This window comes from Schistocerca nitens, chromosome 6 (assembly GCF_023898315.1).
Source record: "Schistocerca nitens isolate TAMUIC-IGC-003100 chromosome 6, iqSchNite1.1, whole genome shotgun sequence".
Taxonomy (NCBI): Eukaryota; Metazoa; Arthropoda; class Insecta; order Orthoptera; family Acrididae; genus Schistocerca; species Schistocerca nitens.
In genome coordinates this window covers 571,103,656-571,247,834 of record NC_064619.1, presented here as the reverse complement: position 1 = coordinate 571,247,834, position 144,179 = coordinate 571,103,656, and the positions used below count along the sequence as shown (strand labels likewise).

The window sequence follows — 144,179 nt, the reverse complement described above, 5'->3', positions numbered from 1 at the left end:
ATTGTGGTTCGCGTCCGGTCTCTTCTGACTGAACTGGAGTCCTTCCTGTTACCATCTCTCCTTGAAGTCCATTCACATACACCTCCATGGTGTAGACCTAGGCCGCAGATTCTTCTGGACCTTTTGCATGGCCCTAAGGACTCCGTTAACCCTGTGGCTCTCCGTTATCACTTCCTCTCGATTCTCGACATGTACCAGGACCATTAAGTGGTTTACACCGATGGCTCAATGGTTGATGGTCACATAGGCTTTGTGTATGTTCATGGAGGACATATTGAACAGCACTCTTTGTCAGAAGACTGCAGTATTTTCACTGCAGAGCTGGTGGCCATATCTCATGTTCTTGAGCAGATCTGCTCATGCCCTGGAGAGTCATTTCTCCCGTGTACCGACTCCTTGATCAGCCTACAAGCTATCGACCAATGCTAGCCTCGCCATCCTCTAGGAGCGTCCATTCATGAGTCCATCTATGCTGTGAAACAGTCCCATCATTCAGTGGTGTTTGTGTGGACCCCAGGACACGTCAGAATCCCAGGCAAAGGACTTGCCGACAGGCTGGCCAAACAGGCTATGCGGAAACCGCTTCTGGAGATGGGCATCTCCGAAACTGACCTGCATTCTGTTTTACACCACAGGGTTTTTCGGCTTTGGGAGTTCGAATGACGTAACAGTATGCATAACAAACTGCGTGTCATTAAGGAGAGTATGAATGTGTGGAAGTCTTCCATGCAAACCTCTCGCAGGGACTCAGTTGTCCTCTGCCAGCCCCACATTGGCCATACGTGGTTAATGCATGGTTACCTCCTCCGTCGCGAGGACCCACCTCAGTGTTGCTGTGGCTCACAAATGACAGTTGTCCACCTCTTGCTGGACTGCCCACTTCTAGCCATTCTGTAGCAGACTTTTAACTTTCCCAGCAACCTTCCTTTGGTTTTGGACGACAATGTCTCAACAGCAGCTTTAGTTTTACGTTTTATTCATGAGGGTGGGTTTAATCATTTGAACTAAGTTTTAGCACATGTCCTTTGTGCCTCTGTGTCATCCACCTCAGTGCTTTTAGGGTGGAGGTTTTAATGTGTTGCAGAGTGGCTGGCTTCTCCTTATCATTCTCATGGTCAGCCAGTCATGGCAATCTGTTCTCTTGTTATGACCTCTTCTACATGTTTATTGCATATCTCTGTGGTTTTCTTGTCCGATTTTGTCCATTTTTGTGTTTGTTGCCTTTTTGTCATTCTTGTGGTTTTCTCCATTCTTCCAGCTGTTTTTTGTATGTCTCGATTATTTTACTCTCACCCTTGAGGAATTATTTTAATCGGAACGAGGGACCGATGACCTAGCAGTTTGGTCCCTCTACCACTCTTTTAAACCACCAACCCTAAGAAACAACGAGCCCAGCTGGAGCGAAGTGAGGGGGCAGTCATTTAACTGTAAAACATCTAGTTAGTGGATCAGGTTAATGGGTGAATAAATTTAGAGTTCCTGATTAATGTGCTCCTTCTGGTTGTCTACAGTCCTATCATAGACCAAGAGGGATGGGTCATTTGACGAAAGACTGGACGAACATAGGTACTGTGTGCTCTGACATACGTTATGTGTAATACAGAGAGCAGGTATGTTGAAGTTTATACAGATTCACATATTCTTCTTACTTAAATGCTTTATATGAGAATATTATTACATTTATCTTTAAAAGTAAGTAATTTTTGGACATGTCAAGATGAAGCTCAGATTCGTTGCAGTTTGTCTTGAAAGAATGAACCAAAGACAAGCTGTTTTAGCATGTGTGGGCAGTCCTGTAATCAACTGTGAGTAAAAGAAGGCACCGGTAGGATTGTGATAGGATGCTCCAAAATCAGTTGAAATTAAATGGTTCTTCGTGCAGAAAATGTAAAAAAACGTGTAGTCAAAGGCATTCGGTGCAACTGTTGGTTACACGATAAAGTGCGCAAATGTGTGTCTGAAATTTATAAATGACGATATTCAGTAGACATGCCTCGACTATATAAGTGACGAAAATGTGCGATTAACATCCGCACTAAGTTCTAAGGACGAATTTATTCATTTTCTTCAAAGTAACATTGATGCTCTGAAAGCAGAACTGACGTTTCTAAAGCAAGAAAATATTGCATTTAAACGTGAAAAGTGTTGTGTATGTGAAAAAAAACCGGTATTAGATGGACCTATTTCGGCAAATACGTGGAGTGATACAACTGACAAACCACGAAAAAAATTCAGCCGCCATTACGAAAGGAAAAGAAACTGAAGATACGGAAAAACCAAATAAATATAAGTGGACCAACGTAACGTACAAGAAAGACAGAAAGAAGCATTACAGTAAGACAGAAAGTGAATTCATTATTACAGGTGACTCATTGTTGTAAAACATAGTCGTTCCGAACCCCGAAATCGACGTTCGACCTAGAAACAGGATGCATCAATTTCATCCACAACTAAACAACGTCTTAAACTCAAGAGAGAACGCAGCAGATAAGCGTAGCAGAAATACACAAGGTGTTTTTATCCATATGCGAACAAATTCGCTTCGAAACAACCACGGGGAAGAAATTGTAAACCTCCCAAGGAGCGTCATCCGAACGGCCAGATAAGAAAGACTGAACCAAACACAAGCTATTTAGGCTTGTGTGGGCAGTCCTGTAATTCTGTAATTAACTTTGAGTAAAAGATAGCGCCGGTAGGATTGTGTGGTGATAGGATGCTCCAAAATCAGTTGAAATTAAATGATTCTTCGTGCAGAAAATGTAAAAAACCTGTAGTCAAAGGAATTCGGTGCTACTTTTGGTTACACAAGAAGTGCGCAAACGTGTGTCTGAAATTTATAAATGACGATATTCAGTAGAAATGTCTCGACTGTATAAGTGACGAAAATGCGCTATTAACATCCACACTCAGTTCTAAGCACGAAATTATTCGTCTTCTTCAAAGTGACCTACTCGAAATCCAGAATAATAATAAGTGGCATCGTGTACAGAAGATCAGTGGGTGACAGCTATGTGCAGAGAATGTATGGCAGTATTAAAGAACAGTGCAACAAACTAGGAGTCGTTTTCATTGGTCCCAACATATTCCTAAGTGCAAAGTGACTTGCCAAAGATGGTCTACATCTGAATAGGTTGGGCACAAAAATATTCAGTAAGAAATTCATAGATAACAGTACTTTCGCCGTGCAGTTCTAGGCACTACAGTCTGGAGCCGAGCAACTGCTACGCTCGAAGGTTCGAATCCTGCCTCGGGCATTGATGTGTGTGATGTCCTTAGGTTAGTTAGGTTTAATTAGTTCAAAGTTCTAGGCGACTGATGACCTCAGAAGTTAAGTCGCATAGTGCTCAGAGCCATTTGAACCATTTTGAACCAGTACTTTCCAGGTCATAAAAAACAAGGGAAACTGATAAGTAGTGATGGGGGTGAAAAAACTTCTGTAGCATTAAAAAAGACGAAACCAAACCTTTATCTGGTAAGAAATGTGCTAAAGCCCATACTGTCAAATGGGGTAACTTGAAACAGTGGGGTTACTTGAAATGCTTGTGTCATGCTTCTACATTGTTGGAAACACTGATCTGTAGTGTATTTCATTTGTTGTGTGTTCAGAAGTTGAAGGAAGCTTTGTATGTGATTTCTGGAAGAATTTCGTCATAAACTAATACAGTAAGTACTTTTTAAGAAATTTTAATCACAGAGACATTTCTTAACCTAAAAATAGACCTCTGTAAACTTCTGCTGTAAAACGAAATACTGAGGAGTAAGGTTATTGAAACTCTGAAGGGCCTAACTTCACTCATTGTCAAAATGACTACAGTAACAATCACTCAATAGCTCTCCATCTTTTTGATATATATTTCACTTCAAATTTTAATGACAGGAGTGGGGTACTTGAAATGGATGTTTCAAGTATCCCTATACATTTCAAGTTACCCTAAGTTGAAATGTAAATACTATTTTACCATGTAATTACATAGGTAGGTAGACAGAATATGGTTATTTTATATTTCTCTTTTGTTTTATTTTAGACAAAGATGCCAAGTGTGTATAAAACTACCCCTGGTGCTCGAAAATACAGAAATTATTCCTCCTTACAAGAGGCTTTGAAGGAAATACACAGTGGTGCTATTTCATTGAATAAGGCAGCACAGAAGTAGGGAAAATCTGCAGGAACTCTTAGCAGAAAATTACATGGAAAACATATGAAAAATGTTGGCTGACTAACAGCATTGACACCTAGGGATGAAAAATGTCTTGCAGAGGGAGTTATTCTGGCAAGTGAATGGGGGTTTCTGTTGACCCAGTTATACATTTGTCTCATCGTGAAAGGGTTTTTAGATGGAAGAGGCATTGTAGAGAATCATTTTACAAAAAATATGCCTGGCATTGATTGGGTCAGAGGGTTCCTTGATAGACATCGATTAGTTATGCCGGAGCGTTTGTGGCAAAATATAACTCGAGCAAGAACAGCTCTCACTGCAGAAATGATTGTAGAGTATTTTGAGGAACTGAGAAAATCACTGGATGGGGTGGCTCAAGGTGCAATTGTAAATTATGATGAGAGCTACATGACCACTGATGCACAAAGGGAAAAAGTTATTACTTGTAGAGGATGTAAGCATCCAGACCAAATAATTGATCACTCAGAGTTCAAAATGGTTCAAATGGCTCTGAGCACTATGGGACTTAACATCTGTGGTCATCAGTCCCCTAGAACTTAGAACTACTTAAACCTAACTAACCTAAGGACATCACACACACCCATGCCCGAGGCAGGATTCGAACCTGCGACCATAGCAGTCCCACGGTTCCGGACTGCAGCGCCAGAACCGCTAGACCACCACGGCCGGCTGATCACTCAGAGTCTAGTGTATCTGTAATGTTTAGTTGTTCAGCCTCTGGAGTTCTTCTACCAGTCTGTGTTTGTTACAACGGTGAACACATGTATGACTCACGGACTGAAGGGGGCCCTACTGGCTGTCGATACAACAGATCTAAAAATGGATGATTCAATGGGATTGATTTTGAGGACTGGTTTCGAAGTCTTGCCTTGACATACTTCAAGTAGTCTGATAAAGTGTCTCCACCGAGATTATGCCTTCAAATAAAGTAATGTTCTGAAAAACCTACCAAAAGTAAATTAAGATACTGCAGATGGGGTATCTTGGTCTGACAGCTTAAAATAGTTTTTGAATGAATTTAAGAGATCTGAAACCTCACACACCAGTGCAAAACCTTCAGTCACTCAGTGCTCCAAACCACAGTCCAGGAAGAAGAAGTGCCTTGCTATATTAACAGGATTATGTGTTTTGGTGGATGATGTTCAGGAACAACAGCACACTGAGATGAAAAATGTGCAGCCTTCTGTTTCCGGTACTGGTAAACAAAAGAAGAGGAGACTAAAGAACCCATCTGAGGAGCAACAAATGCAATCTGGACAACATCAGGTCAACAACAGTAATAAAATGAGGGAACAGAACAGAGCAAAGATGATTTGCACTGGCAGCGATGCTAGCAGTAATACTGATGATTATTTTCTACCTGACTCTAGCAGTGATCTAGACCTTGCTGGTAGTTCTCCTGAACATGAAAATGAAGAGTATTACTACCAGGAGAAGTATGAAAGTCAGTTTCATCAGCATACAACACATGCAACTGCAGGCCCTGGAAATATTAACCACAGACAGCTAAAACCAAATGATTTCATTTTGGTGTGTCTTACATACGATGAAGGAATGGAAAAACAGACTCTGAAACACTTTGTGGCTCAAATACAGAGCATTAATGGAGACAAATATGGTGTGAAATTCTTGAGAAACTCAACAAAAGCATCACACATGTATATATATATATTCCCTCAAGAAGAAGGTATAGGCTCCATTACTATAAAAAATGTTATCTGTGTTGTCATCCTTTTATTTGAAAGAAGAGGACATTACTGTTTTCCATTGGAAATATAACTTTCTACTTTAATTTGGAAGTAATTCTGTCATCATTTTGAAATTTGTACTGCATTTCACCCTCATGTATTACATCAATAAGAGAGTTTCGTTAATGTTTACACTTTGTACACAATTTTGTATTTTTGTTAGATGAAAATATATCACACATCTTCTTTTGTAATTAGTTCACTGTTGCAAGTATCCCACAGTAGTTCAAACTTGCAAAACCGCAAGTTTTCAGTATAAAAGTACAGGTGTTTCAATAACACCCTTCCGTGGGGGAATTTGAAACATCAACATTTTTGTAAAAAATCAGCATAAAGAAATTTAAGAAATAATTTTTCTTCTGCCAGCAGGATCTCCACTACAATGTGATCTGTACTTTAAAATTCATTCACTCAATATTTTTGTAAAACAGAAAAGTTAGATGCTGAGGAAATTCAAAAGTGTTTCAAGTAACCACCATTTTATGATAACTAATAGTCAAAGCAGGTATGTTGTCCACCGAAATATAAGTGGTTTAAACACTGATGCTTCAAACAATAAAAGCTCCAAAATAGATGAATTGGAAATCATTCTGTGAGAATGTGCAAATATTAGAGTTGTTTGTTTAAATGAGCACTGGTTTGTTAAGGACACAATTAAAATTCTAAACAAAATAGGGAACTTCAGATTAGCAAGTAGCTTTTGCAGAAGAAACAAGTCACATGGAGTCTCACGTATACTTCTATATAGTGATATAAATTATGAGACCAGAAACTGTTTTAATTATTTAAATAAAGAATGTATCTTTGAGAGCTGTCATGTAGAAATAGTGGGCCCACTAGCAAATGTTGTAATAATCTCAATATACAAAGTTCCAGGGATGTCAAGAACAGAACTATTCTTATCTAAACTTCAAATTATGGTAGAAGACCATTCTAGAGAAAAAAGAAAAAATGTAATAGCTGCTGATTTTAATATTGATATCACATGTGATAGAAGCTGCACTTCAACATTCACTGACTTAGTAAAGAAATATGGTTTCAAATTGAATTTCTTTGAACCTACCAGAGACAATGGGCAATCGGCAACATCTATTGACAATGTTCTAACTAATTATATACTGGTATATGAAGATGTGTATAAATTTCGTCATAAACTAATACAGTAAGTACTTTTTAAGAAATTTTAATCACAGAGACATTTCTTAACCTAAAAATAGACCTCTGTAAACTTCTGCTGTAAAACGAAATACTGAGGAGTAAGGTTATTGAAACTCTGAAGGGCCTAACTTCACTCATTGTCAAAATGACTACAGTAACAATCACTCAATAGCTCTCCATCTTTTTGATATATATTTCACTTCAAATTTTAATGACAGGAGTGGGGTACTTGAAATGGATGTTTCAAGTATCCCTATACATTTCAAGTTACCCTAAGTTGAAATGTAAATACTATTTTACCATGTAATTACATAGGTAGGTAGACAGAATATGGTTATTTTATATTTCTCTTTTGTTTTATTTTAGACAAAGATGCCAAGTGTGTATAAAACTACCCCTGGTGCTCGAAAATACAGAAATTATTCCTCCTTACAAGAGGCTTTGAAGGAAATACACAGTGGTGCTATTTCATTGAATAAGGCAGCACAGAAGTAGGGAAAATCTGCAGGAACTCTTAGCAGAAAATTACATGGAAAACATATGAAAAATGTTGGCTGACCAACAGCATTGACACCTAGGGATGAAAAATGTCTTGCAGAGGGAGTTATTCTGGCAAGTGAATGGGGCTTTCTGTTGACCCAGTTATACATTTGTCTCATCGTGAAAGGGTTTTTAGATGGAAGAGGCATTGTAGAGAATCATTTTACAAAAAATATGCCTGGCATTGATTGGGTCAGAGGGTTCCTTGATAGACATCGATTAGTTATGCCGGAGCGTTTGTGGCAAAATATAACTCGAGCAAGAACAGCTCTCACTGCAGAAATGATTGTAGAGTATTTTGAGGAACTGAGAAAATCACTGGATGGGGTGGCTCAAGGTGCAATTGTAAATTATGATGAGAGCTACATGACCACTGATGCACAAAGGGAAAAAGTTATTACTTGTAGAGGATGTAAGCATCCAGACCAAATAATTGATCACTCAGAGTTCAAAATGGTTCAAATGGCTCTGAGCACTATGGGACTTAACATCTGTGGTCATCAGTCCCCTAGAACTTAGAACTACTTAAACCTAACTAACCTAAGGACATCACACACACCCATGCCCGAGGCAGGATTCGAACCTGCGACCGTAGCAGTCCCACGGTTCCGGACTGCAGCGCCAGAACCGCTAGACCACCGCGGCCGGCTGATCACTCAGAGTCTAGTGTATCTGTAATGTTTAGTTGTTCAGCCTCTGGAGTTCTTCTACCAGTCTGTGTTTGTTACAACGGTGAACACATGTATGACTCACGGACTGAAGGGGGCCCTACTGGCTGTCGATACAACAGATCTAAAAATGGATGATTCAATGGGATTGATTTTGAGGACTGGTTTCGAAGTCTTGCCTTGACATACTTCAAGTAGTCTGATAAAGTGTCTCCACCGAGATTATGCCTTCAAATAAAGTAATGTTCTGAAAAACCTACCAAAAGTAAATTAAGATACTGCAGATGGGGTATCTTGGTCTGACAGCTTAAAATAGTTTTTGAATGAATTTAAGAGATCTGAAACCTCACACACCAGTGCAAAACCTTCAGTCACTCAGTGCTCCAAACCACAGTCCAGGAAGAAGAAGTGCCTTGCTATATTAACAGGATTATGTGTTTTGGTGGATGATGTTCAGGAACAACAGCACACTGAGATGAAAAATGTGCAGCCTTCTGTTTCCGGTACTGGTAAACAAAAGAAGAGGAGACTAAAGAACCCATCTGAGGAGCAACAAATGCAATCTGGACAACATCAGGTCAACAACAGTAATAAAATGAGGGAACAGAACAGAGCAAAGATGATTTGCACTGGCAGCGATGCTAGCAGTAATACTGATGATTATTTTCTACCTGACTCTAGCAGTGATCTAGACCTTGCTGGTAGTTCTCCTGAACATGAAAATGAAGAGTATTACTACCAGGAGAAGTATGAAAGTCAGTTTCATCAGCATACAACACATGCAACTGCAGGCCCTGGAAATATTAACCACAGACAGCTAAAACCAAATGATTTCATTTTGGTGTGTCTTACATACGATGAAGGAATGAAAAAACAGACTCTGAAACACTTTGTGGCTCAAATACAGAGCATTAATGGAGACAAATATGGTGTGAAATTCTTGAGAAACTCAACAAAAGCATCACACATGTATATATATATATTCCCTCAAGAAGAAGGTATAGGCTCCATTACTATAAAAAATGTTATCTGTGTTGTCATCCTTTTATTTGAAAGAAGAGGACATTACTGTTTTCCATTGGAAATATAACTTTCTACTTTAATTTGGAAGTAATTCTGTCATCATTTTGAAATTTGTACTGCATTTCACCCTCATGTATTACATCAATAAGAGAGTTTCGTTAATGTTTACACTTTGTACACAATTTTGTATTTTTGTTAGATGAAAATATATCACACATCTTCTTTTGTAATTAGTTCACTGTTGCAAGTATCCCACAGTAGTTCAAACTTGCAAAACCGCAAGTTTTCAGTATAAAAGTACAGGTGTTTCAATAACACCCTTCCGTGGGGGAACTTGAAACATCAACATTTTTGTAAAAAATCAGCATAAAGAAATTTAAGAAATAATTTTTCTTCTGCCAGCAGGATCTCCACTACAATGTGATCTGTACTTTAAAATTCATTCACTCAATATTTTTGTAAAACAGAAAAGTTAGATGCTGAGGAAATTCAAAAGTGTTTCAAGTAACCACCATTTTATGATAACTAATAGTCAAAGCAGGTATGTTGTCCACCGAAATATAAGTGGTTTAAACACTGATGCTTCAAACAATAAAAGCTCCAAAATAGATGAATTGGAAATCATTCTGTGAGAATGTGCAAATATTAGAGTTGTTTGTTTAAATGAGCACTGGTTTGTTAAGGACACAATTAAAATTCTAAACAAAATAGGGAACTTCAGATTAGCAAGTAGCTTTTGCAGAAGAAACAAGTCACATGGAGTCTCACGTATACTTCTATATAGTGATATAAATTATGAGACCAGAAACTGTTTTAATTATTTAAATAAAGAATGTATCTTTGAGAGCTGTCATGTAGAAATAGTGGGCCCACTAGCAAATGTTGTAATAATCTCAATATACAAAGTTCCAGGGATGTCAAGAACAGAACTATTCTTATCTAAACTTCAAATTATGGTAGAAGACCATTCTAGAGAAAAAAGAAAAAATGTAATAGCTGCTGATTTTAATATTGATATCACATGTGATAGAAGCTGCACTTCAACATTCACTGACTTAGTAAAGAAATATGGTTTCAAATTGAATTTCTTTGAACCTACCAGAGACAATGGGCAATCGGCAACATGTATTGACAATGTTCTAACTAATTATATACTGGTATATGAAGATGTGTATAAATTTTGTCTAGATCTAGGTATTTCAGATCATTGTGCATTGCTGAGTGAGCTGCCACAGACAGGAACATTTCACATATGAGAACCCAATGAACAGTAAATTTAGCAAAGAAAACTTGCTAACAGTTAGTGAGAACCTAAAAGAGAAAACATGGCCTTTTGATCATTGTAACTCAAGTGACGAAAACTTTGAGAAATTCATAAATAGTTTTCTCGGCTTCTTTAATGAAACATTTCCACCTAGACTCTTCAGCAATAAAATAACAAATAAAGTAAAGTTGATTACCCAGGGCATAAAAATTTCTGGTGTAAGGAAATGCTAACTGCACAGTGAACTAAAATATAATAAAGATAGTGATTTCATTAAATGTGTTATCCTCTATAAGACCATATTTAAAAGAGTTGTCAGGGCAGCAAAGTAACTGGTAAACAACAGGCTAATTTTAAAACATAAAAATAAGACAAAGGCTGTGTGGTCAGTCATTAAATCTGAGTTAGGTGTCAATGTGTGTAACCACAAAATTTAAAAAATTGACATTGAAGGAAATACTATTGTAAATCCAACTCAAATGCCAGAGTTCCTTAAGGACTTCTTTATAAATGTAGCAAAGTCTGATGTAGATGTAACAGATTATCACAACAAAGTAAATCCCTTTGGCCTAAGTGAAAACTCTGAAAACTTTACAAAATTCTTAAAAGTTTCTATCTAGTATGTAGAAAATGATATTCTAACATTAAGTGACAAAAAATCTGCAGGTTGAGATGGAATACCCACCAAAGTTATTAAAGTGGTACACTATAGAATTACAAACCCACTAGCTCAAATAATAAATCAATGTTTTGAAGAGGCCTGCTTCCCAGAAGTACTGAAATATGCTGAAGTCAAACCACTCTTCAAGAAGGGATCAAAAGAGATCATGGGAAATGATCATTCTATCTAGATTCTCCCAGTCCTATCTAAAATATCTGAAAAACTTGCTGTTGCACAAATCCAAAACTTCAATGCAAAATATACTGTTATTCTAAACAATCAATATGGTTTCCAGCAGGGGAAAAACGCTATAGATGCAGTAAACAGTTTCACTGAGAAAATAAGTACATCATTAGACAAGAAAAACAAGATGGCGGGAATTTTCTGCGACCTCACAAAGGTGTTTGATTCTGTAAACCATGCATTGCTTATTTACAAACTTGAAAAGTATGGCATTAGCTGCAGTGCCCTACAATGGCTTAAATCCTACTTATCCAACAAAAAGCAAAGAGTTAGCATCTCTTCAAATGGTGCATATTATTTTTCTGACTGGAAAAAAAATATCTCAGGGTGTTCCACAAGGCTCCATATTAGCCCCAGTCCTATTTCTCTTCTATGTTAATGGTTTACCATTAAATATCAGCTCCACATCAGTTTTGTTTGCAGATGATGCTTCTGTCTTAGTTTAAGATCAGGATTCAGAAAAAAATTCCGAAATCTGTGATCAGTACCCTCAGTACCTTAGAAACTTGATTGCAGCTAAATGGGTTGAATCTAAACATATATAAGACTCACATGATGCAGTTCAAAACCAAACAGTCAAAATGTGAGCAGATTAAGATTGTGCACAACAACCAAGATATTGAACAAGTTGACTCAGTCAAATTCTTAGGTTTAAATGTAAATAAAAATGTGAGCTGGCAGGCACACATTGAATACCTGGCAAACAAACTGAGCAGCTTTGCATTTGCTATGCAAATATTATCAACTGTAGCTGACATGGACATACAAAAAGTAGCGTATACAAGCTACTTGAAATCCATTATTAGGTATGGTATTGTTTTTTGGGGTAACTCAACAAACATAGTGCGGATAAAAATACAGAAAAAAATTATTTGAAATATGTGCACTGCAAACCACAAAGAACCGTGTTGACCATTATTTATAAAACTTAAAATACTGACTCTGCCATCCTTATACATGTAAGAGATTATTATATTTTTGTACACCAGACATGAATTACTTCAGGGAAACCATTTTGTCCATTCACATGATAGTAGAAACAAAGAAAATGTTATGCTCCCCACCCACAACCTCAGACTGTATGCCCAGGGACCTCAATACATGGGAAAGAAAATGTAATAAATTAAAAGGGAACAAGTTGATGCAGATGGATTTAGGTTCACTTAAAAGAAAGCTATATGAGATACTGACACTGAAGTGCTATTACTCAGTGGATGAAGTCATGCGGGACAAATTGGATATTTGAGCTGGATACTACATATTACACATTCCAAGAAATATCCATATAGTATTATTATTTATTGCACTGCTATTATTTGTTAAAGTAAAAATCATTATAACTGTATTATAAATTTTTGACATGTCTCCTGTACGCAAACCAAATGGATTGCAAATGTATGTCATGAGATGAATAAAACAAAATTCAAAATTCACTGAATAATACCAGTATATACAATGTGTTGTTAGTTTGTAAGATCACAGTAGTTGGAAACAAATTGGTATCATTTGTATAACTGAGCATCATACAACCAAGAAACAGAAAATCTTACAGTAGATGGCTAGAAATTAACCATATATTCATGTAGATCCAAAATGGGGAAAAGGAGAAGTTGTGACTATTTGGACCATTTTGTAATTCCTGGGTGACTGATCCAATGTTCTCTAAATGTTCTATTAACAAGGTCTCTTATAATCCATGCAGAATGGGCAGGACATCTTTCATGCCGTTATTGCATAGACTGCTTTATTTCCAATGGGATGTATTCCCCGAAATGCAGCAACATGTCTGCTAGGAACTGTAGATACTTATGGCTATGTAGATTCCCATCAATAAAACAAGAAACTGTGTTGCAATTTTTGAGAAACTATCACCACATGATGACACACCAAGGTGCTTAATTACACAGTTCTGTGAGCAACAGCAAATTTTCAAACGAACCATTATTATGATGAGTAATTCACTAATAGCTTGATAATGGTGCTTCATTTATAAGCAAAATCTAGCAGAGATATATCACATCACTTTGCAGTTTTTGTAGATGCCATTCATAGAACTATAACTGAGTTTCAAAGTCATTGCCTTGAAGATGTTGACGGAGTGAAATGCGCAGAGAATATGAGTTCTTAGGCTGAGTCCACACATATATCCATGTTGCCTGATAGTGACAGATGAACTGTGTGTTACCATTGCTACAATGTTAGTTGCACTTCTCTTGTGAGATGATGCTCTTTCTGTTGGCACGTATTACTCCTCACACTTCCAGTTTCTGAAAAGTATTTTTTTATGTTTAAACAGGCAGATCTTGAGGCCACTGCATGTCTTAATACCTTTTGGCAGAAAAGCTGTACTGATTCATTACTTACCAGAGAGTAAAGCAATAGTGTATAGGATAAAACTGATGTAAAATATGAGAACCATGTGTTTTGGAAAAATAGTTATGTACAACTTAAGCTTTCTACAAATCTTGTCTTTTACTCCTTGTTCACTCTCTAAAATGGACATACAAACAAAGAGATTCCATATTTAATTTTGTGACATACATAATAATTAAAAGTGCACCTTGTTTGATTCAATTTCATAATAATTATGATCCTGCCCTACTAACAGGTTCCGTAGCTACATCTGTTGAGTGTTGACTACACTTACTTACATCCACTTGAGCTTCTTCCTTCGTTGACTGAGGTAGCAAGACAAATCTGTTATTTGTGCCAATGATGAAACTGTCAAATACTACCCTCTTTCTGTGGCCCCTGTTCCTTGCTACCACTTCCCATCTGTCTTCATCGTTCTCCCCCGTTAACCTCATCAGTTCCTCCCTAGCACTATCCAGTTCAGCCTAAAGGGCTCTAATCTTCCCTTCCTGTTCAGGTATCTTTCTATCCCTTGAACATACTCTGCAATACCATGGAAGAGACCCATTTACTATCCCAATTACCATGTCACTACATTCCCCCCAATGTAAGTATCTGTCACAACAGCTGCACAGAACCCCAGAACTAACTATCCTGTGGCAGCTCAAATGCTTCTTGTTCATGGATGTTTACAATATTTTAACAAAATTTATGTAGGCAATAACAGTAATATTCTATTAACCACAGATCACAAGAGTTGCTCCAAGTTATGTGGTATGTATATTATTAACATAATAATTTAATGCACTTAAAACAACCATTAAAAACCAAAACTTGTGTTCCTGTGAAATTAGACCTAAGATGCATGTGCACAATATGTACTTATGTATCTCGTTATTCTATTATCAAGCTACACACTTTATGTTGTTGAAGTGCTCTTAGAGGCTCTGTCCTGAGCAACACAAGAATAATGTAGTCCCATTTAGGAAAAACAAAGCCAGCATCACAGTTTGGTAGCTACAGACATCGAAAGTTACTTGTGTACATCAGAAAATTTGTCACATTATCCACTATAACTTAATGAACCTTGATGTATTTACTCATGCTGGATATATTTGCTGTGGCTTTAGAAATGAATCAGCTTATTACTACTACACATTTTGTTATTTCAAGGAAATGTTCTCTGAAATATCAGCTGATTATAAAAGTAAGTAGGGTGATTACTGCTGAGTGACCACAATTTTTCCACTTCAGTAAAAATATCATCATAGGCTGCCAAAACCTAATGGTTTTATGATCTCTCAAAAAAAGTAAATAAACTTGATACTTGTTGTGTTTCCAATTTCTCCCTCCTCAGTCCCATCCCATTCGTTTTCAGCTTTTATCAGGAATAATTTATTGTTTTAGTGGCCAGTGATTTGATTTGACATGAATAAATAAAGTGTATAAAACTCTTTTAACATGGTCAGTTTGCTGCAGTTACTAAAAGGTGACTCGTTTCAACTATTTTATGCTGTCATCTTCAAGCAATACAATGGCTATAGCAGCAACTCTACAGTTATTTAATCAGACCTTAGCATACTCATTTAATTGAGATGAGATGACTATGTTGAGTTGCTGCTATAGCTATTGTATGGCCTGAAGCTGCCCACATACAGCACTTGAAACCAACTGCCTTACAATAATTTTAGCAATCCATATGTATTAAAAAGTTTTATGCCCAATAAAGAGTGTGTCAGTTTCACGTTCATAATTACGAGAGGATGGTTTGCTACACTGTAAAGATGACATGTTGAGTTGCAGACAGACACAATGAAAAGACACAATAAGTATTTGGCGAAAGCCTTCTTCAGAAAAGAAAGAAAAATGCATACACATTCACAAAGCACCCACATCTCATACACACAAGACTGCAATAGAATAAATACATTTTTCACCTCAATTGCAATGTCCTAGAAGATTATGCATAGGATGTAACTGTCTGAAAGTATGCAAAATATCCTGTTTGCAACTCAACATAGTGGGAGAGATTTTTGTGTACAAAGTAGGAAGAACTGAGTTTTTTGGTTAATGTCCCCACATGCTTGTGCCACCTGAGTTCATTATCCACCTGGATTCCCAGGAGCTTCCACATGAAGCCTCACCAACTGTGTGTCCATTAATCTCAACTCATGGTACCTCTATGTCATTATTATATAAAATAATGTAAAGGCAGTCACTCACCATTAGTGGACTTATATGTGGAGCACAGAAACATGAACAGAAAATAGTATTCATACCAGCTTTTGTGCTCTTGCACTTTTTCTAGAAGAAGTGCACTTATTCACACACACAACTATTCACCATAGCCATAGAAGTGAGATTTTAGGTGTCTGTATGATTTTGCATGTGAAAGTGTGTACTTTTACTAAAAAAAGAGCAAGAGCTCAAATGCTAGTGTGAATATTGTTTTCTCTTATGTGTTTCTATGCTCCACACATTAGTCTGCTACAGGCGATTAGTTCCTTTTCCCTTATTTTACATACTGTTTTGCCCAGGAATTTCCATTATTGTTATATTAATTCATTACTATAAGTTTGAAATTGCATACTATAAGTTTTTGTAAGCTTGTTCTGTTACCCTATTCTGTTATTCTTCTGGCTGTATCTGCTATGGGTGTATTTCAGCCCACTATTAGTATGTTTATGTCACTGGCAAACACTGCAGATTTTGAAGTGTGTCCCAACACCCTGAGTAAATCATTTATGTAGACCAAGAACAGAAACAGGGCAATGATTCCTGTCATATTACTTCCTAATGTGACCCTCTGTTTTCTATTGTTAAGACAGTTCTCTGTCTATTCAGTGGCTTGAACACCATAGCATTCCTGTTTTCCTAATAGAACTTTATGATTAGACCAGCTCCAATGGAAACATCATTTAATGGATTTTATTTGGTTTTACAGACAGTCATACATGTCATGTTAGTTGATATGAGCTTCTTTGCACTGAAATTTGTCACCACTACCACATGATTTTACATAGGTTCTGGAGAAGACAATTTTACAATTGTTGAAACCATGGTCAAGAGTTGTTAATAAACCTTTATACATGCAACTGAAAAATCTGAAAGAACAATAGCTTGAACAAGTGCAATGATCTGATCCGTTACACGTTTGTATGGGCCACACGTAATTCACCAGCATGAAATTAGGTGCAGTCACTCAGTGTTTGTTTATTGTTACTTGAAATATTCAAGGTTTAACATACAGCTGGCCCAAAGTTATGGCCCTTGGGTTCTTAACAAGACTTTTGCCTATTAAAAATGCCAAATGTGCCAAATGCAAAGTTTCACTGTGATTTGAATCTAACATTAAATATTACACATCCATGGCATCCATGTAAAGGGTGATCTGGAACAAGTGAATCAAATGGTGTGTCATATCCGACAGGACCATTGCCTGAAACAACTTCATGCAGAATCAAATTTTCAGGTAGAAAACCAGCTTTTGTTTTCTTCAGATATAGAAAATTGAAATGCCATGACAGAAAATTCAGGAGGATGGAATGGGCACCTCAATTTGCTATGTATATTGTAAGGTAAATGTTTTGGAAAGGCAGCACTGCTGAACAGCCATAGATTTAATTGCAAACATTAGTGCAGATACAAAAAAGCAGCTTGAATAACACAAAGGATATCAGTCATAGTACATTTGTACATTTTTGTCTAAACATTAGCTGCCTGTTAAACAAGTAATAAGAGCTTCTCATATCAACACAAGAGACAGAAAAACATGAAAGCATTTCCACAGATGTGTTACGCACAGAAATAAAAGGGAACCAGTTCAGTGCCACAGAAAATGAGTAGATGCTCCTAGACAGATACATGTTTCTATCAGATCATTGCATCTGATATAAGGAAAGCAGGAATGACTATGTACATGAAAAACGAAATAAAGTTCCAGACTATTGACTTAATTAGACTGAATTCAACAATTCTTTGAGTATTGTGCTTTGGTGCTTTGGTAATAGACTAATAAATGTACATCACAACGGTTCTAAGAGTGTACAAGCATTTACTTTGTATAATGTTGTAGAAATAACTGGGAACTTAATCTGAATAAAGTTTCATACCATTGACTTGATTAGGTGCATTGAAAAATTCTTTGAGTGTTGTGCTTTGGTTATAGACTATGAAGTGTACAAGCACTTACTTTGTAAGATGTAATATAAATAACTAGGAAGTTAGTCTGAATATTTCAGTATTGATTTCATCTTGTATGGAATTGATTGAGGGTACCTAGTGTTATTGATGTCCAGCTTTAGATTTTTCCCCAGGAAGAACAGGATGACATAGTGCAACAGTCCAACAGTGATTAATTTCTAAATACCACTGTCTTTCATTAAATTTGTGTAAACCCCAAAATAAATGGTTTGTCTGAGTATAAAAGTTATATGGCAGCAATAAAATATCTCCATCAGTCAGGTTTAAATAGCAATGGAAAAATACGGTTTCACAGAATCATAATTGATGACTCAGTCTATAATTTGGAGAGTTTACTGCACAGATAAAAAGACAAATTATACATATGTCATGCAGTAGGAGGAGAAGCTTACTTCTTCCCTAAAAATACTCATAGTATTGTAACAACCCAGTATTCTGCTTGCATGAGACAGGAACAATTATAAAAACAGCTAACATAAAGGAGGAGTTTAACATATGAGATCAAAGTATATGTAACTTGGAGAGACAGTTTTGTTTAATCCAAAGCAAAAGCTCTAATCAGAACTTAAAAGATGACACCAAACAGAATCGCAAAATTAGCAAAACAACATAGTGTGCACAAAAATTATAAACCCAAAGTACAACCGAAGACAATCTGGAGCATCATTAGGTATTAAATGAGTCAACTAGGTAAGGAAAATGATATTCAACTCCTATGGGGACCAATTGATGTTAAATTCAAGTAACTGGCCACTACATTTGATGAATTCTTTCTAACAGCAGCAAAAAAACATGGAGAAGTTGACTATTGAAGGCACACCCATTAGATTTACTTATAGAGCATTACATAATCCACCAGCAGACATAGGCTTTGCCAAGTTAATTGTTAAAGAGATTACAAAAAGCATTTGGTCCTCAAAAGGCAGATACCTCCTATAATACACTGAAGCACCAAGTAAATTGCTACAGGCATGTGTATTCAAATACAGAGATATGTAAACAGGCAGAATATGGTGCTGTGGTCAGTAAAGCCTATATAACACAAGTGTCTGGTACAGTTGTTAGATCGGTTACTGCTGCTACAATGTCAGGTTATCAAGATTTAAGTGAGTTGGAGCATGGTGTTATAGCAGTGGGACACAGTATCTCTGAGGTAGCAATGAAGTGGGAACTTTCCCATAAGACCATTTCATTTGTGTACGAGTCTCATTTCAAATTGTACTTAACGGATGGATGTGTCCAGGTATGGAGACAACCTGATGAATCCATGGATCCAGCATGTCAGCAAGGGACTGTTCAAGCTGGTGGAGGCTCTGTAACAGTGTGGACCATGTGCAGTTGGACTGAAATGGGCCCCCTGATATGTTTAGAAAAGCTTCCGACAGGTGACATGTACGTAAGCATCCTGTCTGATCACCTGCAAGCATTCATGACCATTGTGCATTCTAGCAGACTTGGGCAATTCCAGTAGGACAATGCAACATGCCACATTTCCAGAATTGCTACAGAGTGGCTCCAGGAATACTCTTCTGAGTTTAAACACTTCTGCTGGCCACCAAACTCCCCAAACATGAACATTACTGAGCATATCTTGGATGCCTTGCAACATGCTGTTCAGAAGACTTCTCCACCCCCTTGTACTCTTTTGGATTTATGAACAGCCATGCAGGATTCATGGTGTCAATTCCCTCCAACACCACTTTAGACATTAGTCAAGTCCATGCCACGTCACGTTGCCGTGCTTCAGTGTGGTTGCGGGGCCCTACATGATATTAGGCAGATCTGCCATCTTCTTTGGCTCTTCAGTGTAGTTAAACACACGAAACAGGCTATCTTGAATTTTTGCTGGAAAGTGTGTCAGATATATCATTAAAATTTAATTGATAAATGTAGGTTGTTTACATAGAAAGATCTGAAGATGAACTCATATAAATCTGACACTAAGGCCCATGCCCTTCAGGCTAATAAATGTTGTGTTGAACAACTTTCTCAATACTGTGCCACAATAGTTGATCAGAAAAAATGCTGACAGTTTACAGACCACAAACCGGAAGCATCTTAAGCTTCACAAAGTAGCTAGAAACTTTTTTAATAAGGTTATGTATACTTAACTGTATATTCAAAGATGATGTGACTTACCAAACGAAAGCACTGGCATGTCGATAGACACACAAACAAACACAAACATACACACAAAATTCAAGCTTTCGCAACAAACTGTTGCCTCATCAGGAAAGAGGGAAGGAGAGGGAAAGACGAAAGGATGTGGGTTTTAAGGGAGAGGGTAAGGAGTCATTCCAATCCCGGGAGCGGAAAGACTTACCTTAGGGGGAAAAAGGACGGGTATACACTCGCACACACACACACACACACACACACATATCCATCCACACATATACAGACACAAGCAGACATATTTAAAGACCTTTAAATATGTCTGCTTGTGTCTGTACATGTGTGGATGGATATGTGTGTGTGTGCGAGTGTATACCCGTCCTTTTTTCCCCCTAAGGTAAGTCTTTCCGCTCCCGGGATTGGAATGACTCCTTACCCTCTCCCTTAAAACCCACATCCTTTCGTCTTTCCCTCTCCTTCCCTCTTTCCTGATGAGGCAACAGTTTGTTGCGAAAGCTTGAATTTTGTGTGTATGTTTGTGTTTGTTTGTGTGTCTATCGACGTGCCAGCACTTTCGTCTGGTAAGTCACATCATCTTTGTTTTTAGATATATTTTTCCCACGTGGAATGTTTCCCTCTATTAACTGTATATTCAGTATTTGTGGATACTTTAATGTTGATATTCTGACAGATATTATTTATAGAGTGCAACTATAGTTGTTGACATTCAGTTTTGGATTATTTCTGACCATAAAACTCCCTTTGAGGATTGAAGGACTTACTGCAAAAGCTCAAAAGCTATTGACAGTTTGCTTTTAGATCCAACAACCTTCACTGATTTAGTTCTAAGACCAATTTTATCCTAACATGATGGCCAAATATTAACAGTAAATTTTACTGACTAGTTAGGTACAGGTTATAGAAGGAAAGTTGATTATAGAAGAAAAGTATTGTATAGTAGATTCAGAAAAAAAATCATTCAGTCACAGTATCAAGACAGAAATTATGGGAAGGACAGTGTAGTGAAATTTGTGAAGCAGACAGTGTTGATGATGTAAACTTTAAGTCTTTCTTAAACATATTCACACATAAATTTGTATCTTCTTCTCTCTAAAGCAAATAAGTCATTCATTCACTTTGTGAACTCCACCATCATTGACCACAGGAAATATCTGTTTGTTCCCTGATCTCTGTGTTACTGCCATTGTGAGGGATCATAAACTATACTGTGGAAATAAAAAATGAGCTAAGAGCCACTTTTTTTAGTTATACCTGAAAAATGAACCTAAGTGGCATTGCCAACAACCTGCAAAGTTGGCTAAGTACTACGGTCATTTCTAGTTGTGTGTATAAGGCACCTAAGATAGCATGAACGGTACGTGCTGGCCCACTGGTGAGATTAAGTGCCACAAAGCAGCTTGTGACACAGACTTTGCCCAGACTGAAAAACATAAGAGGCTGGAAGAATGTCAGAGTGTCAAGTACCTAAGGAGTTTGGAAAACAGTTGTGTGAATCTTTCTGTAGACGATAAATAAAAATATTGTTCAGATTTTCTCACTAAAATATTTTTGTCAAAAAAATAAGTAAATTAATTAATTAATTAAGTAAATTAAAATAAATAAAACTGAATAACACAGAATCAGTCTTTTGGCACTTAGAACTTAGACCATTAGTGATTTACACTTAACAACTGTATTTTATCTATGCAGAGTAGGACAGAATAGTGATGCTGAGGACTTTCTTACTGTGCACCTATTCCAGTGAAGTATGGGTCCTGAGTTTCTACAGCTGTGGCAGCAGCAGTTGCAGCTACAACAACAACAACAACAATAGCTGCAGCAACAACAGCTGCAGCAAGAAAAGCATTGGGAATTCCATAATCGCAACAGCAACGACAATAGTTACAGAAAGAACAGCAGTGGTAATTCCAACAGCAACAGCAGAAATTGCTGTTCAACTGCAGCAAAACCAACAACCGGCTGCAGCTGCAGTTTCCTCACCTTCTCCTCTGCCATTTGCCTGCTTCAAGAAGGTAAACGAGGGCTGAGAGGTCTATTTACATTGTTTTGTTCGTCACTTTTAGGCAAGTCAAATAACATATCCAGGCCATCAGAGTACACTTCTGCTGTTTTCTAGTAATAAAATATATGAAATGGTGTGAAACCTATGACCACTTTTGGACCTCTGTAGTTTAAGCTCTTCTGCTGTTTGTGGTTTGCTGACTGACTGTTACAGTCACCAAACCCATGCAGTTGCAAATAGGCTTAAGTTTAATCAATGTGTTACACAACATAAGCAAATGTATGCAGCATGGGCTGCTGACTTGCAAAGTTTAGCATGCCAGTGTGATTTCTCCTGTATACAGTGTGGTGCATTGCACATGGAATCATTATCTGTGATGTTATTACATGTCTCACTCCTGAGAGAGAAGTTAGTGCAAAGGCTTTGGAGTCATTGATCCAACCCTTTCAATGTGCTAAAAATTGACAAAGCTCACTAAGTAAGGGCATCTGCATGAGCTATGTTTCTTGATACTTCCAGTGGTGACTTTCTCAGTAGCGATTGTCACCATTCTGTTCTACAGTCAGCTGATGACATCCCATCAACATTGTCATCCAGTTTATCTACCACCTATTCATCGAGTAGTTCAGCAACACAGGATCAGTAGTTAGTGCAGTACTAAATGTGGTCATTTTAAATCTACCATTAATGCCCAAGCAAATGTTGATCTATATCCAATTTCTAGTTCACAGGAACTGTTGTCAAAATTGGTTGGGGGCATTATTTTTCAAAGACAGATCCACCTGATGCCTACTTTCAGTTACCTATAAGCGATCAGACAAAACAGTTTTTAGTGATTAATGTGCCATTCAGAACATATCATTTTAACAGTTTGGCATTTAGAGTCACAATATTCCCACAACAATTGAGAGATACCTTGAGGAACTCATCAAAGATGTCTCTAACTATTTTAATTATTTAGAGGACTTGCTAATCACCAGAGCCACACAAGAGTGGCACCACCACAATCTACAGATGTTGTTTGGAACCATGTGGGAGCAGCACCAGTGCAGTCTTCGGAAGTTACTTGAGGGCTCCAAGCCCATGGTCTGCATTGCTGCCTAAAAAAATGTAGTACACTCGAGACAAGTGTAAAATACAGGATCATGTGGATGCAGTCACTCACTTACCAGCTCCTGTGTACCTCAAAGGACTACAATCATTCATTGGCAAAATAAATTATTGTGAGAAATGTATACCCAATTCATCCCAGATTTCCCACATACTTAACCAACTGTGTAAAAAAGGTCTATTTGTATCATTAGATATGTAACAGAAAGCTTTCTTGTAACTTAAAATCTGCCTCAGAGTGGCCCCTTGTTTAGCATCATTTTATCCAAACACTTAAAATCACACTGGTGTGTCATATTGTGGCATTGGTGTCATATTGTCCTATAAAAATATCAATGGCTTGGAATAGCCCATTGCATTTTCACCTAAAATGTTTAATGTGACAAGAAGGAACAATACACAAATTGAGAAAGACATACTGGCTATCTTATACGTGTCTGGGTGAAGTTTGATTCTATGAGACTAATTGTGTCCCATGACCATGAGATAACATAGGACAGAAATTTGATTTAGATTTCAGCTAAAAGTGCAGCTGTCTTCAGTGTGTTACAGGTAGTCATGTAGACTGAGCATGGTTATAACGACACATGTTAAATGTGACTTTAGCATATACAAGCATCAGTGAAACTCAACCGAATGATGCTTGTTCATGCGAAAGTTATATTGTAATATTTATTGTTATAATTATGCTGAGTCTACATGACTACCAGTAATGCACTGGTGATAGCAGCACCATCAGTTGAAATCTAGTTCTGCAAAATGTACAGATGACAGTATGACTGATGCTGACCTGCTTTCTGTCCTACTTTCAAGTATATCTCTTTGGTTGGAAATGTCACCTGATCTCTGGTCACAAGCCACTCATTTTGCTTTCTGCTCCTGTTAAAAACTTCTTGATAAGACAACACAGTGACTGCAGCGGTGGGCATTGTTCCTGAGTAACTATAGCTACAAGACCCGTTATTGGCAGACTTTGCAGTACTTAAATGCAGATGTGCTTTCCTGCTTGCTGTGTGGTGCAGATGCAGAATTTGACAGGCAGAAAGTGATATGTTTCAAGCAAGATGCAAATCAGCAGCACGCCTTCAACAAATTCACAGTTATGGAGTGCAAAGTAGCAGAAACACACTGTGATCCACTACTCTGCAGCGTTGTTGTCTGCTGCACGGCAGGGTTGGCCAGAGCACCTGCAAAAGGGCACTGACCCAAAATGGCACACCTATTTTACATTATGCACAGGCTTAACGTTACTGATAGTGTTGTATTATCTGTTATGGGCAATTCAGAATGCTAGCTGGTAGTTTCTCTCACAGTCTGTCTCCACAGACTCAAACTCTCCCACTCTACACCTTGGGGAATATGTAAATGAAGGCAATAGAGTGGCATTATTTGTACTGTCCTGGTGCTGATGCCACCGTAGAAGACATAATATGGAACTGACAGCCTCAACACAGCATTAACCCCTTGGCCACACTCTGACCACCCTTGACAAAGAGTACATGTCGATTTTGCCACACAATTCTAGGAAGTGTTGTGGTTGCTCACTGTCAATGCCCTCTCTAACTTTCCATATGTGGCATGGATGGCTACTGCCATCACAGCAGCTACATCCGTGCCCTCTCCATTACATTTTCTATAGAGCGGACACCTCCCACTTGGATTTCGAGAATGGGCCTCAGTTCATAGCATCTGCATTTCATGATTTTGTGAACACAGTGGCATTGAGCACCTGACCACCACCCCTTTGCCTCGCAAGTCCGATACAGAAGCTGAGCTGGTGGTCAGGGTCATCAAACACAGTCTACATCTACATCTACATCTACATTCATACTCCACAAGCCATCCAACAGTGTGTGGCAGAGGGCACTTTACATTCCATTACTGTCATTAACTCCCATCCTGTTCCAGTCGCGTACGGTTTGCGGGAAGAACGACTGCCAGAAAGCCTCCGTGCGCTCTCGAATCTCTCTGATTTTACATTCATGATCTCCTCGGGAGGTATAAGTAGGGGGAAGCAACATATTCAATACCTCATCCAGAAATGCACCCTCTCAAAACCTGGACAGCAAGCTACACCACGATGCAGAGCACCTCTCTTGCAGAGTCTGCCACTTGAGTTTGCTAAACATCTCTGTAACGCTATCACGCTTACCAAATAACCCTGTGACAAAATGCGCCACTCTTCTTTGGATTTTCTCTATCTCTTCTGTCAACCCGACCTGGTACGGATCCCACACTGATGAGCAATACTCAAGTATTGCCACTCATTTTGCTTTCTGCCCCGGTTCAAAACTTCTTGATAAGACAACACAGTGGCTGCAGTGGTGCAGAGTAATGATGACTGCCATCCTGGGAAAGCACTCATCAAGCTTCCTTGCCATCTATGAGTCCACCCCCATAAATGGATTTTGCTTAGCTGAAATTTGAAACAAATGCACACTCCACAGCTTCTTTGAATCGCTGTGCCTGACTCAGTAGGCCCACTGTTCACACATTCAGCTGTATTAACACAAGAGCTCCCAAGTCTGGGGTCATATTTTTGGCTGGGAATGTGAAAGGCTCAGGGCACCATCATCAGCAGATGGGGCTGGCAAATGTTTCAGGCCGCAGGTGACCATGAACGTATAGTCATGCATTGCATTCAGCTCTGGCCACAATGAAATGTACCATTCCACCTCCCCCCCCCCCCCCCCGCCCCCCTCTGTTCCTCAGCTGATGATTCTCCAAGATCTATGAAACTGTGCCTGGAATGAGCCCACCCAAAAACCGGACTTCTACTACTACAGCCTTCATGTTAATGTTAAGCATTGATAGTAGATTGAAAATGACTAATGATGGGAGCCAATGGAGGTGGAAACGCTGCCTCCCTCCAAGCCACTTCCGGCATCCACCAATGCCAGTGTCCCATTCACTTCACCATTGGCAGTAATGGAGCATTTTCAGACTAGGAAGCCATGGAGGGCAAACCGTTATTCCTTTCTCCAACATGGTCAGCACTCACTCCTCTGCAGGCAGAAGCCCTCTGTGCCCCAGAACCCATTAGTCACCAGGAAATCCTACTATGTCAGCATCCAACTCTGTCGACTGCATTGAAGAACTACCGTGAGAGCCTCTTGCAGGGATTATGACATCTCTCTATCCTCTTCCTTGATAAAGTCAGCAAAGGCCAGGTCATTTCCAGCGTTGTGTGCCACTTAAAGCGTGAAGGGATTTAGTATCTGACAGTGATTCAAATATCCCAGACAGTTGGTGTACTGATGTGGGGGCAGGTCAGAGATAGTTGTGCTACATATTCCAGCCACATCTTGCTCTTGGATGAGGTGCCACAACAGCCACAAATGTGTCACTTGATGCCATCCAGTGATGCAAGAATTTCAGTAAATACCTTGGTCACACACTTGCCAGTCAGTCTCACTAATTCATTGAAGCCTTTGATATGTACTATTGACTGATTAGTAGGACGGTTGGCCCTGTTTGCATTATTTTTTTGATTTAGATTGATACCTGGACTGTTTGTATATGCATGTGACAACTTTTCTGCACTGTGTACTTCAGTTTTTATTAGCCATTTACTTTGTGAACTCCACCATCATGGATCTCAGGAACCACCAGTTTGTTTCACTGGCCTCTGCATTACTGCCACTGTGATTGATTATAAACAGTGTTCTATCTACACAGAGAAGGAAAGGATAGGTAAAATTGAACAGGAGCAAAAAAAATGAGTGGATAATTCCTGGGGTTAAAGAGTCTTGTGGTAGAAAGACAGAGCTCTAAGTGGTTCAGAGAACACATCATATTCAAGATCAAAACTCCATTACGACCAGTCTTGTAGAATCCTCCAGTCCATTCTTTACAAAAAGCAAAAGAACATAATGATCCAAATGAAGTTGAGCACCCAGAAATTTGCTCTGGCAGAGATTGTGACACTTCCAAATCATTTGCTGCGATGTTCAATAATTACTTCACAGCGGTAGCAGCAAACACTGCACATGGTAATAAACAAACCATATGCAGATGCATTATATTTACTTGTGTGGACACTAGATGCACCAATGTGGACACTAGATGCACCACCAACAATTGTTGTTTTCAAAAATATAATGCAAAGGAGATTATAGAATTCATCAGGTCATCAAAAAGTAGTTATTCTACTACTAAGAAAACATTAAAATCTTATTCTGACTTGACAGGATTGCTCTCAAAATATCTTGGTAATCAATCAGGAAGTAGGGCATATTTCCTAACAGACTTACATATGCTGTACTAATACCAATACATAAAGCTGGGGATATGAAACCATCTCTAACTACAGGGCTGTATCACTTCTTTGCATCTTTTTAAAAGCATTGGAGAAACTGGACTTTGACAGAATATTGACCAGACCCTATTAACAACCTCTTAGTTTAGCTTTTGTAAAGGACTCTCTGCAGTGAAAACGATACAAGACCTAAAAAATGAAGTGGCAGCGGAGCTAAACAAGAAAAATTATCCTATTGCTATACACCATGGCATTGCGAAAGTCTTCAATTGTGCGAATCACAAAATTCTACTTAGTAGACCAAAGTGTTATATCATTAATAGTACCTTCTCACATAGATGGAATCTTCCTTTTATAATAGGTCCTCATTACAGGCAGCTCTTCAGACAAGAATCTAAACTCATAATGGGGGATCATTACATGTTGCATACCACAAGGGTTTATATTAGGCCCACCTGCTAGGAACTTACATAAATGATCTTTAAAGGATTGTCCAAAACCAATAATATTTACTACTGACACAAACATCAAGGGTTAAAACTCAGCCTCAGCAGACACAACTCAGATGATAGCTAAAGCTGCCTAAAAGCAGTTCACAGCTAACACTTTAATCGGCTACTTGCAGTTTAGTGGTTAGCATCACATCTGTCTATCACAGGATTCTTGGTCCAATTCCCAGCTGCATCAGAGTTTTTCCTTGCTCAGGGAGTTGGTGTTTATGTTGTCCTAATCAATGTATCTCACCTCAACATGCAAAATGTTGGAGTGGCATCAAATAGAAGACTTGTGCCAGGCAACCAAACAATCCCAAACAACTTCTCTAAGGCAGTAATATATATTTATTTCAGCTTAAGTCTTTATCTCAAAAGGAATCATATTATGCAATTTCATACCTACCAGCAATAATGACCTGTTAGCACCAGAATTGTGCATTGATAGACTAATCAAAAATTGTGTTGACTTAAAGACAAGAGTGTCTGTTTATTTGTTGTTGTTGTGGTCTTCAGTCCTGAGACTGGTTTGATGCAGCTCTCCATGCTACTCTATCCTGTGCAAGCTTCTTCATCTCCCAGTACCTACTGCAACCTACATCCTTCTGAATCTGCTTAGTGTATTGATCTCTTGGTCTCCCTCTACGATTTTTACCCTCCACGCTGCCCTCCAATGCTAAATTTGTGATCCCTTGATGCCTCAAAACATGTCCTACCAACCGATCCCTTCTTCTAGTCAAGTTGTGCCACAAACTCCTCTTCTCTCCAATCCTATTCAATACCTCCTCATTAGTTACGTGATCTACCCACCTTATCTTCAGCATTCTTCTGTAGCACCACATTTCGAAAGCTTCTATTCTCTTCTTGTCCAAACTAGTTATCGTCCATGTCTCACTTCCATACATGGCTACACTCCATACAAATACTTTCAGAAACGACTTCCTGACACCTAAATCTATACTCGATGTTAACAAATTTCTCTTCTTGAGAAACGCTTTCCTTGCCATTGCCAGTCTACATTTTATATCCTCTCTACTTCGACCATCATCGGTTATTTTACTCCCTAAATAGCAAAACTCCTCTACTACTTTAAGTGTCTCATTTCCTAATCTAATTCCCTCAGCATCACCCGATTTAATTTGACTACATTCCATTATCCTCGTTTTGCTTTTGTTGATGTTCATCTTATATCCTCCTTTCAAGACACTGTCCATTCCGTTCAACTGCTCTTCCAAGTCCTTTGCTGTCTCTGACAGAATTACAATGTCATCGGCGAACCTCAAAGTTTTTACTTCTTCTCCATGAATTTTAATACCTACTCCGAATTTTTCTTTTGTTTCCTTTACTGCTTGCTCAATATACAGATTGAATAACATCGGGGAGAGGCTACAACCCTGTCTCACTCCTTTCCCAACCACTGCTTCCCTTTCATGCCCCTCGACTCTTATAACTGCCATCTGGTTTCTGTACAAATTGTAAATAGCCTTTCGCTCCCTGTATTTTACCCCTGCCACCTTCAGAATTTGAAATAGAGTATTCCAGTCAACATTGTCAAAAGCTTTCTCTACGTCTACAAATGCTAGAAACGTAGGTTTGCCTTTTCTTAATCTTTCTTCCAAGATAAGTCGTAAGGTCAGTATTGCCTCACGTGTTCCAACATTCCTACGGAATCCAAACTGATCTTCCCCGAGGTCAGCTTCTACCAGTTTTTCCATTCGTCTGTAAAGAATTCGCGTTAGTATTTTGCAGCTGTGACTTATTAAACTGATAGTTCGGTAATTTTCACATTTGTCAACACCTGCTTTCTTTGGGATTGGAATTATTATATTCTTCTTGAAGTCTGAGGGTATTTCACCTGTCTCATACATCGTGCTCACCAGATGGTAGAGTTTTGTCATGACTGGCTCTCCCGAGGCCATCAGTAGTTCTAGTGGAATGTTGTCTACTCCCGGGGCCTTGTTTCGACTCAGGTCTTTCAGTGCTCTGTCAAACTCTTCACGCAGTATCTTATCTCCCATTTCGTCTTCATCTACATCCTCTTCCATTTCCATAATATTGTCCTCAAGTACATCTCCCTTGTATAAACCCTCTATATACTCCTTCCACCTTTCTACCTTCCCTTCTTTGCTTAGAACTGGGTTTCCATCTGCGCTCTTGATATTCATACAAGTGGTTCTCTTCTCTCCAAAGGTCTCTTTGATTTTCCTGTAGGCAGTATCTATCTTACCCCTAGTGAGACAAGCCTCTACATCCTTACATTTGTCCTCTAGCCATCCCTGCTTAGCCATTTTGCACTTCCTGTCGATCTCATTTTTGAGACGTTTGTATTCCTTTTTGCCTGCTTCATTCACTGCATTTTTATATTTTCTCCTTTCATCAATTAAATTCAATATTTCTTCTGTTACCCAAGGATTTCTATTAGCCCTCGTCTTTTTACCTACTTGATCGTCTGCTGCCTTCACCACTTCATCCCTCAGAGCTACCCATTCTTCTTCTACTGTATTTCTTTCCCCCATTCCTGTCAATTGTTCCCTTATGCTCTCCCTGAAACTCTCTACAACCTCTGGTTCTTTCAGTTTATCCAGGTCCCATCTCCTTAAATTCCCACCTTTTTGCAGTTTCTTCAGTTTCAATCTGCAGTTCATAACCAATAGATTGTGGTCAGAATCCACATCTGCCCCAGGAAATGTCTTACAATTTAAAACCTGGTTCCTAAATCTCTGTCTTACCATTATATAATCTATCTGAAACCTGTCAGTATCTCCTGGCTTCTTCCATGTATACAGCCTCCTTTCATGATTCTTGAACCAAGTGTTAGCTATGATTAAGTTATGCTCTGTGCAAAATTCTACAAGGCGGCTTCCTCTTTCATTCCTTCCCCCCAATCCATATTCACCTACTATGTTTCCTTCTCTCCCTTTTCCTACTGACGAATTCCAGTCACCCATGACTATTAAATTTTCGTCTCTCTTCACTACCTGAATAATTTCTTTTATCTCGCCATACATTTCATCTATTTCTTCATCATCTGCAGAGCTAGTTGGCATATAAACTTGTACTACTGTAGTAGGCATGGGCTTTGTGTCTATCTTGGCCACAATAATGCGTTCACTATGCTGTTTGTAGTAGCTAACCCGCACTCCTATTTTTTTATTCATTATTCATTATTCTGTTTATTTATCATATTTTAATTCTCTATTGCCTTACAGAATTATATCTGTGATGGTGCACATAAAGTAAATAATATGTTGTTCAGCACAAACAAGCAGCAGAAACACTGTGCAAAATAAATAACTGTTGCATCTCAGAGAAGCCTTTTTAAGAATCTTATAATTCTTCCAAAGGCATTTACTTCTTAATGGTTTGTGTTGCTGATAATAAAAATCAGATTCAACTGAACTGTGGTGTACACAGTTGTAATAATAGATACAAAAATGATTTTCATGTAGAGTTTGCCACCTTGTTAAGGGTTCAAAATGGAGTTACATGCTCTGGTGGTAAGATATTCAGTAATTTCCCATCCAACATAAGATAAGAACTTGGGAATCTCTACCAGCATCACTAAGCAGTATAGTGATATTTTATTGCTAAACAGGGTACAGATAAAATTTTTACAATTTTTTCATTCTTTGTTAATATGTACTCTGACTTTTTCTACAACCCTGGATGTTCTCCTTCTTGATGGGGTCTGCAGAGCATGAAAAATGAATTAACGAATGACTCACTCAATCAATGAAAACTGGGTAACAAATTAGTTTTCCTGTGACTTGTGATAAACTGGTTACTAACTTAATGCATCATTTAGCCAATGGAAAAGCAAGGAAAGTTGTTTTATGGGTTTAACTATGTATTATGTGTACAGCTGTTGTACTGATTTATAACAATGTACAATAGTGTGTTATGTGTGACAATCTAGGAGGAACTGTATACCACTAAATCATAATATGTAATGGAATGTAAGCCCTATATCCATCATGGTGTTTCAATGTATGAGTTCTTTTCTGTGCATTTTTTGCTGTAATCAGATGACACACAATTTAATAGAGCCACCTCTTTTGTCAAAATTATTGTTTCATTACCTCCCTGAAGGCCTTCAAAACGAAAATTAAAAATATCTGGAGTAAGTTTTGCAGTTATGTCAGAGGTCCTGCAAGACTTATGCCATGGCTCAACCTGGTTTTCTACAAGCATGCTTTCAGAAAATACACATTGTTTCATTGACTTATTACATCCATTCACCCACTCATTCATTCATTCACTAAGTCAGTAATTTGTGTGTCTTATATCTCATTATAAGGAGAACATCAAGGATATACATTAATAGGCAGAAGCATCCAGTGTAGAAAATTTCTGTAAAGTATAATGGCAACAAATTATGAACAGTGCTAAGCCACACAGTGATAATTAATAAATTAGATATACATTATTTTAGATACATTATCAGAAAAGCAGCTATGATGAAAGAGGAAAAGTGAGAGAGAGAAGCCACTACTCATTATTTGACACAACTAAGCTGCTATTTATGTCTACTTCTTTGTAATAAGCATTTACATAACTTTACGCACTTTACAGAAACCATAGTCATCTGTACAATGGAAAAAATAAAAACCTGTTTAATATGAACATCAGTGTCAATAGCTGTTTGCACCCTCCATTTTAAACATTGTTATAGATTATAGAAGGAGTAGCTATTAATTATTTATCATTTTTTTATGAAATACTCTAGAGCTTAACTCACTTCAGATTTATATTTTAGTCCATATACATTTCTCTGAGGGTGATAGCCATGTTTCAGCAAAAACAAACACCGATACTATGAATCAGTTACCAAAATTAATATACTTTCAAGGAACCACATAAACCATTTCTTGTATTATTGTTGAATCTGACTAACTTATGTGAAAGAATGGCTTGTGACTTTACTCACAATGTAGAAAATCAGGCTGGGACCCACTTCCATTTTCTTTTGTTATCTAATTCTGAGCATAAAACTGGGCCCAGTTTTGCTAAATTACATTAGTCAGAATAATTTGCTATTTAATTTGAACCATTTCATGTAACTAGTTTTGTTAAAGCTTAGAACAATTAACTAACAATAATTATTTGCTATTCCAATCACATTGTTGATGTACAAACAGATGCAATTACTATATTACTGATAATGTTAGGAGAAAACCCACAGAAATTCATACAGTTAATTTCTAAAATACAGTAGGAACATCAGCATTCAGTCAGTTTCTATGTAATTAACACTCCCATGTATGGTATTGTTTATTTAGCTATTTTTGCAGTTTTCTCGTCAAGAAGGCTTCTTTCAATCGAAACTCTTATTGTAAGATAATGTTCAGACCAAAACCAATTGTTCGGCGCCATTCTAAGTGTAAATTATCGAAATTATGTATTAAACAATGGAAACTTTTGTAGCTATTTTGCAAAACTGGATCTGAAGCTGTTTTCAAATGTGGAATCTGTGTCAGTAAAAACTGCAACAATGTAATGGTGTAATGATGTATTGTTGTGGATAAGAAGATGGGAAACGAAGGAGGACAATTAACAATGGATGCTGATTAATATAAAAGTGCTACTGTATCATTTTATCAGAGTGAGACTGTTGTAGGTTGCTTATGTTGTACTGCACAGTGGATATTGTCATGTAATTAGAATGTGGAGTATGTGAATACTTAGTAAATGACACTTAACTATGTAGTTAAGACATGCACTGGCCATAACTAATTCAGTGAGGAGGGTCTAATGTTTTATGGGAGTAAAACTCATGAAACCAAATATGTGTGTGTGTGTGTACCATATTACTGGATGTATATAGTGCTGTACTCTCTTATGTTTACAGCAAATTTTTCATCATGGTCATTTTTACTGAGGAACTACAACCTGATTTATAACCAGGTATGTCACAACAGCAAAGTCTTAATCTTTTCCTTCAACTGAATTTCACTGAGTCAAATTTTAAAACATTTATCACACGTGAAAAATTTTGATGTACAAAATCCCAGGTTTCAAGATTAACCTTAGTTGTCACATTTGTTTTGATTTTTCCTCAGAGATATCATAAATTTCATGTTGTACAATTTTCTTTCAAGAGTCCTCCCTATATTAAAATTTTCTTGTAAGTGAATGTTGCATGTTGTTTTGTAAGACAAATTTTGTTCTCTTGTCTAATACTGATGCAAGTAAAAATAGCTTAAAGTGAATTCCTACCAAGTGATACCTTTTTCTTACTTTATTTTTCATTGTCAAAAGCTAGTAGGTTTGTATTTTACTTGCAATGGAAATGAAGTTACTGTTCTCAATATAGACAGACTGGATGTTGTGACTTCCGCATGAAATCTCAACTGGAATTTGCATGTGTGTTGATGATCTTGTAGAAGTCAAAATTGTATAATTACTAATCATATCTCCAGCTGAGTCTTCTTAGAAGTTTGGATAGTGGAATTCTGTAAGGTTAACTTCGGCAAATTAATAACATTTTGTTAGTTTAAGTAATCTTCATGATTTATTTGTAACAGTGCTTCTGGCTCCATATAAAAAAGTTGCAATGTAAGGACTAACACTGCATGACACATTAACATACATAGAAATTACAAAACATGTTAGTCCCCTAACACACTTGATTAAGATAACGCACACTCTACTCCATTTCTCTTTGCCAAACATGTACTACTCTGAATTCAAACAATCCTCACATATTAATTTATTTATGCAGGTCACTAGCAATTGTTCAAAGTTAGGTTAAATATTAAACAGATATTGTAAATTTTAATGTAATAAATTCACTTTTGCATAATGATCATATCCTGTAAATTTTTTTTAGCATTCCTATTTTCAAAAATTTAAAGAACTTTATCATGATAATTGTTATTGATGCTCATTTTGGTAAGCCGCCTGTCAATGGAATCAAATTTATTGTATGTGGTTAGGTCTCAGGTCCAAGCAGATACTACACAAACAATCCAAAAAAATAAACATCCCATAGTAATTTGTTAACTATCTCACCTAACAAGTCCTGGACATTATTTCCATTATCAGACTTCATGCACACTGTGGAGAGAAATCAGAACTACTATGACTGCCAAAAATTGCAACTTCCCTTCTTAACAATAAAGAAACTCTCAAATTCATGTAAATAATTTTTTGCACTGTAACAATATAGCTGAGCAATATTAAACTTCCAACCAACCAACACAATGACTCACACACTTCAGCAGAATCCAACTGCTGATTTCAAGTAATAAATACTGCAAATCAGTGGCTTATATTGTTGTTCTTCCTTTATAGATATTGTACCATTGATTCCCTGGATAGCTATCATTATTAAATCCATTTCAGATATATATGTCAGACCTGGTCTGGTGCATACCTGCAAGATAAGGTATCATTCATGAAAAGATGATACAAGACTGGCTTAACAATGTCATCAAACATTTTTTGTCATTATTTGGTCCCACTGTAGTATCACTATGCTGTCAGACAGCTTGCTGTCAACAACCAGTTTCTGTTGGTTGCATAAATGGCAGGACAGCTCAAGAATTACAACATTCTGAAACAGTTTTAATCTATTCATTACATAGAAAACCCCCATGCCAGTAGCTCATTGGTGTCTCAGCAGTCATGTTATTAAAAGCCTGGGAACTAGATGGCATCCTCAGATATAGGTGATCTGCCACATATCTCCTTACCCAAACAGAGCAACATTATTTTATTGCTGAGTTAACACAGCAGGTATCTGGCAGGATCAAGGTCATTATCCTTTTATGACTCTAGTTACGTAAGTACTCTTCCTAAGTAAAGTGAATCTCACCTAGTATCCAGTATTGCTCAATCATTACACATTATTTATTTCTTTTAAGTCGCATTAATAATTCTTTTTCACACCAGGTGTTTGGGGTCACTATTACCCACTATGGGTGCCCCTTCCTTAATTTTATGTTAAACCACATCTCAGAGAATAATCTTAAATATCATTATGGCATATAAACTCATTTACATACATGACTGCTATCTGTACACTCACTTCCATTCCTAACTTAAATTATCACTAGGTATTCTTCTTTATCAATTAAATATTCTTTTTATAATTTGTACTCCCTTCTTATTCTACGTATTCAGACTGACACACTAGAATAACACTTAAAATTAAAATAATCACCTCTTCATCAACATTTTTGTGATTCATCATTATTACAATAAATATCACTTCCTTTGAAAATTATTTATTCACATCTTCCTTTAAAATTAAACTGTGTTCTCATAGTACTCTATGATATACTATCTTGGATCTTTTATGCTCATAATATGCATAGTACATAAACATTCATTCACCTTTACTTGTATCATTTTGCTTACACACCAGCATTCATTGTGCATTATATTTTCCTCCAAAGAACAGCTATGTACTTAATACACTACTTCAGTGTTACCTTCATGTATCATTAGTATGCTACCTTCTATGTAACCAACCTTAAGATACCACTCTAAAAATTGCTGTTAACAGCCCCCTTTAGTTTAGGAAACAGCTGTTGAAGTACAAGATGTATTTTTGTCTTTTGTTGTACATCTTTCCATAACGTTTATCCGTGAAATATGTTACAGAGATATCAGAATCACTGACAAGAATTAAGTTACCTATCATTTTTAATAATTACTTAAATACTGTGCACTCCAAGATGATACTTTCAATATTCTGCTCTCTTAAACATTTGCCCATCATATTTCATGTATAATCATTTATTGCCCATGGGTATTGAACTAAACCGTGTGTATTTCACCAAGGCCAGAGACAATATTGTTCATGTGACAGCTACAGCTTACAGATAACTGTATGTCAAACATTTCTTTGCATACATTACTCAAACATTTAAGCTACATTAAAGCGTTACTTTTACCTAAAAACCAACAAAAGGAACCGAGGCTTTCTTCACTCCAGTAATAGTTTTAATTTGACTTTATTACTAACATCCTTTGACACAATATAAAACATAGTTCCACCTTACTAACTAGCACTGGCATTGTTATGATATATAACATGCCTTACACACTGTGAAATATTTCACCAAAATCCAAGCATCATTTCATGTAAGCTCTCCAGTCAGTAATTACTTAAATTAATATTACACAAAGCTTCAGCATATGCCAGAGATTATGTAGCACTCAGACACTACATTTATTACTCCAGCAATCCCATTTAATTAATTAGCTCATTATATCATGTGATCAAAGACTATTGAATACCCAATAACTTCCTTATCACATACATGCAAACCTTTCTTCAATGGTAAATAAATAAATTTATAATATGGCTCCAATGCCTCAGATAAATAATTTAAATTATGTAAATATAAAGTGCTAACTAAACATCCTTGCATTAAGGAATACAGCTAACACCACCATTATGTAGCTTATCCGTGCCACTGATATCCATACCATAAATTTTATTCCACAAGAGTAACAATGTTTATCTCCTGTAATATTACTCTGCTCTCCAGGAGAACATCATACATGTCATGACTTAATATTCTCTGGTACACACAATGTACCCTCCACTTCCTGGATTGAGGCATTATATGCATTACCCTCTTGTTATCACAAGATTCAATCATATTATTTGTACTTGATTCAATTAATTGCTCTATAATAGCCCCTGCTGGTTTCACAGTCCAAAATATGAGCATTCCTCCAACCACTCCTAGTTTTCTGGCTTTCTTTCATATTCAATAATTTCTCCCTTAGAATATGGGTCCTATTGCTACACATTGGTCCCCTATTTTTCAAAAGTATGGTTTTAGTACTTCGTGTTGCTTCATTATTAGTAGGTAATCCTTTCGATGGGTGATAATTATAATTTTTCTCGTGCTTCTGTTGAGGGTTTTTTCCACCTTTAACTCAAGAGTGAGTGTTTCAGTTTGCTATACCGTCTTGAGTTCCTCTATTTGCTTTACCTTTTTCTTAACCATCTGATTGATTTAGATAGCCCAGCAACCCCTACAGATGTCTGAGGTTTCTGCCTGTTACCTTCTTTATTATGTGGTATTGTAGGTGATTTGCGAGGATAAAAACAATTTATACAATTATATTGGCATTGATTCAGCAGTTCCTATCTATTCCTCTCAACCTCATGCTATACTCAATGTCCCTTTTATAATCCTTTCTTGCTGAATCTCATTCCTTTCTTAGTTCCTTCCTTAGTTCCTCATAAATTTGCTAAAATTGTCTTCAGCTCCTTACACCTATTGATTAGCTTATCCCATAATTTAACAAGTTCAGTTTGTAACTCATTAAAATTAGAGCTCATCTCTACTCTTGATTGCTGATTTCACATTTGATTCGGTAATTTCAAATCCCTGTTTGTACTCAGTAGGAGGCCAATCCTCTTCATTCCCAAAGTGAATTCCCATTATACCATTTCCCTCTCTGGAAGTTAGTTAAATCTTATCACTAATAACCTTATCACCACTGGAAGGATTGCTATCACTATACAGAGTATTTTATATGGTCATAAAACCACCTGTTTCTCTGAAGAATGCCACAAAACCCCTCTCAGAATCCTTATCCTTCTCCGTTTGAATTTCCTGTTACAGATGACTACACCTGTTAAATTTAAAATCAGGGTGCTGAGAACAATTGAGTGAGCAATTTCAAACAAGCCTGCTCCATATAAACAGCAACCACACCAACTGTGACACCCCTGTTCACTGCCATTGATCCTCTGACCTCTGTGTTGGTCACCAATGTCATGTCAGCAGCACACGGCTAGGGATGCACTGGACCATACCCCACCATCAAGATGAGGTGGGCTGCACAAACGTTGCCACACGTTACTGATCAGAGCTGCTGCATTTTCATCAACCGCCTATCTTCTTCTGGAACTCTCTCTCCACTATTAATGGCCACATAGTTTTTATTCATTTAACACACATAAAATTCCCCATGCCAGTAGTTCATTTGCCTCTCAGCAGTTTTTTAATTAAAAAACCTGGGAACTACATCATGTACTGAAATATTAAAAACAGGTCATGATGGTTGGTATACGCAATCTCTCACATTCTGCAGACAAAATTACAATTAATGCTGTTTTTTTGTGAATATAGTTTTTCAAGTTTTAACACTGTTTCAGTGTTAGAAAAATCCAAACATGACATTATTATCAGTATTTGACTCCCATAATTTTGATTTGATAAGAAATTTATGTGTATAACATTCTTGAATTTTGCACCTGTGTTTTTACTATCATTATGAGGCCTACTTCCTTTTATTGCTGTTTCAGTTTGCTTTTCTATTAGCTTAATGCTCTTTCCAGACTTGTGATCCCTCACCTTGTTACAGGTATATTCAGAGATTCTACTTTCACTGCACCTTTATAAAGTTTACTAAAATTTTCTTTAAAGCACTCTTTTCCATCACTCTGGACATAGTTGTTGGCTTACTGCTGCCAACTTCTTTCAAAAGCAATTACTACAAGACACTTTTTCCAAACTTACTGCCATTGTGTAAAGAAACTTCCATTTTTTTTTCATTTTAACAACTGTCCTTACAAACTGTGAGTTTTGCTCAGTAACTAAACAATCTTCAGCCCCACTACTATCTGATTCTTGATCATACTTTGGCATTTCCAAGATAACAGACTTTAGATAACCAATTTCACATTCAAATTGCAAAGATTGACTTCTCATTGAAAGGAAATGAGAACTTTACAAAAATAATGGAAGTGCAGTCTGTGCACTGATATACTTAATAGGCCAGCAAATATTCGCATAACAAACGGATCTGAAGTGCTCATAGTGACAATGATGCTTTTGTAGAACACACTGAATGTAACCAAACACTGAGTGTTGCAATAACTGCTCTCTCGAACACTACTCTTTCTACACATCAACATGAAGATGAACAAATTCTGTGTCATGCTGTTCCTATTGCTGAAAACATCTGCCAACATATTTGGGATTGTAACTGCCTGAGGAAGCTTGTGATTCTTGCCGAGAGTCACGGATGGTGAATCGCTTCTTGGGTAAATGAAATGACAGAAACTGTGAAAGCAACAGGTTTTGTCAAGCCTGGGACAACGCTGTCTCAAGTAATAAAGTATGGTCATTCAGAGGAAATCAACAAGTCTCAGTAGCCTGCCATGAACTAAAGAAGTGCTTTAGCTATCTGGGACACAAATATTATTTATGTCAACATTCCACACCGATATCATTTACTGTCCTGGTCATGTGTGAACAAAGAGATCAGCACTGCAAATGAAAAGCTCTCAATCGTATGCAGTCAGCTTGTAAACGTGAATGTTCTGGACATCAATAGTATTGACCATAGATTTCATACCACACATAGTCTCCATTTGAATAGCCTTGATAAAAAGTTCATAACTAAAAAAAGTTGAAATAATCACATGTAATTCTCTCAGGTGAGATGCGAGAGAAGTTATAAAAATGCTGTATCTCCCACTGCAAAACAGAGAAATAGTGATTGTTTGCCAATGCAGAATATTCCTGTAGTAGTCAGCATTCAACAAAAGCCTTTTTTAGATTAGACAATAAGAAAAGTTACAGAGTAAATGTTGTACCCTTTAGTAATAATTTAGCTCAGGTTAAATCTAACATTAAGAAACCTCTCAGAAGTGCAACAGATTACCTGAATAGCTTAAGAAGATTTCACCAAAATGTAAGAAACTGTTTAAACGAAGGAGACAAACTACAGTTTTCTCTTCAAGAAACAGCTGACTCTGAGGACACTATTGCTGATGTGCTCTGCATAAACGAACATCACCTGGAAGGTACAGATATCAAAAAAATATATTAAAATAGTTATAGAATAATTTCTCACTACTGCATAACCAACTTAAGGCAAGGTGGGATGGAAATTTATATGCACAATACTCTTAGATCATAAACTGAATCTAACAACATTTTGAATGTTGTGCTGCCAAATTAGAACTGGAAACTCAGTTCCTCATAAAAATGCAGTTTAGAGGGTGCCTGTGAGAAACATTAAAAAGTTCCTCTTGCAGCTAGAATTAGTTCTTACAAACCTTTATAGGAATAACATTTTGATTACAGTATGTGGTGATTTTAATATTAATTTTCTTTCAAACAGTAACAGTCATAAACAACTGGAATCATTGTTCTCAACTTTCAGTATACTCCTGATGGTTTCATTCCCAACAAGAGTATATGGTCACAGCAAGACCTTGATTGACAATCTATTCCTAGAACCCACAAATTATAATGATGTAAAAACACAAGCCATAATAAATGGTCTGTCTGATCATGATGCTCAACTGACAACCTTAAAGCTCACCTATGGAAAAGCAGTAAATGATCACATCAAGATTAAACATACTAGAATAATAAATACAGAATGTACTAGCTTGTTTAGAAAGAGCTTACACCATGAAAACCAGGCAGTTACAATGAATAAGAAATTCAATTCACTCCTGGACTTATTTCTTAAACTTTTTGAAGCCTGCTTCTCCAAAAGACAGATTAAAATGAAATCAATCTGTTCTGGAATAAAAGACAGAAGTGTAACAGGTGAATATTGTATTTTATCCATTCTGACCAACTTATTATACACGAGCTACACTACATCTGCTATTGCTCGAGTGTCACAATGCCTTCAATGATCGACTTAGTTTCCAGTGCCACCGCTTTAATTTATGCTAACGATACAATACTTTGAGATTCTAGCACCATTCCCTCCACACACAAAATTCTTTTTGAGCACATATCATGACTAAACACTTCTGTGCTGCTTACTTCCTCCTTGATCCAATCCATATGAATCATGCCTTCTGTTTCACCTGGTGAAGTGGAACCCACTGGGACTCCTTCAGCATCAGTCATTCTTTTCTGTAATGTTACTAGCGCCCCCAACTGCTGATAATATGAGAGTGCCGCTTCAGACGTGTTCAGCATTGCATCATTTGCATGTGTCGAATGGGCTGCCATGCTGTCCCACACTGCCATCACCTGGCTGACTGGATTCACCCATAGCTGCAGGTGTACGACCTCATTCGGCAAAGCTATCTGCAACAGCTGAAGTGCTGTCACGCTTGTCCTGCCACAAAGCAGGATGCCTTCCCACCTCCACTGTTACTGCTCAGTGTTAAGCTATCTTACCACTGTCTCAGAAAACACTACATACCATTTCCGACATCTCAATGAACTATTTTGAAACAATTTTTTACTGTTTCTTCTGCAATAGTCCAACCCATTTCCCATTTAGTCCACCATGCGGTAACTTTTCCCTTATACCACTCATACTTTACTTGAATTTGACTGGTTAAATTTTTAGTTTTGTATCAAACAAAACACATCATTTTGCTATGAGAGAAAATAATGGAAGTCCAAACCCTAATCAGCAATGTACCATATGGAAACTACCTGTAGCAGGAAGCAAAAATCTGAGGGTGCGTAGGTCTAGTGAATAGCAGACCTACCTTTCTGATTCTGCCAGTTTGAATTCTAGACGTTGTCCACCTGTCAAACTCTGTAGTCTTGGTCTCCCAGGTTCAATTACCGGCCGGTTTGGTGATTTTCTCTGTCTGGGAATTGGGTGTTTGTGTTATCATATCATCATCATCATTAGTGACAGTGTCTAGATTTGATTGTGAAAAAATTGGACTGTATCAAAATTGGGACTTTGTACAGGCACTTGTGACCACGCAGTTGAGCGCCCCCACAAACCCATCATCACCATCACCATGACATGGTCTTAGCAGCAGAACAGGCTACCAGCGCATTTCACTTCCAATACATAAACTCTGCGAACGAATGTGGTACTATAATAACATTCTGGGGAAATTGGTGCACCCGTGAAAATGAATCACAGACGAGGCTGGTAATAGTTTCATATACTGCTGAGACCCAGTGTCCCCCCATTTTTCAGGTGTACATTCATTACAGGAACTGCACAAAGTTACAAACGCAGCAATCAGAATTCACAGAGCTCACGAGAACATAACTTCTTACCCTCACCTCAAGACGACAGGTATGCAAGGAAATTTATTTGCTCACGGATGCCACACTTCTACTATATTTTGAACATATAATTATTACTATACTTGCAACACACCACTTGAATATTTTAGGAAATGCTAACACTTCCTTAACAACCAAAATTTACAGAATACTCTCAATGTGTCAACCAAGTCGTCATCGGTGATGATAAAGCCACAACGTTGAGGCAGTAAAATTGGGAGTAGTGAAAGCACTGAACTTACGTGAATTGTAGTAATGGTGCTATGACTGGCATAAGCTTTGCGCATTCTCTATATACATAAATGATCAGATGAGCAGAGTGCACAGCAATCTGCTGCTATTTGCTGATGATGCTGTGGTGTACAGAATGGTATCATCGATGAGTGACTGTACGAGGACACCAGATGGCTTAGATATGGTTCAAATGGCTCTGAGCACTATGGGACTTGACATCTGAGGTCATCAGTCCCCTAGAACTCAGAACTGCTGAAGGTGAGGTGAGAGACATTAGGGCTTTTACAGAGGCATACAGACAGTCGTTTTTGCCTTGCTCTGTTTGTGAGTGGCATAAGAAAGGAAATAATTAGTAGTTGTACAGGGTACCCTCCACCACATACCATATGGTGGTTTGCGATGTATGTATGTAGAATCAGTTGAAGGTTACCTGACACTGTCTAAAACTGCAACTTTGTCACCAATCAAAACATACTTGTAATATCCAATTCACTTTCTTCACTACTTGACCAGAAAATATATTATTTACTTAATATGTTCAAACCCTAGGCATATTGTGCAATAACTGTGGAGCTGTATCTTGCATCATGTCCAGCTGCTCCAAGCTCTAGCCACGTTCGTCTGTACAGTGGCGTACCCTCCCCATTGCGGCCCGTCATAGCTGACAATGACATCACACTGCAAACTTTCAGGATTGTTAATGTTTCTGATAGTGTAATAACTTCATCATTTGCTCCCGGGGATACATATGCAGAGTTATAGCTGACAGTATTTTGCCTCTCTCCTAACCATTATAATTCATAACATTATTGCGCCTTATTTTTTTCTCTGTGTTTCTACGACACCACATACTTTTCCACTCGGCCATGATGAAGGGATGTCAACTGCTGTAAACTACACAGCACTTCTGCTTAAGAAGCTGTTTAGATTACAACGAATCTGTATCGCAGGAGCTCTGTTCATTAGTAAACTACAATACATATTCTGATTAACGAAGTCTTCGATTCCACCCGTTTTTCAACTGTGTTTTTTTAATCTAATAATCAACAAGTGAACCTTTGGTATTGTAACCTGTTGTAACTGCGACCGGAACGGTCACGGGTGGCCGAGAAAGCGCAGGGGACCAAATGGAGAACGGCCCACGAACGGAAAAGACAGACACGAAACAACAACAGACGGCGGAGAGAGACCTTACGACGACAACACGCAAGAAGCAACGGAGTGACAGAGACAACCAGACGAATCCAAGACGTTCACTAGTAATGAAAACAAGGAACAGTAAACACGCTGTCTACTGTCGAGGTGATATGTCAAGACTCATGCAACGATTAGACTGGCTGCTGAGCGAAAGGCAGGCCCTTAAATACTCTATTGGGGGCGCTGTAATTGGCCGCTGGAACCACGTGTTCCACTTTTTTTTCTTTATTGTTATTTTAATCACCTTATACAAAGGTGGGCTGTCAGCAGCATAGTACGCTGCTGTTCAGCCGCGAGTGGTACAATAAATATGACAGAAAGGTGGTACAGATAATACAATAAAAATGGCGGGCAAAAACGGCAGACCGAAAAACAATAAACATGAAGCCGTTCACGCTGGACGAGATAAAACACTAAAACCCGTTGACACGGCGCACAAAACACGGACGACTGCGACGGCACAGGTGAACAGTGGTGGCGTGACGGCGAAAGAACACTAAACACAAAACGAAGGCACATACACGAGACACTGATGGCGATGATCTCCAGCGCGCGAACGTCCACTGAGCGTGTACGAGTCCGGGGACCTGCCAAGAGAGGAGAAGGGGGGTGTGAGAGGGAGACGGGAGAGCAAAGATGCCAAGGGCAGGGGAGATAGGGGGAGGGAGGAAGGGAGGAAGGGGGGAGGGGAAGCCCGGGGGAAGAGGGGTGGAGGAAGGGTGGATGGGGGGAAACGGAGAGAGATGGAACGGAGGGTGCCCAAAGGATAGGACACAGGAAGTGGGAGGGGAGGATCAAAGTTGATAGGAGGGGTAGATGGAGGGGAGGAGGACATCATCAGGGAGGGGGAGCTGGCGGAAGCCACCTTGGGAGAGGGTAAGGAGGGTGGAGAGATGGAGACCGGGTGGGACGTGGGAATACAGGCGTGGCAGCGGGCGGGGGTGGGAGAGGATTGGGGAGACAAGCGGGTGAGGAGGATCGAGTTTTCAGGAGGTCTACAGGATCCGTATCCGTTCAAGGAAAAGGAGGAGGCGGGGGAATGGAATGAGGTCGTACAGGATCCGTGTGGGGGAGGGGAGACGGATGCGATAGGTGAGGCGGAGAGCATGGCATTCAAGGATTTGAAGGGATTTGTAAAAGGTAGGGGGGGGGGGGGGCGGAGATCCAGGCAGGATGGGCGTAACAGAGGATAGGGCAGATGCGGGATTTATAGGTGTGGAGTATGGTGGAGGGGTCCAGACCCCACGTACAGCCGGAAAGGAGCTTGAGGAGATGGAGTCGGGAGTGTGCCTTGGCTTGGATTGTCCGGAGATGGGGGGCCAAGAGAGGCGACGATCGAGGGTGACGCCAAGGTACTTAAGGGTGGGGGTGAGGGCGATAGGACGGCCATAGATGGTGAGATAGAAATCAAGGAGGTGGATGGAAGGGGTGGTTTTGCCTACAATGATCGCCTGAGTTTTGGAGGGATTGACCTTGAGCAACCACTGGTTGCACCAAGCGGTGAACCGGTCGAGATGGGATTGGAGAAGGTGTTGAGAACGCTGCAGGGTGGGGGCGATGGCAAGGAAGGTTTGGAGCTTGAGGAGGAGACCGGAATGCCATACGCGGTCATAGGAACGTTCGAGGTCCAGGGAGAGGAAGATTGCGGAGCGACGGGAATTTAGCTGTTCGGAAAGGAGATGAGTGAGGTGGAGGAGAAGGTCATCAGAAGAGCAGGACGGTCGAAAGCCACACTGGGTAACGGGAAGGAGGCGGTGCTGGCGGAGATGCTGGTGGATGCGTCGGGTGAGGATGGACACGTGTTCCACTGTGGCGCCCTCACACTAAAAGCGGGCCACGAGACGCGCGCCGCCATAGCTTTCGGCGCGACGGTGTAAAGACCTCTAGGGGTCTTCGACGTCCATGACGTCTGGCGGGGATTCAAATTCCGCGGAGCACGGTACCAGATTTGGCATCGATGTATTGTTAAGAACATTTATTAGAAATTTCTTTCTTTTTCATATTCTCTGTAATGTTTTGAAAAGCCATTTTTATCTTTCACTTTCAAAAAAGTTAATATTCCTATAAATTTCAATTCTTTCGAATAAAAACTGGCAAGTATTTTACATTTTGAAATACTTAATTACAAAAGTCCATGATAACATTTCACTATCCATAAAAATAAAAACTGTAACAATTTTCATTAACACCAGAAAAGATCGTAATGTTAATATCGTAAGAATATGTCTTTGATGCTTTGCACCAACTAGTTGTGTTAGCTTGGTTTAATCCCAAGTAGTGGTCTTTGGGAGTGATGGGCAGGCGACAGTCGTAAAAAGTCAAGTGTTGGACTAATTTTTTTGTAAGATGGAGTAATGCATTATTTCATGAGCCGATAATTGTGAATACCGTGCCTAACAAAAATTTCAATTTTTGTAATTGTACAAAGAAGAAAAGAAATGCCATATTATCAATTACGAAATCAGTGATTATTCGGAAGAGACTGTCTGTAACAAGATTTGCTTTATTTCAAAAAGAGAAGTGAATAGTCGGATAAATTTAACTTGGCAATAAATAACGATGTTTTATAATCCGCTAATTAATATCTTTGCTGAAACATATGAAACTTGGGCGTCTTGAAGAATCATGCCCCAAAATATACTGGATGACGAACGGAGCCACGAATTTATTCGAAATATCTGGAAGAGTATTATTATTGACTTCTAGTTTATGCAACAACCAACACTGGAACTTCTATTCTACAGTGTCATTTCCCATCGTATACTTACATACATTTACTTGTCTCATAGTGCAGACGAAGAAATGTTACTGTTAAAATTAGAGAATTTCAGTAATTGCTCTTTGACTGGTCTTTGCGGCGAAATTGTTTCCATCCGCCACCATTCGAAACTTTCCCGACACCTTGGCTGCATCCGCGTCACATTGACGTGCGTTTTTGTAGTCACTCGGCTCACAATATTGTTTTTAACACAATTAATGTAATAAAATTCTCTACACAACAAGATATGCTTATACTTGCGTAGGTCTTTCCATCACTATTTTAATTAATCCAATTATTGATGACAAGAACGAAGCGCATACTCAGTGGACAGACATACCACTACCACGTGTCAAGGCTTTGCATAGTTGAGTAACATTTTGAAAACTTCAGTTGGTAATGCACGAGACATGAAAAGCAGGTCAGCGCGGAACTGACAGGCAGAGAAGGACTGTTGATGTTGCAAGTAATACAGCCGCAAGGCAGAGTTAACTGCTACACACCATAAGAGCTGGATGTTCAATGTGCCACTGCAGCAGAGTGACTTCATAGAGAGAGAAGGACGCCGTCATTGTGTTGACCAGACCATGCAGAGTGGAATAAGAAAGTGTAACTTTGATGGGAGAATAACCATTCAGTATACTGACTTCGCAGAATCTGTTCGCCACTGCTCCTGGACGGTGAAGTTCAGAAACACTTCAGCTGCAACTAGGGTAATCAGAGTGGCTCACCAGATGAAAAAAGCATACCCAGTGATGTCATGGTCGCCCCACAGTGGCATATCACACGGTAATTTATACATATTACTCCTGTTGCACTCGAACAATGCTAATCTGCAGCCAATGAGCCCAGAGGCGGGACCTGTGTCGGTCTGGAATGTACTCAGTTCGCAGCTGTCCAGCCTGGTGGTTGGACATGTCGGTATGACTCCTGCTCATCTAGCTGTCTGAAGTCTTAGATGGAGCAACAAGTCCTATCTGAGGATCACAGCTGCCGTGAGCGCCACAGCCGTCGACCGAGTCAAGACTAATGGGGAACTGCAGATGTTGCTATCCGCTTGGCTTTCTGGTGGCCTAACCAGCAGGCCCAAGACCAACATCTGTCATTGTGAGGGCCCCTCACCTGTCTGGAGGCCACAGGATAACTCATGACGAATACACAGACTTCTAGCAGAGTTTTAAGTCTCTTCCTGGATGACATCTACGTTGTGATCGAGCATGACCCCGTTAACCACTTTCTGGAGCTGCTTGCGACCGTGGAGAGCACGGATGACAACGCCAATACGGCATCGCCAGAGCAGCCCCATGATGTCACTGGACACTCTGCCGATGCATTCGAGGCAGCGTGCCTCATCCTGGTGTCACCATATTCCGATGAGGCATGTGCCACCTCTGCCCCGTCATTGCTGCAAGCAGCCCGTGAATAAAGTCAACTGTGTATCTTTGAACAGTAAATGTCTACTACGATAACGATGTTTCATTAGTGGTTCTGGGTGCCAGAAAGGCGATCTCACACCTAGCCAGTGTTACCCGACGTCCAGGGATGGTGGTCCATCAAGATCCTGACCTCGACGACCTACCACCATCATCCGGGCCTCGGCCGTTACAGTTTTCTCATTTAATGAGGTCTCATACATCCAGATTTGCAATGGACTGGATTTGCGGGCAGTTTTTGAGATATGCCTCAACATTGCAGTTTGAAGAGCAATCGCAGTTAAAGGTACAGATGTGGATCTCAAAAGGGTTTCGGTAACCAACATCCAGACTGTATAAACATTCACATCATCTTACTCAGCATTACTGCCAAAGATAACTTAAATAACAGTAGTAAAATTATTTGTTTCTCGTGCCAGGCAACACTTGCCGAAGGGGCAGAGTTATAGTGTTCCGTTATAGAGTTTATTAATACAGTCAAAAACATAAATGTACAAAAACAATTAACACAAAATAAATTGTAAGGTAAAAACTTGATTTTCGAACACAGTGTGAAAACAAAGTGATGGAAAAGAAAAGGGTACGCGTAATGAGGGATATGTTTGTGCCACTTCTTCCTACTGAAAGGTTTCAGATTCGTCAGAAGAACACATGAGTCCATATGAGATGAATAGCTGCTGCTGAAGCACATGTGATATAATATCTTCGTGACTAGCTCCGCTTTGTCAGTTTCAGCTGTATGCCGTCAGCAGAACCCAGGTTGAAGGATTTCGCGCTGAAGCGCAGATTCGCTCTCGTCTTGTCGCAGGTCTCAACGTTGAACTTGGAGAGTATCTGCACTAGGCCTACTTTGGTTTGTAGCAGACCAAATCGCATTCCTGGAACAAAAAGTTTATTTCAGCACAGTTATTTGAGCATCCCATCGATCTTAACCGCGATTTTTCGCTATGATATGGAACGAGACAGTTTCACAATTATTGGTTTATAGAACGCTTCTTAATTTAAAAATATGGCATAATGCTGACCATTTACATGATCGTCCGAAGTAACTTTTTTAGATACAGTAATTTACACTTAACAGTGTTCAAACTCGCTCTATATCTCTCTCAAACATATATTCAGAAATTCTTCAGTGGAGCAGAACGAGTAATCAAGAAGATATTATTTCAATTTATGTGTGAAGTTAATTTTTTTATCTACTGGCTTACAAACTCAGCCTTGCCCGAGTATTCGTTTTGGCAATTTCGTATTAGAAACGAAAACAAAAATTAACTGTGTTTCTAGTGAAGTACCGAAAAAATTTCATTTCCATTTTCACCTACAACCGTCTGCGCTTAGCAGTTGAATACAGTCAGAAGCACTGCCAGGTGTCAAGGATTTTCTTTATTTGACTCGACTGTCGAGTGTCTTAGTAGTGAAGAATAAATCTATTCAAACTTCATGCATGCTGCGGCAATTTTTCAAGATCTCAGTGTTCATGACGTCATATCCGATGATCTATGTCTTATATAATGATATAATTTTGTAGGTATATTCAGCAGCATATGGGGATACTGTCTGCAAATTATGTTGTGAATGGAGTTGGGAGCAATAAATTTAAACGTCAAGCATGATGCGGCAGTTTCTCGCGCATCTCATAGTTTATGACTTCATACTTTTGATCTATATGTCATAGAATGATGTAATTTTGTAGGTACATTCTGCGGCATATGTGGATACTGTTGGAAAAATGTGTTGAGAACAGAGTTAGTAGAAAAGAAGAAATAAATGTAAACGTCATGGACAATGCGACTGTCTTTTACGCATCTCTTGAACTATGTGTGGTACCATGATATACTTCTGTAGGTGCATTTGACGGCATATGTGGACACTGTGAAATTTATTGCGAATACAGTTAGTAGTACAGAATTAATACGTTTAAAGGTCATGCACGATGCGGCAATTTTTCGTTATTTATGACTTCATGTCTCCTGAACTGTTTTAGGTAGGTGCTTCTTCCCCCACAACGATTGTTTCCTGGCAATGAAGGATATGTTTGGTTGAAATCGCTCCACACACACACACACACACACACACACACACACACACACACATAATATGTGTGGATTAACCTATTAAATTTTTACATCAGTGGATGGGTGGTCAGAGTCTTATTGCTAAATAGTTCATTCTTGCTGTGTCATGCTAAGACTACGTGAAGGGTAGTGTAAGTCATCTGCCGTTCTACAATTATAATTACTTATAAATGTTGCTGTTGTTATCAAACTGAAGGACTGTTGACAACAAGCTTCAAGTGGGTGTAAATGTACAGTAAGGCTACTGTAAGTATGCCCAGCTGTTAAAAGAGTTTTCTAGAGAATTTTGCAGATTGGACACCACTAAGGGCTTCAGTGGACGCGCGAGCATAATTGTTAATCAAACAGGCTGTTCGACGATGAGAAATCTGTGGTATGTTTAGAAAAGAAAAGCTGAAGCCGTCACAAAACTATGAAATCATTGGTTGTGAACAAAAATTTTATACACTACTGGCCATTAAAATTGCTACACCACGAACATGAAGTGCTACAGACGCGAAATTTAACCGACAGGAAGAAGATGACGTGATATGGAAATGGTTAGCTTTTCAGAACATTCACACAAGGTTGGAGCCGGTGGCGACACCTACAACGTGCTGACATGAGGAAAGCTTCCAACCGATTTCTCATACACAAACAGCAGTTGACTGGCGTTGCTTGGTAAAACGTTGTTGTTATGCCTCGTGTAAGGAGGAGAAATGCGTACCATCATGTTTCCGACTTTGATAAAGGTCGGATTGTAGCCTATCGCGATTGCGGTGTATCGTATCGTGACATTGCTGCTCGCGTTGGTCGAGATCCAATGATTGTTAGCAGAATGTGGAATCGGTGGTTTCAGGAGGGTAATACGGAACGCCGTGCTGGATCCCAACGGCCTCGTATCACTAGCAGTCGAGATGACAGGCATCTTATTCGCATGGCTGTAACGGATCGTGCAGCGAAGTCTCGATCCCCGAGTCAACAGATGGGGACGTTTGCAAGACAACAACCATCTGCACTAACTGTTCGACGACGTTTGCAGCAGCATGGACTATCAGCTCGGAGGCCATGGCACCCCATTCCATCACGCCAGGTGATACGCCAGTATGGCGATGAGGAATACACGCTTCCAATGTGCGTTCACTGCGATGTCGCCAAACACGGATGCGACCATCATGATGCTGTAAACAGAACCTGGATTCATCGGAAAAAATGACGTTTTGCCATTCGTGCACCCAGGTTCGTCGTTGAGTACACCATCGCAGGCGCTCCTGTCTGTGATGCAGCGTCAAGGGTAACCGCAGCCATGGTCTCCGAGCTGATGGTCCATGCTGCTGCAAACGACGTCGAACTGTTTGTGCAAATGGTTGTTGTCTTGCAAACGCCATGTGTTGACTCAGGGATCGAGACGTGGCTGCACGATCCGTTGCAGCCATGCGGATAAGATGCCTGTCATCTCGACTGCTAGTGGTACGAGGCCGTTAGGCTCCAGCACGGCATTCCGTATTACCCTCCTGAACCTACCGATTCCATATTCTGCTAACAGTCATTGGATCTCGACCAACGCGAGCAGCAATGTCACCATACGATAAACCGCAATCGCGATAGGCTACAATCCGACCTTTATCAAAGTCGGAAACGTGATGGTACGCATTTCTCCTCCTTACACGAGGCATCACAACAACGTTTCACAAGGCAACGCCGGTCAACTGCTGTTTTTGTTTGAGAAATCGGTTGTAAACTTTCCTCATGTCAGGACGTTGTAGGTGTCGCCACCGGCGCTAACCTTGTGTGAATGCTCTGAAAAGCTTATCATTTGTATATCACAGCATCTTCTTCCTGTCGGTTAAATTTCGCGTCTGTAGCACGTCATCTTCGTGGTGTAGCAATTTTAATGGCCAGTTGTGTAATAATTTTACTTCATGTTCAGTTATCGCGCGGTATTACGCTGATAGCCTTAATTGAATGTGTGAGTACTCACCTATGCAGTTTCTCGGGCCCTCTCCAAACGGAATGTAGACGTAGGGATGCCTCTTGGCCTTCGCCTCTTCAGTGAACCTCTCGGGGTCGAAACGCTCTGGGTCCGGGTAGTGCTCGGGGTCTCGGTGAAGCCCAAACACGGAGATCATCACCGGCGTGCCCTTTGGGATGACCATGTTGCTGCCGGCGAACTTGTAGTCCACGCCGCACTCGCGATTTAGTATCGGCACAATGGGGTACTTCCGCAGCGTCTCTGCGATTCACACATACAGCATTTATTGTTATTAGCAGCCACAAACTAAAAACCGATATAGGCGACAAACTCACTGGAAACAGCAATTACCATAAAATACCTTGGAATAACCATCCGGAGCGACCTAAAGTGGAAAGACTTCATTCACAGTTGTAGGTAAAGCAGTTGTCAGGCTGACGTTCATTGGGAGAATCTTCAGGATTTATAATTCATCCACGAAAGAAATGCAGTGCAAAACATGTGTTCGACGAATTCTTTTACTCATCAGTATGGGACCCTTATTATGTTGGACCTATAGGAGATGGTGAAGATCCGAGGAATTGGGCACGTTTCGTGACGGAAACCTATATTCGGTGCGAGAGTGTTATGGGGATGCTCAACAGACTCTAGTGGCAGATGATACAAGAGAGACATTGTGCATCACTGGGAGGTTTACTGTGCGTATTCTGAGAGTGCTGTAATCCCCCAACTCCTTCCTTCTTCCAACTATTGTCCACATTAAACAACGCCCAGTCCAAGTAATGAATACGCAAAGTCTTTTATGAAGATTTGAGACGAGCGAAGGTTACAATAAACTTTCAAGTTTAGTTGACTTGTCATGTTGAGATGGCTCCAGTTCTACTTGTCTAGGCGTCTGATTCTTGAAGCTGAAAATCTATTATTAGGTCCTCACGGTTGGTTTGGACTAGATAAATTGGAAGACTGCGGTTGCAGAATTTTCTACGTAAATGTTTTTTCCACTGATTTTAGTATGCCATAACAGTATTTTGATTTCTCACATTAACAAAGCCGAAGTTACATTGTTCGCACCTAGTATACAAAAATACGTCCGATCACATCAGAGGCAAGCTTACGACTCCCACACTATGTGGAAATAGGAATAATCCAAAGGATTTACAATTTTTCTTCACAAATGAATTCCTGCTAGCTTTCGTTACAGTATTGATTTCGATTATTATTTCAGAAATGAATGCAGAAGTAAACATAGCAAACAGTACAGGATTGCGTAATTAATAATAGAAATTTTAAGTTTGCAAAGAATTCGTAATTTCAAATGTTTGTAAAATAAATAATTTTAACTGTACATTCAGAACTAGTACTTATCGATTATAACATCGAAACTAAAATATTTTATGAAGTAATTCCTTTTCATAAATTTTAGTTGAAATATAACATATAAAGTTTTCAGAAAAGCAACTGAGATAATAATGACGTGTCCAAAATTCGAAAAAAAATAATACTGGTATCGACAAGTACTGTTGAGGAAAAGTAATGCTAGAGGAGGATGTCTCGTTACAGAGTACTTTCGAAGAATAGTGGAGCATATTACCGTATTTTATTGTACAAGCTTCCGTTTCGCAAATTCCCCTCTCCTACGATTTTTTATTTATTTTATTAATATGGCGCTTAATTCCCTCTCCTGGTTCGTTCTTCCTGGAGCGGCCTTCAAATGACTTGACAATGAACAACAGTGGACACAGCGATACTCGGCATTGTCACAACATACAGTAAATTTTAAAAGTGAGATTGCAGCCGTATTTCTAGGTCAGTTTGTTACAAGTCGTCATAATGTCGAAACAATTTTTAAACTACACGGCAAAATTTAAATTTAATGTGTTATCTTACGCCGATACAAACGGAGTGAAAGCTGCGGGAAGACATTTCTCCGTTGATTCTAATTCAACGCGGTGTTGGCGGAGACAAAAAGATACACACGTGGCTGCAAAGAAAAGCTCCAAAACTTTCCGTGGGCTTAAAACAGAGAAATATAACAAAATTGATAATGGTGTAATTGCTTATGTCAATGAACTTCGGAGTGATGGTTGTGCTGTCACTTGCGAAATGATTCAGAACAAAGCTCGCGAGATAGCTGCCACGCTAAACATTGACAGAAAAGATTTTAAAGCAGGTATTGGTTGGGTTGATTTGTTTTACGAGAGAGCAAAATTTCAGTCAGGAGAACATCTTTGTGCCAGCGTTCACCTCTAGACTACACAGATAAGGTAATCGAGTTCCATTGTTACGTAATACAAGTGCGACAGCAATATGACTATTCGCTCTCCCAGGTTGGTAACGCTGACCAGACACCAGTGTTTTTTGATATGCCATATAATACCACCATTGCTCCAACTGGCTCCAAAAGTGTCCCTGTGAGGACGACTGGGGAGGAGAAACTAAAATGCACAGTGATGTTGTGCATTACAGCAGGCGGCAGTAAACTTCCACTGTATGCCATCTTTAAAAGGAAGACATTATCAAAGGACACCATCCAGTAAAGAATTCACTGACGAATTCAGAAAAAAGTCAGGATGACAGCAGATTTGATGGTGGATTGGTTGGAGAAAGTTTGGGGATGACGACCAGAGACATTATTACAAAAGAAGTCCCACCTCGTCCTGGTCGGTTCCGGGGTCATCTGGTAGACACTGTAAAGCAGAAAATGAAACGGATGAATTCCCATCCTGTCATCATCCCTGGAGATTTAACGTCCATTCTTCAGCCTTTAGGTGTCAGCTTCAACAAACCTTTCAAAGAACATCTGTATTCAGAATGGATGGCGGGGGGATCTCATCAGCTGACTCCAAGGGGCGAGATAAGGAAGCCATCAATACCGAACATGTGAGTGTATAATAGGCGCATGGCAGAAAATTAGTGTAGATGTTGTTAAGAAGGGTTTTATAAAAACTGGAAGTTCTTGTGCCATTGACGGTTCTGAGGCCTACATGTTGTGAAATAGTGAAACTGGAGAAGATGATGTGTTATCTGAGCCTGAAAATAGTGACGATTTTGACGAAAGCGAGGCCGCAGAATAGTGAGAGAAAAGAAACAATGAAACAATGCACTGCTGCTCTTCATTGTAGGCATAATGAAACCGTAGTATGAATCCAGTTCTTTCGTGTTAATCGAAAACAAATACCCGTAGGTACCACTTTTCACAAATTACCGTAAATATAACTTTTATCAACCTAATGCATCGTTTCCCTTCCTTTCTAGATTCATAGAAGCACCATTCTACTACTCGCATAATTTTCTCCCAATTTTTTACAAGAAAATATTTCGAGAAAAAAAGAAAGGGAATTACCCGATAAGATACCGTACATTGTCCCTCATACCATTCGTGAAATCGGAGAAAGAAGATGCAGTAGGCGAACATGGAAAGTCGGCTGTGGCTGAACGTTGCTGGAGAACAGATATAAAATACAAATTTAAAAGACGAATATTATGGCCTTTGCTTCTTTATAAGAAGACTTAATTACAAAAGAGGCACGCGAGATTAGATTAATTTGCAATATTTTCAAAGGAAACCAGAGGTACACGGCTTGGGGGCAGGCTCTGGACACAAATGGAAACAAAGGCAAACAGGGAGGTGCGAGCGGCAATTTCAGTCGTGGCACCGGCCCCTCGTTCCAAGTGACGTCACGAATTTTCACTGCGCGCTTGCGCTACCAGAAGCTGGAATGCTCCAGGCACTGCTTACATGCCTATACAGGGTGGTCCATTGATAGTGACCGGGCCAAATATCTCACGAAATAAGCATCAAACGAAAAAACTACGAAGAGCGAAACTCGTCTAGCTTGAAGGGGGAAACCAGATGGCGCTATGGTTGGCCCGCTAGATGGCGCTGCCACAGGTCAAACGGATATCAACTGCGTTTTTTTAAATAGGAACCCCCATTTTTATTACATATTCGTGTAGTACGTAAAGAAATACGAATGTAGGTGTTTTAGCTGCTGTCGCGGCTAATCCGCACATCAGTAGCAGACAAATTGCGCGAGAATCGGGAATCTCAAAAACGTCGGTGTTGAGAATTCTACATCAACATCGATTGCACCCGTATCATATTTCTATGCACCAGGAATTACATGGCGACGACTTTGAACGTCGTGTACAGTTCTGCCACTGGGCATAAGAGAAATTACGGGACGATGACAGATTTTTTGCACGCGTTCTATTTAGCGACGATGTGTCATTCACCAACAGTACTAACGTAAACCGCCATAATATGCACTATTAGGCAACGGAAAATCCACGATGGCTGCGACAAGTGGAACATCAGCGACCTTGGCGGGTTAAAGTATGGTGCGACATTATGGGAAGAAGTATAATTGGCCCCCATTTTATCGATGGCAATGTAAATGGTGCATGTATGCTGATTTCCAAAGTAATATCCTACCGATGTTACTACAAGGTGTTTCACTGCATGACAGAATGGCGATGTACTTCTAACATGATAGATGTCCGGCACGTAGCTCGCGTGCGGTTGAAGCGGTATTGAATATCATATTTCATGGCAAGTGGATTGGTCGTCGAAGCACCATACCATGGCCCGCACGTTCACCGAATCTCACGTCCCTGGATTTCTTTCTGTGGGGAAAGGTGAAGGATATTTGCTATCGCGATCCACCGACAACGCCTGACAACATGCGTCAGCGCATTGTCAATGCATGTGCGAACATTACGGAAGGCGAAATACTCGCTGTTGAGAGGAATGTCGTTACACGTACTGCCAAATGCATTGAGGTTGACAGACATCATTTTGAGCATTTCTTGCATTAATGTGGTATTTACAGGTAATCACGCTGTAACAGCATACGTTCTCAGAAAAGATAAGTTCACAAAGGCACATTGGAACAACCGAAATAAAATATTCAAACGTACCTACGTTCTGTATTTTAATTTAAAAAACCTACCTGTTACCAACTGTTCGTCTAAAATTGTGAGCCAAATGTTTGTGACTATTACAGCGCCATCTATCACAAAGCGAAAAAAGTGGTCCAACTAAAACATTCATATTTCTTTACGTACTATACGAATATGTAATAAAAAATGGGGGTTCCTATCTAAAAAAAACGCAGGTTATATCCGCTTGACCTGTGGCAGCGCCATCTAGCGGGTCAACCATAGCGCCATCTGGTTTCCCCCTTCAAGCTAGACAAGTTTCGTTGTTTGTAGTTTTTTCGTTTGACGCTTATTTCGTGAGATATTTGGCCCGGTCACGATCAATGGACTACCCTGTATAAGCGGAACGTCATGTCAACTATGACAGTCTGTGGTTTTTTACTACCGATGACGAGGGCAGAGACAACTGTCGAAAGCTCGAGATTCTTATTGAAAAAGCTCCACTCAAGGAGCTTTTTCATGCATCAAGTTCTCACACTGAACTGCAAAATGACTTAGACTACTTTTAGCTCATTTTTACAGACCATTGTGCTAATATTGGGGCGATTTCCAGTTTCTATTCGAATTAAGCAAGCTACTGTAACACAAAACAATAATAACACTTATTGCACAACACATGGGCAACGTATGTACGCTATTTTCCCTCTCTTAAGTGAGTTAATGTAGTTTCAAGTCCAGGCAATAATAAAGCTGGTGATACAGTTTCGTGAATCCACCACTTTCTATATTCAGAATTCGGTAATAAGCACACGATAACTAACTGACCGATTACTTTAAATATTATGCTGTTTGGTTTGTAACTTAAATTTATACATACTAGAAGATGGTTCTGATGTAGCATGACATGCACTGTCGACTGCAGCGAACAACTGTTACTAATCATCCTGAGGTTGAAGGTCTTCTACAGTGTTTGCTTTCAAACACATTTGATTTTGGAGAGGGTCCGCCTTGAGCAAAACACAATTTCTATCTTTTCTTTTATTTCCTAGAAATGTTTCACTGAAGTTTCAGCATCATCAGTAGGCTTTTATTTTTTTGTGGTTCCCCATTATCTTCACTGTGAAGTTCTGCCCAAAGTAGCTTTCACTGTGACTGCAGTTTGTAAACAGTGACAGTGAAAGTTACTTAGTGCAGGTCTTCACAGTGAAGAAAATGCGGGAACCAGCAAAAAATGATAAACTGTGAAAGAAAACAACTGCAACAAAAAACTCAAAACTCCTGGATAACCACAGTATGTGGTAACAAGAAAGGTAATAAAAAACCCTAATGATGCTCAAATTTCGATATTACATGTCTGGGAAGTAAAAGAAGGTAGGGGGTTGAAGATTGCGACGTGATTTGTAGCGCTCATTTCAATAGTGGTACAAGTCCATTTTTGTTCATTCTGAGATACAGAGTCCTAAAGTTGAATGAGCGCTGAAAAATCCGCAGTTGAGATACCAGAAATATTCAAGTATATATAGCTGAGTATTTCTGGTATCTCAACTGCAGATTTTTCAGCACTCATTTAACTTTAGGACTCTGTATCTCAGAATGAACAAAAATGGACTTGTACCACTATTAAGCCCTTCATTTGTGCTAGGCGCATAACTCGAGTACCTGTCAGATTAACATCTGACAGTCAAAGTTTTTAAGTAGAGATGGGTAGACAGTAACTGAAGCAAGGCTTAAAGTCTAATACGTGAAGTGAAGAAGAAAAAATGATGATGCTACACTTTATAAAAACATTGTGTCTGTTGCAGTCCCGCGTTAGACAATATAATTTTCGGAAACAGTAGAAGAAAAAACTAATGTAATTCAATAAATACTACTTATTGCAAAATGTTTTCTGTATTGCAATACTGTTCACGAGTACTATTTCCGTAAAAGTGAATTTTGCATCGACACATTGTTTTTATGAGACGGAAGTAAAAGGCTAAAACAAGTTTGTATCATTGATAAAGAAAGAAAACTTAAATTTTACAAAATAGTACCAAATTGTACAAAATTCCAATATTGCTGTACTGTGTTTGATCCATGGATCATCTTCAAAGCTGATGAAAGTAAAACTCATGCAGTAGAAATGAAATTTATCAATGTCAAAACACGTACGCTGTTACATCATACTCGCATTAATAACAAAATTGAAAAATTTAGGGTGAAATAATTGCTAAACCAGATCTAAGCAAATAAAGTCACGCTCCCTATCTACAACATATATGAAAGTTTGAAGAATAACAAAGTATCGACTACCTAGGGAAAGAGGAATAAGCAGACACTCAAGCAATGGAGTGAGTTTCTAAAGAGGAACACCCTAATCCTTGAAGGAAGAAGAGGCATAGAATGATGATGTATGTTAAAGATTTATAAAGCATTAATTCGTATAAGGATTGGGCATGTACTAGGCGAGGGCAATTGTCCATAAGGAGATCTATGTCTCTTACCAGATACGACCTTCTCGAGGTAGCTCATCTGGCTGATGGCATCATACGTCAGGCCCTGTCCCCCCTTCTCCAGGACGCTGTCGATTTCCTCCTGTAGCTTCCGCTGGATGCCTGGGTTGACCGCCAGCTCGTGCAGGGCGAAACTCATTGTGGTGGATGACGTCTCGAAGCCGCCGAGGTAAAACGCGAAAGCTTGGGCCGCTATGTCGTCCAGTGTCAGCTCTGAAACAAATGTGCTTCTTTGTAACTTCATTACTTTACTGGTAATTGCTCATGAGTTGAAAAACTATAACATTCCATAATTGCTGTAGGACGAGATTTGTGGCTTAAGCTAGAAACAAGAAAGAAATTTTCCTCTGTAATTAATCTGCTTCTGACTGGAAATAAATTACTACTCGTGTCCCACAAGGTTCAATACTGAGACCATTCTTGTATGTAAATAACCTTCCATCTTACACTGATAAAGTAGAAATAGTGCTCTTTGGTGAAGATGCAAACCCTCTACAGGCTTCACAGTACAATAGACAAGAACTGAAAGAATCAGAAACTTTTTTACTTCTTCTTGGTAAACGGCCTCTCACTTAGAAAAAACACAATTCATTGAATTCTGTATAAAGCAGGATGCATCACCATCAGCAAACATAGAGCATGGGGAAACATATAAAACCGAATGTACAAAGTACCTTAACATGCAAACTGATCTTATGTTGAACTGAACACCACACAACAGATCTTTTCAAATGTTGGAGTTCAGTAATATTTCTCTTACGCATGACTGCTGATTTTAGTGATGAAAGCACCATAATAAAGTTCTCTTTTTTGTTTACTTTGCTCAGTTCCGTTCATAAATATCGTGTGGATTTATTTTCTATAGAAATTCCAGACGTGGCAAAAAAGTATTTACTGCGTAGAAACATCCTGTAAGGACAATATGTAGCGTCCATCCTGGAACCTCATGTAGGCAACTGTTTGAAAAACTTGGCATCTGAACAGCAGCTTCAAATATATGAGATTACTCTCTTACGAAATTGGTTATGAAGAACTCATACTTTGAAAAAAAAATGACAAAGTCGTAAATATAGCACAAGGAATAAAAAATGATTTCCATTGTAGACGAAGTAACATTTCTCCAACAAAAAAGTTCACAACCATAAAAATACTGTAGCTGCCCTTGTGGATTAAAGTTAGTGGCAGCTATGAAAATTTGGAAATCAAATTGATTTAATATTTATTCGATGCTCCTTATATTCAAACATCTATGAATGGATAATATCTGTTCTTGTAGGATTATATTTCTTAATGTTTATTGTTGGTCAAGATTAAAGTAAAAATACAATTATGTAACTATTCAGTGTGTATTCATGATTGATAACATCCGTATATACTTGTATTAAATCTTACTGTCCAATAAATGGAAAGTACAACCATATTTCAGAACAATAGTCCCATCTTCCAGTGCATCTGAAAAATTAAAAGTAAATGTGACGACTATTAATATTATGTGACTCTAAGAAAACTAAAAAAATATGTAATAACATAAAGAGGATACCACAATACGTACAGAATATACATACAAGTCAACTATAAGGGGGTGACGCAGTGATTGTCTGGTACATAGCATGTACTAAGAAAATTCATCTCATATATTCTACGGCCGCGTGGAGAGAACTCTCGAGGAACTAGGCCTACATAAAACACAATTGAGCTACATATGTATACGGATACTCTGTACGTATTGTGGTACCCTCTGTATAATGTTACTATAGTTTTTATTGGTTTTCTTTGAAAATAGTCATCACATTTGGTTGTAACATTTCAAATGTTCCTGAAGATGAGACTGTTCTCATGAAAGCTGGTTGTGCTTTCCTTTTATTGAGCAATAAAGTTTAATAGAAATATATGCGGATGTCATCAGCCACGAATGATCTCTACAACAGCTGTGGATATCTTATCAAGGGGAAGCCAGTATCTAGTCGTACTTTTACAGAAAAAAATGTTTCTCATTTACACCTCCAGATATGTTCTACATTACAGAGTTTTCGACAGCAAGATCCACGGAATGTGCAAATAGATTCACGTGCGGGCCCGTTCTATCTGAGTGATACTGTGTTCCATCAAGTAAGAGCAAAGGTTGAATTAAATCTCCTCTTTGGCCCTTATAAAAATGAACATACTTTCAATTTGTTCGAACGCTTACACATGCTCGCTGTCTGCGATAATATATGTATATCTGCTCTAAAGAAAAGAGAAAATTCAGAAAATAAAGGACGTTCTGGGTACAATTACGCAGATTTCAATTCTGTTCTGAGAGAAAATGAGACATTTTTCGGCATATCCTTGTTATCCGTCTCTGCACTTGATTAAAAAAAATATATGCACGTCCTCATCTGATTGCTCGAATGCTCGAACACTGTGGCGAGAAAAATTGGCAAATAGTCTCGTATTAGCAGCGTCCAGCGTATTTTACCGTATTCCGCGGCTGTACAGTGACTCTGCATATAGGTACAAAAAAGGATGGCTATCTACAGCATGATACACGACTGTTTCTTTTTTCTGTTAAACTCCTGCGTGTTTCACGTAAGAAATCTCCGATCCTGACTTGCAGAAATGATGTGACTCTACGTTTCATCTGATTAGGCAGCAGTCGCCTGTCATTGATCCTCCTTACAAATGGTAATGACCTTTCATCAGTTACGTTGTCAGACAATAAGATTGTTTGGTTTTCACTTCATACAAATATTATGACAAATAACAAGTCAGATGCAAATTTAGAAACGGCTCCTAATGATATTTTCTAAGAATTAATAAATCATTTGTAAAGAATTCATTATCAATAAACTTCGAAAATACTCCTTATTTGTATTTCAGAGCCTGTAACAGCGTAAGTATAAAATATAGGGACGTGGTGGTAGAAGAGGGTGATACCTTTCAATTATATTAAATAGATATGAAACTTTCTGGCAGATTAGAACTGTGTGCCGCACCGAGTCTCGAATTCGGGACATTCGTCTTTCGCGGGCAAGTGCTCTACCGACTGAGCTACCCAAGCACGACTCACGACCTCTCCTCAAAGCCTTAATTCCACCAGTACCTCGTCTCCCAAACTTCACAGAAGCTCTCCTGCCAACCTTTCTTCCAGGAATACAAGGTTCGCAGGAGAGCGTCTGTGAAGTTTGGAAGGTGGGAGCGGGGTGCTGGCGGAATTAAGACTGTGAAGAGGAGTCGTGAGTCGTGCTTGGGTAGCTCAGTCGGTAGAGCACTTGCCCGCGAAAGACGAATGTCCCGAATTCGAGACTCGGTGCGGCACACAGTTCTAATCTGCCAGAAAGTTTCATATCAGCGCACATTCCGTTGCAGAGTGAAAATGTCATTCTGGATATTAAATAGAGCTTGATGACACAATCAGATGAGGAAGAGTATGAACCACGAACCTGTTGAAACTCTTAAACAAATCATTATTAGCAACGCAGATATTGTCAATCAAAGGTGACAAAAAGATGCAAACTGGTATAATTTCCTTGTATTGTATTGTATGTATTATATTGTATGGTAACCGGAGACCTTGAAACGACGGAGAGGCTCCGTCCCCGCCGCAGTCCACTGCACCCCTCCGCCGCCCCACACCGAACCCAGGGTTATTGTGCGGTTCGCCCCCCCCCCCCCCCCCCCCCAGGGAACGTCTCACACCAGGCGAGTGTAACCCCTATGTTTGCGTGGTAATGGTGGTGTACGATTACGTGGACAACTTGTGTGCCCAGCTATCGCCGACATAGTGTAGCTGAGGCGGAATAAGGGGAAGAAGCCCGCATTCGCCGAGGCAGATGGTAAACCGCCTGAAAACCATTAACAGACTGGTTGGGTCATCAGACCTCGACACAAGTCCGCTGGGCGTATTCGTGCCGGGGACCAGGCGATCCTTCCCAGCCGGCCGCGGTGGTCTCGCGGTTCTAGGCGCGCAGTCCGGAACCGTGGGACTGCTACGGTCGCAGGTTCGAATCCTGCCTCGGGCATGGATGTGTGTGATGTCCTTAGGTTAGTTAGGTTTAAGTAGTTCTAAGTTCTAGGGGACTGATGACCACAGCAGTTGAGTCCCATAGTGCTCAGAGCCATTTGAACCATTTGATCCTTCCCACTCCGGAAAGCTGTGCGTTAGACCGCTCGGCTAACCGGGCGGGCTGTATAATTTCCTCACTTTCGTTCCCAAATAGTGTGGCACGTTTTATATGAATTCAAGGAGCTTCTATAGAAAGCTATAAAAATCGAAGGACGAGCTAGATCAAGTAACATAACACACTGGGTAGTAGGTGGAAGTTAATGAAAGTGCGGGGGCGTGTTGCCAGAGGTCTCGCAGTCGAGCACTGAAAGTTGGACGCCACAATAGGCTTGAGTTTAGCATAACGACAGTGCCAGATAGGGCTGGCCTCGCAACACGCAACAGTCGGAGGACTGGGGAAAGACAGTGCATGTCAATCAGCGAGCACCTACGGTACAATCTGATGGTGTTCTTCATTACAACATGATTCGGGGGAAAAAATTGGTTAACTCCATGCTGTGAAAATCATCGGGAGCGTGGAAGAAGGACGAAGTGTGATGAGTGTAGCCTAGGAGTCTGGTGCTGCTCACAGCATTGTTTCACGTGCGTGGAGAGCATTCCGAACCACAGGCACTGCTATCCAAAGGAGAGGAGATGGTCGACTACGGTATCGGATGACTGTTACATTGTGCAACAGGCAAGCAGCGTGTCTAATTGTAACCACATTTAGCAGTACTGCAAGGCACGCGGTCTCACTCTCCATGGTGGCGCGGCGACTGCATGGAGGTGGTCCCTCTGCCCGACGCCCAGTACGTTGTGTTCCATTTGACAGCCGCACATCAGCGGCACCTTTTGCTGCGGTGTCAGGAGCACAGCGACTGGAGCAACGAGGAGCGCTATAGCGCACTCTACTCGGACGAGAACAGATTCGGTATAAGTAGTTAATCTGGACGCACCCCGATATGGCGAGAGGTGGGAACATGTAATGCACCCTTTGTCGAAAGTTATTGTTTGGTGGCCCAGCTGTTGTGGAGTGGGCAGGCATAATGTTGCATTGGCGTTTCCACCTCCAAATCTCTGAGGTACGGTGCACTCCTGGTCAACGTTCTTGCGACACTGTACTCCTTCCCTATGTGCGACCTTCAGGAGAGTATTCAGCCATGAGTTCATTTTCTTGGATGACAGCGCGCGACCACATGCAACAACGACCTGCCAGCAGTTGTCAACCGCGCTGGTGGAGGAATGCAACGCACTTACCACAAGAACTCTGTACCAACCTCACGACCAGCATGGGAGCAAGCAGCATAGCTTGCATTACTGTCTTTGTTGCCACGCACCCTCGTAAGAACCACGTCAGCCCTTTTGTAATGTACAGGGGGCCACCATAAATCGTGGTAAATGCAGCGTAATTATTTTCTTTGAATAAAAGTGTCATTACTGTTCGTTTAATTCGTCTATTTCTTTCAGTTACCTTCCGTACCAGCCAATGATCTTGCCGCAGTGGCAACACCGATTCCCATCAGATAACCAAAGTTCAGCAGCGTCGGGCTTGGCTAGCACTCAGATGGGTCACCATCCGGATCTGCCGAGTGCTGTTGGCAAGCGGGGTGCACTCACCCTTCTGAGGACAATTGAGGAGCTACTTGTTGAGAAGAAGCGGCACCTGTCACGAAAGCTGACAACGGGCGGGAGAGTAGTGTGCTGACCATATGCCCCTCTGTATCCGCATCAGGTGACGCATAAGGGCTGAGGATGACACGGCGGCCGGTCGGCACCGTTGGGCCTCCAAGGCCTATTCTGATGGTGTTTGTTTTCTTTTTGTACCGTCTGTACTACAGGGTGTAAATTTTAAGTTGTCAAAACAGAATAACTCGAAAAATAAGCTTCACACGAAAAAATGTGTAGGATCCAAAGTTGATCATTTTCGAGGGGGACATCTGCTGGTGCTAAAATTAGACCGCCACCCCAGCCCACTGGGGTCGGGGCGGGAGGCAACTTAAAAATTTCAAATCGGAACCCCCATTTTTTATTGCAGAATCAGATTCTACACAAAAAAAAACTACGTACATTTTGTCTTAAACATTTGTTTTGATTCTTGGTAGTTGGCGCTGTAATTCAATAAAATCCATGTTCTCATTTTTGCGTGGAAAATGGTTACGGGTAAATAAAAAATACTTATTTACTTCGTAAATTTTGATTCGCTATAACTAAAACTCTCCCTCTCTTCCCATAGGGTGGGGTTTGAGAGAGAGTAATTAGAGATTTACGAATGTTGACCCGCATATTAATTTTTTCCTCAGATTCGGATAAGTTTTGTTTGTTTCGTGGTCCTCACTCTCAACGCGCCCACACTAGTTTTAGCGAATCAAAATTTACGAAGTAAATAAGTATTTTTTATTTATCTGTAACCATTTTCCACGCAAAAAACGAGAACATGGATTTTCTTGAATTACAGCCCCAACTACCAAGGATCAAAACAAATGATTAAGACAAAATGTACGTAGTTTTTTTATGTAGAATATGATTCTACAATAAAAAATAGGGGTCACCATTTGAAATTTTAAAGTTGCCTGGCACCCCACCCCCTGGAGGCTGGGGCGGCGGGCTAATTTTAGCACCAGCAGACGTCCCCCTCGAAAATAATAAACTTTGGATTCTACACATTTTTTTCGTGTGAAGCTTATTTTTCGAGTTATTCTGGTTTGTCAACTTAAAATTTACACCCTGTATATTACAGCAGTTATTCCTCTGTACGGTCCAAGTTTCACCGAGCTATGTTACACAACACGCAAAAGGTACTTAGGACTTGAAGTTTTGTACACCAGTGTGCTGACTACTGAGTCTGAACAATTTCTTGTTAATAAGATTACACTTTTTTCAATGAAGAGTTCAGTTGTGGAAGGAAAAAAACTTATACAGATGTATAACTACACAGTTGTCCATTAGTCGTGGAGACCCATTTTCAGTTTGGAGCAATCATACAGAGTTAAATATACCAATACAGTAAAATGTAATATGAGTCTGAGGAACAATATTTTCCGCTTCATTTAATTCCTTCACGCCTCGTTTATCCCCCTTTACTTGGATGTCTAGTAGAGATACTCACTCCATCGGGCAGTATCTGCGTCCGCTCCGGCGCTGGCCGCTTTGTCATCCTCCACGGAACCGACGTTCTTCAGCTGGATCAGCAGGTGCATGAAGTCGTTCCTCGTCACGTTGTTTGTCTCGCGATACTTGACAGTGTCGCTTACCATTTTCCGGAAATGATCCGTCACGGGAGGCTCGTTAGAGCGGCTAAACCTGTTCCGGATAACACCAGCAATCATAATTCTTTCAATGAATCCAAAATGACTTCCATAAATTACTGTGATACATGTGGGTATATGCCTCTTTAGCAAGGGTAAGTCTGCGCAATTTGTGATCGGATCATTCTGGCCATTAAAATTGCTACACCACGAAGATGATGTGCTACAGACGCGAAATTTAACCGACAGGAAGAGGATGCTGTGATATGCAAATGATTAGCTTTTCAGAGCATTCACACAAGGTTGGCGCCGGTGGCGACACCTACAACGTGCTGACATGAGGAAAGTTTCCAACCGATTTCTCATACTCAAACAGCAGTTGACCGGCGTTGCCTAGTGAAATGTTGTTGTGATGCCTCGTGTAAGGAGGAGAAATGCGTACCATCACGTTTCCGACTTTGATAAAGGGCGGATTGTAGCCTATCGCGATTGCGGTTTATCGTATCGCGATTGCGGTTTATCGTATCGCGACATTGCTGCTCGCGTTGGTCGAGATCCAATGACTGTTAGCAGAATATAGAATCGGTGGGTTCAGGAGGGTAACACGGAACGCCGTGCTGGATCCCAACGGCCTCGTATCACTAGCAGTCGAGATGACAGGCATCTTATCCGCATGAATGTAACGGATCGTCCAGTCACGTTTCGATCCCTGAGGCAGCAGATGGGGACCTTTGCAAGAGCCGGCCGGAGTGGTCGATCGGTTCTAGGCGCTACAGTCTGGAACCGCGAGACCGCTACGATCGCAGGTTCGAATCCTGCCTCGGGCATGGATGTGTGTGATGTCCTTAGGTTAGTTAGGGGACTGATGACCTCAGAAGTTAAGTCCCATAGTGCTCAGAGCCATTTGAACCTTTGCGAGACAACAAACATCTGCACCAACAGTTCGACGACGTTTGCAGCAGCATGGACTACCAGCTCGGAGACCATGGCTGCGGTTACCCTTGACGCTGCATCACAGACAGGAGCGCCTGCGATGGTTGTCTCAACGACGAACCTGGGAGCACGAATGGCAAAACGTCATTTTTTCGGATGAATCCAGGTTCTGTTTACAGCATCATAACGGTCGCATCCGTGTTTGGCGACATCGCGGTGAACGCACATTGGAAGCGTGTATTTGTCATCGTCATACTGGCGTATCACCCGATGTGATGGTATGGGGTGCCACTGGTTACACGTTTCGGTCACCTCTTGTTCGCACTGACGGCACTTTGAACAGTGGACGTTACATTTCAGATGTGTTACTACCCGTGGCTCTACCCTTCATTCGATCCCTGCAAAACCTTACATTTCAGCAGGATAATGCACGACCCATGTTGCAGGTCCTGTATGGGCCTTTATGGATACAGAAAATGTCGACTGCTGCCCTGGACAACACATTCTCCAGATCTCTCACCAACTGAAAACGTCTGATCAATGGTGTCGGAGCAACTGGCTCGTCGCAATACGCCAGTCAGTGCTCTTGATATATTGTGGTATCGTGTTGAAGCTGCATGGCAGCCGTACCTGTACACGCCATCCAAGCTGTGTTTGACTCAATGCCCAGGCGTATCAAGGCCATTATTACGGCCAGAGATTGTTGTTCTGGGTACTGATTTCTCAGGATCTATGCACCCAAATTGTGTGAAAATGTAATCACATGTCAGTTCTAGTATAATATATTTGTCCAATGAATACCCGTTTATCATCTGCATTTCTTCTTGGTGTAGCAATTTTAATGGCCAGTAGAGTAGTTATGACATCCTGGCTGTTACGAAACACGAGAGTTGTAGGTAGAACCTGAAATGCAGTTTTTTAGGAACAATCAGTTCCAATTGACTCCGTTGTTTCTTTAAAGAAACACCCATAAACGCTGAACATCATTTACCTTTCGTCAGTTTAAAAACGAAAGTGTTCAAAGATTCTTTTTCACTGTAAAGTTTAGTTAGAGGCTAATGCTGATAATGGAGAAGCGTGGTCGGAGAGGAGGGGTGGTATTAGTTAATATCTGATGGCACTCAGGGCTAACGGTGTCATTAAGATCGAGTACCACCATCAATTTTTAACACCGTCAAAGGAATGTAGGCCTAAGTAAGAAACATAAATTTCAACTTGATGCGTCTATCCTTTCCCGAGAAAAGGGGATTTCTACAGTCGGACGAACAAACAGAGAGCCAGATGGAGAACTAAATGATTTTACAAGGGTTCCGTTTCTATCGGTTAAGATACGGAATCCTAATAAACGTATCGATTCCACCTGTCCAGACATCTGTGGCCGTAATGGCGGCGCAATGGAGAACGGCACAGAGAAGTCCTGAACGCTTGTTCCCAAACCCGTGTCACGAACTTCAAAGTGACAGATGTGTAAACAAGTGACCACTGGACAGAAAACCAACTACCGCATCTCAACAGAGGAGAGGACACGGGACCTGATAGGACAGCAGTACTATGCAACACAGAGTTTGTGAAAAAAACACGATCCTCTGCTAGCAATCGTGTACCGCTGGTTCCAATGATTGCAAAAAGCCTTACAAGGAGAGGTCCCCAGCCTGGCGATCGACTTCTTGAAACTATCTAGACGGTGATGAAGGTTAAGGTCCCAGGTATCACGCATTGCAGCTATTCACCCTCTTGGGTTCTCCTTTGCCAGTAATTGACGAAAAAAATTTCGGCATTTTGTGCGACAATAACATTACAACAGTTGTGTCATATAGCCTGGTTGCTTGGTGTAATGATAGGATAACAGCTACAGGTGGAGGAGGTTGTGGGTTCGAATCTCGTCAGGTGCACAGATTTTTCTTTTATCTTTAAATCTTTATCTAAATTACTTCGATCATTATTTTTGTACATTTAATTGGTTTAACACTTATTTTTTGTAACTATTCCTTCGCTACATAATTTTAATCACCATATGAACTTTTTCATTTCTATCATTCTTTTTCCAATCGGAATTTTCGTGAATATGAATTTAATTATATTTGTCTCATAACATTCATTTTTTGAAAATTCTGATTTACCAGTTAAAAAACAAAAGACGAAATATCTATTTATCCTTGTGCAATGGTGTGAAAAATGTATTTTTGTTACCAGATGTGCAGTTTATTTGCACAGTAATTGTCACACAAACATTTGAAACATGGCCTAAATACCTGCTGCACTACGGACAAAATAACGCAGAAGAAAATTGAAATCAAAGTCGGGTTTATAAGTAAAACTAAATTCAAGCAAAATGAGAAATAGATGTAATGAACGCAATATTGTGGACGAAAAAACCGGGTGATAAAACAAAAGAAGTTAAATCGAAATTAAGACGTAAAATTAATTAAAAACACATGAACAGAGATTTCAATTGGAGAAAGACCGATAGGAAGAAAAATGAGAGCAAATGAAGAATTTGAAATTATGGTTAAGATTAGCTGACAAAGGAATGGAATTAAAAATTACATTTAAATCTATTAATTGAATAAAAATGATGATCAAAGTGACTTTGAAAAGATTTAAAAATATAAAGAAGCTTACTCCACCTGCTGAGATTCGAGTCCACAACCTCCTGCATTTGTAGCTGTTATCCTATCCATTACACCACGCCACCACACTGCATACTGCCATTTCTTTAACGCTATTGAGTGTCGCACAAAATTCCGAATTTTTTTCCTCAATTACTCGCAAGCGAGGACCCGCCACAGTGAATGGCTGTAGTGTGTGATACCTGGGATATTAACCTACATCATCGTATAGATAGTTTCCGAAAGTCGATCGCACCGCTGGGGACCTTTCCTTGCTAGAAGGGTAGTCGAATAGACACACATAAATCTTGACAGTCTGACGTAGAATTCTGGAACTTGCTTTACGCTCTTATGTTTTGATATTTCTGGAGACCGAAAACCTGCTATATGGGAATCAATAAGGATTCCAACATTAACTATCGTGTGTAACGCAGCCGCCCATACATGACACCAAAAAATCAGTAGATACAGGCGCCCAAACTGAGCCGTGTTCCATAACTTCCGGAAGGCATTCATTACAATTCCGCACTGTCGCCTAATGAACAAAATAAGAGCGCACGTTATAACAGACCAACTGTGTGACTGAGTTGAAGAGTTTCGGCAAACGAAGTCGCTACAGTAGGAAGATTGTAGCGAAATGCAGGTCTTCCTGGGAGTTAGTGTTCGGAGTGATTTAAAGTGGAACGACCACATAAAATCTCAAGTGACTTAGGTGCTGGAAGAGATTTATTGGAAGAATTCTCAGAAAGTGTAGTTCATCCACAAAGGGGGTAACTTACAAAATCCCCGTTCAATCTATAGTTGAACACTGTTCGTCAGTCTGGAATGGGAGTGACAGTGGAAATAGAGAAGATCCAAAGGATAGTAGCGAGTTTCGCTATAGGCTCATGTAGTAAGAACGAAAGCGTCACGGAGATGCTCATCCATCAGTGGGAGACATTGTAGGAGACCACGGAGTGGTTTACTCTTAAAATTCCGAGAGCGTACGTTCCTAGAAGAGTCAGTCAGTATACAGTCTTAGACAAAACAAAAAGGACACATTGCAAATGGCTTATCGAACAGGACGGCAATCAGTGGATATGATGTACATGTACAGACAAACAAGTGATTACAATTTCAAAAATTGGGATAATTAGTTCAAGAGAAAGAGCTTCACAAACTGAAGAAATCAATAACGCGTTATTCCACCTTCAGATCTTATACAGTAGTTATTCGGCTTGGCACTGATTGACGGAGTTGTTGGGTGTCTTCCGGAAGGATATCGTGCCAAATTCAGTCCAATTGGAGCGTTAAATCGTCAAAATCACGAGATGGTTGGAGGGCTCTGCCAATAATGCTGCAAACGTTCTCAATTGGGAGGAGATCCGGCGACCTTGCTGGCTAAGGTAGGGTTTGGCAAGCACGAAGACAAACAGTAGGAACTCTCTCAGTGTGCGGGCGGGCATTATCTTGCTGAAATGTAAGCACAGGATGGCTTACCATGGAGGGTAACGAAACGAGACGTAAAATATCGTCAGTCTACCGCTGTGCTGTAAGGGTACCGCGGATGACAACCAAAGGGATCCTCCTACGAAAGCAAATGTCAACCCAGACCATCACTCCTGGTTGTCAGGCCGTATGACGAGCCACTGTCATTTTGGTATCTCACTGTTGTCTGCAATGACTCCAGCCACGTCTTCGTTGGTCATCAGGGCTCATCACTGAAGGCAATTCTACTCCATTCAAAGTGATTCCAGGCCGAAGGTGTGCCTGCAGACACCCTGGACAGTGGTAGGATACCAAGCTGACAGTCGCCTACCATACAGTCGGACAACCAGGAGTGATGTTCTGCGGTTCAATTTCTTTAATAGCATGATCCCTTTGCTTATCATTCGCAGAACCCGTACATTATGGCGGTATATCAAAAAGATTTTACTCTCTGTTTTGGTGCCTTTCATTACGATTCATCCTAAGCTTAAGTTTCAGCAAGATAATGCCCGGCCGCACACGGCAGGAGTTTCTACTGCTAGCCTTCGTGTTTGCCAAACGCTACATTGAAATGATAAGTAAATCAAGACCCCAGGCTGTCGACAGCCGTTGATATACGTCAACTGGGACAGTTGAAAATGTGTTCCCCGACCGGGACTCGAACCCAGGATCTCCTGCTTACATGGCAGATGCTCTATCCATCTGAGCCACTGAGGGCACAGAGGATACTGCGACTGCACGGATTTATCCCTTGCACACTCCCCGTGAGACCCACATTGCAAACGTAATATCCGCACACTACATTCGTAGTGCCCCTGCCCATTACACTCATTACTCGTGGCAGACAATCTTACCGAGTCCTGTAAGAGTTCGGGCAATGCGTGTACATCCAGCACAGAAGAATAAGGTCATGTCCGAAAGAACAGATACCATATTCATATATTTAAGGCTAACCGGCCATTGACCTTCTTCTTCTGTGCTGGATGCACAAGCATTGCTCGAACTCTTACGGGACTCTGTAAGATTTTCTGCCACGAGTAATGAGTGTAATGGGCAGGGGCACTACGAATGTAGTATGTGGACACTAAGGTGGAAATGTGGGTCACACGGGGAGCATGCAAGGGATAAATCCGTGTAGTCGCAGTATCCTCTGTGCCCTCAGTGGCTCAGATGGATAAAGCATCTGCCTTGTAAGCAGGAGATCCCGGGTTCTAGTCCCGGTCGGGGCACACATTTTCAACTGTCCCCGTTCATGTACACTCCTGGAAATTGAAATAAGAACACCGTGAATTCATTGTCCCAGGAAGGGGAAACTTTATTGACACATTCCTGGGGTCAGATACATCACATGATCACACTGACAGAACCACAGGCACATAGACACAGGCAACAGAGCATGCACAATGTCGGCACTAGTACAGTGTATATCCACCTTTCGCACCAATGCAGGCTGCTATTCTCCCATGGAGACGATCGTAGAGATGCTGGATGTAGTCCTGTGGAACGGCTTGCCATGCCATTTCCACCTGGCGCCTCAGTTGGACCAGCGTTCGTGCTGGACGTGCAGACCGCGTGAGACGACGCTTCATCCAGTCCCAAACATGCTCAATGGGGGACAGATCCGGAGATCTTGCTGGCCAGGGTAGTTGACTTACACCTTCTAGAGCACGTTGGGTGGCACGGGATACATGCGGACGTGCATTGTCCTGTTGGAACAGCAAGTTCCCTTGCCGGTCTAGGAATGGTAGAACGATGGGTTCGATGACGGTTTGGATGTACCGTGCACTATTCAGTGTCCCCTCGACGATCACCAGTGGTGTACGGCCAGTGTAGGAGATCGCTCCCCACACCATGATGCCGGGTGTTGGCCCTGTGTGCCTCGGTCGTATGCAGTCCTGATTGTGGCGCTCACCTGCACGGCGCCAAACACGCATACGACCATCATTGGCACCAAGGCAGAAGCGACTCTCATCGCTGAAGACGACACGTCTCCATTCGTCCCTCCATTCACGCCTGTCGCGACACCACTGGAGGCGGGCTGCACGATGTTGGGGCGTGAGCGGAAGACGGCCTAACGGTGTGCGGGACCGTAGCCCAGCTTCATGGAGACGGTTGCGAATGGTCCTCGCCGATACCCCAGGAGCAACAGTGTTCCTAATTTGCCGGTAAGTGGCGGTGCGGTCCCCTACGGCACTGCGTAGGATCCTACGGTCTTGGCGTGCATCCGTGCGTCGCTGCGGTCCGGTCCCAGGTCGACGGGCACGTGCACCTTCCGCCGATCACTGGCGACAACATCGATGTACTGTGGAGACCTCACGCCCCACGTGTTGAGCAATTCGGCGGTACGTCCACCCGGCCTCCCGCATGCGCACCATACGCCCTCGCTCAAAGTCCGTCAACTGCACATACGGTTCACGTCCACGCTGTCGCGGCATGCTATCAGTGTTAAAGACTGCGATGGAGCTCCGTATGCCACGGCAAACTGGCTGACACTGACGGCGGCGGTGCACAAATGCTGCGCAGCTAGCGCCATTCGACGGCCAACACCGCGGTTCCTGGTGTGTCCGCTGTGCCGTGCGTGTGATCATTGCTTGTACAGCCCTCTCGCAGTGTCCGGAGCAAGTATGGTGGGTCTGACACACCGGTGTCAATGTGTTCTTTTTTCCATTTCCAGGAGTGTATATCAACGTCTGTCGACAGCTTAGGGTATTGATTTAATTATCGTTTCATTCTAAGAGAGATGCAGGATCACCGATGGCATCTGTTCTTTCGGACATGTCCGAAGGAACAGATACCATCTTCATAAACCCTAAAGGCCAGCAGGGTCGCCGGACCTCTACCTAGTTGAGAACGTTTGTAGCATTAGAGGCCTGACCCTTTAACCAACTAGAGATTTTGACGATCTAACGCACCAGGTTGTCAGAATTTGGTACGATATCCCTCAGGAGTACATCCAGCAACACTATCAATCAGTGCCAAGCCGAATAACTGGTTGTATAAGGGTCAGAGGTGGACCAACGTGTTATTGACTTACTCAGTTTGTGAAGCGCTTTGTTTTGAATAAATCACCCAGTTTTTATGGAAATTGTAATTATTTGTTATGTTTGTACATGTAAATCACATTTACCGATTTCCGCCCCATTTGGATAGGTCCTTCGTGGTGCCTTGCTACTTTTTTTTCTTCGAGTGTATTGCTTCCAACTGTGTATATCTCGAGAGAAGATCGTGAACATAAAAGTCAGACATGCGAGCTAACTCGGAAGCTTACCAGCAACGGTTCTCCCTGTGAACCATTCGCAATTGGAAGGAGGAAAGGGGAAAGTGACGGTTATACTTAATGTACTTCCCACCGGACACCAAAGGGTGGTTACGTCGGATTATTACGTCTCTTACTTGAGGAGCTTGCCCAGTGCTGGGGCGAGGAAGTGAGCGATGATGATGATCGTCTTGGCGAAGGACGGCTCGAAGATCTTGCGGCCCCACTGGCGGAACTCGGAGTCCGGGTTCTGCAGGCAGTTGGCGTTGATGCCGAAGGCGACGGAAGCGATGACGTCAGTGGTGTAGCGCGCCACCAGTTCGCGCATCTCCTCCGCCTCGCCCTTGGCTGCTGTCTTCTCCAGCACCGACACCAGCTCGCGGCCACAGTCTGTCATAGTCTGCAATCAGTTTCATGCGTGCGAAATTAAAAACACGGTTTTTAGGGGAAAGAGGGTTGACAGTGAATAATAATGCGTGTGCTAAGATGATGCTGTTGTTGGTGTTGTGGTAATCAGTCCGAAGACCCATTTTATGCAGCTCACCACGCTACTCTTTTCTGTGCAAGCCTCTTAATCTCCGAACAAGTATCCCTGGCCTTCTGCTACGATTTTTGATCCCCACAGTTCCTTCCATTACGAAACTGAGGATAGGTTCTCGCCGCAGGAGGTATCCTATCAACTGATCCTGTCTTTTGGTCAAATTGTGCCATAAGTATCTTTTTTCCCCATTCGATTCAGTACCTCCTCATCACTTACTCGATTTACCAATCTGATCTTTAGCAGTCTTCTGTAGGACCACATTTCAAAAGCTTGTAGTCTCTTCTTGTCTTAACTGCTTATTTGCTAAGCTAATTCCCTCAGCATCATCTGATTTACACCCATAAAAAGAAAAATTTTAAAAAGCCACGAAGGAATTATCCAAATGGGACGGAAATTGGTAGATGTGAAGTACATGTATGGTGAATCAAATTATTACAATTTCAGAAAAATTGAATGTTTTATTCAAGAGAAAGAGCTTCACAAAGTGAACAAGTCAGTAACATGTCGGTCCACCTCTGACCATTATAAAACAGTTATTCGGCTTGGAATTGGTTGACAGAGATGCTGGGTGTCCTTTTGTGGGGCTAGTACTAAATGCTCTCCAATTGGCGCATTAGATCGTCAACACTCCTAGCTGGCTGAAGGACCATCCCCACAATGCTCCAAATGGTCTTAGTTGGGGTGAGATCTGGTGACCTTGCTGGCCACAGTAGGGTTTGGTAAGCACGAAAACATGAAGTAGAAATTCTCTCTGTGTGGGGACGTGAATTATTTTGCTGAAATGTAGGCCCATGATTGCCTGCTATGAAGGTCAACAAAATGGGTCGCAGAATATTGTCGACGAGTGCGGTAAGGATGCCGCGAAGACCTCTTTGTACAGCCTGTGATTCCCGCTTTGGAAGACCGCAACTTTGTGGAAACCACTGTTCCCATGCAGGCTGGTTCATAATAAAATCAACATTATGCCATTCTCACTCGTTTGACCTTTCTCCCCACATGCTGCTCCTAACCCATTACATTTGTGAACATTTCTATACGGCTATCTTGCATTCACAGCGTCAGATTTGCACCTGGTGGGCCGGCCGAAGTGGCCGTGCGGTTAAAGGCGCTGCAGTCTGGAACCGCAAGACCGCTACGGTCGCAGGTTCGAATCCTGCCTCGGGCATGGATGTTTGTGATGTCCTTAGGTTAGTTAGGTTTAACTAGTTCTAAGTTCTAGGGGACTAATGACCTCAGCAGTTGAGTCCCATAGTGCTCAGAGCCATTTTTTTGCACCTGGTGGCCAGAATTGGAACTAATGGGTCGCACGTTAACTGATTAGTATGTCTACCAACTTCCGCTGCCATACGATAATTACACCCCACACTGCACCTCTGTGAGTAGCTGCACTTAAACTGTAAAAACTTGGTACTAAGAGAATTCGTGGCTAGTCACGAGGCCAGTCAATAGGATTTAGGAGTGGATGAACTGAAGAAGATGTGACAAAACGGCAGCGGGGCGGTAATAACACAGCAATGGACCTCACACAGCAAAGTGGTTTCAGAATGTGACATCACATATCGATACCATCCCAAGGGCGTCAATGTTGGCAACAGAATTGAAAGGTTGATAGCGGTCGTGCGGGATCTGAAGGATCCATTGGAGCACGCCGGGTGAGCCACGCCTCCAGCAGCTCTGTATCATGAACGTCCACTGCTGCCATGATATATAGGATAGCTGGCAGCAGCCTTGGAGCCACACCGCTACATGATGTTATGCAGACGCCACCCAACCACAGCTTAGACACCACAGTTCGTGCTGTTGTTCAGAGAACCTCATTCTTGTCGTTATTGAGATGGCTGAGTCCAATTTCTTTCGTCATTATTTGTAATGAGTCTTTGTACGCTTGGAGAGATACGAGTTGAGAAAATCTTCCGTTTCCTGTGTTAACTTGCTCAGTCTAATCATTTCTGTTACTGTCCAGCTTTCGTTCGACGATAGTTACCGCAACACACTGTGGCCCACCTCTACTAGCCGTTGTTTAAAAAGCCGTACACAACACAGAACATACAGTCCGGACATGCGCTGAGTTGTCCCTTCAGTTCATTGGCTATCGGGACGTCCTAGCACACGGTATTCTGACTCTCTTGGATAGTACCAATGACACGTCCAGAACTATGATGCTCTCGAGTTTTACTCATCTGAATACGCACTGCATTTGGAATTTTAGCAGTTTCCAAAAGTCGGGTTTTCAACGGATGGCTTTTGTGGGACCAGTCATGACGCCTGTGAAAATTGGGTCATTCTGTGAAAGTCTTGACACTTGGGAACACTAGTAAGAAGTGAAAGTGCGATGAGATGAAGAACATTAATTCAGGGTAAAACGAGAGTAATGATAAGTCATTAGGTCTAAGGAAGTTTCTTTCGGATTTGATTGCTTCGAGTGTTCAAGATTTACAACTATCGCAGCAATGATTAAAAGAGTAGTTGTTCTACAGGAGGCTCATCTAAACTTCAGAACTTTTCATGGGGTAATTTTAAGAAATGAATTTGAAAGGAAAGTCCCGCGAAAAATTTATGGGCCCGTGAGAGTGACAGAGAGCTGGAGAGTAAGGTACAACCTTGAAATACAATAGCTTATAAAAGAGAAGGATATAGGGAAATTTGTTGAATCTCAAAGAATAGCTGGTTAGGGCATATGGAGAGGATGACACAAGACAGGACGCCCAAACCATTAGCGATAGACAGATTGTCCTCCGTCAGAAGGCCTACCAAGAGCTAGATGGCTGGATAACGTGTTGGCTGACCATATCACGACGGAGATGAGAGGATGGATGAGAAAAGCAGAGAAGAGAGCTGTGTGGAGGGTGATTGCTGAGGAGGCCAAGGCCTATCAAGGGCTGCAGGGCCAAAGAAGAAGTAGTTGAAGAATGGCGCTAATCTTAGTGAAGTGGGATTGTAAAGGCAAAGGCGAGTATGAGAGTGGCCTGAAATATTGTTAGGATAAAACTGTTGTCTAATAAATGGTGACTATAACTGCAAATGTCGTTCATCAGAATGACTGAATATAAAGCATGTGCTTCCTACAATTATGAAATTGCAGTATAATCAGCCTATGTTACAACAGAAATTTGGAAGCGACGCTTGGCACACGGTCACAGCTGTTATTTGAGGTTTTCATCAGGTGAGAACCAACAGCCATTTAGTACTTTAGAAAATTCATTTTCACTGTCAGCTATTTTATTTGACATATATGTCATCTACTGGTTTCGGTCATAGACCATCATCACTGGATATAAGGTAAAACAGATCAGTTAAAAACATACCTCATTTGACTTTTAAGCTGACATAACATCAGGGTTGTCACAGGGAAACCACCCAAACAACTATCGTTACCCTTACTTCAAACACTAACGAACGTATATTACAACGCTTGAAGTCAAATGTGTGGTGGGGTGGAAGCTTTTCGCTCTCTGAATTCTCCTAGTTCAAACGATTAAAAATTGGCTCTGAGCACTATGGGACTCAACTTCTGAGGTCATTAGTCCCCTAGAACTAGTTAAACCTAACTAACCTAAGGACATCACAAACATCCATGCCCGAGGCAGGATTCGAATCTGCGACCGTAGCGGTCTTGCGGTTCCAGACTGCAGCGCCTTTAACCGCACGGCCACTTCGGCCGGCTTTCAAACGATAAAGGTTGATCGCATCTATCCATATGAAGTTTGCACGGTCATTAATTACTATTAACCATTTAACGCCGAGCGTACCGAATTCGTGTCATACCATAGCGACGCTAATAAATGGAGCGCCATTGATGGTATTTGTAGATCAACACGAACCTAACACCGTCACTGACATGAGCTTCCCTCTCCTGAGCCTTTCGAATACTTCTAGAGCGACTTGCTGTTCGCGTGTTTGTAACGGCACAAACACGAGTAATTATTGTCATTGTTTACATCATTACAGCTACATAAAGAGGAAAGTTCATTTCCGAAAATTATTTATATGTTATATAGTATTTGTGACGTGATGCAAATCACATTTTTATTTATTAAACTAGTTGTAGGTGTGTAAGCTAATTCGAAAATACTGTTTGTGTAAAATATGTACCATTAGGCGTTTGTGAACCCTTGTGTGAGTGTGCAGGAGATGAAATCAACTGAAGTCAAAGCAGATCTTCCGTTGATCTGTACCACCAGAATACTTCCGTGACCGATTGTGTTCATTATTTACATATACATACTTAAATTCACTACAAGTTCCCGCCGGCCGGGGTGGCCGAGCGGTTCTAGACGGTACAGTCTGGATCCGCGCGACCGCTACGGTCGCAGGTTCGAATCCTGCCTCGGGCATGGATGTGTGTGATGTCCTTAGGTTAGTTAGGTTTAATTAGTACTAAGTCCTAGGGGACTGATGACCTTATAAGTTAAGTCCCATAGTGCTCAGAGCCATTTGAACCATTAGCACTACAAGTTCCCAGTAAATCATGTTGTATTGTACGGCATCAGCACTGTTTTGACTGATTACATTTCACTTTTATTGCGTTATGCAAACTTAATGAATTGCCAATACCCTGAAGCTTTTCTTTTATTAGCAATGGATCCCTGGAGTTTTATGCTCCACGAAATACAATTTAAGATTTCAAAGCTCCTGTACCAACTGAGGAGAGGGACTACGACAGTTTCAAAACTCTCAGTTACGAACAAAATGCTTTACAAGAATTCAAATCCAAAATAGCAGAGATACTCTCCAATCATCCCTACGCAAGAAGCATCATCGTTCAACAAAACCGGTTCCAGATAAGTTTGCCTGGTCTGATGTAATATGTCATTGGCCTCACGTTACAGACACAAGGCAAAAATGTAAAAGACCAACTTGTAAAAACAGACAGCATTTGTGTGTAGCAAGTGTAATGTTCATCTGTCTCTAAACAAGACAATACACTGTTTCCGAGATTTTCACGAATTTTGTGAAATCGTACCGGGTGTTTCAAAAGAAATGGACTGATGACAAATCTCCATATCTACTGATAAAAACATACTACAAACACGGGAACAGTTGCAAAATACAAAATCTTGAAGTGCTAGCTATGCTATTACAAATGCTCTATGTGTCCTCCAGCAACAGCATGAACAATATCTAGACGATAGCTAAATTCTTCATAAACTGTACACAGTGTGTCTGCTTTTACAGAAGTTATGGCGGCTGTTATTCTCTTCACTTCTTCTACGTCTCGAGGTAAACGTGAGATGAACACACTTTCCTTCATGTATCCACACAAGAAAAAATTCTCGTGTCTGGCGGTTTTGAAGGCCACGAAAGCGGGGCAGTATCTCGGGGTCCCAAGCGCTCTAACCATGTTGAACTATCTTCAAATGCTGTAAAATTGTTTTTTTCTACCTCTTCAGGAGGGCTCCGATGACTTCATTTTCCGACTGGATGGAGCTGCACAACACTGTCACAATAACGTACGTTACTTTCTCAATGACACTCTGCACCAAAGCTGGATAGGGGGCACGGGACTCCGAGACACTGCCCTGCATTCCTGGCGTCCAAGATCGCAAGACGTGACCCCATGCGAATTTTTTCTTGTGGTGATACGTGAAGGAAAGTGTGTTTATCTCCCCGTTACTTCGTGGCGTAGAAGAAGTGAAGGACAGACTAACAGCCGCCACAGTTTCAGTGAAAGCAGGTACATTGTGTAAAGTTATGACGAATTTTAGCCATCGTCTAGATGTTGTTCGTGCAGCTGCTGGTGGACGCTCAGAACATTTCTAACAGAATAGCTATAACTTTAAGATTTTGTGAGTAGTTTGAAATTGATCCCATTTTTAGTATGTTTTTATCAATAAACATGGAATTTTGAAATCAGGTCACTCTCTTTGAATTTTTTTGGAAATTTATGGTAATTTCCTATGGGACCAAACCGCTGAGATCATCGGTCCCAAGACTTACATATTACTTAATCTAACTTAAGCCATCTTACGCTAAGGGAAACACACACACCCATGCTCGAGGGAGGACTCGAACCTCCGACGGGGCGAGCCGCGCGAACCGTGGCAAGGCGCCCCACACCGCACGGCTACTCCGCGCGGCTCAGTCTCTTTGAAGCACCCTGTATTATACATAATCATTTAAAATGTATGCCTCCATGTATTCTTCATTTTTGATCATGTAAATTCTATCAATGTACCGTCGAAATGTTAAACTAAAAATATTTTACTAAATGATTATACGCGTTAATTTCTTGAATGCCTGTTGTAGCAAGTTTACGACATACCAAGCTGTACCTAGCAGGTATAACTGACCTTATATACTCTATAACGCTTCATTAATAGTTACAAAGTACGATTTTTGATTTTTTCATTCAAGTAGAAATTTATTTCGGTATTAAGTGGCTAATCTCTGTATAGTAGCCGGCCGGTGTGGCCAAGCGGTTAAAGGCGCTTCAGTCTGGAACCGCGCGACCGCTGAGGTCGCAGGTTCGAATCCTGCGTCGGGAATGGATGTGTGTGATGTCCTTAGGTTAGTTAGGTTTAAGTAGTTCTAAGTTCTAGGGGACTGATGACCTCAGATGTTAAGTCCCATAGTGCTCAGAGTCATTTGAACCATTTTTTTTCTGTATAGTAAACAGAATCTGAACGTCACTTTGAATCGAGAAACGCTCTAGCTTTAGGTAAACTTACAGAGAACATCATCTTGAGCTTCCCTGAAGTGAAGGTGGGAGTGAGCTTGACCCTCAGCCTCTTCCACTCGTTCCCAGTCAAGGCGAAGAGGTGCCTGTTGATGGGGTCCCTCTTGTCCATGGTGACACCGCGGTCTTGGAACGCCTGGAAGTCCTTCACCAGCACGGTTCGCACCAGGTCTGGGTCCCTGACAATCAGCGATGGTCGCTGAAGAGCGTAGATGCCGACGATCTTTTTGCCTGAAAAGTACAATAGTTAGTAAACCGAAAAAATCAGTAATGTCACAGCAGGGAACAGGACTAACAGGAAAACAAATGACGGAGAGAAGAGGGAGTGATGCGCAGACAGAGCTGTGGTGTAAGCCTAGTAGAACGGGCGCTCTGCGGAAAGGAACTGAGAGAGAAGCGAATTGTGACAGCGATGTGATGGGATATCAGTGGAAAACAGGGGCCTGTACGTTGCCCTGACGTCCTGGAGTAAGAAGCAAAAGATTTTTGCCAGACCGGGAATCGAATCCATATACCTGTCTTTCGTAAGTAGCGCGCTACCAAAGTTTCAACTTATCACTGGAATTTCTCCAACCCCAAGCTTAGTCGGGTCGATAAGGCGCGCTTGAGTAGCACAATTGGTACGAACGCTGTCCCCAACACTAGCGACACAGTTTACAGTCTGTAGCTTGTCTCAGATGTTCAGCACATCATACACTGATGCTCATAAATGAAGGATAATGCTGATACACGGTGAAACAACGCTCTGGTGGGCGGTTTGCGGGTTTAAATCACCTCGGGGTATGACCATGCCGAGCATTTGACCTGCGGTCCTCGCACGGTGACGCTGGCAGCAGTCCACATACGCATAGGTGTAGGTTGGTGCATGTCAGAGTACGGTGCAGCGAGTAAGTGTGCAGACGTTTACAGACGTGTTAATGGTTACTGTGTGTTGAAAATGGGTCAAAGAACACATATTGATGACGCCATGAGGGGTAGAATATTAGGGCGACTGGAGGCTGGTCAAACACAGCAGGCCGTAGCACGGGGCCTCCGTGTGCCAAAAAGTGTGATCTCAAGATTATGGCAACGATTCCAGCAGACAGGAAACGTGTCCAGGCACTTCAATACGGGACGTCCACAGTGTACAACACCTCAAAAAAAGACCGATATCTCACCATTAGTGTGCCCACAGACGGTCTTGCTCGGGACCTTACTGCAGCCACTGGAGCAGTTGTCTCCAGACACATAGTCTACAGACGACTGAACAGACATGGTTTATTTGCCCGGAGACCTGCAAGTTGCATTCCACTGACCCCTGGTCACAGCAGAGCCCGGAAAGCCTGGTGTCAAGAACACAATACATGGTCATTGAAACAGTGGTCCCTGGTTATGTTCACGGACGAGTACAGGCATAGTCTGAACAGTCATTCTCGCTGGGTTTTCATCTGGCGTCAACCAGGAACCAGATACCAACCCCTTAATGTCCTTGAAAGGGACCTGTATGGAGGTCGTGGTTTGATGGTGTGGGGTGGGATTATGATTGGTGGATGCACACCCCTGCATGTCTTTGACAGAAGAACTGTAACAGGTCAGGTGTATCGGGACGTCATTTTGCACCAGTATTTCTGCCTTTTCAAGGGGTGCAGTGGGTCCCACCTTCCTCCTGATGGATGATAACGCACGGTCCCAACGAGCTGCTATCGTGGAGGAGTACCTTGAAACAGAAGAGATCAGGCGAATGTTCTCCAGACCTAAACCCCATCGAACACGTCTGGGATGATCTCGGTCGGCGTATCGCTGCACGTCTTCAAATCCCTAGGACACTTCAGGAGCTCCGACAGGCACTGGTGCAAGAATGGGAGGCTGTACCCCAGCAGCTGCTCGACCACCTGATCCAGAGTATGCCAACCCGTTGTGCGGCCTGTGTACGTGTGCACGGTGATCATATCCCATATTAATGTCAGGATACATGCGCAGGAAACAGTAGCGTTTTGAGGCACATGTGTTTCGGGACGGTTATCACCAATGCCGTGAACTTACTGGCTGTGTCGTGTGTGTTCCCTATGTACGTATGTTTTTAGCACCAGTTTTGTGTAGTGCCACGTTGTGTGGCACTATATTCTGCAATTATCCTTAATTTATGAACATAAGTGTATATTCGCTAATTTATCCTGGTTCGAGAGTTAGCTACAAACTGTATCAATTACTGCGTATATTATAAATATGGCTGCAGTGAGCCTAAGTTGAATAGTACACCAGAGAAGTGCTTTTAATTGTCCGTCGATGCTGCTGTACTACCACTACAGCCTGTCTCATTGTTCGTGTAATTCAATTTTGGTTTGTCACCATCTAGAGACGATTGCAGAGTGGTTTCAGCCAAGCAGACGTGCCTTATCCAAGACTGCTGCAGAAGCTTCAATTTTTTTAGCAGCCTCAGCTGTATGAACTGCAACAGGCCTCGATAGAGAGAAGTCAGTCAGGGATATTCCTCTCTGGTCATTTGATAACTCTCGGTAGCATTATGGTGGACCCATACTGAAAAACAACGGTAAGGGACTTTGTCATCAAACGGTGGTGTGTTCAGAGGAGGCGGAACGTCAGCCTAGCGTCATATCGCTTAGCCCAGTAGTGAACGATGAAGTGAGCTTATGCGAAATCGCCCGTCTTATAAAATGACGGAATATAGCACCAACTTAAAGAAATAGCAATGGTACTGCAGTTCATATTGGATATTCTCGACAAAGATCGTCTGAAAAATTATACTGACTGCCAAATAGCTGAAAGAGCCGAAAAATTATTGTAGAAACATTTAAAAACACCAGAATTCCCTTTCTCGCGAAAACTTATATGTACAAACACAACAAAGGAACATATAACGCCTTTTTTGGGTTCCTTACCTCAATCAGTAAAAACGGAACCCATATAGGATCACATTGTTGTCTACCCCTGTCGTTATATCTGTTTATTTACACGTCAAGTTTCGTAGGACCAAATTGAGGAACAAATCTCCAAGGTCATGGAACATGTCAGTAGATGAGATTAGAACACAAAAGTAATAACAGATAAAAATAAAATGTTTATGAAGCCGAAAAAAGTCAATCCATAAGATTGCCGTGAATGTTGGCCTGCCTTTGTTAGTAATACATTTCAGCAAATTAAATATATTTTATATCACCAGACTCTTTCAGGATACATATACTTTCGGTATAATATTGACCACATCCTTCAGTTTTGTGTCCAATGAATTTTCTCGTCACTATACGCCAATAAAACATTGTCATTCATGGATGTTTATCGACTGTTTATAGCTTTCAGTGTAGATGTGATGTTCCCATGTACTCTCATTACATCTATATTCGAGTAATCACAATGAAACTTATATATTCCATATCTTGAACACAAAGGGGATACATCTGTGGAACTTCCCAGATTTAGAATTTTTGTAAGAGATCGTACATACACACCAGTATAATAGACAGCACTTAGACAACCTTGTTTCACTGTATAAGATTTCCTGCCTTGTTTCTTGGATCAGATGATTTTATAATATTACTTCCCATTTCACTATTCTCACGATGAATCTTCTGTGCCTTCTTGCAGTTTGAAGACATTGTGGAGCCATAAAGTATAATCCCAGTAACTAATGGTTCACCAGTCATTGAAATGTCCATTGTTCATGACAAAGGAAAAACAATAGCGGAACAAAACATCAAAACTATACGGATATGAATTACTTAAAAATATATTGTACTAATGAATAAAGATCGATAGCTTAAATGGGGAAAAACGAAGCGCTACTCCGTAGACGCTTCTCTGTAGAAAGTGACCTGTGGAAGTCAATTAATTCTTGTCCAGATAGCCACGCAAGAAGTTGTCATGTTTCGTCGTTCTCTGTCTACCAGTCTATCCGCATTCCGCTACATGTGGCAACGCTGAATGCCGACCTCAAGGCGTCTCGTGTAATGTGCGGCGGACACGGGGAGCTGGCAGTTGGGCTAGGCTGTCCTGCCGCTGACTCTCCGCCTCCCCCCCCTCCCCCCCCACCTCCCTCCCCAGCTCCAGCCCCACCCAGTTGGATTTCCACGAAGTTGACAGACAGCGACGAGTTCTGGCTCTCGGTCATCGGTGCACCATACCAGTGACCACTACCCTCTGAGTATGAGGGGCGTTCAGTAACTAATGCAACACATTCTTTTTTTTCTAAAAGCAAGTTTGTTTTATCCAGGATTCCAATACACTATATTATTCCCCATTGTCTTCTCTGCAAAACTCTATTTTTCAACATAACCTCCCTTCAATGCGATGGCCTTACGCCACGTTACTGGGAGGGGCCGTACGCCTGCATGTATTAGTCGACGTCGGAGCCAGCGTCTTACTACATCAGTAACCTCCCATCATACACGTACTGCTCCCCGCAGAGTGCATCCTTCATTGGGCCAAACAGATGAAAGGCGGAAGGTGTGAGATCCAGGCTACAGGGTGGATGAGGAAGAACAGTGCAATGAAGTTTTGTGAGCTCCTCTCTGGTGTGCAGACTTGTATGAGGCCTCGGGTTGCCATGGATAGGGAGAAGTTCTTTTTCATTTTTGTGGCGACGAACACGCTGCACTCGTTTCTTAAATTTCCTGAGGGTAGCACAAATGGTTCAAATGGCTCTGAGCCCTATGGGACTTAACATCTGAGGTCACCAGTCCCCTAGACTTAGAACTACTTAAACCTAACTAACCTAAGGATATCACACACATCCATGGCCGAGGCAGGATTCGAACCTGCGACCGTAGCAGCAGCGTGGTTCTGGACTGAAGCGCCTAGAACCGCTCGACCACAACGGCCAGCTGAGGGTAGCACAGTAAACATTAGAGTTGATCGTTTCATCGTGAGGGAGGGCATCAAACGGAATAACCCTACAAAGTCCGAGAAGACTATTCCCACGAGTTCACCAGGTGTAATAATGTCGTGTGACGAGGGCCTCCCGGTGGGTAGACTGCTCGCCTGGTGCAAGTCTTTCGATTTGACGCCACTTCGGCGACTTGCGCGTCGATGGGGATCAAATGATGATCATTGGGACAACACATCACCCAGTTCCTGAGCGGAGAAAATCTCTGATCCAGCCGGAAATCGTCGAACCCGGGCCCTTAGGATTGACAGTCTGTCGCGCTGACCACTCAGCTACCGGGGGCGGACAGTTCACCAGGTGAAGGTGCGGCTTTGAACTTTTTCTTCGGAGGAGAAGAGTATGCTACCCCTTGCATGCCGTTTTGTTTTCGGTTCCAAGTGATGAACCCATTTTTCATCGCCTGTGACGATGTACGAGAAAAAATTGTCATGATCGGCCTCGTAACGCCCAAACAGTTCCGCACGGGTCGCCCTTCGTTGCTCTTGGAGACGAACCCAGCGGACACTCACCTTTGAGTAACCCAACTGGTGAACAAGTGTGACAGCACTATCAACGATGGTGGTTCGCGCATGTCCAAGCACATTGTTGACAATTCCAAGCGACAGCTGCGCTACGCGCGTGCGCGTGCTTTCCGCTCGAAGAAAGCGTATATACTGCAAATTATGTCTCTCCCTTGCTTATGCGGAATGCATCACTTACCACCACCATCAGCAATGACAACTCGCAACAAATGGAATAAAAATCCACTAGACAACTCGATACGAACACGTTTAAAGCTCGCATTAGCTACAGTATTCAGAACAGACCGCTCACAGCACTATTGAATGCTCATTGGCTGTCGGGGGGTGAGTGACGTAGGTGTGCAGAACAAGCCCAAACTCGACCGCCAACTACAGCTGAGCAGCGAGGTGTCTTGATTGTGATCGTCGATCACCTCGAATCACAGTGTCTGCACGTTCCAGCATTGCAGGGTGTTACAGCTGATTGTGGTCGGCCGGCACGCGAGAGGTCGAACAGATTAGCGCAACCTTGTTGCGACGATGACAGACGCCGCGCCCAACGACTCACCATGCTTTTGTTCACTATCAGGCCCCCTAGATGTTCTGCAAGGGCCTACGAATATTTGCGACACTCTGGTTTTCCGCGAAAAGAAACTCAATGACTGCTCTCTACTTGGAACGCACCTCAGTTACACAGCATTTCGAATACTACGTATAGCGCCGCCAACCATCGCAACTTTGTGAAACTTTACGGGCTGAAGTAAGAATAATCCACATTGTCCCCAAATAAATACCACATTTTTTCAACCGAAATTGGCTGAGAAAATAAACGTGTTGGATTACTTATTGAACGCACCTAGTAATTTGGCGAGGACTACGGTTAACTTTGGCGAAGGAAAGAGCATATCCTATAATACACTACTGACCATTAAAATTGCTACATCAAGAAGACGTGCAGATGATAAACGGGTTTTCATTGAACAAATATATTATACTAGAACTGACATGTGATTACATTTTCACGCAATTTGGGTGCACAGATCCTGAAAAGTCAGTACCCGGAACAACCATCTCTGGCCGTAGTAAACAGAGCTTGGATGGCGTGTACGGGTACAGCAGCCCATGCAGCTTCAACACGATACCACAGTTCAAGAGTACTGACTGGCGTATTGTGACGATCCAGTTGCTCGGCCACCATTGACTAGACGTTTTCAATTGGTGAGATATCTGGAGAATGTGTTGGCCAGGGCAGCAGTCGAACATTTTCTGTATCCAGAAAGGTCCGTACAGGACCTAAAACATGCGGTAGTGCATTATCCTGCTGAAATGTAGGGTTTCGCAGGGATCGAATGTAGAGCCACGGGTTGTAACACATCTGAAATGTAACATCCACTGTTCAAAGTGCCGTCAATGCGATCAAGAGGTGACCGAGACGTGTAACCAGTGGCACCCCATACCATCACACCGGGTGATACGCCAGTATGACGATGACAAATACACGCTTCCAATGTGCGTTCACCGCGATGTCGCCACTATGGCCACTATGGCACTATGGCACTTAATATCGGTGGTCATCAGTCCCCTAGAACTTAGAACTACTTAAACCTAACTAACCTAAGGACATAACACACATCCCTGCCCGAGGCAGGATTCGATCCTGCGACCGTAGCGGTCACGCGGTTCCATACTGAAGCGCCTAGAACAGCACGGCCACGCAGGCCAGCATTTTTGTCACATTTACAGCCAAAGTGGCGCCCCTAAATTTTGTCGCCCCGGACGAGTTTTGCCCGCTCCTTTATCATGTTAGAGTACTGGTCGAAAGGTCATTTATTCGTTGTTACTGGAGAGTACTGGCATAGCTTCATCGAACAGAAAAAATGTGAGACACCGGTATTTGGGGTTGGCACGGTTGCATCGCTTGTCTACCACTACCAAACGAATAACACACACGACAATGTTGAGGTTTATATTGCAACATCCCTATGTTTCTACCGTTAGACACCCATGGCTTTCAGTAAGTGCTGTGGGAGTCTTGTGATCCTTGCAACTGATAGATGGGGACAGTGCAGCCAGATGACGCGCATAATAGTTCTATCGCCAGGTAGGATACCTTTTTTTTACGTTATGAAGGCAAATTTTTGGTTCTTTTCGTTCGAGCCGGCTCTACTAAAACGATGTTGTGGGAGGAGCTAGCAAAATTTTGATGGGAAGCGCATCACTCATATACAACAGTTCGACCGCTTTTTATTAAATGTTTGACAGTGAAAGATAATAGTGCACACTACTCTTTGATTTGTTTTCGTATATTAAACGTGAACATCAGAATGAAAAGAGATTGGGAATCTGCCATGGAAAACAAAAAATAGTTTAGGAATAACATCGATCAAATGTTTCACAGTATGTAGATGCCAAAAAGTAATATGAAAAAGTCTACCTTATTTCAAATGGACATACACTACTGGCCATTAAAATTGCTACAGCACGAAGATGATGTGCTACAGACGCGAAATTTAACCGACAGGAAGAAGATGCTGTGATATGCAAATGATTAGCTTTTCAGAGCATTCACACAAGGTTGGCGCCGGTGGCGACACCTACAACGTGCTGACATGAGGAAAGTTCCCAACCGATTTCTCATTCACAAACAGCAGTTGACCGGCGTTGCCTGGTGAAATGTTGTGATGACTCGTGTAAGGAGGAGAAATGCGTACCATCACGTTTCCGACTTTGATAAAGGTCGGATTGTAGCCTATCGCGATTGCGGTTTATCGTATCGCGACATTGCTGCTCAGAGCCATTTGAACCATTTTATGTGACAAAAATATCGACGTCTTAAGATCCAATAACAGAAAAGTATTAGTGCATACAAACATAAAATGTAAACTGTAGTCATGCGAGTGGTTTCCGACTCATTGGTTATCTAAATTTTCTTTATTACGATGACGTCTCCCGCTACGCGATCGAAAGCGCCCATCTGATCTTCGCCGCTCCCTGTTGTGGCGAAGTTTCTCAGCTCGCTGAGAGAAAGCATTGTCGCAGTTGTGTGGCTTATTGTTATTTTGCTTGCGGCAAAGCGAGTGGAAGCCGTGCGCCATTCGCGGTGCGGAACCCTCAGGCCGACAGTCCTAATCGCCCTTTGCCGTTTTTTTTTTTGAGTAGGTACATCTATAACAGAGCTTTTCTTTAGTTTGGGATATACTAGTTTATCGCATATCGATTATCGAATGTCAACAGCATATGAAAAGTATTTTGTGTAGGCCGTAAATATTTTTATGCCGATTAACAAAATCTAACATGGTTCTAGCTTGTTTAGAACAAGGATAAATTTTTATTTTTTATAGTTTCCATTCCTGAATTTGAATTACGTGCATGGCTTTTCCAGAATGTCTAGCAGTCAAAGAAGGCTGGAAAAGGAAGCTGAAAGGCAAAACGCAAACTGATACGTCAACAATTATATTCAAAGTTATACCAAAACACATGAGGAGACAGACCGTATATAAAACATCAATTATGGGCATAAAAGAAAATACGGGATCATCAACGGATGACAATGACAACCAAACTACGATGCTTCTGAATCAACTGGAACTGACTACACTCTGATTCTCATCAGCAGATGAAATCATCAAAAAATTGACACCAACTTGGCACCCACAAAAAACGTTCTACGAACTTTGAGTACAGCTCCACATCTGTGATAAAGAATTTTAGGAGACATCAAAGTAAGTATTTTAGTGAGACAAGGTCCAGCTAAACCATTGCATAATCACCAGTTTCCTACCAGTGATACTGGACATTTAAGAGTAAATTATTGTAAACGAATTTTAAGCAATGGAGAGCAAGTTTCATGACAGTGTCTAATGCTTTTTTGAAAAAAAACTACGTTTACTGTTTCGGGTTGCAAAAATTTTGGCTGCGTAGATAGTTCTATTTCAAAGGACGATGTTAAAATTTGGAAGTTCCTCGGCAGAACTTAAAAAGAGAATGAAATTTCAAAAAAGCATATTCAGGCCCAAAAATCGTAGCTAAGAATGAACCGAAGATTGAAGGCTTGTAAAACTACAGACATAGCCGTAGTGAATTTTAAAATTGTACGGGCATAGCCGTTCAAAGAATTATTAACACAGAAACAAATCATGGGAACGAGAAGCTTCTAAGAATCGTAGCAATTCCTAAATTTCTTGGTAAAACTGGTCTGGCTTTTCAAGGTATAAGGGATAGGTTGTTCAAATCTAATACCCGTAATTTCTTAAAAATAATTGCTATCTGAATTTGATCCCATTATGGAAGAGGACGTCTGTAGAGAGCTAAAAACAAGAAGAGACTAAACCTCACTACCTCGCAAAAAATACACTAAACAAGGTTATATGAGGAGTGTTCAAATGAAATGGTACGAAATGCCATAACAACCAGAGAGATTGAAATTTGAATTTGCCGCTTTGGGATAACGTAAGCGCGAGTTTATCACACTAAAATTTTTGTTTCTTTTATGACGATCTGAATGAATAAACGTGTGGAGTTATACCGTTATTCTTGTTCTGTTTCGTGTTATATGATGTAATTTTGCGAACTTGTGTTTCATAAATGTTTTGTAGACATTCATCTCAGGTCCTTCCCCATGAACCATGGACCTTGCCGTTGGTGGGGAGGCTTGCGTGCCTCAGCGATACAGATGGCCGTACCTTAGGTGCAACCACGACGGAGGGGTATCTGTTGAGAGGCCAGACAAACATGTGGTTCCTGAAGAGGGGCAGCAGCCTTTTCAGTAGTTGCAGGGGCAACAGTCTGGATGATTGACTGATCTGGCCTTGTAACATTAACCAAAACGGCCTTACTGTGCTGGTACTGCGAACGGCTGAAAGCAAGGGGAAACTACAGCCGTAATTTTTCCCGAGGACATGCAGCTCTACTGTATGATTAAATGATGATGGTGTCCTCTTGGGTAAAATATTCCGGAGGTAAAATAGTCCCCCATTCGGATCTCCGGGCGGGGACTACTCAAGAGGACGTCGTTATCAGGAGAAAGAAAACTGGCGTTCTACGGATCGGAGCGTGGAATGTCAGATCACTTAATCGGGCAGGTAGGTTAGAAAATTTGAAAAGGGAAATGGATAGGTTAAAGTTAGATATAGTGGGAATTAGTGAAGTTCGGTGGCAGGAGGAACAAGACTTTTGGTCAGGTGATTACAGGGTTATAAATACAAAATCAAATAGGGGTAATGCAGGAGTAGGTTTAATAATGAATAAAAAAAAAATAGGGGTGCGGGTAAGCTACTACAAACAGCATAGTGAACGCATTATTGTGGCCAAGATAGACACGAAGCCCACACCTACTACAGTAGTACAAGTTTATATGCCAACTTTCTCTGCAGATTATGAAGAAATTGAAGAAATGTATGATGAGATAAAAGAAATTATTCAGGTAGTGAAGGGAGACGAAAATTTAATAGTCATGGGTGACTGGAATTCGAGAGTAGGAAAAGGGAGAGAAGGAAACATAGTAGGTGAATATGGATTGGGGCTAAGAAATGAAAGAGGCAGCCGCCTGGTAGAGTTTTGCACAGAGCATAACTTAATCATAGCTAAGACTTGGTTCAAGAATCATGAAAGAAGGTTGTATACATGGAAGAATCCTGGAGATACTAGAAGGTATCAGATAGATTATATAATGGTAAGACAGAGATTTAGGAACCAGGTTTTAAATTGTAAGACATTTCCAGGGGCAGATGTGGACTCTGGCCACAATCTATTGGTTATGAACTGTAGATTAAAACTGAAGAAACTGCAAAAAGGTGGGAATGTAAGGAGATGGGACCTGGATACACTGAAAGAACCAGAGGTTGTAGAGAGTTTCAGGGAGAGCATAAGGGACCAATTGACAGGAATGGGGGAAAGAAATACAGTAGAAGAAGAATGGGTAGCTCTGTGGGATGAAGTAGTGACGGCAGCAGAGGATCAAGTAGGTAAAAAGACGAGGGCTAGTAGAACTCCTTGGGTAACAGAAGAAATATTGAACTTAATTGACGAAAGGAGAAAATATAAAAATGCAGTAAATGAAGCAGGAAAAAAGCAATACAGACGTCTCAAAAATGAGATCGATAGGAAGTGCAAAATGGCTAAGCAGGGATAGCTAGAGGACGAATGTAAGGATGAAGAGGCTTATCCCACTAGGGGTAAGATAGATATTGCCTACAGGAAAATTAAAGGGACCTTTGGAGAAAAGAGAACCACTTGTATGAATATCAAGAGCTCAGATGGAAACCCAGTTCTAAGCAAAGAAGGGAAAGCAGAAAGGTGGAAGGAGTATATAGAGGGTCTATACAAGGGCGATGTACTTGAGGACAATATTATGGAAATGGAAGAGGATGTAGATGAAATGGGAGATACGATACTGCGTGAAGAGTTTGACAGAGCACTGAAAGACCTGAGTCGCAACAAGGCTCCGGGAGTAGACAACATTCCGTTAGAACTACTGATGGCCTTGGGAGAGCCAGTCCTGACAAAACTCTACCATCTGGTGAGCAATATGTATGAGACAGGCGAAATACCCTCAGACTTCAAGAAGAATTTAATAATTACAATCCCAAAGAAAGCAGGTGTTGACAGATGTGAAAATTACCGAACTATCAGTTTAATAAGTCACAGCTGCAAAATACTAACGCGAATTCTTTACAGACGAATGGAAAAACTAGTAGAAGCCGACCTCGGGGAAGATCAGTTTGGATTCCGTAGAAATATTGGAACACGTGAGGCAATACTGACCTTACGACGTATCTTAGAAGAAAGATTAAGGAAAGGCAAACCTACGTTTCTAGCATTTGTAGACTTAGAGAAAGCTTTTGACAATGTTGACTGCAATACTCTCTTTCAAATTCTAAAGGTGGCAGGGGTAAAATACAGGGAGCGAAAGGCTATTTACAATTTGTACAGAAACCAGATGGCAGTTATAAGAGGCGAGGGGCATGAAAGGGAAGCTGTGGTTGGGAAGGGAGTGAGACAGGGTTGTGGCCTCTCCCCGATGTTATTCAATCTGTATATTGAGCAAGCAGTGAAGGAAACAAAAGAAAAATTCGGAGTAGGTATTAAAATCCATGGAGAAGAAATAAGAACTTTGAGGTTCGCCGATGACATTGTAACTCTATCAGAGACAGCAAAGGACTTGGAAGAGCAGTTGAACGGAATGGACAGTGTCTTGAAAGGAGGGTATAAGATGAACATCAACAAAAGCAAAACGTAGATAATGGAATGTAGTCGAATTAAGTCGGGTGATGCTGAGGGAATTAGATTAGGAAATGAGGCACTTAAGGTAGTAAAGGAGTTTTGCTATTTGGGGAGCAAAATAACTGATGACGGTCGGAGTAGAGAAGATATAAAATGTAGACTGGCAATGGCAAGGAAAGCGTTTCTGAAGAAGAGAAATTTGTTAACATCGAGTATAGATTTAAGTGTCAGGAAGTCGTTTCTGAAAGTATTTGTATGAAGTGTAGCCATGTATGGAAGTGAAACATGGACGATAAATGCTTTGGACAAGAAGAGAATAAAAGCTTTCGAAATGTGGTGCTACAGAAGAATGCTGAAGATTAGATGGGTAGATCACATAACTAATAATGAAGTATTGAATAGAATTGGGGAGGAGTATGTGGCACAACTTGACAAAAAGAAGGGACCGGTTAGTAGGACATGTTCTGAGGCATCAAGGGATCACAAATTTAGCATTGGAGGGCAGCGTGGAGGGTAAAAATCGTAGAGGGAGACCAAGAGATGAATACACTAAGCAGATGTGGGTTGCAGTAAGTACTGGGAGATGAAGAAGCTTGCACAGGATAGGGTAGCATGGAGAGCTGCATCAAACCAGGCTCAGGACTGAAGACCACAACAACAACAACATTTCAGGTTGGGATTGTGCTACTTCTGTTTGAAGTATTCGTTGGGCTATGGGCGACGGTGGGTCGCAGCAGCCGATGTCGTGACGTCAGAGCAAGTCCTGAGAGACTTAATCGATAACCGCAGCACCAAGAAATAAGTGAAATGGAAAATTCATTGAACCCTAATGAACGATGCTGTAGAAGAGAACATCGAGCTCTGGTGTATATTTTGAAGTATATTTGGGCCACACATAATGTACTCAACACCACTGAAAATAACTGCTGCTGAAGAAAAATAGAAAAAAAGCCGGGGTGGACCAATGAGAGAATAGCAGCGCTTGGCGAGAGTTTCAGATTGAAAATATTCAATTTATCATAAATTCTTAAATAGAATTTATGGGATTTTTTTTCCCCAGTCTTGTGATGGATGCTCACTCTTGGGCAGCATTGATACTTGCCTTAGGCAGCATATGGCCCTCGGGCCGCGGGTTGGACACCCCTGGTCTAATGAGTGCAGAATATGGACTGAGAGTAAAGTGACGCAAAATGAAAGTAACAAGGAATAGTGGGACTGAGCTTAACGATCAACTTACCAAAGTTGGGGATCACGAAATAGTCGAAGTGAGGGAGGGAGTCCTGTTACGTTTGAAGCAAAATAACACATGATGGATAAAGGAAGGAGCACGTAAAAGACTAGCACAGGAATAGATGGCATCCCTGTACAAAAGAAGTTTGCTTGTATCAAACATCGGACTTAATTTGAGGAAGAAATTTTTGATAATGTATGTTTGGATTTCAGAATTACATAGACGTGAATAATGGGCTGTGAGGAAACCGGAAAGTAAGAGAATCGAAGAGTTTGAAATGGGGTGCAACAGAAGAATGTTGAAAATTAGGTAGATTGATAGGATACGAAATGCGGAGATTCTGTTCAGAATGGTCGAGGAGAGGAATTTTTGGAACAAAAAGGGACTGGATGGCAGGACATACGAGTATGTCCGTGGTACTTGCGGGAGCTGTCGAGGGTAAAAACTGTATGGGAATATAGGATTTGGAGTATATCCATCAAACAATTGAGTACGTTAAGTGTAAGTGCTATTATGAGATAAGAGGTTGGCACAGGGAGAAATTCGTGGCGTACAGCATCAAACGAGTCAGAAGCGTGATGGAAAAAAAATAAAAAATTAAGCACCCTAGCTGCTCACACTTCTCCACGGTTTTGAAAAGTCTTCCCACCCTGTGCCTACTCAATACATTTCCTTGCTCATCAGACACTGATGATTTCCTAAAAAAAAGCATAAAAAAGCAGATAGACTGCGGGTGTAATTATGACAACAGTTAATATATCTTTTATATTTTTGTTTATGAAGCTCACTTCATAACAGCAGAAAGTCATTTGGTCCCTGGTTAAGACATGGTGCCTGACTGACTTGATGCACTGTTTACCATTTTACGTATTCTAACAAAGTTGCATACAGTAACAAAGCTGCTACTCCTACTAATAATATTAGCGTTTGAATATAAGCAGTGAGAAGATAGCAGATGATGACAGGCCTGAGAGGTTCAGAGTTTAAAATTCCGAGGAGAGGATGAATAGCGAATTACAGGTGCAGAAAGCTTACCTTTGTGTTTCCTGTACACTTTGGCGATTGTCAAGCCCATCGAGAGCTTGCCAAAGAAGCTGTCACGCAGACTTCCGAATGGGAAGGTCGGCTCGTCGTAAGGTACGCCCCTGCTCTTCCAGAAGCGGTAGTGGATGAAGACGAACTTGAGGTAGATGTAGATTATCGGCAGTGAGAGCACCACCAGCAGCTCCGTGAGCCACGAGTCGAAGTAGATGCCCATCTTGATCCCTCTGGAAGAACGAAGGGATATTGTTTCAGTGACACAGCTGCTGCTTATCGGATGCAATTCCGTACATACCTCATGTTGCTACGAAGCTTCTTTGCAAGTTCATTATATTATTTCAATGTTTTTACAGAACGTTATGGTATCTGCGCATTTCTGCAAATTGTGTTATCTACTATTACGTCTGCTAAACTACACTATTTTCATTGTCGAGCGTTATGCGATATCTCGACAGAAAAAGCTATTTACACTTGCGCTATCTTATTAAGCACTGTTCAAGCATGCTGTAGACGTCTTCCCCTTCATGGATTAACTAAGTTGCAGAAGAGCAGGAGGGAAATCTGCCGAACGCAACTACTATTATCGCTATTACTGTCAGTTGGAAGGAGCGGCATCGTGGGACGATTGCAACTGAACACAGACGGTATGAATTCTTGACTAAATCAACATCGCAATGATTAAACAGAGGAAGCAGTTACGAGGACAGAAATTCAAGTATATATGTAGTGTGTGTTCTTTCGGAAGTGTCGGAAAGAACGGGCACCATTTTCAACCTGCAACAACTGTGAATCAAGACACAAAGGAATTAATGACATTAGCTGCCAATGGGCATTGATTTAAATCAATGAGGAAAGCTCAAAACTTGTGCCGGACTGGGATGCGAAACCGGGCCTTCTGCATCCCCAGTGACCTAAATCAGTGCCCACCGGCAGCTAAAACTAAGAACTTTACGTGTCGTAAAAGAAGCAAATAATTTTTTTCCCAAAATGCAACATTTAAAATTCACCACAGTCTTCGTTTAGCTCAGTACACTTGGTCCACAAGATCCAGGTTCCATTTTTCCGCAGCGGGATAGTTCCTTTGAAACGGCACGCACGATTTCCTTCCTCAATCTTCCCTAACCAGTGCTTGTTCTCCGTCCGTAATGACCTAGTTGTCGACAGGACTTTAAACACTAACCTTCTTTTTCCCGTGTATTAGATATCGAAGAAATGGTAAATTCCAACTCTTCTCTAACTCATACCAGATCCCGAGTGTCAGGCAAGATACAAGGGTAGATTGACACGTTTGTAATAAATACAAAACAAAATTTATCTTCCGATTTAATTCGCAGTCAGTGATCTCATTGAGTTTGTTTCGTCGAAATTTGAATCTTTTTATTTTCTCAGTAAAACAGTTTTATAGAATTATGATATTATCAGGGCTATCCGGCCATTAAGTACAGGATTTTGTGGGAGAGATATTCGTATGTCCATACGTTACTATCCAGACGTGGGGTATCGCACATTTCGTACAAGGCTGTGGTTCTGCCAATCCAAGTAAACTTTAAAATAATACCTATTGTAATCAGATTCTAATTTTTCTACGTTATATTCAAAAACTCGTAGGCCTAAATTGAATGAACTAGTTAGTTTTGTAACGTTAAATATTTTTAAATATTTATATCTTATACTGAAGTTCTGCGGACATCATTTTGTAGATGAAAATTGTATCTATTATTTTTGACTTCCTGTCAACTTCGGCAAATGCAGCTTTTGTGAATTAGTCAGTACGCTCAGGGCGAGAGACTGAGCTCATGGTGAGCGAATGTAATCAGATGCTTAATTTTCCGAAATAAAACGGAGTCACTAGCGAAAAATGTTTCCGGAGAAAAATACTTTTTTGAAATATCAATGACCAGGGAATAAATATTAAAAATGACTGTCAAGGATCTGGCGAATTATCATAGTACTTAAACAGTGGTGATCGCACTGGATAACTACAAAAGATAAGTAAATTTTCTGTTTATTCCCATTTTGCTTAGGTAATTTCTTTTGCACAACATGGTGTTGATACATATCCATTATTCTCTTGGATACAGCAAAACATCTAGTCACTGAATAGTTAATGGCACTATTGGGAAGTTACACAATTCTGACAATTCTAAATAATATTCATTTATAGCACGAATAGCCTATTCATTTGACGATAGTATATTCACTCCGAGTAATTGTGCGAGGTCAGGAAACCTGTAAGACACTCGGGACAAAATCTGGTGCAAGAGAGTGAACACGGTAGAACTACACTCCTGGAAATGGAAAAAAGAACACATTGACACCGGTGTGTCAGACCCACCATACTTGCTCCGGACACTGCGAGAGGGCTGTACAAGCAATGATCACACGCACGGCACAGCGGACACACCAGGAACCGCGGTGTTGGCCGTCGAATGGCGCTAGCTGCGCAGCATTTGTGCACCGCCGCCGTCAGTGTCAGCCAGTTTGCCGTGGCATACGGAGCTCCATCGCAGTCTTTAACACTGATAGCATGCCGCGACAGCGTGGACGTGAACCGTATGTGCAGTTGACGGACTTTGAGCGAGGGCGTATAATGGGCATGCGGGAGGCCGGGTGGACGTACCGCCGAATTGCTCAACACGTGGGGCGTGAGGTCTCCACAGTACATCGATGTTGTCGCCAGTGGTCGGCGGAAGGTGCACGTGCCCGTCGACCTGGGACCGGACCGCAGCGACGCACGGATGCACGCCAAGACCGTAGGATCCTACGCAGTGCCGTAGGGGACCGCACCGCCACTTCCCAGCAAATTAGGGACACTGTTGCTCCTGGGGTATCGGCGAGGACCATTCGCAACCGTCTCCATGAAGCTGGGCTACGGTCCCGCACACCGTTAGGCCGTCTTCCGCTCACGCCCCAACATCGTGCAGCCCGCCTCCAATGGTGTCGCGACAGGCGTGAATGGAGGGACGAATGGAGACGTGTCGTCTTCAACGATGAGAGTCGCTTCTGCCTTGGTGCCAATGATGGTCGTATGCGTGTTTGGCGCCGTGCAGGTGAGCGCCACAATCAGGACTGCATACGACCGAGGCACACAGGGCCAACACCCGGCATCATGGTGTGGGGAGCGATCTCCTACACTGGCCGTACACCACTGGTGATCGTCGAGGGGACACTGAATAGTGCACGGTACATCCAAACCGTCATCGAACCCATCGTTCTACCATTCCTAGACCGGCAAGGGAACTTGCTGTTCCAACAGGACAATGCACGTCCGCATGTATCCCGTGCCACCCAATGTGCTCTAGAAGGTGTAAGTCAACTACCCTGGCCAGCAAGATCTCCGGATCTGTCCCCCATTGAGCATGTTTGGGACTGGATGAAGCGTCGTCTCACGCGGTCTGCACGTCCAGCACGAACGCTGGTCCAACTGAGGCGCCAGGTGGAAATGGCATGGCAAGCCGTTCCACAGGACTACATCCAGCATCTCTACGATCGTCTCCATGGGAGAATAGCAGCCTGCATTGCTGCGAAAGGTGGATATACACTGTACTAGTGCCGACATTGTGCATGCTTTGTTGTCTGTGTCTATGTGCCTGTGGTTCTGTCAGTGTGATCGTGTGATGTATCTGACCCCAGGAATGTGTCAATAAAGTTTCCCCTTCCTAGGACAATGAATTCACGGTGTTCTTATTTCAGTTTCCAGGAGTGTATTTAGAAGTATAGATGGTGCACTTTTGTCAACGTAATGTCTACGGTATTGGCACTTTTTCTACCGACAAAAGGATTCTCGTACTGGGCGGTGCATAATCACCTTAGCACACAATTTTAACGTTAATGGTAATTTGGGGGTCTACTTTTGGCTACCATCACATCATGACGTCAGGAGCCTGCATGATTGTGCTTCAACGTTTCCAGTCGCAGTTCCGCAATCAAGATATACGTGACACTGCGTGCTAACTGCTTCATAGTACGCACAATTTCAATTGGAATATTGGGCTCACATTCAGATAAGATGGGAACGATCTCAAGAACCTCAGTGCGATGGTTTTCTATGACGATACCATCAACTGTGTGAACAATTTCCACAGAGGGATTCTCGATCGCGCCGATAGTAGTGGTTATAGGCTACGATTAAAGTCTTAGCAATAAACGGCCTTGGGTGCTGTTGTGGAATCCCCGTCCCCTCACCCCTTTTTCCAACTCAGATTGTATGATGTTACCATCCATGCCTTTAAATAAAAATGTTTTATAAGTACATTGTCCCCCCATGAACCATGGACCTTGCCGTTGGTGGGGAGGCTTGCGTGCCTCAGCGATACAGATGGCCGTACCGTAGGTGCAACCACAACGGAGGGGTATCTGTTGAGAGGCCAGACAAACATGTGGTTCCTGAAGAGGGGCAGCAGCCTTTTCAGTAGTTGCAGGGGCAACAGTCTGGATGATTGACTGATCTGGCCTTGTAACATTAACCAAAACGGCCTTGCTGTGCTGGTACTGCGAACGGCTGAAAGCAAGGGGAAACTACAGCCGTAATTTTTCCCGAGGACATGCAGCTCTACTGTATGATTAAATGATGATGGTGTCCTCTTGGGTAAAATATTCCGGAGGTAAAATAGTCCCCCATTCGGATCTCCGGGCGGGGACTACTCAAGAGGACGTCGTTATCAGGAGAAAGAAAACTGGCGTTCTACGGATCGGAGCGTGGAATGTCAGATCACTTAATCGGGCAGGTAGGTTAGAAAATTTGAAAAGGGAAATGGATAGGTTAAAGTTAGATATAGTGGGAATTAGTGAAGTTCGGTGGCAGGAGGAACAAGACTTTTGGTCAGGTGATTACAGGGTTATAAATACAAAATCAAATAGGGGTAATGCAGGAGTAGGTTTAATAATGAATAAAAAAATAGGAGTGCGGGTTAGCTACTACAAACAGCATAGTGAACGCATTATTGTGGCCAAGATAGACACAAAGCCCATGCCTACTACAGTAGTACAAGTTTATATGCCAACTAGCTCTGCAGATGATGAAGAAATAGATGAAATGTATGACGAGATAAAAGAAATTATTCAGGTAGTGAAGGGAGACGAAAATTTAATAGTCATGGGTGACTGGAATTCGTCAGTAGGAAAAGGGAGAGAAGGAAACATAGTAGGTGAATATGGATTGGGGGGAAGGAATGAAAGAGGAAGCCGCCTTGTAGAATTTTGCACAGAGCATAACTTAATCATAGCTAACACTTGGTTCAAGAATCATGAAAGGAGGCTGTATACATGGAAGAAGCCAGGAGATACTGACAGGTTTCAGATAGATTATATAATGGTAAGACAGAGATTTAGGAACCAGGTTTTAAATTGTAAGACATTTCCTGGGGCAGATGTGGATTCTGACCACAATCTATTGGCAATGAACTGCAGATTGAAACTGAAGAAACTGCAAAAAGGTGGGAATTTAAGGAGATGGGACCTGGATAAACTGAAAGAACCAGAGGTTGTAGAGAGTTTCAGGGAGAGCATAAGGGGACAATTGACAGGAATGGGGGAAAGAAATACAGTAGAAGAAGAATGGGTAGCTCTGAGGGATGAAGTGGTGAAGGCAGCAGACGATCAAGTAGGTAAAAAGACGAGGACTAATAGAAATCCTTGGGTAACAGAAGAAATATTGAATTTAATTGATGAAAGGAGAAAATATAAAAATGCAGTAAATGAAGCAGGCAAAAAGGAATACAAACGTCTCAAAAATGAAATCGACAGGAAGTGCAAAATGGCTAAGCAGGGATGGCTAGAGGACAAATGTAAGGATGTAGAGGCTTGTCTCACTAGGGGTAAGATAGATACTGCCTACAGGAAAATTAAAGAGACCTTTGGAGAAAAGAGAACCACTTGTATGAATATCAAGAGCTCAGATGGAAACCCAGTTCTAAGCAAAGAAGGGAAGGCAGAAAGGTGGAAGGAGTATATAGAGGGTTTATACAAGGGAGATGTACTCGAGGACAATATTATGGAAATGGAAGAGGATGTAGATGAAGACGAAATGGGAGATAAGATACTGCGTGAAGAGTTTGACAGAGCACTGAAAGACCTGAGTCGAAACAAGGCCCCGGGAGTAGACAACATTCCACTAGAACTACTGATGGCCTCGGGAGAGCCAGTCATGACAAAACTCTACCATCTAGTGAGCACGATGTATGAGACAGGTGAAATACCCTCAGACTTCAAGAAGAATATAATAATTCCAATCCCAAAGAAAGCAGGTGTTGACAGATGTGAAAATTACCGAACTATCAGTTTAATAAGTCACAGCTGCAAAATACTTACGCGAATTCTTTACAGACGAATGGAAAAACTGGTAGAAGCCGACCTCGGGGAAGATCAGTTTGGATTCCGTAGAAATGTTGGAACACGTGAGGCAATACTGACCTTACGACTTATCTTGGAAGAAAGATTAAGAAAAGGCAAACCTACGTTTCTAGCATTTGTAGACTTAGAGAAAGCTTTTGACAATGTTGACTGGAATACTCTCTTTCAAATTCTGAAGGTGGCAGGGGTAAAATACAGGGAGCGAAAGGCTATTTACAATTTGTACAGAAACCAGATGGCAGTTATAAGAGTCGAGGGGCATGAAAGGGAAGCAGTGGTTGGGAAAGGAGTGAGACAGGGTTGTAGCCTCTCCCCGATGTTATTCAATCTGTATATTGAGCAAGCAGTAAAGGAAACAAAAGAAAAGTTCGGAGTAGGTATTAAAATTCATGGAGAAGAAGTAAAAACTTTGAGGTTCGCCGATGACATTGTAATTCTGTCAGAGACAGCAAAGGACTTGGAAGAGCAGTTGAACGGAATGGACAATGTCTTGAAAGGAGGATATAAGATGAACATCAACAAAAGCAAAACGAGGATAATGGAATGTAGTCAAATTAAATCGGGTGATGCTGAGGGAATTAGATTAGGAAATGAGACACTTAAAGTAGTAAAGGAGTTTTGCTATTTAGGGTGTAAAATAACCGATGATGGTCGAAGTAGAGAGGATATAAAATGTAGGCTGGCAATGGCAAGGAAAGCGTTTCTCAAGAAGAGAAATTTGTTAACATCGAGTATAGATTTAGGTGTCAGGAAGTCGTTTCTGAAAGTATTTGTATGGAGTGTAGCCATGTATGGAAGTGAGACATGGACGATAACTAGTTTGGACAAGAAGAGAATAGAAGCTTTCGAAATGTGGTGCTACAGAAGAATGCTGAAGATAAGGTGGGTAGATCACGTAACTAATGAGGAGGTATTGAATAGGATTGGGGAGAAGAGAAGTTTGTGGCACAACTTGACTAAAAGAAGGGATCGGTTGGTAGGACATGTTTTGAGGCATCAAGGAATCACAAATTTAGCATTGGAGGGCAGCGTGGAGGGTAAAAATCGTAGAGGGAGACCAAGAGATCAATACACTAAGCAGATTCAGAAGGATGTAGGTTGCAGTAGGTACTGGGAGATGAAGAAGCTTGCACAGGATAGAGTAGCATGGAGAGCTGCATCAAACCAGTCTCAGGACTGAAGACCACAACACAACAAGTACATTGTATTACATTTTGTCTATTTCTATGAAACGTGTGACCGCTGCCAACAGAGAACTACGCGGTCTATTTATTTTAACGTTTAAACAAATCGAAGTAACACGCGTACCAACAGTAGCAGTGTAACAAAATTTTCCACTGTTTCGTTGATTTACCACACGTGTCAAATACATTGAAGCGCCAAATAAACTGGTATAGGCATGCGTATATTCAAATACAGAGGTATCTTTCGGTCAGCAACGCCTATATAAGACAAGTGTCTGGTGCAGTTGTTAGATCGGTTACTGCTGCTACAACGGCAGGTTATCAAGGTTTAAGTGAGTTAGGATGTGGTGTTACAGTCGGCACATGAGCGATGGAACACAGCCTCTCCGAGGAAGCGATGAAGTGGGGATTTTCCCCTAAGACCATTTCAAGAGTGTACCTTGAATGTCAGGAATCCGTTAAAAATCACATTGAGCGGATGGACGTGACGGTTATGGAGACAGCCTCGTGCATCCATGGACCCTGCATGTTAGCAGGAGACTGTAATGGTGTAGGGCGTGTGCAGTTGGAGTGATATGGGACCCCTGATACGTCTAGATACAACTCTGACAGGTGACACGTACTTAAACATCCCGTCTGATCACCTGCATCCACTCATGTCAATTGTGCATTGGGCAAATCAGCGGGACAATGTGACAACCCACACGTCCAGAATTGCTACAGAGTGGCTCCAGGAACACTCTACTGAGATTAAGCACTTACAATCGCCACCACATCCCCCAGACATGAACATTATTGAGCATATCTGGGAGGCCCCCTCGTACTCTTACGGATTTATGGACAGTCGTGCAGGATTCATGGTGTCAATTCCCTCCATCACTGCTTCAGACATTAGTCGAGTCCATGCAACGTCGTGTTGCAGCATTTCATTACGCTCGCGGGGGCCCAAGACGATATAGGCAGATGTATCAGTTTCTTTGACTCTTCAGTGTAATTTACTGTTGCATTCTTTTAGTGGCCTCAGACCAAGTTCGAGACACCTAATATAACAATGTTAGACCTCTTTAATTAACGACGGCATCGTCATTATCATCATCAGTAATTTGATGTAGACTACAGGAAACTGGACTCCTATAGAATTCTCGATGCACTACTGTCTTCAACTATACGTATCGACTTTGTACCCACGTGTTTTCTTGTGTCACCCACCCAACTGCCATTGAGGTGACGTCTCATTTTCTCATCTCTTGTAACCCATCATAAGATTGCCCAGCTCTATTTATCATTCTTTTGTTTTATATTCAACACGTTTGTAATTACGGCTTCGTCTATAGTCCGTTCCCTTATGAACGGTATATGTTTTCTGTCTATCCTAGCATATACCAACAGTTTAACATTCCCGCAGCTGAAACCGTGACGTCTAGTTACAGTTCACGTACTCCTAGAGGTATCTACATCTACATCCATATACTGCAAACCATTGCGAAGTGCATGGCAGAGTGTACTTCCCAGTGTATCGGCAATTAAACCTTTCCCCGTTCCATTCATATTGGAACACGCGGAGAATAATTGTTCCAGTGGCTGTTTGACCCTTGTAATTAGATCATAATACGGTGCATGGTGGAAGGTACCTCGTACGACAACTACTCATCCCCTTTCCTATTTCACTCGCAAATAGTGCGAGGGAAAACGACTATCTGTACGCCTTCTACGTGCCCTAATTTTTCTCATCTTTTCTTCGTGATCCTTAAGTGAAATTTACGTTGGTGTTAGTAGAAACGTCCTGCAGTCAACCGCAAATGGCGTTTCTCTAAATTTTCTCAATACTGTTTCGCGACAAGAACGTCGCTATCCCTCCAGGGATTCCCATTTGATTTCCCGAACCATCTCCGTAATACGTCTGTGTTGTTCGAACTTATCGTTAAAAAATCTAGCACCTTCGATGTGTTCCTTTCTTCGACCGGGTGGGGATCGCAAACTCTCGAGCAGTTCTCAAGAATAGGTCACAGTAGTGTTCTATACGCGAGCTCCTTAACAGATGAGCTACACTTCCCTAGAGTTCTCCAAATAAATCGAAGTCGACCATTTGCCCTCCCTACTACCGATCTCACGTGCTTCTTCCACTTGATACCGCTTTTCAACGTTAGGCCTTGATATTTGAGCGACGTTAAGCAGCACACCACAAAAACTGAATTCGAACATTACAGCTTTGTGTGATGTGTGTGATGTCCTTAGGTTAGTTAGGTTTAAGTAGTTCTAAGTTCTAGGGGACTGATGACCTCAGTTAAGTCCCATAGTGCTGAGAGCCATTTGAACCATTACAGCTTTGTTTTTCCTACTCATCTGCATTGAATTACGTTTTTCTACATCTAGAGCAAGCTGCCACTCCTCACATCGAATAGTAGTCCCGTCCAAGTCGTCCTGTATCTCCTACAGCCCCTCCACGATAACTCTCTCCCGTACACTACAACGTCGTCAGCAAACAGTCGTAGTCAGGTCGTTTATGCATATAGAGAACATGTGCGGTCAAATCATACTTCCCTGGGGCACTCTTGACGGCACCTTTGTCCCTGATGAAGATTTGCCATCGACGATTACGTGTTAGGTTCTATTACTTAAGAAGTCTTCAAACCCCTCACGTATCTAGGAACATATTCCTCATGCTCGGACCTTCGTTAACGGTCTGCAGCGGGGCACTATGTCGAACGCATTCCGGAAATCTAGGAATATGGAATCTACCTGTTGCTCTTCATACATGGTACGCAAGATATCATGCAAGAAAACAACAAACTGGGTTTCGTACTAACGAGGCATTCTCAGTCGTTGCACCACTATGAAATCTTATCAAAATCCGACTGAATGCTTGTGCAGCTTTTTAAGGCAGTACTTCATTACAGATAACTGCACCATCTGCAAAATGTCTGAGGTTATTACTAACATTGTCTGCGAGGTCATTAACATACACTACTGGCCATTAAAATTACTACACCACGAAGATGACAGGAAGAAGATGCTGTGATATGCAAATGATTAGCTTTTCAGAGCATTCACAAAAGGTTGGCGCCGGTTGCGACACCTACAACGTGCTGACATGAGGAAAGTTTCCAACCGATTTATCATACACAAACAGCAGTTGACCGGCGTTGCCCGGTGAAGCGTTGTTGTGATGCCTCGTGTAAGGAGGAGAAATGCGTACCATCACGTTTCGAACTTTGATAAAGGTCAGATTCTAGCCTATCGCGATTGCGGTTTATCGTATCGCGACAATGCTGCTCGCGTTGGTCGAGATCCAATGACTGTTAGCAGCATATGGAATCGGTGGGTTCAGGAGGGTAATATGGAACGCCGTGCTGGATCCCAACGGCCTCGTATCACTAGCAGTCGAGATGACAGGCATCTTATCCGCATGGCTGTAACGGATCGTGCAGCCACGTCTCGATCCCTGAGTCAACAGATGGGGACGATTGCAAGAGAACAACCATCTGCACGAACAGTTCGACGACGTTTGCAGCAGCATAGACTATCAGCTGGGAGACCATGGCTGCGGTTACCCTTGACGCTGCATCACAGACAGGAGCGCCTGCGATGGTGTACTCAACTACGAACCTGGGTGCACGAATGGCAGAACGTCACTTTTTCAGATGAATCCAGGTACTGTTTACAGCATCATGATGGTCGCGTCCGTGTTTGGCGACATCGCGGTGAACGCACATTGGAAGCGTCCAATGAATACCCGTTTATCATCTGCATTTCTTCTTGGTGAAGCAATTTTAATGGCCAAGTAGTGTATAACACGAATGGCAAAAATCTCAACACACTTACCAGGGTCATATTAATTATATACACTTGTCGATGACTTTCCCGTCGAAGAATAACTTGCTGCGTGCTCTTTACCAAGAAATCCTCATTCCAGTCACAAATTTCGCGTCATATCCCATATGATCTCTTTCGATGAAAGTTAAATGCTCGTATTGCGTTACTGTCCGGGAGGTGGGGTTGTTCGGTCGCCAGCTCCAAGTCTTTCTATTTAACGCCACTTCGGCGACTTTCACGTTAATGAAAGTGAGGTGAAATGATTAGAACAACACAAGACACTCAGTCCCCAAGCAATGAAAATTTCCGACCCGGCCGGGAATCGAACGCAGGTGCCCGTTGTCTTGTCTTCATTTTGTTCGTCATCGTTCTCGTTATTTGGTCTGGGCGGATAATAAACTTACATGACTGCTTTGCGCCATAGTTTTCGGGGGGAATCGAAACTCAATAAAGTAAAAAAAAAAAAAAAAAAATGGCTTTCAGGGGTATTAAGTTTTCCCATACCGGGAAAGAGAGTAGTTGAAAACCATGTCTACGTATTCATTTGCATAGACTGAGTAAATTTCTCCGCACTGCAAAGCAGAGTAGCTGATGCGCGTCACTACATATGCTGCTACCGTAATCTTTCCAATACGCTATTGGTTAGTACTCACCTGTGTGGCTCCTAACGTCTGTTGGTACTCCCAGTGTGCCTGCTCCCTGCATATAAACTGTGTATCTCGGTACCAACAGTGGTGTAATATCCAGTTATCAGTCGTTATCTTTAAGCGCTGACATCCGCTGAGGTCGTTCCGATAACAAACGTCCTGTCACAAGATCTCGAGATTATCAGCGGAAGTCGGCCATATTGCATTTGGAACACGTGATGAAACGGCAATCCAAAGGAAAATCGTCACGTTACTTCTTACGTTCCATGTTTCGTTACGCGTGTTCAGTACGAATTCCAACAATGATCGCTTCCATTGCCCCGCCATAACCGTATTCACCTTCTTGCATCGGTCTCTTTCAAGCCACCACTCGATCTTACGCCGTTTTTCTTCCTGTACAGGGTGGTCCATTGATAGTGACCGGGCCAAATATCTCACGAAATAAGCATCAAACGAAAAAACTACAAAGGACGAAACTTGTCTGTCTTGAAGGGGGAAACCAGATTGCGCTATGGTCGGACCGCTAAATGGCGCTGCCATGTCAAACGGATATCAACTGCGTTTTTCTTAAATAGGAACACCCATTTTTTATTAGATATTCGTGTAGTACGAGGCGGCCGCGGTGGTCTCGCGGTTCTAGGCGCGCAGTCCGGAACCGTGCGACTGCTACGGTCGCAGGTTCGAATCCTGCCTCGGGCAGTTGAGTCCCATAGTGCTCAGAGCCATTTTGTGTAGTACGTAAAGAAATATTAATGTTTCAGTTGGACCACCTTTTTCGCTTTGTGATAGATGGCGCTGTAATAGTCACAAACGTGTAAGTACGTGCTATCACGTAACATTCCACCAGTGCGCACGGTATTTGCTTCGTGATACATTACCCGTGTTAAAATGGACAGTTTACCAATTGCGGAAAAGGTCGATATCGTGTTGATGTATGGCTATTGTGATCAAATTGCCCAACGGGCGCGTGCTATGTATGCTGCTCTGTATCCTGGACGACATCATCCAAGTGTCCGGACCGTTCGCCGGATAGTCACGTTATTTAAGGAAACAAATGATGATGCCTAAGTAGGTGTTTTAGCTGCTGTCGCGGCTAATCCGCACATTAGTAGCAGACAAACTGCGCGAGAATACAAAAACGTCGGTGTTGAGAATGCTACATCAGCACCGATTGCACCCTTACCGTATTTCTATGCATCAGGAATTGCATGGTGACGACTTTGAACGTCGTGTACAGTTCTGCCACTGGGCACAAGAGAAATTACGGAACGATGACAGATTTTTTGCACGCGTTCTATTCAGCGACGAAGCGTCATTCACGAACAACGGTAACGTAAACCGGCATAATATGCACTATTGGGCAACGCAAAATCCACGATGGCTGTGACAAGTGGAACATCAGCGACCTTGGCTGGTTAATGTATGGTACGGCATTATGGGAGGAAGGATAATTGACCCCAATTTTATCGATGGCAATCTAAATGGCGCAATGGATGCTGATTTCGTACGTAATGTTCTACCGATGTTAGTACAAGATGTTTCACTGCATGACAGAATGGCGATGTACTTCCAACATGATGGATGTCCGGCACAGAGGTCGCGTGCGGTTGAAGCGAAACTGAATATCATATTTCAGGACAGGTGGATTGGTCGTCGAAGTACCATACCATGGCCCGCACGTTCACCGAATCTCACGTCCCTGGATTTCTTTCTGTGGGGAAGGTTGAAGGATATTTGCTATCGTGATCCACCGACAACGCCTGACAACATGTGTCAGCGCATTGTTAATGCATGTGCGAACATTACAGAAGGCGAACTACTCGCTGTTGAGAGGAATGTCGTTACACGTATTGCTAAATACATTGGGGTTGACGGGCATCATTTTGAGCATTTGTTGCATTAATATGGTATTTACAGGTAATCACGCTGTAACAGCATGCGTTCTCAGAAATGATAAGTTTACAAAGGTACATGTATCACATTGGAAAAATCGAAATAAAACGTTCAAACGTACCTACGTTCTGTATTTTAATATAAAAACCTACCTGTTACCACCTGTTCGTCTAAAATTTTGAGCCATCTGTTTGTGACTATTACAGCGCCATCTATCACAAAGCGAAAAAAGTGGTCCAACTGAAACATTCATATTTCTTTACGTACTACACGAATATGTAACAAAAAATGGGGGTTCCTATTTAAAAAACGCAGTTGATATCCGTTTGACCTATGGTAGCGCCATCTAGCGGGCCAACCATAGCGCCATCTGGTTTCAAATGGTTCAAATGGCTCCGAGCACTATGGGACTTAACTTCTGTGGTCATCAGTCCCCTAGAACTTAGAACTACTTAAACCTAACTAACCTAAAGACATCACACACATCCATGCCCGAGGCAGGATTCGAACCTACGACCGTAGCAGTTGCGCGGTTCCGGCCTGAGCGCCTTAACCGCGAGACCACCGCGGCCGGCCATCCGGTTTCCCCCTTCAAGTTACACAAGTTTCGTTCTTTGTAGTTTTTTCGTTTGATGCTTATTTCGTGAGATATTTGGCCCATTCACGATCAATGGACCACCCTGTATATATTTCATTAGCTTTCGTAAATTTGTATCCCAATTAAAACACAGAAATGACTAAACAGATAACTGTTTCGAAGCAGCTGATATGTGATTGAAATTTACAGCATTAAATTTACTTCATTCTAGCCTCGAAGTGAGTGTGCTAATCGAGTCTTATTCACAATGTCGTAAAATAACACCCATTTAAACATATTCACAAGGAAGTAAAAAGTGAAAATATGTCCCTCTGGAGTCATTGTGAAACTAACTTCAAGGAAGAATGGTCGCAGCATAATGTGTATGCTAAAAGTTAATTATTGTGTGCCAGAAATACTGATTCTAGGTAAACGATCTTTCTAATTTATTGTACTCTATACTTCCTACATGGTAATTATATCTGAGTGCTTGTGGATGTATTCAGAAAACTAAGTTAAATATTACGTAGTTAAGAATTTTAGTTCAAACGTTTTTCTCATTTAGGAAGTCTTTAGTTCGAAGGGGAGGGATATATGTGAGTACTTGTGTCGAATGCATAGGGTTGCCGTAAGTTGTAGGCTATGTTCACCGTATGATCCGCACTTGAACTATAAAAACCAATAGTTGTAACTACCCTTTTATTTGCGAATCAGCATATACATCTAGATCAAACTTCAAGTTGCTATTGCTCCATCCACACATAACAATACACTGTGAGTCTCTTAACGGGGTCCAATCTAAATAGTTCACAGTGAGCGCATGGTAATACTGAAGTAGTAAAATGTGACTTGACTTTGAATTAATGGAACTTATACCGGGTCGTACTCGTTGTCGGCAGTCTCAAAAACTAATGACATAGCTGATGTATTTCAGTGACCTGCATCTGATGATAACGATAATGATGGAGGGCTTTTGAATGTTCAGCACCTTAGCTCGCAGCGCTAATCCTAAAATAATATAGAACGACACGAGTGAAATGGCTTCGTACAATTATACTGTCAAGTTAGATAGGCATCAACAATGAAAATAATAAATTTATTAAAAGTTTTGAATGAATGAGCTGGCTTTTAAACTTTAAAAAACTCAGTTCATCTGTTTTGTGCAATTCATGTATTGCAACAACAAGAACTAATAAACACAGTTGAAAATTTTAATCTCATGTATATGCATATAGCCAAAAGCCTCAACTGAAAACATTCTAGACTACCTAATAACTGGCAATTTTAGAAACGTAGAAATCAATGAGTTAACACATTTTTGCTCATTGGGATATTATTTTGTCATAATTTCTCACTTAGGCAACAAGTATTCAATTCGCAAAATAAAGCAATTTGACTTTGTGTGGCATTCAAATAAGATGATGTCGTGCGACTGGAGCCTCCCGTCGGGTAGACCGTTCGCCGGGTGCAAGTCTTTCGATTTGACGCCACTTCGGCGACTTGCTCATCGATGGGGATGAAATGATGATGATTAGGACACCACAACACCCAGTCCCTGAGCGGAGAAAATCTCCGACTCAAACGGGAATCGAACCTGGGCCCTAAGGATTGACATTCGGTCGCGCTGACCACTCAGCTACCGGGGGCGGTCAATATCGTGGTTGGGAAGAAGGTCGCCCAACCCCCCAGACGTTATTTGTAAACTGACAGTTACCATGACGATACCTGTGGGTAGAATGGATTGCACTGTTCAGTTGAAAGTAGAGGATTCTAAGTAGGCAATTAAAAGGAAAAGTGCAATTATACCAAGCTGTTAAATTTTACTTTATGCATCACACAACCCGAAACCTAGACCATTGAAAAACCTTATACTGCCTGTTCAGAATCTTTATGATAAAAGCGTAAAGTAGCCGAAAGTAGCAGCATAATGACCTTCCAATGAAAGTATTACTAATTTCTGCAAAACAGGTATCAAAATATAATGCCCAATAAAAGTAAAGCAGTTTAAGACGTCGCAAAACAAAACTGAGAGAGAAAAACAAAATCATAATAATTTCCTAACAGATTAAAACTATGTGCTAGAGTGGGAATCGAATCCGCGAAATCGATCTTATTACCAACCACAAAGCATAAAGCCAAGAAAACGGAACAAAAATTAGAAAATAGAAAGTCCCTAGATGTAGATGAAGAATACAAGCTCGTTAACAAATTTAGTAAATGAATCGTTTACGTTATGCAACTTTCCAGTATGGCTAAAACAGGGAAGAGCTTTGACTCTGCTAACGATTGGTATCGCAGAAGATGTAGTAAACTATAGGCAATTATGGAAGAAAATTTAAAATGATTTATCTCATTAAATACACCCTTCCATGTGGGTTGCCGCTCATGTTCAGTTCACAGTAAGCCAAGTAGTGATACTTGACGCTCTTGAAAAGGAACGGGGTGTCACATGCATGTTTTTAGATGTGTACGTGGCTTTTGATAGTCATGACCGTAAAATGTCCGCCCCGGAGTGGTCAGCGCGACAGAATGCCAATCCTAAGTGCCCGGGTTCGATTCCCGGCTGGGTCGGAGATCTTCTCCGCTCAGAGACTGGGTGCTGTGTTGTCCTAATCATCATCATTTCATCACCATCGACGCGCAAGTCGCCGAAGTGGCGTCAAATCGAAAGACTTGCATCCGGCGAACGGACCACCCGACGGGAGGCCCTCGTCACACGACCTTTAACTTTTAACCGTAAGATGTTACTAAAAGGCCAGGATCAATAAGAACAGACTCCGATCACACCTAGCAGATAGGGGTAAATATAAGGGGTGATCAAAAAGTTTTCTTTCGAAGCCCATACAGTCCAGAATCAGTATGCCAATGAGGCAAAATAGTCGTGAACATTGAGATAATCATCCCACCGACGCACCATGTTGAAGAGAGCCGTTTGGTATAACACTGTGTCCTGCTGCATGAAGAAGTCCGAAACTGCCTCGTCCAATAGGAATCGTCGATGGCGTCTTGTGTCGAATCGCAGTCAGTGCGGAACTTGGTGCACCATTCCACAATGGTGGTTTTGGACAGATATGCTCCCTCACACACATTTTTCATTCTCTGATGGATGTCTCCGATGTTTGTCCCTTGGCAGCCAAGAAAATTATAACAGAATGTTGCTCCTGTTTGGATGTATATGGTAGTAACATCGCCATATTTTGTGTTTCCACATTTACTGCACGCACTTCGGAAAAACACGAATGTCACACTTATCTCTTGGCTAAATGTCGGTGCTTATATACACGCATCGGCGTCGTACTAAGTTGCATATACACTATGTGTGTGTGAAAATGACTTACAAGTTCGTGGCACCCTCCATCGGTAATGCTGGATTCAATACGGTGTTGTCCCACCCTTAGTCTTGATGACAGCTTCCACTCTCGCAGTTGCTGTAAGGTTTCCTTGGGGAATGGCAGCCCAATCTTCACGGACTGCTGCACTGAGGAGAAATATCGGTGTCGGTCTGTGTGGCCTGGCACGAAGTCGGCGTTCCAAAATATTCCAAAGGTGTTCTGTAGGATTCAGGTCAGGGCTCTGTGCAGACCAGTCCACTACGGGGATGTTATTGTCCTATAACCACTCCGCCACAGGCCGTGCATTATAAACAGGAGCTCGATTATTTTGAAAGATGCAAACGTAATCCCCGAATTGCTCTTCAACAGTGGGAAGCAAGGAGGCGCTTAAAACATCAATGTAGGCCGGCGCTGTGATAGTGCCACGCAAAACAACAAGGGGTGCAAGAGCCCTCCATGGAAAACAAGACCACACAACACCACCGCCTGCGAATTTTACTGTTGGCACTACACACGCTGGCAGATGACATTCACCGGGCATTCGCCATACTCACACCCTGCCATCGGATCGCCACATTGTGTACCATGATTCGTCACTCCACACAACGTTTGGCCACTGTTAAATCGTCCAATGTTTACCCTCCTTACACCAAGCGAGGCGTCGTTTGGCATTTATCGGCGTGATGTGTGGCTTATGAGCAGCCGCTCGACCATGAAATCCAAGTTTCCTCACCTCCCGCCTAACTGTCAGACGACTTGCAGTGGATCCTGATGCAGTTTGGAATTCCTGTTCGATGGTCTGGATAGATGTCTGCCTATTACACATTACGACCCTCTTCAACTGTTGGCAGTCTCTTGTCAGTCAACGGACGAGGTCGGCCTGTACTCTTTTGTGCTGTACGTGTCCCTTCACGTTTCCGCTTCACTATCACATCGGAAACGGTGGACTTAGGGATGTTTAGGAGTGTGGAAACATTGCATACAGACTTATGATACAAGCGACACTCAGTCACGTGACCACGTTCCAAGTCCGTCAGTTCTGCGGAGCTCCCCATTCTGCACTCTCACGATGTCTCATGACTACTGAGGTCGCTGATATGGAGTACCTGGCAGTAGGTGGCAGCACAATGCACCTAATATGAAAAATGTATGTTTTTGGGTGTGTGCGGATACTTTTGATCACATAGTGTACGTTGCAGCAACCCCCTCGAATGGAAACTTTTTGATCGTCCCTTATGTAGCAGAAACCTCAAATAAGGCTAAAACCTCAGTGAAACATTTATCAGAAGCAAAATACATTAATTTATAAATTCCGTAGGACAGAATATTAGGACAAAAACTGTTCCTGATGCATGTCAAGCTATTCCAGATGGTAATAGTCATAGGCAAAAGAATTCTTTTTGTGGATGACAGCAATATTATGCTCACTAAATACACACACACACACACACACACACACACACACACACACACAGGAGCAAATGAAACTTTCTAGAAAGTTTATGGTTGGGCAGTATGCAGTATCGGTGTCATTTAGCTACATACTATTCACACATGAACACAACTTTTAGCTTGCACAAATTGTGACCACAGTTCTCAAATTAGTGGAAAGAGTGGTAGGAATAATAACAAAAAATAGTAATCGGATTCATTGCGAAGACCTGTTGAAGGCATTCGAGATTGTAACTACACCATGTGACCGATCCAGGCTGCACTACGAGTGCATTTGCCAAGAAAAAATAAACAAAAATCTCGAAACATGATTCACTGTCAGGGAATATGTCGCACAATAAACTGCCAAAGAACATGGAGGAGAGCGCCCAAACCAACATATTTATAAAGACACTTACGCAATACAGTCTATACAGTGAAGGACTGCTTACTTATCATAGAGGAGGTGTGTTGTAAAAAAATTTAACATAGGTAGGTGATAATAAAACATATGTCACGTCACAGCTCTGTTTTAGGTTACTTTTTAAAACATCTTACACCAAATCTGCTAAAATGTTATCCTCTCGACAGCTCAACAATTCCTATATTGTGGAAGAATCCTCGCTCAGTTTTCACCCGAGTTGCTGTATAAAAAATGGAAAGTAAACGTTATCGTCGCAACTCTCACGCCAAACGATAGCTAGTGCTCATTGCCTGCATTAGATTTCAACATTATGAAATAAGTTCTTTGTAAGGATGTATAAACAAAGCTGCATTTAGTACCAGAGACAAGCCGAACGACGTTGTGCTGTTGTTCACAGATTCTCCATGTATTGACACCTGTAAGTACACTCCTGGAAATGGAAAAAAGAACACATTGACACCGGTGTGCCAGACCCACCATACTTGCTCCGGACACTGCGAGAGGGCTGTACAAGCAATGATCACACGCACGGCACAGCGGACACACCAGGAACCGCGGTGTTGGCCGTCGAATGGCGCTAGCTGCGCAGCATTTGTGCACCGCCGCCGTCAGTGTCAGCCAGTTTGCCGTGGCATACGGAGCTCCATCGCAGTCTTTAACACTGGTAGCATGCCGCGACAGCGTGGACGTGAACCGTATGTGCAGTTGACGGACTTTGAGCGAGGGCGTATAGTGGGCATGCGGGAGGCCGGGTGGACGTACCGCCGAATTGCTCAACACGTGGGGCGTGAGGTCTCCACAGTACATCGATGTTGTCGCCAGTGGTCGGCGGAAGGTGCACGTGCCCGTCGACCTGGGACCGGACCGCAGCGACGCACGGATGCACGCCAAGACCGTAGGATCCTACGCAGTGCCGTAGGGGACCGCACTGCCACTTCCCAGCAAATTAGGGACACTGTTGCTCCTGGGGTATCGGCGAGGACCATTCGCAACCGTCTCCATGAAGCTGGGCTACGGTCCCGCACACCGTTAGGCCGTCTTCCGCTCACGCCCCAACATCGTGCAGCCCGCCTCCAGTGGTGTCGCGACAGGCGTGAATGGAGGGACGAATGGAGACGTGTCGTCTTCAGCGATGAGAGTCGCTTCTGCCTTGGTGCCAATGATGGTCGTATGCGTGTTTGGCGCCGTGCAGGTGAGCGCCACAATCAGGACTGCATACGACGAGGCACACAGGGCCAACACCCGGCATCATGGTGTGGGGAGCGATCTCCTACACTGGCCGTACACCACTGGTGATCGTCGAGGGGACACTGAATAGTGCACGGTACATCCAAACCGTCATCGAACCCATCGTTCTACCATTCCTAGACCGGCAAGGGAACTTGCTGTTCCAACAGGACAATGCACGTCCGCATGTATCCCGTGCCACCCAACGTGCTCTAGAAGGTGTAAGTCAACTACCCTGGCCAGCAAGATCTCCGGATCTGTCCCCCATTGAGCATGTTTGGGACTGGATGAAGCGTCGTCTCACGCGGTCTGCACGTCCAGCACGAACGCTGGTCCAACTGAGGCGCCAGGTGGAAATGGCATGGCAAGCCGTTCCACAGGACTACATCCAGCATCTCTACGATCGTCTCCATGGGAGAATAGCAGCCTGCATTGCTGCGAAAGGTGGATATACACTGTACTAGTGCCGACATTGTGCATGCTCTGTTGCCTGTGTCTATGTGCCTGTGGTTCTGTCAGTGTGATCATGTGACGTATCTGACCCCAGGAATGTGTCAATAAAGTTTCCCCTTCCTGGGACAATGAATTCACGGTGTTCTTATTTCAATTTCCAGGAGTGTATATAAACACCTGTACGTATTCTGAATTACATATTTTTTTATAATCTCTAATATTAGGAAGTGTCCAATATTCTTGTAAAAGTGATCCGCTGTTGAATAAAGCAACTACTACTGCTTTTACATTAGTAGACAGTGCTCTAAACAGAAAAGCCGCCTTAGTGAACCAAATTGAAATCTCGTCCTGATGGTGAAGTTTATGTTTATTTTATTTACTCTATTCAGTCTTGCGGTCTGCTATTTCCATCTCTTTTATTCACGAATTAACTTTTCCTTTATTCATTTGCAATTCAGATTTACAGTCTTTATTGGAACAGCAAAATATGTATGTAAATGTATAAGTATGTGCTGGAACCAAATTTATATTTGGGGTGTCAGTATTTATAGACATTACGTACGGTATGCTTATCACATTCAAGCAGTCTTTTTATCTGTAAGCCTTAATTCACTTCCTTGCATTGTGTTATATGATGTTTATCTACCGGCATCCCAGTCGCGCTGGTTATCTTGCCTGATACGATACACGACATCCTGTGGAGACTCATCAAGATTACGGGATCCCTCTCCAAGGAGACTACCCATAAATATTTCTCCACACTTGACTGCTACTTTTGACTGTTTACGTTAAACAGTTTTCCGTCCAGTACCATTAATTTTATTGTCTGGCTCTAATATATACAGTTTGTTCGTGCTCATGGTACTGATGCTATGAAACCCGAAATTGGAACTGATACACCAACACGAACGGTTAACAGATGTTTGTTGTACAGCAAAATCATCTTTTTAATGTAACTGTGTTACTCGGTTACTTAATTATCATAATTTCTGAGAACATGAGGTTAAGGGAAAACATTTTCGTCTCCTAGAAGATTAAAGAGAGCTGGAATCGTACTTTCAGATTAGACTTGGACTTAAATGTCGGGCTATCGTACAAACCGACCATAGATTAGATTATAAGAACGATCGTTTTCTGTTATTTTTGTATGTCACATCCTTCTCAGTTGCAATCACCCCTCTAGTAATGCTAGGATTTTTTCCAGAAATAAGCTGCATATCTAACAGTTTTGGTTGAAACTATTCCATGGGTTGCACACTCTTTCCTATTTTTACCTCTCACCTCCGCCCCCACTACTACAACTGTGCATTACATTCACGTTATGGGAATGAAATGATCGTACGGCATTGTTGACCGGGAGGCCCCATTCGGGGGAGTTCGGGAGCCGTATTGCAAATCCTTTTTAGTTGACGCCAGTTCGGCGACGTGCAAGTCAATGATGATGATGAAAGACACAAAACACAGTCCCCTGCGGGGAATCGAAACCGGGCCCCCTGCGTGGCAGCCGGTAACGCTACCGCTACGCTACGGAGGCGCACATTCACGCTCTACAATGAGATGACAAAGCTCAAGGGATAGCGACATACAAATATACAGGCGGCGGTAGTATCACGTGCATCGGCCGAGCTGTCATTTTTTCTCAGCTGATTTATGTGGAGAGGTTTCTGACGTGATTATGAGCGCACGGCGCGGAATGGTACTTGAGGCTAGACGCATAAGACATTCTGTTTCGGAAAACGTGGGGAATGCAATATTTCCAGGTCTACAGAATCAAGAATGTGCTGAGAATACCAAATTTCAGGCATTACCTCTCATCATGGAAAAAGCAGTGACCGACGGCCTTCACTTAACGACAGAGAGTAACAGTATTTGCGTAGAGTTGTCATTGCTGACAGTCAAGCAACAATGCGTGAAATAACCGCAGAACTCAATGGGGGGTGTACGACGGACATTTCTGTTAGGACAGTGCGGCGAAATCTGGTGTCAGTGGACTATGACAGCAGACGACCGACGCGAGTGCCTTTGTTAACAGCATGATATCGCCAGCAGCACCTCGCATGGGCGCGTGACCATATCGGTTGGACCCTCGACGAATGAAAAACCGTAGCCTGGTCGATTATGGCTCTGAGCACTATGGGACTTAACATCTGAGGTCATCAGTCCCCTAGAACTTAGAACTACTTAAACCTAACTAACCTAAGGACATCACACACATCCATGCCCGAGGCAGGATTCGAACCTGCGACCGTAGCGGTCGCTCGGTTCCAGACTGAAGCGCCTAGAACCGCTCGGCCACACTGGCCGGCCCTTGTCGATTAGCCCCGATTTCAGTTGGTAACGCTGATAAGGTTATACTGTGCGCGGATCCCACGAAGTCATGGACGCAATTTGTCAACAAGGCACTGTACAAGCTGCTGGTGGCCCCATAATGGTATGGGGTATGTTGAAATGGAATGAACTGGGGCCTCTGTCCAATTGAACTCATCACTGACTGAAATTGGTTATTTTCGGCTACCTGAAGATCATTTTCAGCCATTCAGGGACTTCATGTTCCGAAACAACTGTGTCATGTCACCGGGCCACAATTGTTCATGATTGGTTTGAAGAACCCAATCGCCCGACATGATTCCCATCAAAGATTTACGAGACATAATCGAGAAGTCAGTTGGTGCAGAACATCCTGCACCGGCAAGGCATTCACAGTTATGGACGGCTATAGAGGCAGCGTGGTTCCAACGACTTGTTGAGTTCATGCCACTACGTCAGGCAAAAGGTGGCCCGACACCATATTTGGAGGTCTCCCATGACTTTTGTCACCTCAGTGCATAGTTATTATCCTACTGACATATCTGCAGTCCTGTCTGTTGATGTTGTTGTTATTGTTGTGTTCTTCAGACCGAAGACTGGTTTGATGCAGCTCTCCATACTGCTCTATCCCCTGCAGGCCTCTTCATCTCTGAATAACTACTGTAACCTGCATCAATTTGAACCTGCTCACTGCATTCATGCCTTAGTCTCCCTCTATAATTTTAGCTCCCACAAACAGCAGAACTCATCTACTACTTTTAATATTTCATTTAGTAGTCTAATTTCTTCAGAATCACCCAGTTAATACGACTATATTCCATTACCCTTTTTGCACCGTAGTTGACATTCGTCTCCTGAAATCTTTTCGAGCCACTATTCATTCCACTCAACTGTCTCGCTTCCTTCTCAATTACTGTTTCCTTTTCATACACGTCAACTCTTATAATTGCAGTCTGCTCTCTGTACAAGTTGCAGATGAGCTTCCTCTATTATATCCCTGCTACTTTCAGAGTTTCAAAGCGTATATTCCGATTAATATCGTCAAAAGTTTTCTCTAAACGTATAAACGCTATAAATGTTGGTTTGACTTTGTTTAAAGTATCTTCCAAGATAAAGTATCTAATCAAAAGTATCATGACACCCCTATGTAATGCAGAAATAACCTCTAGAAGTTACGAGAGGCAGACCCACCAGTATAAATCTCGTGTTATCAGTAGAGGGGCACTAACACCAGAATGTGTCCACCAGGAGAGCTCAGTGACTTCGAACGTGGACCACATCACCTGAGTAGCAAATCCATCAGGAAAATTTCCACCGAAGTTGCCCAAGTCGCCTGTTGTTGATATGATTGTGGAGTGGAAACGAGAAGGAGCAACCATAGCTAAACCAAGGCCAGGGAGACGTTATGTACTGACGGAGAGGGATCATCTTGCATTGAGAGAGTGGTTGTAGAAAATAGAGTGGAATAAGCGGAAGGAATCACTCCTGCTACCAGCAGTCCAACTAGCACAGTACTGTGGGTAGGGAGTTAAAAGGAATGGGTTCCAGTGATCGAGCATCTCCTCATAAGCTACATGTTTCTGAAGCTAAACGATACTTGAGGGGGTAATTTGGAAATTTGTGGAAAGATCTTACGGGACCAAACTGCTGAGGTCATCGGTCCCTAAGCTTACGCACTTCTCAGTCTAACTTAAGCTAACTTACGCTAAGGACAACACAGATATCCATGCCCGAGAGAGGACTCGAACCTCCGAGGGGGGTAGGGGGGGGGGAGGGGGGGAGCCGTGCGTACCGTGACAAGGCGCCCGTGACCGCGCGGCCTTGAGGTGGTGTTAATGCGACGCTAGTGAACAGTGGATGGTGGAAAACGAGTGATTTGGAGTGATGAATAACGCTTCATTTCCTGTCCTCAAATGCATATATTGAACTGTCTGTGTGAAAAAAGCTGTATATTTGGAAAGGTGCTGCGCCTTAATCTCCTTCTTTGGTCATAAACATTCGAGACCGAGCACCTTGTGTGATGGTATGGGATGCCGTTCAGTATTTGGCAGGATCACCTTCAGCTCTCATAGCCGGTAATTTGGACCTCAGCCGTTACATTTCTGACTTGTTAGGGTGAAACGTCCCCTTAGAAAAGTTATGAAAGACTGTGCTAGTAAAACAGAAAGGTGAGTAAAACTGAACGTACTCAGACAGTTCTCTCGTTACTCATTCCGATCATCACTAAACTGACACACAATATTTTGAGCGCAACGCAATCTGATTTTCAAAAACCCCTACAAAAGAATGGCCCTGACTAACAATAACCTATACCTTTCATGAATCACTTACCTCACAAAAATCTTCGTTACTCGAACTACTGCAATACAGCGAGCACCAATACTGCCAGCTAAATTAAAGATTCTAACTACTGAAGGCACTAACTACTGATAGGCATAGTCAGCAAATAAAAGATTTTGATAGAGAACAAACAATGTATTTATCTTAATAGTGTTCAAATGGTTCAAATGGCTCTGAGCACTATGGGACTTAACATCGGAGGGCATCAGTCCCCTAGAACTTAGAACTACAGGGCTATTATAAATGATTGAAGCGATTTCATAAATTCACTGTAGCTCCATTCATTGACATATGGTCACGACATACTACAGATACGTAGAAAAACTCATAAAGTTTTGTTCGGCTGAAGCCGCACTTCAGGTTTCTGCCGCCAGAGCGATCGAGAGCGCAGTGAGACAAAATGGCGACAGGAGCCGAGAAAGCGTATGTCGTGCTTGAAATGCACTCACATCAGTCAGTCATAACAGTGCAACGACACTTCAGGACGAAGTTCAACAACGATCCACCAACTGCTAACTCCATTCGGCGATGGTATGCTCAGTTTAAAGCTTCTGGATGCCTCTATAAGGGGAAATCAACGGGTCGGCCTGCAGTGAGCGAAGAAACGGTTGAACGCGTGCGGGCAAGTTTCACGCGTAGCCCGCGGAAGTCGACGAATAAGCCGGGAGCTAAACGTACCACAGCCGACGGTTTGGAAAATCTTACGGAAAAGGCTAAAGCAGAAGCCTTACCGTTTACAATTGCTACAAGCCCTGACACCCGATGACAAAGTCAAACGCTTTGAATTTTCGGCGCGGTTGCAACAGCTCATGGAAGAGGATGCGTTCAGTGCGAAACTTGTTTTCAGTGATGAAGCAACATTTTTTCTTAATGGTGAAGTGAACAGACACAATGTGCGAATCTGGGCGGTAGAGAATCCTCACGCATTCGTGCAGCAAATTCGCAATTCACCAAAAGTTAACGTGTTTTGTGCAATCTCGGTTTAAAGTTTACGGCCCCTTTTTCTTCTGCAAAAAAAACGTTACAGGACACATGTATCTGGACATGCTGGAAAATTGGCTCATGCCACAACTGGAGACCGACAGCGCCGACTTCATCTTTCAACAGGATGGTGCTCCACCGCACTTCCATCATGATGTTCGGCATTTCTTAAACAGGAGATTGGAAAACCGATGGATCGGTCGTGGTGGAGATCATGATCAGCAATTCATGTCATGACCTCCACGCTCTCCCGACTTAACCCCATGCGATTTCTTTCTGTGGGGTTATGTGAAAGATTCAGTGTTTAAACCTCCTCTACCAAGAAACGTGCCAGAACTGCGAGCTCGCATCAACGATGCTTTCGAACTCATTGATGGGGACATGCTGCGCCGAGTGTGGGAGGAACTTGATTATCGGCTTGATGTCTGCCGAATCACTAAAGGGGCACTTATCGAACATTTGTGAATGCCTAAAAAAACTTTTTGAGTTTTGTATGTGTGTGCAAAGCATTGTGAAAATATCTCAGATAATAAAGTTATTCTAGAGCTGTGAAATCGCTTCAGTCATTTGTAATCTGTACTTAAACCTAGCTAACCTAAGGACATCACACACATCCATGCCCGAGAGCGTTCAAAATTAACAATATGTACATAATTTTGTGACATATAATTAAACAAATTTCCTTTTTCTGACGGACACGGTCCCGACGGAGGTTTGAGTCCTCCCTTGGGCATGGGTGTGTGCGTTTGTCCTTAGGATAATTCAGGTTACGTAGTGTGTAAGCTTAGGGACTAATGACCTTGGCAGTTAAGTCCCATAAGATTTCACACACATTTTGAACATTTTCACGGACACACGTCCAGATCGTCCGCTCAAAACTCTGACATCTCTCCACATCCACCATTGCTGGCTGCTCACCTCCAACTGCACAACGCTACGTGCTGTTCACATCCAACAGCCCAACAGTACACAAGCGAATATTACAACAATGCCAACCAGCCACAGACTGCACACAGCACACTCAATGATTTTCATACAGAGCGCTACGTGGCGTTACCAACATAAAAACCTAAACAGCCTACTTACAAGGGCCTGTGGCTGTGCCTATCTTCGAGGTCTATGTTACAAGGTACGCAAGATCAGATGTTTAATGATAGCAGCTAACCAGTGGTATGGCTGACAGTCTTGAAGTAAATAGTAAAAAGTGAAAACGATAATGAAGAGGGGTGTTTAGTAGGTAATGCAACACATTTATTTCTGAAAGCAGGTTTATTTTATTCAGGATTCTAATACACAATATCATTCCCTACTCTTTTGGCTACAAAACCCCCTATTTTTTTAACGTAATCTCCGTTCAATATGGCGGGCTTACACCACCTTTCTGGAAGTACCCGTATGCCCGCCTGGTACCATTCTACTGGTCGACATTTCCCAGGACCCGGACCTCCAGCTGGTGAACCCAACTTCTAACATGGAACACATCTTCGGAAGTAATGCGTGGTCGGTCCACCTGCGAGCCCTATCCAGATGTGACTGTGGTGGCTCCGCCTCAGAAAATCGCTCTGGATATATAAAGCGCGGCAGATCCACACTCGTACGCTAACTCTGATGTGGTATATTGTGGATCTGCACCCTAACATCGCTCCGAATATAACGCTCGTCGGATCCACACTCGAATGTTAACTCGGGTCTACTGTGGATCCTGGGAGCCATCCGCGACACATGCACAGACACAGACATACAGAAAACAGGGCAAACGCACTGCAAATGTAGAATATGTGGGCGGAGGCGACTAGATGCAATCGAGTACAATACTACACTATGCCGTGTGATCAGAAAAACAGTGGATTTGCGCCAGGTGTTGGCAGCTATCTACTTTTACAAGCAATTTTAGAACACGGAACGAGACGTTATATCATGATCGCATGGACGTAAGCTACACAAAATCGATAAAGTTACGAAAAATGACGGAATATACGTACAAATTGAGGGAAAATACACCGAAATGTGGAGAAATTGAGGATGTACTTGCGTGTCTTCTGGCTGGTGCAGAACAATTCTCGTACTTGCAAACGAGTATGCGACAGCAAGAGGAAAACAAGAAAACGTTGACATGGAAGCATCGGGAACCAGGGAAACAGTCACTTCTTTCGTCGAGGCAGCATTCTACTGTATGTCTATTGAGGTAATAGTGATAGAGATGAGTTTACTGCTGTCTTTGATGCTTTCCAGGAAAAACAGAGAACCATCTGCCTCTAATATTATTTGCATCTGCATTAAAGGATGACGGAGAGTGGAAGGAGTGATCAGTTGAAATGGAGTTGTAACATGATACGATTTAATGGCAGACTCATGATGCATTCTAAAGAGAGAGATACTGCTGCAGGTCATTTGACCATTTTTTCCGATGTTCTGTTGGGATGCCTCAGTTGTGTGACATAGCCTGTGTTCGACTCGTAAACAACCGCGTATTCTGTGTGTCTTAGAGCACTGTCTACTTGCGATCGTTAACAGCAAACCTCTCGGTCATCAGAGCACTTCCATCTCATTAAATGATGAAACGTGACCATCCTGTTACGACACATTCCTCTAAACGAACGAAGATTTATGCGATGTACACCGTTCCCCCGTCGCATCTTGGGCATAAAATTGAAACTTCAGTTTCATAACTAAGAAGATTCTAAGTTAGCGATACGTGTTTGTGAAGCACTGCAATCCCCACGTATACATCTGCTTGGCAGATGTCCTGTTTTAAGAGTTAGTAGCGGTATGACGTGTAATTTCACATGTCAAACGCCTATGCATTTATCTATTTCCTTGTAAGAGGTATTCTCCATTACTAACGATCCTTTTATGTAGGACTAATGTGGGTGTAGTATAATTGCTTAACCGTGATCGGATGTGAACAGTGGACGCTACACATCTCTGTAAAGCTATATTGTGCATGTATGACACAGAGCCGATGTTTTAAGGAAGTCGTTTGTTCATTTTACACTTTGTTACCATAGTTTAACGTAGAGAAACATGCAAGAAGGATGTATGTCATGCGATGGAAATATATTTCTTGCATAGGAATACTGACAGCGCTGCATTCCACACAACTGGTAGGTCGGAAACTGAAGCGACCGAACATTATAGCCTGTCTTAAGTGCAGTGTAGCCATGAATGGAAGTGAAACATGGACGATAAATAGTTTGGACAAGAAGAGAATAGAAGCTTTCGAAATGTGGTGCTACAGAAGAATGCTGAAGACTAGATGGGTAGATCACGTAACTAATGAGGAGGTATTGAATAGAATTGGGGAGAACAGGAGTTTGTGGCACAACTTAACAAGAAGAAGGGACCGGTTGGTAGGACATGTTCTGGGGCATCAAGGAATCACAAATTTAGCATTTGAGGGCAGCGTGGAGGGTAAAAATCGTAGAGGGAGACCAAGAGATGAATACACTAAGCAGATTCAGAAGGATGTAGGTTGCGGTAAGTACTGGGAGATGAAGAAGCTTGCACAGGATAGAGTAGCATGGAGAGCTGCATCAAACCAGTCTCAGGACTGAAGACAACAACAACAACAAGTGCAGAATCGTGTAGCCTTAGGAATGCGTGTGTTTATGTTCTCCCTTACCAATACTTTCCCGGTACTGATCCCAGACACTAGGACAATACTTTAGAATTGATAGCGTAGATCATTTACGTAAAAATGCTTCGAACTCCATCCGCCTGGAGCTCCATCATGCATAAAAACCACCCGTTTCTTGTTCTTCTTAATCGTCTGCTATTACATCACAGCAATTTCAAATATACTACTATACACCGATGAGTGGTGCTAACCTCCTCGACATGAGTGCATCTGTAGAAATCTTGTGCACTCTGATAGGTGCGGAACACCAGTTACAGACTTGGCGAGCTACATTCATTCACGAGACGCGGAATGTAGCGGTCTATTTCTGATCATCTGCAGACTAAATCGGTAAAGGTGCTGCAAGGTGGGTTGATCAAAGACAGTGCGAAGGGGTCTTTCAATCCGTAACTTTATCCTAAGAACGCGAAAATGTCCTGTGACTTCCATTGGCATAGAGAAAGACCGTAAATTACATACTATGCTCGAGGTGCTAGAAGTATGTAGATCACTGTCTGGTATACTTTGATGATGTATATGATGGAGAATTAACAATGAATGGAGTACTGCACAGTCATCTGACTACGTTCGCAATGGTACTCTCAAGTAGAGGAGGGGGCGGTTTAGCGATGATACTGAAACTGCGAAGCAAGCTGTCGCATCATTGGTCAATGCTTAAATTACTGTAAAATTGCTAAAATTGTTTGCTCTATCAACTGTGATGCTTATTATTACATTACATCAACGGTGTCTTTTTCATCCCATCTGTCCACTGTTACGCTATTGGTTACCACATAATGATTGACTGACATCGGTTGTTTGAGATGGAAAAAGAGTTTTGTTGGAGGAGCAACATTTTCTGGGGATGGCTTGCACCGAAACAGCCATCGTGTACATGAATGGAATATGGGGATTCAATCGAAACGGAACACAGAGTCATCAGCTATCCTATCACTGTGACAGATGAGTTTAAATGTAGAGGTCGTTAATCATTTACGAAGAGTAGTTTGGAAACGCTCCACAAAGCCGCCAGTCTCATCCAGTTTCCTTATGTTGTAACCGTCTTATTTAAAATCACCCAGTGTGCATGTGTCATGGTGGCAGCAGCAGCGGCAACAACATGATTTACATCGTGTGACGTCTAGTTTTCTGTGAGAGGAAATGGATCAGAATATGTTAAAATCAGTTTAGCACCTGACACAGACCTCGAAGTTGTGGCGGAAAAAACAAAATGTAGGGCAGAGTACAAAGCGTGTTACAGCAGAAAAAAAGAATGTTTCAAACAACAACAGAGGGTCACAGGGAGCATCTCTTGCGACTTATAGTACGGTTTGTGGGACATGGTCATCCTCCTAGAATACAGGCAATGAAACTTTACACTGGTCTGTGCAATGGATCAATACCTGTATATTTAATAGGATCGCCACATGTGCACGATGCTGGTACACAGATGGTATTTGTTTTTTATATATGTGGGAGGAGAGAGATGTGGTAAAAATCTTATCGAGTTTTCTATCGGATGAAGTTAGTGGAGCTTTTATAGTTCGTAATTTTTCTTTGTTGGATGATACAGAAAAACAATGATACGTTGGGGTGATGGACGTGAAAGGGCCCTGAAGGACACGGTTCTGCTTCGCACTGCAGTACCTGTAGGTACTTTGGAGATGAACCACAATGCAGTAGCAAAATCCTCATCCTTCTCCCAGTTCTTGTACTGTCATTTATACTACCTTGTGTTGCAGAAGGCTTCGTTTGACGCTAACCTTACTCATCGTGCATGGTTAGCAGAGCTACGACAACATGTTCCCATTTCCATGGTTAGTCCTGTCGCACTAACTCAGCTTAGCTTGTTTCTACACAGACTGCAGATTGTGGTAGATATAGCTTGCTTCGACTTCTACTCAATTCCAACTTAAATTGGAATGACCACATGAGCAAAGCCACAGGGATGGTAGTGCAGAGTCTGAGTGGCAGTTGCAAGATGCATAGGGACTACCTAAAACCATGTTGGAATTTTACTGTAGCAGGTAGGTTCGAAAAAGGTGACTCGTTTCGAGATATGAGAGTGCCAGAAATATGATTAACTAGTGGTTGTAATCATTAAAAGACTTCCCCATAGGATCCAACACAGGTATGTGATTGAATGAAAACACTTTATTCCAAATCGCAGACAGCATTTCTACTGGAAAGGGTGGCACTAGCGATCTGAAAAGCCTGTGTGCATTTCTGACGACCTCAATCAGCAAACTATCAGCTGTTTGTGATCATTATCAATCAGCCATCGCCTATAACCCAGTTTATATATCGCAGAACCTCTGACGTGGCATCGAGACAGAATGCATTACAAATACTGGAGGAATATTTAGGGGCAGCATGAGGGAGCTGCAAACATCGGCTTCAGACCATGTCTGTTAGCCCAATCACTTTCTGAATTTGGTGATTTTATTACTAGCTTGTATCGTTGGCGACGTGTAACTGCACTTTCGGTCTGTCAATATACACTCCGGCGGTCACCATCTACATTCAGTGTCACGGCATTTGTGCGGAAAAACCACTTCATTCAGAGGTAATGCCATACCACGATTAACATGAATATCGTTAGTGATACTTGTGAGCACCTGTAGAACCAAGACCGCTTGTGACAGCAACATAGTCGTTACGATCGTATTTTTAACATCTGGCGGCTTGTAAGACGATTACGTCTCTCTTTCTAAGACACTGTGGTACCACTCGCAAGAAAAACTTATGAAACATGTCGACCTGTCGCCGATTTTTGCTTAGTATTTTTTTGAATCGTCAGAAATCGGTTATTGGCGAAGTATTATACTTAGTAGTAGGGGATGTGTGATAGGTTTGCCTTGAGCGTCATGCTTATAAAGTGTGTGGCTGTGTGTGTGTGTGTTCTTATATGTAATGTTGTGTTGGGAGAAGAGCCAACACCGTGTCACTAGGGGAGGCCGAAATGCACCCGTTTTAGCTCACGCAGGCTGGTGTGAGGAGGGAAGGACTACACTGACGTGAGGTCTGGAACATGACAAGGAATGAGAATTCAGAAAGCGGACGTAATTAGTTTGATACTTAATTTTAATCCATTAATGATGAACATCGCTCTTGACAGTACTTGATTCACAATATTGTCTGTTCAGAATACATTCTTGAAGAATATGGCGCCTTGCTAGGCCGTAGCAAATGACGTAGCTGAAGGCTATGCTAAACTGTCGTCCCTGCAAATGAGAGCGTATGTAGACAGTGAACCATCGTTAGCAAAGTCGGCTGTACAATTGGGGCGAGTGCTAGGGAGTCTCTCTAGACTAGACCTGCCGTGTGGCGGCGCTCGGTCTGCAATCACTGATAGTGGCGACACGCGGGTCCGACGTATACTAACGGACCGCGGCCGATTTAAAGGCTACCACCTAGCAAGTGTGGTGTCTGGCGGTGACACCACATGTACAAATAAAATGATTATGTCCTGTCGTAAGGGAAGATATGGATTTCACGTGGAATACTGCGATAGCCACAAAGCGAATAAAGGATCTTTTTTTTACTTGGAAACGTATGTCAAGTCATAAGAATGGAACAGATATTTCTATTTCCAGAGCCACAGCTGTCAGCAGGGGGTATTTCCGATACTTCACTCATTGTTGGATGTCGTCCAATTGAGACCGCAATTGTAATATTTAATTGTAAGTATAGCGATCAAACATGTGTGTGGCCGGTTTCCTAGGACGATTCCGTCTGGGAGCGCGTGGCAGTGGCCTGTGGCGGGAATGATTCACGTTTCCAGCTAACGACAGGAGCTGTCCGAATGGAAAGGCCTGTTGGGGTACAGGAATCTACCTGACCTATCCATGTCGTCCTCTAGACGGCTGAATAGCGAACTAATACTCAGTATGTGTTGAGCAGCCTTCGTAATCGTGTGTGTTCTCCGTGGAAATTTGAGGAGATTCAATATAGATGTGTGTTTGCACTGGACCCTTATTCCCTCCCATGTAAATCGTCCGGTTGACTGCATCTGCACATTTCTTGTCTTTATTTGGTTGAGAGAACGTTGATTGTGGTGTGTGTTGTGTGCATCTACCAGGTGAAAGATGGATGGAAGACACGTTTGCTGGTTCTCTAAACATGAGAAGCAGCTTAGTTGACTTTGTAAATTATAAGAATGATCTGGAATCTGTTACGTCAATTACATCGGAATTCTTAAGTGGAAATATCAGTTTACTCTTTTTTTTTTGAGTTTTCAAGTAAAGGTCTTCGCAGATGATATAAGTTTCTAGTTACTCAGTAGTTTACAGCACGCTCCACCTCGCTAAAGTTTTTGGTTTACAGAAAAATAATTTCCAGTCTATATCTTTGGAATTAAAGTGTGCAAGCTATCGGGAGCATACTGCTAAGTGCTTGATATCGAGACTTATAGCGAAAATGGTATGATATTCTGGAAACCAATGCGAAAATAAATTTGTTCTTGTAATCCCAGAATCTGGAGATCGCTGCAGAAAGCAAGCAGGTAGGGGCCAGAAACAGTAACGCCATTGTGCCGAGGGGAACTGACCCGGCCTTTGTACAACAGTTTGGAGAGTAACCACGGTCCGCTGAGGGCGCTCTGGTCACACGTCGGGCCAGTGTGTATGCAGGGCAGATGACTTGTGACTGTCGGCCGCGATGGATGACACCCGACCTCACAGGAAATATCTAGCGCTGCGAGGAGTATATACGGTGCAGGTGCTTATGCTGTCTGTCTTTGCGGTATCTGTACGAGTGTCTGGGGGTCTATAGGTATGTGCAGGACGCAGAAGTGGCGATTTTGTATGACGCAGGATACGAATTGTGTTTTTACTACATCGATAAGGTACGTGGAGATCGGTTTCACGCTGAAATATTCAAGCTTGCGTCGTCAGCGGCGGAGTAGTGTAAATGAGGAAGTGTCTTTCGCATTTGACGATCTGTAGACCACTTTTGCAGGGTTTGTCAGTGCAATATGGTGATCCGTACAAAATAGTTTTTGCTGCTGCGAGTCTCGTCTGCGCCCGCATCTCGTGGCCGTGCGGTAGCGTTCTCGCTTCCCACGCCCGGGTTCCCGGGTTCGATTCCCGGCGGGGTCAGGGATTTTCTCTGCCTCGTGATGGCTGGGTGTTGTGTGCTGTCCTTAGGTTAGTTAGGTTTAAGTAGTTCTAAGTTCTAGGGGACTTATGACCACAGCAGTTGAGCCCATAGTGCTCAGAGCCATTTGAACCATTTGAAGCCAGTCTCGTCTGCAGAAACAAATGGTGGACACTGTTCCCACAGCAGTAGCAGTTTGGCAGGTAAATTCAGTAAGAGCCAATCAGAATGCTGCATTCATTCACAAGACATCTTTTGTGTTGGGACATAGTAGCCTCTACAGAGAGGTTTGAACAAGATGGGGGCAAGGTATCTATGGAGAGTTCTGAGAGCAACATGATGGTCAAGTGTTCAAAGACAAGTTGAAGCAGACCATCCATCTCTGGCGGGATGCTGCCCTCATCCACCATTGTGGCATTAGGACATACCCAGACCAACAGCTGCAGGACACAGAAAATTCCAGCCTTTTTCTCTTCTGTAGGGCAGTGCTTCGAATTCTGTTTACTTAATTGTTCTGATTTCCCCCATCTGTGCTTAGAGTCAGGATTTCCAGGAAGCATAGCATGGGATGCCTCATTAGGACCATCACAATGAATGCATTCGGTGTTACCCTAGACTATTTTCGTAAATAGGTCCTGGTCGGGCGAGAATTTCCATGCAGACAAGCTGAGACATCACAAAAGCTCCTACAACAATAAAAGTGACTGTTAACTATTTCTGCGACACTACGATTTCCGAGAGGAGACTTGGCTCTTATTTACATAGACATGTGACGTCAGTGTAACACTAACTACCTTTTAGCTGCGCCTGCGAGGGTGAGCCGCTATGCAAACGTCTCACTGAGGGTGATCCACTATGCGAACATGCGCTGGACTCCAGGTACAAAGGCCATGTGTCATCGCACGAGCAACAGTTCCTAGGTAGACATACATTCCGATAGGAATTTATTAGATATGAATGGGATGCCACCGCCACATGCTTGCGGGACCCGAACTGACACCTGCACATGGTTTGACAGCTGACGGCTGCGTCTTGACTTCACGGGGACCGCCAGTGCATCCCGACTCTTGGCAGCGAGTGCGGTTGCATTCTGAGCGGTCCAGTGGATAGGGGATGGCGGGTGGTGCCATGCTTCGCGATCGAAAGATTTTTAACTGTATAATTGTGTGAGATGTGTGTTTCATGACGGTATTCCTTGCGCCATAGGAATAAAAAGAAGGGCGATCGATTTAATTACTTCTTACAAGACCTGCATTTTTTCAAACAGTAGAGAATGATGAGCAAGCTAAATCCAACCCCCAAAAACTGAATTTTTTTATAAATAAACAATATACCCTTGAATTTCTCTCCGTGAGATCCTTCCTCTCCAACGCAGAGCCGCCAATTTGCAGGTAGAGTAGGCGAGGGGGAGAGGGGGGAGGGGCAGTGGTGGTGGGGGCCTCACGATTTCCTGAAAAATTCTTTAAATAAATAAATAAACTATATTACATACACTTTCTTGAATCCCCTAAATTGTTTAAATAAAAGTATTCCACACATTTTCTAAATTGTTTAAACAATATTCCATACACTACAATCGATTTCCTGACAAATTCTTTAACTACATAAAAAACTATATTCCATACACAACCATAAATAATTAAAAATATTCCATACATTGTCTAAATTGTTTAAACAACATTCCATACATTGCAATCGAATTCCCTCCACATGACTGATCAACTAAGTCTTTTCCTCGCCAATTTCTGGGAGGGACAGAGGGTGGGGGTTTACCAGAGGGGGAGAGGTTAATTAACTGATCAATTTAATTAAGTAGTCAATCAAATTCATAAGAGTGAGTGGGGCTATTCCAATAATTCAGACCTAGAAGTGTACCTGTAACAGTGAGGGGGTGGGTGTGGATTAGAGGTTTCCTGAGTGGTGGGGACGAGGGGGAGGGGGAGGGGGAACAATAGGTTAAGGACCTGTCAATCAAAAGGAAGGATCCGATTAGTAGAACAATAGGTTAATGACTTGTCAATCAATAGGAAGGACTCTTTTAGCAAAACAGTAGGTTAAGGACCTGTCAATCAAAGGAGAACGATAGGTTATGACCTGTCAGTCAAAGGAGAACAATAGGTTTGCCCCTGAGTGCAAATATGCCCTTAATGTAGGCAACCCACACTAACAAAACGCACTGGTGCCCCTGTTGCCCTTTTACTGATACATATGTACTTGAATTCCATCTGATGAATGGCATTGGCTGTCGACACAGGTCTGGCCTGAGATATGAATAGCGCCAACATGTGAGGATTATGCTTCTAGTGTGGTCAGGTCTCTGCTCGAATTTATACTTAAGGTAACTCATTAAAATGCGAAGAGGTATGTACGTACTGATAGATATTAATAATGCGGATAGTAAGTTTAAAACTATACGAGATATTGTCAAATGGGAGACAGGACGACCAGCGAGTGTACAAAAAAACCATAAGAATTAAAGTAAATGGCAATGGTGTGACTGATAATGCATAAATTCCGAGTACTTTTAACAATCACTTTCTGGATGTAAAAGAAAAAATGGGATTAAATGATTCACTTGAAGCAGCAATAGAATATGCTAAAAACTCCATTCCACAAAACTTTAAGCAACTAGAAATAGCGCCAACTTACTTAACTAAAATTAATAGAATTACAAAAATTGCAGAAAACAGGTCATATGGTGTTAATGGAATTTCAGACAGAGTTGTTCCAACTCTACAAGTAATGTCTTGAGTTATATATGTAATGCATCACTGGCATAGGCAGTTTTTCCAGACAGGTTGAAATATGCAATTGTTAAGTCTCTTGATAGGAAATGTCTCAAGAAAGACTTAAACATTTATCATCCTGTTTCCTTACTGACATCTTTTTCCAAAACATTCGAGAAGGAATGTGATCAAGAGAAATCTCACACTTAAGTAGAAACAAATCACTTAGCATACCACAGTTTGGATTCCAGAAGAGTTGTTCGACTCATAAAACTATTTATACAATCATTCATCAAATAGTAACAGCCTTAAATACTAAGATATCACCAATGGGTATTTTTTGTGATTTTTCCAGGGCGTTTGATTGTGTAGATCGTATTACTCTCTTAGGAAAACTTACGTTTTATGCAGTTAATGGCTTTATGCACAGCTGATCTGAAACATACTTAACAAAGATAGTACAAACAATTGTGCTGAATAATTAAAAAGATGGTGGAAGTGTAGAAAATTTTAGTGACTAGGGTGAAAACACAAAGGTAGTCCCACAGGATACAATTTTGAGTACACTCCTACTTTTTTATGTTTGTGAATGGAGTATCACTAAAAACTGAATAAGCGGAATTGGTACTTTTTGCAGACGATACTAGTGTTATAACAAACTGCATTAGAGAGAAACTAACAGAAGAGATCGTAAATGATGTTTTCCAAAGAACTGTTAAGTGGTTCTCGGATAATGCACTCTTCCTAAATTTCGAAAGAACGCACTAAATTCAATTGTACAGAATAATTAAAGCCATATGAAGATGCAGCACATGATCAGGAGTCAGTGAATAGGGTAGAATGCTCCAAATTTATGGGTGCATATACTGGAAGAAGCATATTACTGAGCTTTCCAAAGAATTAAATTCAATTTCTTTTGTTCTTCGTATAATTGCTAATCTTGGAAACAAACGAATTAACCTCTTGACATATTTTGTATATTTCTACTGAATAATGTCTTATCGAATAATTTTCTGGGCTAATTGACCACTTAGAAAGAAGGTAATGACTGCACAAAGCGAGCAGTGAGAGTAAGTTGTGGTGTTCATCCATGGGATCGTGTTGCAGGCACCTCTTCAAGGAGCTAGGAATTTTCCCTGCACCGTTGCAATATATATATTTGCCAATGAAATTCATCATAAATAATCTATCACAATTTGAGAAGAACAGGGGGGGGGGGGGGGGGACAACCGCTTCGTTTTTAGTGCAGGTTCATCAGTGGGGCTAAAAAAATAATGAGTTAACACTAATGACATGTACATATCCTCTAAATCGACTCGTTCCACATCGTTTCTATAAAATAATCGTTCAAACGATCAATGGAACATGTAGCTAACTGTCTACGCTTCTGAACATTGGGCACTATACGGGTAAGGGGTGCAGTATAAACAGTGATATCATGGATCGCTGTTAATCTTGAGGTTTAATTTATAGCCATTGTGAATAGGCTTATCTACTTGTACAATATGAGGAACACTTGTGTAACCTGTATTGTAGTACTGGGGCAGCAAACCTTATGTTGACGTTTTGTTTGCCACCAGCAGAGGGACCCCTAACATAGTAAGTGATTCGATGGCGCATCATACGTTTCCTTGTATATTTATATAACGACATAACATGCTGTGATACTGCCAAGGCACCTTTAAATGGACACATTATCACCATGTCTCTTGCTGTTTCGTGTATCTAGATTATCCCTTACGTATTAGATCGTTCGTCGGAACCACTCATCGATCTACAACGCGAACATTTTTTACGCATGTAATAAATGAGTTATAACACACATGGATAGTCGAGAGCGCTGACGAGTCCACTTCTGGGACACAAGGAGGTGAGGAAGCCCCGGATTTAATCTGCCTCGCGGATTGAGGACGAGAGCTGTTGAGTCGGCTAGCCTGTATGTGGTTTTTGGGCCGTTTCCTACATCTATCTAGGTTAATACCGGGCTGGTACCCCTGGCCCCACCTGATATACACACTGCGCAAACACCTACACAGCTTCATCTCGCGTGACCATGGGACCTAAACAAGATGCAGAGAAATGGGTGCACAGATTCCTTCCTGGGGGAGTGGTGGCCTTAGAAAGAGTATCTGGCCATCAAATACCACTAACACTGGATAGGCCTATACATCAAAATGCCGAATCCGTGGAGAAACGGGGAAAGTCAAAAGGAAATGAAGAAGAAGAATTAAACAAGTTCTTCTGCTTTCACTTCATTGTGCAGTGCCTCGTTGTCTTTTCGACAAATAGCCAGCGTCTGGATCGACAGGATACTGGTGTCATATAGTCGATCCTCTCGAGATATCACTTATCTTGAGATTAGGAATAAATTTGCCAGTCACTGCAATTTTATTCCTAATCTCAATTTATCATACGGCTGTATCCTTGCGCTCCATCACGATTTTAAATGTACCATTTATCTTATTTACTGCTTGGTTACAAGAGCTTTCAGTCAGGTAAAAATATTGAAACACCTTTGGTATTGATCAGAACCTAGAAGTATGTGCTTGTGGTTTGTTCCTGCATAATATTTCTCTGATAACTGTAATCGTCTACAAATAGCCTTTAGGAAACTTTAAGCTATTAATGAGAATTCTACGATGGGCGTTCAATAAGTAATGTAACACTTTTTTATCTGAAGGCAGGTTGGTTTTATTCAGAATTCCAGTACACAGTACGCCTCTTTACGCCACCTGACTAGGAACGTCTGTATGCCCACTTGGTAGTACACTACTGGTAGACGTCGGAACCTACGCTTTGATGCACCAATAACTTCCCCATGATCCACGTACTGGTTACGCACAGATGTCCTTCATTGCTCTCAATGGTGTTCTGCTAGGCAGTGCAGAACCCCAGCGGTCGCACCTTTGAGTACCCCAACTTCTATATGTGTCTGCACGCCCAGTTAGGCAGCTAGATGTTTGATTGTGATTGGTTGATCATTTCGAATGAGAGTGTCCACACGTTCCAACATTGCAGGAGTCACACCTGTGAGTGGCCGGCCGACACACGGGAGACCGGGCAGGTTTGTGCGACCTTGTTGCGATGACAACAGGCGCCTCACCGAACGCCTCACGGTGCTTTTGTTCACTGCCAGGCCTCCGTAGACGTTAAGGGCCTACAAGTATCTGCGATACTCTGGTTTTCCGCAAAAAAGGAAACGCAGTGCAGCTGTCTGCTTGGAACGCATCTCCATTACAAATTCCATTTTGAAGACTATGTATAGCGCCGGCTCCTATCGCAACTTCATTAATCTACAGAGGCTGAAACGGGAATATTCCACGATGTCCCACAATTTATCGTAGATCGCTTGAGCAACGAAAGGTACCTAACGACTGGAAAAAAGCGCGGGTCATTCCGTTTTTACGAAAGGCCGTATGACAGATCTACGCAATTATAGACCTATATCGTTGACGCCAATCTGTTGTAGAATTATGGATCGCTCTCAACGGAACAAAATCGACAGATGTAAAGGCTATATCCGTATTACCACAGGGAAGTGTGATAGGACCGTTGCTCTTTACAATATATATAAGTGATCTAGTAGAACGCGTCGAATGCTCTTTAAGGCTATTCGCAGGTGATGCAGTCATCTATTCCAAAGAAGCAACGCCAGAAGATAGTAAGAATTTGCAGAACGACTTGCAGAGAATTGATGAATGGTGCAGGCTCTGGCAGTTGACCCTGAACGTAAATAAATGTAACATATTGCGCATACATAGAAAAGAACTCCACTACTGTACAGCTACGCTATTTATGACAAACTTCTAGAGACAGCGTCTGCAGTAAAATATCTAGGCGTAACTATCCAGAACGACCTTACGTGGAATGACCACATAAAACAGATAGTGGGAAAAGCAGATACCAGACTCAGATTGCTGTGGTGGCCGAGCAGTTCTAGGCGCTGCAGTCCGGAACCGCGTGACTGCTACGGTCACAGGTTCGAATCCTCCCTCGGGCATGGATGTGTGTGATGTCCTTAGGTTCGTTAGGTTTAAGTAGTTCTAAGTTCTAGGAGACTAATGACCACAGCAGTTGAGTCCCATAGTGCTCAGAGCCATCTGAGCCAGACTCAGATTCATCGGAAGAATATTAAGGAAATGTAACTCATCCATGAAAGAAGTACTAATAAGGCGCTTGTTCGCCCAATTCTTGAGTATTGTTCATCTATCTAGGATCCCTATCAGGTAGCACTGATAGAGGAGATAGAGAAGGTCCAACGAAGAGCGGTGCGTTTCGATACGGGACCGTTTAACTGGCGAGAGAGTGTTACGGAGATGCTAAAGAAACTACACTGGCACACGTTACAAGAGAGGCGTTGTGCATCACGGAGAGATTCACTATTGAAATTTCGGGACAGGAGGAGTTGGACAACATGTTACTTACCCACACACACATATCGTGTGTTGACCACGAGGAGAAAATTCGAGAAATTAGAGTCAATGCAGAGGCATAGCGACAATCATTCTTCCCTCGCACTATTCGCGAGTGGAACACGTTTGGAGGGATCAGATAGTGGTACCGAAAGTATGCTCCGCCACACACCATTAGGTGGCTTGCGGCGTACGATGTACGTGTAGAAATTCTACTTTTTTTTCAACCGAAGTTGGCCGAGAAAAAGATGTATTACATTACTTATGAAAAGCCCATCGTAGAAGCGTTATTGAACTATCTATAAGACAAGAAGAAACAACTAAGAATTTGTGGAGATTGCGATGTAGGTTTCTTAAAAGAAAAATTAACTACTACCGTTATTTGCTTGTGAGGCTTATAAATGAGAACATGATGCAATATTCTAAGAGTATATTAAAAAAGATGGTGTGGAATGAGGTACAAAGTGTATAGAAAGATATGCTAATCCCTAATCCAATTATTTGCATAGTAAATTTTTGTCTTTATTTGGTAGTTCCTTTCCTAAAAAGATATCAAAAACTCAATTAAAAACAACTAAGTCGTGAATAACTAAGGAAACTGAAATCTCCTGAAAGAGGAAGAAGGAAATTTCTATAAAGGCCGGAATAAGTCAAGATCCTACATCACTTGCATGCTAAAAAAAATGCTATAACATTTTAGAGAAAGTCATTAAAACGTCATGAAGTAGTCCTGGCAGAAATTAATAATGAAGATAATAAGATTAAAACTGTATGGGATATTGTCAAAGCCATGTCTCCGCAATATCCTTTCTTCTAGGAGTGCTAGTTCTGGAAGTTTCGCAGGAGAGCTTCTGTGATGTTTGGAAGGTAGTGGACGAGGTACTGGCGGAAGTGAAGCTGTGAGGAGGGGTCCTGAGTCGTGCTTGGGTAATTCAGTTAGTAGAGCACTTGCCCGCGAAGGGCAAAGGTCTCGAGTTCGAGTCTCGGTTCGGCACTCAGTTGTAATCTGCCAGGAAGACTCATATCAGCGCACACTCCGCTGCAGAGTGAGAATTTCATTCTGTAAGCAAGAGAATGTATTAAAATGCCATTCCACTAAACCTTAAACAACTAGACGTAGCACCAGCCTGCTTCACTGAAATTAATAGAATTACTAAAAATCTAAAAACCAAAAGCTGATGTTACGTTGACGGGATTTAAACAGAATTTTGAAAAGTTATTCCAGCTTAATAGGTATTGTGATATACGTAATACATCACTGGCATAGGAATATTTTTTCAGACAGCTTAAAATATACAACTGTAGAACCTTCTCATAGGAACGGTGACAAGATAGAGTTAAACAGTTATTATCCAGTTTCTTTACTGTTACCTTTTTCCAAAACACCCACAGAAGTAGAAACAATTTACTTAGCGTATTACATTTTGGATTCCAGAAGGGTTACTCGTCTGAGAATACAATTTCTACAATAAAAAAATGGTTCAAATGATTCTGAGCACTATGGGACTTAACAGCTGAGGTCATCAGTCCCCTAGAACTGAGAACTACTTAAACCTAAGTAACCTAAGGACATCACACACATCTATGACCGAGGCAGGATTCGAACCTGCGACCGTAGCGGTCGCGCGGTTTCAAACTGAAGCGCCTAGAACCGCTCGGCCACACCGGTCGGCCTTCTACATTAACTCATGAAATAGTACAAGAATTAAATAATAAGATATCGTCAGTTAATATCTTTTGACCTTTCCAAGGCTTTTGATTGTGTACATCATGTTACTCTCTTAGAAGAACTCAAGTTTTATGGATTGATGGCTTTACACACAGCTGATTTGAATCATACTTCAGAAATATAATGCAAAACATTTTGCAGAATAATTTAAACAATGTTGGAAGTGTAAAAATTTTTAGTGACTAGAGAGAAATCACAGAGGTACAATTTTGAGCCCAGTCCTATTCCTTATGTGTGTGAATGGCCTTCCACTAAAAATTGAACAAGCAAAACTGGCACTTTTTGCAGACAATACTAGTGATAAAACAAATAGCATTAGAGAGAAGCAAACGAAGAGATTGTAAATGATGTTTTTCAAAGAATTATTAAGTGGTTCTCCGAAAATGTACTTTCTCTAAATTCAGAAAAAAACAGACTATATTCAGTTCTGTACAACAGAGTCATACCAGCAACTGAAGTACTACATTGGCAGGAGTAAGTAAGCGTGATAGAATGATCCAAGTTCCTGGTTGTACATACTGATGAAAACTTAAAGTGGAAGAAAAAAATATTACTGTACTTCTCAAACAGTTAACATCAGCTACTTTTGCTTTTCGTATAATTGCGAATCTTGGTCACAAACGAATTAACCTCCTGACATATCTTGCTTGTTTACAGTGAATAACGTCTTATGGAGTAATTCAAAAGGCAGTCCAGAATGTTCATGACGCCCTACTCCACCTACAACTGATGTGGAAGGAGGTGTCTTTCTGCTGGGTACGAGGGCGCATCGGTATTAAGGAAAACGGAATTGCAGATGTATTAGCCAAGGGCCTGTGTCACAAAATCAGATAGTTCAATGTGCCATCCCCCAACATGCTATCACCTCTATGTTGGGGTACAAAGTCATGTGTATGGGAACAAGAGTGGCTGGAAGTGACAGACAATTAGCGGCGTCTAAGAAAGTCAACGTATCTCCTTCCAGGCACGCAGACGGAATGCCTTCCTTGTAACTTGTCTTCGCATGGGAAAAAGCCTGGGACGCATGGCTTCTTGTTCCGATGGGAAGACCCTCCAAAGTGTGAAGCTTGGGGCATACAGATCGCAGGGTGCCACATTTTAGTTGACCGTGTTTTACATTCAGGCAAGAGGGCAGCAGCTGATTTGCCTATGGATTTTCTCTCTATTTCAACTGACAATACGTTGAGTGTGATACAACTTTTAAGATTCTGAGAAATGTCTCACATGTTCCCTAAAATTTTAGGGCTCATCCACGTTCTTTTTTTTTTCTTTTTTTTTTCGTAAATGATCAGTCAATTACATATCACTGTGTAATTATTTTAGCTTTCCTCTTGTATTACTCGTATTTTACTTGACAGTTTTAGACCATATAACAATTTTTACGGCATCTTACAGGATGTGACATAGCATGATTGAACGAGTGACTGTGTGTGAGACTTAAAGAGAATGAGTGTAATTTTAAGTCAGATTGCCTCTTACTTCTTTTATAACATTTTCGACGTTATAGCACTTCCGCCCACTATATCTACATCCAACGGCTACTCTGCAAATCAGACCTAAGTCCCTGGCAGAGGGTTCATCGACCCACCTTCACAATAATTCTCTGTTATTACACTCTCAAATAGCGCGCGGAAAGAACGAACACCTTTATCTTTACGTGCGAGCTCTGATTTCCCTTATTTGACTATGATAAGCCGGCCGGGGTGGCCGAGCTGTTCTAGGCGCTAGAGTCTGGAACCGCGCGACAGCTACGGTCGCGGGTTCGAATCCTGCCAAGGGCATGGATGTGTGTGATGTCCTTAGGTTAGTTAGGTTGAAGTAGCTTTAAGTTCTAGGGGACTGATGACCTCAGAAGTTAAGTCCCATAGTGCTCAGAGCCATTTTATTTTTTGAGTGTGATAATCGTTTCTCCTTATGTAGGTCGGCGTAACAAATATTTTCGCATTCGGAGGAGACAGTTGGTGGCTGAA

At 41.9% G+C, this 144,179-nt stretch overlaps 1 protein-coding gene across 1 annotated transcript; it reads right to left on the bottom strand.

The window, feature by feature from the left end:
- Nucleotides 1-49,090: 49,090 nt before the first annotated feature.
- LOC126262629 (cytochrome P450 6k1-like) lies at nt 49,091-109,729 on the bottom strand. The gene is made up of 8 exons (XM_049959386.1): nt 109,671-109,729; nt 97,664-97,896; nt 82,790-83,028; nt 75,718-75,980; nt 67,177-67,370; nt 60,038-60,259; nt 52,683-52,934; nt 49,091-49,525 (listed from the first exon to the last, which is right to left on the bottom strand). The coding sequence occupies exons 2-8, from the start codon at nt 97,884-97,886 to the stop codon at nt 49,359-49,361; spliced, it is 1,560 nt and encodes a 519-aa protein (XP_049815343.1). The 5' UTR covers nt 97,887-97,896; nt 109,671-109,729; the 3' UTR covers nt 49,091-49,358.
- Nucleotides 109,730-144,179: the final 34,450 nt, after the last annotated feature.

Coding starts and splice junctions, on each gene's coding strand:
- LOC126262629 (XM_049959386.1), bottom strand. CDS start 97,886: ATGGGCATCTACTTCGACTCGTGGCTCACGGAGCTGCTGGTGGTGCTC. Junction 83,029..97,663: donor AGTGTACAGGAAACACAAAG/GTAAGCTTTCTG, acceptor TGTACTTTTCAG/GCAAAAAGATCGTCGGCATC. Junction 49,526..52,682: donor GGGCCCGAGAAACTGCATAG/GTGAGTACTCAC, acceptor TTTTTGTTCCAG/GAATGCGATTTGGTCTGCTA.